Source organism: Melanerpes formicivorus, unplaced genomic scaffold, assembly GCF_026170545.1.
Source record: "Melanerpes formicivorus ecotype bairdi unplaced genomic scaffold, bMelFor1.0.p_v2 SCAF_61, whole genome shotgun sequence".
NCBI lineage: Eukaryota > Metazoa > Chordata > Aves > Piciformes > Picidae > Melanerpes > Melanerpes formicivorus.
In genome coordinates this window covers 4,097,377-4,208,964 of record NW_027142413.1, presented here as the reverse complement: position 1 = coordinate 4,208,964, position 111,588 = coordinate 4,097,377, and the positions used below count along the sequence as shown (strand labels likewise).

General features: G+C 57.2%; 1 protein-coding gene and 9 long non-coding RNA genes across 10 annotated transcripts; all 10 read right to left on the bottom strand.

Annotated features, from left to right (window-relative positions):
• Nucleotides 1-3,872: 3,872 nt before the first annotated feature.
• On the bottom strand, nt 3,873-7,330 carry LOC137453101 (uncharacterized). Its single transcript, XR_010990258.1, has 4 exons — nt 7,072-7,330; nt 6,354-6,527; nt 5,950-6,109; nt 3,873-4,489 (listed from the first exon to the last, which is right to left on the bottom strand). It is a non-coding gene; the product is annotated as an uncharacterized lncRNA (long non-coding RNA).
• A 7,730-nt stretch (nt 7,331-15,060) lies between these two features.
• Nucleotides 15,061-20,041, bottom strand: LOC137453100 (uncharacterized). The gene is made up of 6 exons (XR_010990257.1): nt 19,929-20,041; nt 19,757-19,835; nt 18,247-18,751; nt 17,529-17,702; nt 17,125-17,284; nt 15,061-15,664 (listed from the first exon to the last, which is right to left on the bottom strand). It is a non-coding gene; the product is annotated as an uncharacterized lncRNA (long non-coding RNA).
• A 7,867-nt stretch (nt 20,042-27,908) lies between these two features.
• LOC137453099 (uncharacterized) lies at nt 27,909-32,889 on the bottom strand. Its single transcript, XR_010990256.1, has 6 exons — nt 32,777-32,889; nt 32,605-32,683; nt 31,095-31,599; nt 30,377-30,550; nt 29,973-30,132; nt 27,909-28,512 (listed from the first exon to the last, which is right to left on the bottom strand). It is a non-coding gene; the product is annotated as an uncharacterized lncRNA (long non-coding RNA).
• Nucleotides 32,890-40,651: 7,762 nt separating this feature from the next.
• On the bottom strand, nt 40,652-44,056 carry LOC137453097 (uncharacterized). Its single transcript, XR_010990254.1, has 4 exons — nt 43,851-44,056; nt 43,133-43,306; nt 42,729-42,888; nt 40,652-41,268 (listed from the first exon to the last, which is right to left on the bottom strand). It is a non-coding gene; the product is annotated as an uncharacterized lncRNA (long non-coding RNA).
• An 84-nt stretch (nt 44,057-44,140) lies between these two features.
• LOC137453098 (uncharacterized) lies at nt 44,141-45,660 on the bottom strand. The gene is made up of 3 exons (XR_010990255.1): nt 45,533-45,660; nt 45,361-45,439; nt 44,141-44,355 (listed from the first exon to the last, which is right to left on the bottom strand). It is a non-coding gene; the product is annotated as an uncharacterized lncRNA (long non-coding RNA).
• A 7,673-nt stretch (nt 45,661-53,333) lies between these two features.
• On the bottom strand, nt 53,334-55,972 carry LOC137453095 (uncharacterized). Its single transcript, XR_010990252.1, has 3 exons — nt 55,802-55,972; nt 55,398-55,557; nt 53,334-53,937 (listed from the first exon to the last, which is right to left on the bottom strand). It is a non-coding gene; the product is annotated as an uncharacterized lncRNA (long non-coding RNA).
• An 837-nt stretch (nt 55,973-56,809) lies between these two features.
• LOC137453096 (uncharacterized) lies at nt 56,810-58,356 on the bottom strand. Its single transcript, XR_010990253.1, has 3 exons — nt 58,202-58,356; nt 58,030-58,108; nt 56,810-57,024 (listed from the first exon to the last, which is right to left on the bottom strand). It is a non-coding gene; the product is annotated as an uncharacterized lncRNA (long non-coding RNA).
• Nucleotides 58,357-67,515: 9,159 nt separating this feature from the next.
• On the bottom strand, nt 67,516-68,973 carry LOC137453094 (uncharacterized). Its single transcript, XR_010990251.1, has 3 exons — nt 68,530-68,973; nt 67,796-67,884; nt 67,516-67,706 (listed from the first exon to the last, which is right to left on the bottom strand). It is a non-coding gene; the product is annotated as an uncharacterized lncRNA (long non-coding RNA).
• Nucleotides 68,974-89,687: 20,714 nt separating this feature from the next.
• On the bottom strand, nt 89,688-91,912 carry LOC137453087 (uncharacterized). Its single transcript, XR_010990249.1, has 3 exons — nt 91,517-91,912; nt 90,396-90,504; nt 89,688-89,766 (listed from the first exon to the last, which is right to left on the bottom strand). It is a non-coding gene; the product is annotated as an uncharacterized lncRNA (long non-coding RNA).
• A 6,408-nt stretch (nt 91,913-98,320) lies between these two features.
• LOC137453085 (protein phosphatase 1 regulatory subunit 7) lies at nt 98,321-109,794 on the bottom strand. The gene is made up of 7 exons (XM_068162039.1): nt 109,662-109,794; nt 109,275-109,387; nt 108,320-108,482; nt 103,039-103,155; nt 102,476-102,580; nt 100,020-100,106; nt 98,321-98,695 (listed from the first exon to the last, which is right to left on the bottom strand). Exons 2-7 carry the CDS (start codon nt 109,286-109,288, stop codon nt 98,519-98,521), a joined length of 663 nt encoding a protein of 220 aa, XP_068018140.1. The 5' UTR covers nt 109,289-109,387; nt 109,662-109,794; the 3' UTR covers nt 98,321-98,518.
• Nucleotides 109,795-111,588: the final 1,794 nt, after the last annotated feature.

Below are 111,588 nucleotides of genomic sequence, written 5' to 3'. Positions count from 1 at the left end.
GGGCGGTGCCATGCTGGGGGGGGGCGGTGCCACGCTGGGGGGCGGTGCCACGCTGGGGGGGGCGGTGCCACGCTGGGGGGGGCGGTGCCACGCTGGGGGGGCGGTGCCACGCTGGGGGGGGCGGTGCCACGCTGGGGGGGCGGTGCCACGCTGGGGGGGCGGTGCCACGCTGGGGGGGCGGTGCCACGCTGGGGGGGCGGTGCCACGCTGGGGGGGGCGGTGCCACGCTGGGGGGGGCGGTGCCACGCTGGGGGGGGCGGTGCCACGCTGGGGGGGCGGTGCCACGCTGGGGGGGGGGGGCGGTGCCACGCTGGGGGGGGGGGGCGGTGCCACGCTGGGGGGGGGGGGCGGTGCCACGCTGGGGGGGGGGGGCGGTGCCACGCTGGGGGGGGGGGGGCGGTGCCACGCTGGGGGGGGGGGCGGTGCCACGCTGGGGGGGGCGGTGCCACGCTGGGGGGGCGGTGCCACGCTGGGGGGGGGCGGTGCCACGCTGGGGGGGGCGGTGCCACGCTGGGGGGGGCGGTGCCACGCTGGGGGGGGCGGTGCCACGCTGGGGGGGGGCGGTGCCACGCTGGGGGGGGGCGGTGCCACGCTGGGGGGGGGGCGGTGCCACGCTGGGGGGGGGGCGGTGCCACGCTGGGGGGGGCGGTGCCACGCTGGGGGGGGGCGGTGCCACGCTGGGGGGGGCGGTGCCACGCTGGGGGGGGCGGTGCCACGCTGGGGGGGCGGTGCCACGCTGGGGGGGCGGTGCCACGCTGGAGGGGGGCGGTGCCACGCTGGGGGGGGGCGGTGCCTGCGTTGTGACCTCACGCTCAGCGTTCCATGGGTTTTATTCCCCTCCAAGACAACACGTTGAGTTCTGAGCAGCTGAGGAGCCCTGGGGAACACCTGTACAGAAACGTTCCTCCAAGAGCTGTCAGAAAAACGTTCGTTCCGCCAGCACTGCCGGCCGTTACACACCGGATGGCAACATTGAGCTCCCCCGGGGCGGCACACGCCGCGGCACGGCTGCACTGCCGGCCGTTACACACCGGGTGGCAGCACTGAGCACCTCCCTGGGCGTGGGCAGCAGCCGGGCCCCCACCTGGCTTTTATTTTCCAACGCTAAAAGCCTTTTAGAAGCAGAGAGGGCAGACAGGGGTCGTTTCCAAAGCTTTCTTACGCACCAGTCACTCCAAGCCCTCCCTCTCCAGCTGCAAACCAGAGGTTTGCCTCCGCCTCGCCTCACCCCAGTACTTACACTTTTAAAGATAGTGTGGTCCCCTCGGAGAATTTTCAGCACTTTAGGGGGGGGCCCCCAGCCCTCGCTCACCTGCTCCTCTGCTGCAGCAGCCCCCTGCCCCACGTGGCAGAACCAGCCCACCCACAATCCCCCCACTCCCTTTGAGTCGCCCCCAAAAAGGCACAAAATAAAGCAAACTGCCCAGCCAGCACCTCCTGCCTTTCACAGCAAGGACTGAACATTGCAGCTTTGGCCAAGACCATCAGCCCAAAGGAAGGCCTGGGCCCTGAGGAACTAAATGCAAGTGAACTATCTGACACCACCACAGTCCTGTGAATGTTGCAAAGCAGTAGTGCATGCGGTATAATAATTCGAAAGTTAAGGGCTGCTCAAGCTTTACACAAAGTATCCTATTCAGTTTTGGGTTCCACTTAACACAAAGTAAAAGTAAAAAAGGTCAGAGGGAAAGCCAACTCTACCTCTGAACTACAGCAAGAAATACTGGAATCAAGGGGCCCTTTCTTCTGCTATTAATAGATGAAGAGAACATGAAAACTGATGGGCTAAACCAACAGGGCAAGATTAGAATAACTAGTAGAGAGAACGGAAGATACAAAGCTTCAACTGCATCTGTTTAGCAACGACTCCTACCAGATAACTTCCATGCCATAACTTTGCTGATTTCAAACAAGCCAGCTGGTGAAGCGTCTCGCTCACAGGCGGCCGACGAGGAGACGTGCAGAAGGCAGAGGCGAGGGAACAAGTCCTGAGCTTTGCTGCAGGCTGTCCTGCGGCTTCCCCTACCGACTCTTTCCCGTACACCACCGCAGAAGGAGTTGGGTGAATTTTGTCTCAAACCGGCTCCTAAGACAACCTCCGCTTTTTCCCTGGGTGCCTACGTGGGTGTTGCTTCATCTTTCCCTCACGCTCGGTACGGCATTCGGGTGCAGAGCAAGGCTCTGGACAGCCAAACCGAACTCCTGTGCTGAAGAAAAGGAAGCGGAAGCACAGGCTGAGCCCCTGAGCTCTAAACATTCACTGAGCCCCAGGAAATGCCTGCATGTGCTGGCTGCTGCCACCTCCTCGTTGCCCCGGGCCTGCTCATTGGAGGCTGCCTGGCAAAAGCACCTGCCCCCACTTTCCTCGGCGTTCTTTGAATACCCAGGTTGGAAACCTAAGAGGTAGCGTACTAATTGGAAAGCATGTTCCAGCGGGCGTGGCTGGAGGCTGGGCGCCGCCGCCGCTTTCTCTGCTCCCCGCCCCTCCTTTGCGCGGCCCCTAATCACGTGACGATCGCTGGGCGAGTCTGGGTGCTGCTGGGTTCGCCCTGGGATCGCTGGGCGAGTCTGGGTGCTGCCGGGTTCACCCTGGGATCGCTGGGCGAGTCTGAGGGCATTGGGGTCAGCCTGCAAGAGCTGGGAGAGACAGGAGAACAGCTCGTGAACTGGGAGTAGACTGCTCCCGACCGCGGCAAATCGACACCCACCCCCCCCCCCCCGCCGCTGGTGTTTCTCGGCCCCCCCCTCGCTGCCGCCCACCCTCAAACCCATAGCAGAGTCCTGCAGCAGGCACAGAGCAACTCCAGAGAGCAGCAGAGTCCACACCGAGCTGATGCGGAGCGGAGAAAGCAGAGGGGACGAGGATTACGCTGGCTAGGTCGGAGCCGACGGGGCGAGGGCGGCGCCATCTTGGGAAGGGCAGGCGCTGTCACGGGGAGGGCGACGCCATCTTGGAAAGGGCAGGCGCTGTCACGGGGAGATCGACGCCATCTTGGAAAGGGCAGGCGCTGTCACGGGGAGATCGACGCCATCTTGGGAAGGGCAGGCGCTGTCACGGGGAGGACGGTGCCGTCTTGGTGCCCTCACTTCCGTCTACATGCCCCCAGCCCTCCTTTCTCACCCTCTAAGGCCCTTGAGGTGCTCGCAGCTCGCCTTGAGATGCCGGGGGAGATGTGGCTGGGGGACCCTGGGACTGCAGGACACCCAATACCGGGGTGAGACCACCCCAATCCTGCGGGACCCCAAACCCTGGAACCCCCCCGAGACCTCTAACACAACACCACCACTCCCCGCCCCCTCAGCTGCTTCAGGACCCTCCAGAGACCCCCCCGGAGACCCTCCAGAGGCCGCCAGACACCTCTCGATGCCCACAAAGCCCCTCTAGACGCCCCAGAATACCTCTCTGCGCCTCCCTGCAGAGGCCACTCACACCCTTGGCAGCAGGCGACAGCAAGCAGTACCTGGCCGTGCCCACAAGGTGGGAGCAGTGAGCAGAAGAGCCAGGGGCGCTAGGGACACCGAGACTCCAGCAGTGCCACACAGCAACCCACACGCTGTGGGGACCTGACACAGAGACCCCGAAACCACACTGAGGCACAGACCCCCCCACTCCTCCGTGACCCTCCAGACATGACCCAGGAGCCCCTCCAGAGGTCCCCAGACATCTCTAGATGCTCCCAGAACCCTTCACATGCCCCCAAATTCCCCTTTCATACCCCCAAGCCCACTTCAGATGACAGCAGACCCTCCTTAACAGGCCCCCAGCGCTCAGCAGGTCCGGTGCTGCTGTGCCTCGGGAGCAGATCAGCTGGTCTCCCTGCAGAGCTTTTTCCAGTCAATGAAAAAACAGCACACCACACACACACACGAAAGACAATCCACTGTTTTAATTGAGAGACAGTTGCTATTTCTGCTTCAAACCACACCCCACACCCCCCCGTGGCTCTGCTCAGGATGTGCTTTTCTCCTCTAGAAGCCTTTCTACAGAACAGAGGGGGGTCACGTCAAGGCCTTTCTGCACACAAATCACTGCCCTTCTGCAATCTCTCAATAAGCAGCACCGCTGTTCCTCTGCTGGAACACCTCACACTCACTCTTACACTTTCCCAGGGCTTTCCCTCCCCTCCAAGAACGTCCTGGCATTTCAAACATTTGGCATTTCAGGTCTGCAAGCAGCCTTTGTGGGAGGCTGCCCTCACCCCTCCCTCACTGCTCCTCTGCTGTATCCTCGCCCACCCCGCTGTGGCATCACAGAAGGAAAGACAGCCGAGCGGCTACGCTCCTGTTCTTTTTATCACCCCGAGCCGGGGACAGCCTTCTGGGCAAGGTTTGCAGCTTCAGCACACAGCTGAGCTTTGCTCTCACCCATTAAACCCTTTGGTGGTTTCAGCTTCCCGAGGATGTGTCGGCACAAGTCCTTGTCGGGGCACCGCAAACAGGGAGAGACAAAGCTCCGAGATCCAGGAAGAGGACGGCTGAGCAGACACCCCTAAAGAGAGAAACTTCATCAGCTGAACCTCACACTTCTCCCAGCTTTGCAACAGCAAAGAACTTTGTGAACAACACAGTGCTGCTCCTAAGGAGGTCACCAGCTTGCAAGTTACAGGAGAAATAAAAACCTTTTTATTACAGAAGCACTGGCAAAAATTTACGGACAGGAACAGCAGACGAGCAAATTCTGCGATTGAGCTAACGACAGACATCAGGCCTAGGATCTGGCTACCCTGACAAAGGATGCCAACAGGACAGAGTGAGGCCTCAGCAGCACTCCCAAAAAGCCCCACAGAGAGCCACAGGCTCTGGCCCGTGCCCCACCTATGGGCCGGCCCTCCTGGCAGCAGCGCAACACCACCTCTTCAGGAGCCCAGGGACTGACCTCAGCCCCCTAAGGGCCAGGCAAGGTTGGTTCCTGTTAGCTGCCTAAAGCAGCCTCCCCAGCCCTGCTTACAGGGACCTTGGGCTGCTGCTGGGGACAGAAGGGGGATGGAGGGCTCCACAACTCGTCACACAGACCCCGAGCACAGGGCTGTTAAGCTGACAGGGTGCCAAGGGAACAGGCTGCCATGAAGGCACAGACCCAGGCCCTGAACTACAGGGTGGGTCACCTTGCCGCAGCAACACGACCCAGCGGCTTCGCTGCGTCCGACGAATAAAAGGAGGAAGTTCCACAGGAACAGAAGGGAAAACCTTTTCACTGTGTGTGCCAGAGCCCTGGAGCAGGCTGCCCAGAGAGTTAGTGGAGTCTCTGGAGACATTCAAAACCCGCCCCAGGTGATCCTGCACTGGCACAGGGGTTGGACCGGATGCTATTTTGGGGTCCCTTCCAACCCCTAACACTCAGTGATTCTGTGATTAGCTATGCTGGTGACAGAGTCTCACTGAGTGCTCTTTAAAATGTTTTTCTTTTCTTTCAGCCTAGGAGTTTCATATTTAAATAGACCTTCTGCTCTGTCTTCCCCCTTCCTTCTTCCATCTTGCGTCTAAACACTAGGAGAGCTTGATGAGCTGTATCCTGGGCGTCCCAACGTAACACATCTCAACTGCATACATGGATTTTGTAATCTTTTGCCCCATTGCTCGCACAGGGTGGATTAAGTTCATTACTTAGAGCTTGTCAGGACAGCTGTTGAAGTGTCCTGTGCAATGCAGGAGGAGTTGAATCCCATAGGAAACCACATTACTGTGCTTTGTCAGCCTGGTTATGGTCAGAAACCTCCTTCATTTTTTTTTCTCTTGAACAGATATATCACATGAGTCCCCAGAATTAATTTGCCTCTTCTCATAATTATTTCTTTAAAACTGTCTTAGAAGTGTCTCTGTCCTTCCCTCTCTCTAGATACTGGCCTCCTGAGCCCACGGCAGACTTGCACAGAGCTACTGCGAGCACCACTCTGCACGGCCTCTGGGGGGCTTTCAAGCACAGGCACCCCAGGAGAATCCAAACCTAACCTTGCAGCTGGCCTTAGAGCTCCTCTTTGGAAAACTGTCGCTGCCAGGGCCCACAAACCAACGTCCTCTGTCGGCAAACCGGATGTAAGGGCTGAAAAGTGTCAACGGAAACCATAATCGGATGGCCCAGGAAGATCCTGCCGGTCTGAACACACCAGACCTGGAATGCACAAAGAAACTCTGTTAACAACTGCCTGTGTGTCTGCTCATAGCTTGAGGAGTAACAGAGCAGAACCAATTCCCAAAAGGTTTTCACTGCGTTCCCAGGGCAAGTAGAGGCTTGCTCTGGCTGTAGTTAATACCTAGAAATTCCTATCAAAATCTTTGCAGCACAACAAGAAAAAAACCAAACCAACCAAACCACAAACTGCTTTATATTATTAAGTAGGAACTCGAAAGCTTACAGGAACTGTGGGGATTTGTTTATGACAAATTATTCCTTTTCTTTTTTTCAGTGAGCAATTGGGTTTCCAACAGCTCCACATTCTGACACCAAAGCACCCCGCTCCGTGTCAGGGCTTGTGGCTGAGGCCGAATACAAATCTGCAACTGGTCCTCAGGCAAAGCAGTTAAGCTCCCTGAAAAAAAAGGAAAGAAAGCAAGAGTGAGTCAACCATAAAAACAAGACCTAACCAAACCCCCAAAGCCATTTTGTCAGGAAGTCGCCTCCACTATCACCCGCCACATGCTGAAATTCCCTTCCCCTGGGGCTCCTGCTTGGCCCACAGCTGGGGAACATAAAGCAAGGCACAGCCCTGTGGGTACCTGCTGCCCTGGAGCCACCAAAACCGGAGCACCCAGTCACTACCAATCCCACAGCAGACCCAAGATACAACAGGGACTCCATAGAGACTCCAAAACCTCACTGAGAACCCCCCAACTCCTTCAGGACCCCCACAGATTCTCCAACTTAGATGCCCACAAAACCCCTTTGGTTGCACCCAAACCCCCCATCTGAAACACCCAGCTCCACTTTAGGTACCCCCAGATGCTTCCAATGTCCCCAGACCCGCTGGTGGACCAGCCCAGAACCCCCTGACACTATCCCAGACCCTTTCAGGGGGCTCCACACCCCTTCTAGATGCCCACAAAACCCCTTCACACGCCAAAAGAAACCTTTACCTGCCTCCAAACCCCACGTGGGGGCCACTTAGCAGCGGGTGGCAGCAACCAAGTCTGTTGCTCTCACCAATTAAACCCTTTGGTGCTCTCAGCTCTCTGACCCTGTGTCAGTGCAAGTCCTTGTCGGCCGGCACCTTCGTCCTGATCCAGGCGGAGAGAGAACTGCCAGGAACACAGCTTCGCCGCTCCGCTTGCGGCACGCCTGCTGCCGAGGGCAGCCTCGTCCGCAGCCTGCCCGAGAGGAACACGGCCCCCGGGGCCGGGGGACACACAAAAGCCTTCCACAAAGGAAACAAGGGAAGTCTCTTGGCCACTCTTCACGTGCCGAGTGCGATTGTCATGCGGAACACACCGCGGCATCTGGAACGAGTTTAAGTCCAGGTCTGTGGCAGCACAGAGGTTCCTGGAATATCCCGGTACATCGATCCACAGGAGGTTGTCTTTCAAAGGGACTGCTGGACAGCAGAACAGGATGGATGGCTGGGCCCCAAGAGCGGTGGGGAACAGAGTTAAACCCAGCCGGTGGCCGGCCGGGCACAAGTGGTGTTCCCCAGGACACCCCTTGTGAGAGAGTGAGTCCAGAGAAGGGCCACAAAGCTGGTGAGGGGTCTGGATAACAAGCCTTAGGAGGAGTGGCTGAAGGAACTGGGACTGTTTAATCTGCAGAAGAGGAAGCTGAGGGAATTAAGGTATGGTCTGGCTTCAGCTCTCAACTACTTCCACGTTGAGCAAGGACAGCTTGTACTCACAGAAGGCACTGGCTGCTTGGGTTCAAGGTTCCTGCAGAGCTCAGGCTATCTCTCTTCATTAGTGAGGTCGTCCTGTCACCTAGGCAGAGAGAAGAAAATGCAGCTATGAAATGAGACCACTGGAATCGTGAGACTCGTTCTGTGTGCGACTCCAGGAGAATCCAAACCTAACCTTGGAGCTGCCCTGAAGAGCTCCTCTTTGGAAAAGTCTCGCTGCCGGGCCCCACAAACCCCACACCCTCTGTCAGCAAACCGGATGTACGAGCTGAAGAGTGTCGACAGAAACTGTACGTGGACAGCTCAGGAAGATCCTGCCAGTCCCAGCACACCAGACCTGGAATGATCAAAGAAAGTCCGTTAACAACTGTCTGTGTGTCTGCTCATAGCTTGAGGAGAACCCCCCAACTCCTTCAGGACCCCCCCAGACTCCCCAACTTAGATGCCCACAAAACCCTTTTGGATGCACCCAAACCCCCCATCTGATACGCCCAGCTCCGTTTTAGGTACCCCCAGACGCTTCTAATGTCCCCAGACCCGCTGGTAGACCAGCCCAGAACCCCCTGACACTATCCCAGACCCTTTCAGGGAGCTCCACACCCCTTCTAGATGCCCACAAAACCCCTTCACATGCCAAAAGAAACCTTTACCTGCCTCCAAACCCCATTTGGGGGCCACTCAGACCCCTTAGCAGCGGGTGGCAGCAACCAAGTCTGTTGCTCTCACCAATTAAACCTGGATGTTAGGAAGAAGGTCTTCATAGAATAGAATAGAGCAGGTTGAAAGAGAGATTGGCCTTTGGAATGTGCTGCCCAGGGAGGTGGTGGAGTCACCATCACTGGAAGTGTTTAGAAAGAGACTGGATGAGGCACTCAGTGCCATGGTTTAGTTGATTAGATGGTGATGGAATGGAATGGACCGGACCAGGTTGGAAGAGACCTTCAAGATCATCGTGTCCAACCTATCATCCAACACCACCTAATCAACTAAACCATGCAACCAAGCACCCTATCCAGTCTCCTCATGAACACCTCCAAAGATGGTGACTCCACCACCTCCCTGGGCAGCCCATTCCAATGGGCAATCACTCTCTCTGTGCAGAACCTCTTCCTAACCTCTAGCCTAAACCTCCCCTGCCACAGCTTGAGACTGTGTCCTCTTGTTCTGGTGCTGCTTGCCTGGGAGAAGAGACCAACCCCCACCTGGCTACAACCAGAACTGAGGGGACTGCAATCCTTGCAGCTTCAACTTTCCTTCTCTGCTACTTCTTTTTTCAGGTGGATTGTTTTTCAAAGGGACTGCTGGACAGCAGAACAGGATGGATGGCTGGGCCCCAAGAGCGGTGGGGAACAGAGTTAAACCCAGCCGGTGGCCGGGCGGGCACAAGTGGTGTTCCCCAGGACACCCCTTGTGAGAGAGTGAGTCCAGAGAAGGGCCACAAAGCTGGTGAGGGGTCTGGATAACAAGCCTTAGGAGGAGTGGCTGAAGGAACTGGGACTGTTTAATCTGCAGAAGAGGAAGCTGAGGGAATTATGGCGTGGTCTGGCTTCAGCTCTCAACTAGTTCCACGTTGAGCAAGGACAGCTTGTACTCACAGAAGGCACTGGCTGCTTGGGTTCAAGGTTCCTGCAGAGCTCAGGCTATCTCTCTTCATTAGTGAGGTCGTCCTGTCACCTAGGCAGAGAAAAGAAAATGCAGCTATGAAATTAGACCACTGGAATCGTGAGACTCGTTCTGTGTGCGACTCCAGGAGAATCCAAACCTAACCTTGGAGCTGCCCTGAAGAGCTCCTCATAGCTTGAGGAGTACCAGAGCAGGAACAATTCCCAAAAGGTTTTCACTGCATTCCTAGGGCACTTGAAGGATTGCCCTGGCTGTAGTTAATACCTAGAAATTCCTATCAAAATCTTTGCAGCACAGCAAGGAAATTGAGGGATGGGAAGGCAATATGTACTTACACGTTAGGCAAGAATTGGCTTTGCAAACTAATCTCTCTAACTGTTGGATATGCACTGAACTTCCTCGAGGCCAAATGAGGACCCCTTTATTTGGGGAAGCCTCAATGAATTGGACTTGGGGGGCATCAGACTGGGTGACTACATCTGAGAGTACCTTCCACAAGTGTCAGCATGGGAAAGATAGCTCAGAAAGCCTGGGTCCAAAGTTTGCCTTAAGAAAATATAGTATAGGAATATACTGTTGGCTGTGAGAAAGGGGGGAACTGATGAACAGAAAAGTCTCATTAACAGAACCACAGAGTTGATAAGAATTTTCCGCTTGTTAGCTGAAATGCTGGGACGCAGGGAGGGGGAGAGGGGCTGGCAGACAGCCTTTGGATAGAGAAGGAATAACAGGATTTGTCAGTGATTCACTTCTGTTAGTCTTGGACAAGATGCTCTTTTGGATAAGACAAAGGACACCTGCATGATATGTGTACTTCTGCTCTTTTAGAGAGATAAGCTTTGTATAGATAGGCAGCATCTGGACCTCTGTCATTATAGACAGATAACTTTTTGTATAAAAGTTTGCCCAAACCTCTCTGAAGACACACAGCTCTTTTGAAATGATCCTACCTGTGTCAGGCGCCAGAACAGAAGCACGATACAAGAGACTTACTGAGTCTCTTGTGTGTCTTTCTCTAAGTCATTATCAACGCTGTTTGCAGCACAAACCCAAACCCACCCCGAGACACCCCCAGCTCCCACGGGAGCCTGCAGAGACCTCCCAAAGGGTCCGTCGGAGGTGCCCAGCTGCCTCCCCACGACCCTTGATCCTTTCCGATGGCCCCACGAGAACTTTACGTATCCCCAGACCCTTTTAGGTGTCCCCAAGACCTCCTCCGTCACCCCCAAAAGCCCTGCCGATGGCCCCAGACCACCTTCAGACGCCGGAAGGAACACACCTGGGAGTCCCGGGCCGGCAGCGACACCGGGACCGGACCCGCTGCGGCGCAGGCGCCGTATCCATAGCGACCACCGGGACGCTGCCCCCCTGGCGCGAGCAGAGCCGGGCTAGGGCGCAGGCGCCGGATCCATAGCGACGCTCGAGTCAAGCTCTCCGCTCTTCCCCTAAGAATTTTCGAGCATTCAGCGCAGTTAGGCTGCAGAAATTAGCTCACCCAGGGCGGCACACGCCGCGGCACGGCTGCACTGCCGGCCATTACACACAGGGTTGAGCACTGACCTCCCACGGGGCGGTATACGCCGCGGCACGGCTGCACTGCCGGCCATTACACACAGGGTTGAGCACTGACCTCCCACGGGGCGGTATACGCCGCGGCACGGCTGCACTGCCGGCCATTACACACCGGGTGGCAGCATTGAGCTCCCCCGGGGCGGCACACGCCGCGGCACGGCTGCACTGCCGGCCATTACACACAGGGTGGCAGCATTGAGCTCCCACGGGGCCTCTGGGTACGGTTGAGGCAGCAGCCGCCACCCCCGCAGAGCCCCGCCGGCCAAGCCCGGACACGCCCCCCTCCCCCCCCCAAAAGCCCCGCGCTGCCCCGCCGGTGGCCACCCCCCCAAGCCCCGCGCAGCTCCAGCGGCTGCTATAGAGAAACCCCCCAAAGCAGCAGAGACTGGCACTGACCTGGGACACAGCAGAAGAGCTCCAACCTCTACCAGCCATAACCCTGCACTGAGCCACTTTAAAGCATCTGGCGCCATGCTGGGGGGGGCGGTGCCACGCTGGGGGGGGGGCGGTGCCACGCTGGGGGGGGCGGTGCCACGCTGGGGGGGCGGCTCCCCGCTGGGGGGGCGGTGCCACGCCGGGGGGGGCGGTGCCACGCCGGGGGGGGCGGTGCCACGCTGGGGGGGGCGGTGCCACGCTGGGGGGGGCGGTGCCACGCTGGGGGGGGCGGTGCCACGCTGGGGGGGGCGGTGCCACGCTGGGGGGGGCGGTGCCACGCTGGGGGGGGGCGGTGCCACGCTGGGGGGGGGCGGTGCCACGCTGGGGGGGGGCGGTGCCACGCTGGGGGGGCGGTGCCACGCTGGGGGGGGCGGTGCCACGCTGGGGGGGGCGGTGCCACGCTGGGGGGGGCGGTGCCACGCTGGGGGGGGCGGTGCCTGCGTTGTGACCTCACGCTCAGCGTTCCATGGGTTTTATTCCCCTCCAAGACAACACGTTGAGTTCTGAGCAGCTGAGGAGCCCTGGGGAACACCTGTACAGAAACGTTCCTCCAAGAGCTGTCAGAAAAACGTTCGTTCCGCCAGCACTGCCGGCCGTTACACACCGGATGGCAACATTGAGCTCCCCCGGGGCGGCACACGCCGCGGCACGGCTGCACTGCCGGCCGTTACACACAGGGTGGCAGCATTGAGCTCCCACGGGGCGGCACACGCCGCGGCACGGCTGCACTGCCGGCCATTACACACAGGGTGGCAGCACTGAGCACCTCCCTGGGCGTGGGCAGCAGCCGGGCCCCCACCTGGCTTTTATTTTCCAACGCTAAAAGCCTTTTAGAAGCAGAGAGGGCAGACAGGGGTCGTTTCCAAAGCTTTCTTACGCACCAGTCACTCCAAGCCCTCCCTCTCCAGCTGCAAACCAGAGGTTTGCCTCCGCCTCGCCTCACCCCAGTACTTACACTTTTAAAGATAGTGTGGTCCCCTCGGAGAATTTTCAGCACTTTAGGGGGGGGCCCCCAGCCCTCGCTCACCTGCTCCTCTGCTGCAGCAGCCCCCTGCCCCACGTGGCAGAACCAGCCCACCCACAATCCCCCCACTCCCTTTGAGTCGCCCCCAAAAAGGCACAAAATAAAGCAAACTGCCCAGCCAGCACCTCCTGCCTTTCACAGCAAGGACTGAACATTGCAGCTTTGGCCAAGACCATCAGCCCAAAGGAAGGCCTGGGCCCTGAGGAACTAAATGCAAGTGAACTATCTGACACCACCACAGTCCTGTGAATGTTGCAAAGCAGTAGTGCATGCGGTATAATAATTCGAAAGTTAAGGGCTGCTCAAGCTTTACACAAAGTATCCTATTCAGTTTTGGGTTCCACTTAAACTTGGGTTCCACACAAAGTAAAAGTATAAAAGGTCAGAGGGAAAGCCAACTCTACCTCTGAACTACAGCAAGAAATACTGGAATCAAGGGGCCCTTTCTTCTGCTATTAATAGATGAAGAGAACATGAAAACTGATGGGCTAAACCAACAGGGCAAGATTAGAATAACTCGTAGAGAGAACGGAAGATACAAAGCTTCAACTGCATCTGTTTAGCAACGACTCCTACCAGATAACTTCCATGCCATAACTTTGCTGATTTCAAACAAGCCAGCTGGTGAAGCGTCTCGCTCACAGGCGGCCGACGAGGAGACGTGCAGAAGGCAGAGGCGAGGGAACAAGTCCTGAGCTTTGCTGCAGGCTGTCCTGCGGCTTCCCCTACCGACTCTTTCCCGTACACCACCGCAGAAGGAGTTGGGTGAATTTTGTCTCAAACCGGCTCCTAAGACAACCTCCGCTTTTTCCCTGGGTGCCTACGTGGGTGTTGCTTCATCTTTCCCTCACGCTCGGTACGGCATTCGGGTGCAGAGCAAGGCTCTGGACAGCCAAACCGAACTCCTGTGCTGAAGAAAAGGAAGCGGAAGCACAGGCTGAGCCCCTGAGCTCTAAACATTCACTGAGCCCCAGGAAATGCCTGCATGTGCTGGCTGCTGCCACCTCCTCGTTGCCCCGGGCCTGCTCATTGGAGGCTGCCTGGCAAAAGCACCTGCCCCCACTTTCCTCGGCGTTCTTTGAATACCCAGGTTGGAAACCTAAGAGGTAGCGTACTAATTGGAAAGCATGTTCCAGCGGGCGTGGCTGGAGGCTGGGCGCCGCCGCCGCTTTCTCTGCTCCCCGCCCCTCCTTTGCGCGGCCCCTAATCACGTGACGATCGCTGGGCGAGTCTGGGTGCTGCTGGGTTCGCCCTGGGATCGCTGGGCGAGTCTGGGTGCTGCCGGGTTCACCCTGGGATCGCTGGGCGAGTCTGAGGGCATTGGGGTCAGCCTGCAAGAGCTGGGAGAGACAGGAGAACAGCTCGTGAACTGGGAGTAGACTGCTCCCGACCGCGGCAAATCGACACCCACCCCCCCCCCCCCGCCGCTGGTGTTTCTCGGCCCCCCCCCTCGCTGCCGCCCACCCTCAAACCCATAGCAGAGTCCTGCAGCAGGCACAGAGCAACTCCAGAGAGCAGCAGAGTCCACACCGAGCTGATGCGGAGCGGAGAAAGCAGAGGGGACGAGGATTACGCTGGCTAGGTCGGAGCCGACGGGGCGAGGGCGGCGCCATCTTGGGAAGGGCAGGCGCTGTCACGGGGAGGGCGACGCCATCTTGGAAAGGGCAGGCGCTGTCACGGGGAGATCGACGCCATCTTGGGAAGGGCAGGCGCTGTCACGGGTAGGGCGGCGCCATCTTGGGAAGGGCAGGCGCTGTCACGGGGAGGACGGTGCCGTCTTGGTGCCCTCACTTCCGTCTACATGCCCCCAGCCCTCCTTTCTCACCCTCTAAGGCCCTTGAGGTGCTCGCAGCTCGCCTTGAGATGCCGGGGGAGATGTGGCTGGGGGACCCTGGGACTGCAGGACACCCAATACCGGGGTGAGACCACCCCAATCCTGCAGGACCCCAAACCCTGGAACCCCCCCGAGACCTCTAACACAACACCACCACTCCCCGCCCCCTCAGCTGCTTCAGGACCCTCCAGAGACCCCCCCGGAGACCCTCCAGAGGCCGCCAGACACCTCTCGATGCCCACAAAGCCCCTCTAGACGCCCCAGAATACCTCTCTGCGCCTCCCTGCAGAGGCCACTCACACCCTTGGCAGCAGGCGACAGCAAGCAGTACCTGGCCGTGCCCACAAGGTGGGAGCAGTGAGCAGAAGAGCCAGGGGCGCTAGGGACACCGAGACTCCAGCAGTGCCACACAGCAACCCACACGCTGTGGGGACCTGACACAGAGACCCCGAAACCACACTGAGGCACAGACCCCCCCACTCCTCCGTGACCCTCCAGACATGACCCAGGAGCCCCTCCAGAGGTCCCCAGACACCTCTAGATGCTCCCAGAACCCTTCACATGCCCCCAAATTCCCCTTTCATACCCCCAAGCCCACTTCAGATGACAGCAGACCCTCCTTAACAGGCCCCCAGCGCTCAGCAGGTCCGGTGCTGCTGTGCCTCGGGAGCAGATCAGCTGGTCTCCCTGCAGAGCTTTTTCCAGTCAATGAAAAAACAGCACACCACACACACACACGAAAGACAATCCACTGTTTTAATTGAGAGACAGTTGCTATTTCTGCTTCAAACCACACCCCACACCCCCCCGTGGCTCTGCTCAGGATGTGCTTTTCTCCTCTAGAAGCCTTTCTACAGAACAGAGGGGGGTCACGTCAAGGCCTTTCTGCACACAAATCACTGCCCTTCTGCAATCTCTCAATAAGCAGCACCGCTGTTCCTCTGCTGGAACACCTCACACTCACTCTTACACTTGCCCGGGGCTTTCCCTCCCCTCCAAGAACGTCCTGGCATTTCAAACATTTGGCATTTCAGGTCTGCAAGCAGCCTTTGTGGGAGGCTGCCCTCACCCCTCCCTCACTGCTCCTCTGCTGTATCCTCGCCCACCCCGCTGTGGCATCACAGAAGGAAAGACAGCCGAGCGGCTACGCTCCTGTTCTTTTTATCACCCCGAGCCGGGGACAGCCTTCTGGGCAAGGTTTGCAGCTTCAGCACACAGCTGAGCTTTGCTCTCACCCATTAAACCCTTTGGTGGTTTCAGCTTCCCGAGGATGTGTCGGCACAAGTCCTTGTCGGGGCACCGCAAACAGGGAGAGACAAAGCTCCGAGATCCAGGAAGAGGACGGCTGAGCAGACACCCCTAAAGAGAGAAACTTCATCAGCTGAACCTCACACTTCTCCCAGCTTTGCAACAGCAAAGAACTTTGTGAACAACACAGTGCTGCTCCTAAGGAGGTCACCAGCTTGCAAGTTACAGGAGAAATAAAAACCTTTTTATTACAGAAGCACTGGCAAAAATTTACGGACAGGAACAGCAGACGAGCAAATTCTGCGATTGAGCTAACGACAGACATCAGGCCTAGGATCTGGCTACCCTGACAAAGGATGCCAACAGGACAGAGTGAGGCCTCAGCAGCACTCCCAAAAAGCCCCACAGAGAGCCACAGGCTCTGGCCCGTGCCCCACCTACGGGCCGGCCCTCCTGGCAGCAGCGCAACACCACCTCTTCAGGAGCCCAGGGACTGACCTCAGCCCCCTAAGGGCCAGGCAAGGTTGGTTCCTGTTAGCTGCCTAAAGCAGCCTCCCCAGCCCTGCTTACAGGGACCTTGGGCTGCTGCTGGGGACAGAAGGGGGATGGAGGGCTCCACAACTCGTCACACAGACCCCGAGCACAGGGCTGTTAAGCTGACAGGGTGCCAAGGGAACAGGCTGCCATGAAGGCACAGACCCAGGCCCTGAACTACAGGGTGGGTCACCTTGCCGCAGCAACACGACCCAGCGGCTTCGCTGCGTCCGACGAATAAAAGGAGGAAGTTCCACAGGAACAGAAGGGAAAACCTTTTCACTGTGTGTGCCAGAGCCCTGGAGCAGGCTGCCCAGAGAGTCAGTGGAGTCTCTGGAGACATTCAAAACCCGCCCCAGGTGATCCTGCACTGGCACAGGGGTTGGACCGGATGCTATTTTGGGGTCCCTTCCAACCCCTAACACTCAGTGATTCTGTGATTAGCTATGCTGGTGACAGAGTCTCACTGAGTGCTCTTTAAAATGTTTTTCTTTTCTTTCAGCCTAGGAGTTTCATATTTAAATAGACCTTCTGCTCTGTCTTCCCCCTTCCTTCTTCCATCTTGCGTCTAAACACTAGGAGAGCTTGATGAGGTGTATCCTGGCCGTCCCAACGTAACACATCTCAACTGCATACATGGATTTTGTAATCTTTTGCCCCATTGCTCGCACAGGGTGGATTAAGTTCATTACTTAGAGCTTGTCAGGACAGCTGTTGAAGTGTCCTGTGCAATGCAGGAGGAGTTGAATCCCATAGGAAACCACATTACTGTGCTTTGTCAGCCTGGTTATGGTCAGAAACCTCCTTCATTTTTTTTTCTCTTGAACAGATCTATCACATGAGTCCCCAGAATTAATTTGCCTCTTCTCATAATTATTTCTTTAAAACTGTCTTAGAAGTGTCTCTGTCCTTCCCTCTCTCTAGATACTGGCCTCCTGAGCCCACGGCAGACTTGCACAGAGCTACTGCGAGCACCACTCTGCACGGCCTCTGGGGGGCTTTCAAGCACAGGCACCCCAGGAGAATCCAAACCTAACCTTGCAGCTGGCCTTAGAGCTCCTCTTTGGAAAACTGTCGCTGCCAGGGCCCACAAACCAACGTCCTCTGTCGGCAAACCGGATGTAAGGGCTGAAAAGTGTCAACGGAAACCGTAATCGGATGGCCCAGGAAGATCCTGCCGGTCTGAACACACCAGACCTGGAATGCACAAAGAAACTCTGTTAACAACTGCCTGTGTGTCTGCTCATAGCTTGAGGAGTAACAGAGCAGAACCAATTCCCAAAAGGTTTTCACTGCGTTCCCAGGGCAAGTAGAGGCTTGCTCTGGCTGTAGTTAATACCTAGAAATTCCTATCAAAATCTTTGCAGCACAACAAGAAAAAAACCAAACCAACCAAACCACAAACTGCTTTATATTATTAAGTAGGAACTCGAAAGCTTACAGGAACTGTGGGGATTTGTTTATGACAAATTATTCCTTTTCTTTTTTTCAGTGAGCAATTGGGTTTCCAACAGCTCCACATTCTGACACCAAAGCACCCCGCTCCGTGTCAGGGCTTGTGGCTGAGGCCGAATACAAATCTGCAACTGGTCCTCAGGCAAAGCAGTTAAGCTCCCTGAAAAAAAAGGAAAGAAAGCAAGAGTGAGTCAACCATAAAAACAAGACCTAACCAAACCCCCAAAGCCATTTTGTCAGGAAGTCGCCTCCACTATCACCCGCCACATGCTGAAATTCCCTTCCCCTGGGGCTCCTGCTTGGCCCACAGCTGGGGAACATAAAGCAAGGCACAGCCCTGTGGGTACCTGCTGCCCTGGAGCCACCAAAACCGGAGCACCCAGTCACTACCAATCCCACAGCAGACCCAAGATACAACAGGGACTCCATAGAGACTCCAAAACCTCACTGAGAACCCCCCAACTCCTTCAGGACCCCCACAGATTCTCCAACTTAGATGCCCACAAAACCCCTTTGGTTGCACCCAAACCCCCCATCTGAAACACCCAGCTCCACTTTAGGTACCCCCAGATGCTTCCAATGTCCCCAGACCCGCTGGTGGACCAGCCCAGAACCCCCTGACACTATCCCAGACCCTTTCAGGGGGCTCCACACCCCTTCTAGATGCCCACAAAACCCCTTCACACGCCAAAAGAAACCTTTACCTGCCTCCAAACCCCATGTGGGGGCCACTTAGCAGCGGGTGGCAGCAACCAAGTCTGTTGCTCTCACCAATTAAACCCTTTGGTGCTCTCAGCTCTCTGACCCTGTGTCAGTGCAAGTCCTTGTCGGCCGGCACCTTCGTCCTGATCCAGGCGGAGAGAGAACTGCCAGGAACACAGCTTCGCCGCTCCGCTTGCGGCACGCCTGCTGCCGAGGGCAGCCTCGTCCGCAGCCTGCCCGAGAGGAACACGGCCCCCGGGGCCGGGGGACACACAAAAGCCTTCCACAAAGGAAACAAGGGAAGTCTCTTGGCCACTCTTCACGTGCCGAGTGCGATTGTCATGCGGAACACACCGCGGCATCTGGAACGAGTTTAAGTCCAGGTCTGTGGCAGCACAGAGGTTCCTGGAATATCCCGGTACATCGATCCACAGGAGGTTGTCTTTCGGTCCCCAGTCTGATGCTTGGCAGCACAGCCATCACACCATTTCTCTCGAGTGCTTTGAACTGACAATTCATGCAGGAGAATAAAACCAAACAGGAGTAAGCAGCTTGGAAAAGAACTTTGATCATCACCAGGCCCAGCAAGAGGACACAGTCTCAGGCTGCACCAGGGGAGGTTTAGGCTAGAGGTTAGGAAGAGGTTCTGCACGGAGAGAGTGATGGCCCATTGGAATGGGCTGCCCAGGGTGGTGGTGGAGTCACCATCTTTGGAGGTGTTCAGGAGGAGACTGGATAGGGTGCCTGGTTGCTTGGTTTAGTTGATTAGGTGGTGTTGGATGATAGGTTGGACACGATGATCTTGAAGGTCTCTTCCAACCCAGTCTAGTCTATTCTATTCTATTCCGTTCCATTCCATTCCAACACCATCTAATCAACTAAACCACGGCACTGAGTGCCTCATCCAGTCTCTTTCTAAACACTTCCAGTGATGGTGACTCCCTGGGCACCACCTCCCTGAGCAGCACATTCCAAAGGCCAATCTCTCTTTCAACCTGCTCTATTCTATTCTATGAAGACCTTCTTCCTAACATCCAGCCTAAACCTCCCCTGGCACAGCTTGAGACTGTGTCCTCTTGTTCTGGTGCTGCTTGCCTGGGAGAAGAGACCAACCCCCACCTGGCTACAACCAGAACTGAGGGGACTGCAATCCTTGCAGCTTCAGCTTTCCTTCTCTGCTACTTCTTTTTTCAGATGGATTGTTTTTCAAAGGGACTGCTGGACAGCAGAACAGGATGGATGGCTGGGCCCCAAGAGCGGTGGGGAACAGAGTTAAACCCAGCCGGTGGCCGGCCGGGCACAAGTGGTGTTCCCCAGGACACCCCTTGTGAGAGAGTGAGTCCAGAGAAGGGCCACAAAGCTGGTGAGGGGTCTGGATAACAAGCCTTAGGAGGAGTGGCTGAAGGAACTGGGACTGTTTAATCTGCAGAAGAGGAAGCTGAGGGAATTATGGCGTGGTCTGGCTTCAGCTCTCAACTAGTTCCACGTTGAGCAAGGACAGCTTGTACTCACAGAAGGCACTGGCTGCTTGGGTTCAAGGTTCCTGCAGAGCTCAGGCTATCTCTCTTCATTAGTGAGGTCGTCCTGTCACCTAGGCAGAGAGAAGAAAATGCAGCTATGAAATGAGACCACTGGAATCGTGAGACTCGTTCTGTGTGCGACTCCAGGAGAATCCAAACCTAACCTTGGAGCTGCCCTGAAGAGCTCCTCTTTGGAAAAGTCTCGCTGCCGGGCCCCACAAACCCCACACCCTCTGTCAGCAAACCGGATGTACGAGCTGAAGAGTGTCGACAGAAACTGTACGTGGACAGCTCAGGAAGGTCCTGCCAGTCCCAGCACACCAGACCTGGAATGATCAAAGAAAGTCCGTTAACAACTGTCTGTGTGTCTGCTCATAGCTTGAGGAGAACCCCCCAACTCCTTCAGGACCCCCCCAGACTCCCCAACTTAGATGCCCACAAAACCCCTTTGGATGCACCCAAACCCCCCATCTGATACGCCCAGATCTGTTTTAGGTACCCCCAGACGCTTCTAATGTCCCCAGACCCGCTGGTAGACCAGCCCAGAACCCCCTGACACTATCCCAGACCCTTTCAGGGGGCTCCACACCCCTTCTAGATGCCCACAAAACCCCTTCACATGCCAAAAGAAACCTTTACCTGCCTCCAAACCCCATTTGGGGGCCACTCAGACCCCTTAGCAGCGGGTGGCAGCAACCAAGTCTGTTGCTCTCACCAATTAAACCTGGATGTTAGGAAGAAGGTCTTCATAGAATAGAATAGAGCAGGTTGAAAGAGAGATTGGCCTTTGGAATGTGCTGCCCAGGGAGGTGGTGGAGTCACCATCACTGGAAGTGTTTAGAAAGAGACTGGATGAGGCACTCAGTGCCATGGTTTAGTTGATTAGATGGTGTTGGAATGGAATGGACCGGACCAGGTTGGAAGAGACCTTCAAGATCATCGTGTCCAACCTATCATCCAACACCACCTAATCAACTAAACCATGCAACCAAGCACCCTATCCAGTCTCCTCCTGAACACCTCCAAAGATGGTGACTCCACCACCTCCCTGGGCAGCCCATTCCAATGGGCAATCACTCTCTCTGTGCAGAACCTCTTCCTAACCTCTAGCCTAAACCTCCCCTGCCACAGCTTGAGACTGTGTCCTCTTGTTCTGGTGCTGCTTGCCTGGAAGAAGAGACCAACCCCCACCTGGCTACAACCTCCCTTCAGGGAGTTGCAGAGAGCAAGAAGGTCTCCCCTGAGCCTCCTCTTCTCCAGGCTAAGCAACCCCAGCTCCCTCAGCCTCTCCTCACAGGCCTGTGCTCCAAACCCCTCCCCAGCTTTGTTGCCCTTCTCCGGACTCCTTCCAGCAACTCAACGTCTTGCTTAAACGGAGGGGCCCAGAACTGGACACGGGACTCAAGGTGTGCCCTAACCAGTGCCAAGTGCAGGGGCAGAATGACCTCCCTGCTCCTGCTGGCCACACTGTTCCTGATATTGGCCAGGTTGCCAGTGGCCTTCTTGGCCACCCGTGCACGCTGCTGGTCATGACCAGAAGACAGGGATCAGAAGAGTCTTCGGCCAAGCTGTAAACCTCTTCCTAACATTCAGCCTAAACCTCCCCTGGCACAGCTTGAGACTGTGACCTCTTGTTCTGGTGCTGCTTGCCTGGGAGAAGAGACCAACCCCCACCTGGCTACAACCAGAACTGAGGGGACTGCAATCCTTGCAGCTTCAACTTTCCTTCTCTGCTACTTCTTTTTTCAGATGGATTGTTTTTCAAAGGGACTGCTGGACAGCAGAACAGGATGGATGGCTGGGCCCCAAGAGCGGTGGGGAACAGAGTTAAACCCAGCCGGTGGCCGGCCGGGCACAAGTGGTGTTCCCCAGGACACCCCTTGTGAGAGAGTGAGTCCAGAGAAGGGCCACAAAGCTGGTGAGGGGTCTGGATAACAAGCCTTAGGAGGAGTGGCTGAAGGAACTGGGACTGTTTAATCTGCAGAAGAGGAAGCTGAGGGAATTATGGCGTGGTCTGGCTTCAGCTCTCAACTAGTTCCACGTTGAGCAAGGACAGCTTGTACTCACAGAAGGCACTGGCTGCTTGGGTTCAAGGTTCCTGCAGAGCTCAGGCTATCTCTCTTCATTAGTGAGGTCGTCCTGTCACCTAGGCAGAGAGAAGAAAATGCAGCTATGAAATTAGACCACTGGAATCGTGAGACTCGTTCTGTGTGAGACTCCAGGAGAATCCAAACCTAACCTTGGAGCTGCCCTGAAGAGCTCCTCATAGCTTGAGGAGTACCAGAGCAGGAACAATTCCCAAAAGGTTTTCACTGCATTCCTAGGGCACTTGAAGGATTGCCCTGGCTGTAGTTAATACCTAGAAATTCCTATCAAAATCTTTGCAGCACAGCAAGGAAATTGAGGGATGGGAAGGCAATATGTACTTACACGTTAGGCAAGAATTGGCTTTGCAAACTAATCTCTCTAACTGTTGGATATGCACTGAACTTCCTCGAGGCCAAATGAGGACCCCTTTATTTGGGGAAGCCTCAATGAATTGGACTTGGGGGGCATCAGACTGGGTGACTACATCTGAGAGTAACTTCCACAAGTGTCAGCATGGGAAAGATAGCTCAGAAAGCCTGGGTCCAAAGTTTGCCTTAAGAAAATATAGTATAGGAATATACTGTTGGCTGTGAGAAAGGGGGGAACTGATGAACAGAAAAGTCTCATTAACAGAACCACAGAGTTGATAAGAATTTTCCGCTTGTTAGCTGAAATGCTGGGACGCAGGGAGGGGGAGAGGGGTTGGCAGACAGCCTTTGGATAGAGAAGGAATAACAGGATTTGTCAGTGATTCACTTCTGTTAGTCTTGGACAAGATGCTCTTTTGGATAAGACAAAGGACACCTGCATGATATGTGTACTTCTGCTCTTTTAGAGAGATAAGCTTTGTATAGATAGGCAGCATCTGGACCTCTGTCATTATAGACAGATAACTTTTTGTATAAAAGTTTGCCCAAACCTCTCTGAAGACACACAGCTCTTTTGAAATGATCCTACCTGTGTCAGGCGCCAGAATAGAAGCACGATACAAGAGACTTACTGAGTCTCTTGTGTGTCTTTCTCTAAGTCATTATCAACGCTGTTTGCAGCACAAACCCAAACCCAAACCCACCCCGAGACACCCCCAGCTCCCACGGGAGCCTGCAGAGACCTCCCAAAGGGTCCGTCGGAGGTGCCCAGCTGCCTCCCCACGACCCTTGACCCTTTCCGATGGCCCCACGAGAACTTTACGTATCCCCAGACCCTTTTAGGTGTCCCCAAGACCTCCTCCGTCACCCCCAAAAGCCCTGCCGATGGCCCCAGACCACCTTCAGACGCCGGAAGGAACACACCTGGGAGTCCCGGGCCGGCAGCGACACCGGGACCGGACCCGCTGCGGCGCAGGCGCCGTATCCATAGCGACCACCGGGACGCTGCCCCCCTGGCGCGAGCAGAGCCGGGCTGGGGCGCAGGCGCCGGATCCATAGCGACGCTCGAGTCAAGCTCTCCGCTCTCCGCTCTTCCCCTAAGAATTTTAGAGCATTCAGCGCAGTTAGGCTGCAGAAATTAGCTCACCCAGGGCGGCACACGCCGCGGCACGGCTGCACTGCCGGCCATTACACACCGGGTTGAGCACTGACCTCCCACGGGGCGGTATACGCCGCGGCACGGCTGCACTGCCGGCCATTACACACCGGGTTGAGCACTGAGCTCCCCCGGGGCGGTATACGCCGCGGCACGGCTGCACTGCCGGCCATTACACACCGGGTGGCAGCATTGAGCTCCCCCGGGGCGGCACACGCCGCGGCACGGCTGCACTGCCGGCCATTACACACAGGGTGGCAGCATTGAGCTCCCACGGGGCCTCTGGGTACGGTTGAGGCAGCAGCCGCCACCCCCGCAGAGCCCCGCCGGCCAAGCCCGGACACGCCCCCCTCCCCCCCCCAAAAGCCCCGCGCTGCCCCGCCGGTGGCCACCCCCCCAAGCCCCGCGCAGCTCCAGCGGCTGCTATAGAGAAACCCCCCAAAGCAGCAGAGACTGGCACTGACCTGGGACACAGCAGAAGAGCTGCAACCTCTACCAGCCACAACCCTGCACTGAGCCACTTTAAAGCATCTGGCGCCATGTTGTTGAGGGCGGTGCCACGCTGCGGGGGGCGGTGCCACGCTGCGGGGGGCGGTGCCACGCTGGGGGGGGCGGTGCCACGCTGCGGGGGGCGGTGCCACGCTGCGGGGGGCGGTGCCACGCTGCGGGGGGCGGTGCCACGCTGCGGGGGGCGGTGCCACGCTGCGGGGGGCGGTGCCACGCTGCGGGGGGCGGTGCCACGCTGCGGGGGGCGGTGCCACGCTGCGGGGGGCGGTGCCACGCTGCGGGGGGCGGTGCCACGCTGCGGGGGGCGGTGCCACGCTGCGGGGGGCGGTGCCACGCTGCGGGGGGCGGTGCCACGCTGCGGGGGGCGGTGCCACGCTGCGGGGGGCGGTGCCACGCTGCGGGGGGCGGTGCCACGCTGCGGGGGGCGGTGCCACGCTGCGGGGGGGCGGTGCCACGCTGCGGGGGGCGGTGCCACGCTGCGGGGGGCGGTGCCACGCTGCGGGGGGCGGTGCCACGCTGCGGGGGGCGGTGCCACGCTGGGGGGGGCGGTGCCACGCTGCGGGGGGCGGTGCCACGCTGGGGGGGCGGTGCCACGCTGGGGGGGCGGTGCCACGCTGGGGGGGCGGTGCCACGCTGGGGGGGCGGTGCCACGCTGGGGGGGCGGTGCCACGCTGGGGGGGCGGTGCCACGCTGGGGGGGCGGTGCCACGCTGGGGGGGCGGTGCCACGCTGGGGGGGCGGTGCCACGCTGGGGGGGCGGTGCCACGCTGGGGGGGCGGTGCCACGCTGGGGGGGCGGTGCCACGCTGGGGGGGGCGGTGCCTGCGTTGTGACCTCACGCTCAGCGTTCCATGGGTTTTATTCCCCTCCAAGACAACACGTTGAGTTCTGAGCAGCTGAGGAGCCCTGGGGAACACCTGTACAGAAACGTTCCTCCAAGAGCTGTCAGAAAAACGTTCGTTCCGCCAGCACTGCCGGCCGTTACACACCGGATGGCAACATTGAGCTCCCCCGGGGCGGCACACGCCGCGGCACGGCTGCACTGCCGGCCGTTACACACAGGGTGGCAGCATTGAGCTCCCACGGGGCGGCACACGCCGCGGCACGGCTGCACTGCCGGCCGTTACACACCGGGTGGCAGCACTGAGCACCTCCCTGGGCGTGGGCAGCAGCCGGGCCCCCACCTGGCTTTTATTTTCCAACGCTAAAAGCCTTTTAGAAGCAGAGAGGGCAGACAGGGGTCGTTTCCAAAGCTTTCTTACGCACCAGTCACTCCAAGCCCTCCCTCTCCAGCTGCAAACCAGAGGTTTGCCTCCGCCTCGCCTCACCCCAGTACTTACACTTTTAAAGATAGTGTGGTCCCCTCGGAGAATTTTCAGCACTTTAGGGGGGGGGCCCCCAGCCCTCGCTCACCTGCTCCTCTGCTGCAGCAGCCCCCTGCCCCACGTGGCAGAACCAGCCCACCCACAATCCCCCCACTCCCTTTGAGTCGCCCCCAAAAAGGCACAAAATAAAGCAAACTGCCCAGCCAGCACCTCCTGCCTTTCACAGCAAGGACTGAACATTGCAGCTTTGGCCAAGACCATCAGCCCAAAGGAAGGCCTGGGCCCTGAGGAACTAAATGCAAGTGAACTATCTGACACCACCACAGTCCTGTGAATGTTGCAAAGCAGTAGTGCATGCGGTATAATAATTCGAAAGTTAAGGGCTGCTCAAGCTTTACACAAAGTATCCTATTCAGTTTTGGGTTCCACTTAACACAAAGTAAAAGTAAAAAAGGTCAGAGGGAAAGCCAACTCTACCTCTGAACTACAGCAAGAAATACTGGAATCAAGGGGCCCTTTCTTCTGCTATTAATAGATGAAGAGAACATGAAAACTGATGGGCTAAACCAACAGGGCAAGATTAGAATAACTAGTAGAGAGAACGGAAGATACAAAGCTTCAACTGCATCTGTTTAGCAACGACTCCTACCAGATAACTTCCATGCCATAACTTTGCTGATTTCAAACAAGCCAGCTGGTGAAGCGTCTCGCTCACAGGCGGCCGACGAGGAGACGTGCAGAAGGCAGAGGCGAGGGAACAAGTCCTGAGCTTTGCTGCAGGCTGTCCTGCGGCTTCCCCTACCGACTCTTTCCCGTACACCACCGCAGAAGGAGTTGGGTGAATTTTGTCTCAAACCGGCTCCTAAGACAACCTCCGCTTTTTCCCTGGGTGCCTACGTGGGTGTTGCTTCATCTTTCCCTCACGCTCGGTACGGCATTCGGGTGCAGAGCAAGGCTCTGGACAGCCAAACCGAACTCCTGTGCTGAAGAAAAGGAAGCGGAAGCACAGGCTGAGCCCCTGAGCTCTAAACATTCACTGAGCCCCAGGAAATGCCTGCATGTGCTGGCTGCTGCCACCTCCTCGTTGCCCCGGGCCTGCTCATTGGAGGCTGCCTGGCAAAAGCACCTGCCCCCACTTTCCTCGGCGTTCTTTGAATACCCAGGTTGGAAACCTAAGAGGTAGCGTACTAATTGGAAAGCATGTTCCAGCGGGCGTGGCTGGAGGCTGGGCGCCGCCGCCGCTTTCTCTGCTCCCCGCCCCTCCTTTGCGCGGCCCCTAATCACGTGACGATCGCTGGGCGAGTCTGGGTGCTGCTGGGTTCGCCCTGGGATCGCCGGGCGAGTCTGGGTGCTGCCGGGTTCACCCTGGGATCGCTGGGCGAGTCTGAGGGCATTGGGGTCAGCCTGCAAGAGCTGGGAGAGACAGGAGAACAGCTCGTGAACTGGGAGTAGACTGCTCCCGACCGCGGCAAATCGACACCCACCCCCCCCCCCCCGCCGCTGGTGTTTCTCGGCCCCCCCCTCGCTGCCGCCCACCCTCAAACCCATAGCAGAGTCCTGCAGCAGGCACAGAGCAACTCCAGAGAGCAGCAGAGTCCACACCGAGCTGATGCGGAGCGGAGAAAGCAGAGGGGACGAGGATTACGCTGGCTAGGTCGGAGCCGACGGGGCGAGGGCGGCGCCATCTTGGGAAGGGCAGGCGCTGTCACGGGGAGGGCGACGCCATCTTGGAAACGGCAGGCGCTGTCACGGGGAGATCGACGCCATCTTGGAAAGGGCAGGCGCTGTCACGGGGAGATCGACGCCATCTTGGGAAGGGCAGGCGCTGTCACGGGTAGGGCGGCGCCATCTTGGGAAGGGCAGGCGCTGTCACGGGGAGGACGGTGCCGTCTTGGTGCCCTCACTTCCGTCTACATGCCCCCAGCCCTCCTTTCTCACCCTCTAAGGCCCTTGAGGTGCTCGCAGCTCGCCTTGAGATGCCGGGGGAGATGTGGCTGGGGGACCCTGGGACTGCAGGACACCCAATACCGGGGTGAGACCACCCCAATCCTGCAGGACCCCAAACCCTGGAACCCCCCCGAGACCTCTAACACAACACCACCACTCCCCGCCCCCTCAGCTGCTTCAGGACCCTCCAGAGACCCCCCCGGAGACCCTCCAGAGGCCGCCAGACACCTCTCGATGCCCACAAAGCCCCTCTAGACGCCCCAGAATACCTCTCTGCGCCTCCCTGCAGAGGCCACTCACACCCTTGGCAGCAGGCGACAGCAAGCAGTACCTGGCCGTGCCCACAAGGTGGGAGCAGTGAGCAGAAGAGCCAGGGGCGCTAGGGACACCGAGACTCCAGCAGTGCCACACAGCAACCCACACGCTGTGGGGACCTGACACAGAGACCCCGAAACCACACTGAGGCACAGACCCCCCCACTCCTCCGTGACCCTCCAGACATGACCCAGGAGCCCCTCCAGAGGTCCCCAGACACCTCTAGATGCTCCCAGAACCCTTCACATGCCCCCAAATTCCCCTTTCATACCCCCAAGCCCACTTCAGATGACAGCAGACCCTCCTTAACAGGCCCCCAGCGCTCAGCAGGTCCGGTGCTGCTGTGCCTCGGGAGCAGATCAGCTGGTCTCCCTGCAGAGCTTTTTCCAGTCAATGAAAAAACAGCACACCACACACACACACGAAAGACAATCCACTGTTTTAATTGAGAGACAGTTGCTATTTCTGCTTCAAACCACACCCCACACCCCCCCGTGGCTCTGCTCAGGATGTGCTTTTCTCCTCTAGAAGCCTTTCTACAGAACAGAGGGGGGTCACGTCAAGGCCTTTCTGCACACAAATCACTGCCCTTCTGCAATCTCTCAATAAGCAGCACCGCTGTTCCTCTGCTGGAACACCTCACACTCACTCTTACACTTGCCCGGGGCTTTCCCTCCCCTCCAAGAACGTCCTGGCATTTCAAACATTTGGCATTTCAGGTCTGCAAGCAGCCTTTGTGGGAGGCTGCCCTCACCCCTCCCTCACTGCTCCTCTGCTGTATCCTCGCCCACCCCGCTGTGGCATCACAGAAGGAAAGACAGCCGAGCGGCTACGCTCCTGTTCTTTTTATCACCCCGAGCCGGGGACAGCCTTCTGGGCAAGGTTTGCAGCTTCAGCACACAGCTGAGCTTTGCTCTCACCCATTAAACCCTTTGGTGGTTTCAGCTTCCCGAGGATGTGTCGGCACAAGTCCTTGTCGGGGCACCGCAAACAGGGAGAGACAAAGCTCCGAGATCCAGGAAGAGGACGGCTGAGCAGACACCCCTAAAGAGAGAAACTTCATCAGCTGAACCTCACACTTCTCCCAGCTTTGCAACAGCAAAGAACTTTGTGAACAACACAGTGCTGCTCCTAAGGAGGTCACCAGCTTGCAAGTTACAGGAGAAATAAAAACCTTTTTATTACAGAAGCACTGGCAAAAATTTACGGACAGGAACAGCAGACGAGCAAATTCTGCGATTGAGCTAACGACAGACATCAGGCCTAGGATCTGGCTACCCTGACAAAGGATGCCAACAGGACAGAGTGAGGCCTCAGCAGCACTCCCAAAAAGCCCCACAGAGAGCCACAGGCTCTGGCCCGTGCCCCACCTACGGGCCGGCCCTCCTGGCAGCAGCGCAACACCACCTCTTCAGGAGCCCAGGGACTGACCTCAGCCCCCTAAGGGCCAGGCAAGGTTGGTTCCTGTTAGCTGCCTAAAGCAGCCTCCCCAGCCCTGCTTACAGGGACCTTGGGCTGCTGCTGGGGACAGAAGGGGGATGGAGGGCTCCACAACTCGTCACACAGACCCCGAGCACAGGGCTGTTAAGCTGACAGGGTGCCAAGGGAACAGGCTGCCATGAAGGCACAGACCCAGGCCCTGAACTACAGGGTGGGTCACCTTGCCGCAGCAACACGACCCAGCGGCTTCGCTGCGTCCGACGAATAAAAGGAGGAAGTTCCACAGGAACAGAAGGGAAAACCTTTTCACTGTGTGTGCCAGAGCCCTGGAGCAGGCTGCCCAGAGAGTCAGTGGAGTCTCTGGAGACATTCAAAACCCGCCCCAGGTGATCCTGCACTGGCACAGGGGTTGGACCGGATGCTATTTTGGGGTCCCTTCCAACCCCTAACACTCAGTGATTCTGTGATTAGCTATGCTGGTGACAGAGTCTCACTGAGTGCTCTTTAAAATGTTTTTCTTTTCTTTCAGCCTAGGAGTTTCATATTTAAATAGACCTTCTGCTCTGTCTTCCCCCTTCCTTCTTCCATCTTGCGTCTAAACACTAGGAGAGCTTGATGAGGTGTATCCTGGCCGTCCCAACGTAACACATCTCAACTGCATACATGGATTTTGTAATCTTTTGCCCCATTGCTCGCACAGGGTGGATTAAGTTCATTACTTAGAGCTTGTCAGGACAGCTGTTGAAGTGTCCTGTGCAATGCAGGAGGAGTTGAATCCCATAGGAAACCACATTACTGTGCTTTGTCAGCCTGGTTATGGTCAGAAACCTCCTTCATTTTTTTTTCTCTTGAACAGATCTATCACATGAGTCCCCAGAATTAATTTGCCTCTTCTCATAATTATTTCTTTAAAACTGTCTTAGAAGTGTCTCTGTCCTTCCCTCTCTCTAGATACTGGCCTCCTGAGCCCACGGCAGACTTGCACAGAGCTACTGCGAGCACCACTCTGCACGGCCTCTGGGGGGCTTTCAAGCACAGGCACCCCAGGAGAATCCAAACCTAACCTTGCAGCTGGCCTTAGAGCTCCTCTTTGGAAAACTGTCGCTGCCAGGGCCCACAAACCAACGTCCTCTGTCGGCAAACCGGATGTAAGGGCTGAAAAGTGTCAACGGAAACCGTAATCGGATGGCCCAGGAAGATCCTGCCGGTCTGAACACACCAGACCTGGAATGCACAAAGAAACTCTGTTAACAACTGCCTGTGTGTCTGCTCATAGCTTGAGGAGTAACAGAGCAGAACCAATTCCCAAAAGGTTTTCACTGCGTTCCCAGGGCAAGTAGAGGCTTGCTCTGGCTGTAGTTAATACCTAGAAATTCCTATCAAAATCTTTGCAGCACAACAAGAAAAAAACCAAACCAACCAAACCACAAACTGCTTTATATTATTAAGTAGGAACTCGAAAGCTTACAGGAACTGTGGGGATTTGTTTATGACAAATTATTCCTTTTCTTTTTTTCAGTGAGCAATTGGGTTTCCAACAGCTCCACATTCTGACACCAAAGCACCCCGCTCCGTGTCAGGGCTTGTGGCTGAGGCCGAATACAAATCTGCAACTGGTCCTCAGGCAAAGCAGTTAAGCTCCCTGAAAAAAAAGGAAAGAAAGCAAGAGTGAGTCAACCATAAAAACAAGACCTAACCAAACCCCCAAAGCCATTTTGTCAGGAAGTCGCCTCCACTATCACCCGCCACATGCTGAAATTCCCTTCCCCTGGGGCTCCTGCTTGGCCCACAGCTGGGGAACATAAAGCAAGGCACAGCCCTGTGGGTACCTGCTGCCCTGGAGCCACCAAAACCGGAGCACCCAGTCACTACCAATCCCACAGCAGACCCAAGATACAACAGGGACTCCATAGAGACTCCAAAACCTCACTGAGAACCCCCCAACTCCTTCAGGACCCCCACAGATTCTCCAACTTAGATGCCCACAAAACCCCTTTGGTTGCACCCAAACCCCCCATCTGAAACACCCAGCTCCACTTTAGGTACCCCCAGATGCTTCCAATGTCCCCAGACCCGCTGGTGGACCAGCCCAGAACCCCCTGACACTATCCCAGACCCTTTCAGGGGGCTCCACACCCCTTCTAGATGCCCACAAAACCCCTTCACACGCCAAAAGAAACCTTTACCTGCCTCCAAACCCCATGTGGGGGCCACTTAGCAGCGGGTGGCAGCAACCAAGTCTGTTGCTCTCACCAATTAAACCCTTTGGTGCTCTCAGCTCTCTGACCCTGTGTCAGTGCAAGTCCTTGTCGGCCGGCACCTTCGTCCTGATCCAGGCGGAGAGAGAACTGCCAGGAACACAGCTTCGCCGCTCCGCTTGCGGCACGCCTGCTGCCGAGGGCAGCCTCGTCCGCAGCCTGCCCGAGAGGAACACGGCCCCCGGGGCCGGGGGACACACAAAAGCCTTCCACAAAGGAAACAAGGGAAGTCTCTTGGCCACTCTTCACGTGCCGAGTGCGATTGTCATGCGGAACACACCGCGGCATCTGGAACGAGTTTAAGTCCAGGTCTGTGGCAGCACAGAGGTTCCTGGAATATCCCGGTACATCGATCCACAGGAGGTTGTCTTTCGGTCCCCAGTCTGATGCTTGGCAGCACAGCCATCACACCATTTCTCTCGAGTGCTTTGAACTGACAATTCATGCAGGAGAATAAAACCAAACAGGAGTAAGCAGCTTGGAAAAGAACTTTGATCATCACCAGGCCCAGCAAGAGGACACAGTCTCAGGCTGCACCAGGGGAGGTTTAGGCTAGAGGTTAGGAAGAGGTTCTGCACGGAGAGAGTGATGGCCCATTGGAATGGGCTGCCCAGGGTGGTGGTGGAGTCACCATCTTTGGAGGTGTTCAGGAGGAGACTGGATAGGGTGCCTGGTTGCTTGGTTTAGTTGATTAGGTGGTGTTGGATGATAGGTTGGACACGATGATCTTGAAGGTCTCTTCCAACCCAGTCTAGTCTATTCTATTCTATTCCGTTCCATTCCATTCCAACACCATCTAATCAACTAAACCACGGCACTGAGTGCCTCATCCAGTCTCTTTCTAAACACTTCCAGTGATGGTGACTCCCTGGGCACCACCTCCCTGAGCAGCACATTCCAAAGGCCAATCTCTCTTTCAACCTGCTCTATTCTATTCTATGAAGACCTTCTTCCTAACATCCAGCCTAAACCTCCCCTGGCACAGCTTGAGACTGTGTCCTCTTGTTCTGGTGCTGCTTGCCTGGGAGAAGAGACCAACCCCCACCTGGCTACAACCAGAACTGAGGGGACTGCAATCCTTGCAGCTTCAGCTTTCCTTCTCTGCTACTTCTTTTTTCAGATGGATTGTTTTTCAAAGGGACTGCTGGACAGCAGAACAGGATGGATGGCTGGGCCCCAAGAGCGGTGGGGAACAGAGTTAAACCCAGCCGGTGGCCGGCCGGGCACAAGTGGTGTTCCCCAGGACACCCCTTGTGAGAGAGTGAGTCCAGAGAAGGGCCACAAAGCTGGTGAGGGGTCTGGATAACAAGCCTTAGGAGGAGTGGCTGAAGGAACTGGGACTGTTTAATCTGCAGAAGAGGAAGCTGAGGGAATTATGGCGTGGTCTGGCTTCAGCTCTCAACTAGTTCCACGTTGAGCAAGGACAGCTTGTACTCACAGAAGGCACTGGCTGCTTGGGTTCAAGGTTCCTGCAGAGCTCAGGCTATCTCTCTTCATTAGTGAGGTCGTCCTGTCACCTAGGCAGAGAGAAGAAAATGCAGCTATGAAATGAGACCACTGGAATCGTGAGACTCGTTCTGTGTGCGACTCCAGGAGAATCCAAACCTAACCTTGGAGCTGCCCTGAAGAGCTCCTCTTTGGAAAAGTCTCGCTGCCGGGCCCCACAAACCCCACACCCTCTGTCAGCAAACCGGATGTACGAGCTGAAGAGTGTCGACAGAAACTGTACGTGGACAGCTCAGGAAGGTCCTGCCAGTCCCAGCACACCAGACCTGGAATGATCAAAGAAAGTCCGTTAACAACTGTCTGTGTGTCTGCTCATAGCTTGAGGAGAACCCCCCAACTCCTTCAGGACCCCCCCAGACTCCCCAACTTAGATGCCCACAAAACCCCTTTGGATGCACCCAAACCCCCCATCTGATACGCCCAGATCTGTTTTAGGTACCCCCAGACGCTTCTAATGTCCCCAGACCCGCTGGTAGACCAGCCCAGAACCCCCTGACACTATCCCAGACCCTTTCAGGGGGCTCCACACCCCTTCTAGATGCCCACAAAACCCCTTCACATGCCAAAAGAAACCTTTACCTGCCTCCAAACCCCATTTGGGGGCCACTCAGACCCCTTAGCAGCGGGTGGCAGCAACCAAGTCTGTTGCTCTCACCAATTAAACCTGGATGTTAGGAAGAAGGTCTTCATAGAATAGAATAGAGCAGGTTGAAAGAGAGATTGGCCTTTGGAATGTGCTGCCCAGGGAGGTGGTGGAGTCACCATCACTGGAAGTGTTTAGAAAGAGACTGGATGAGGCACTCAGTGCCATGGTTTAGTTGATTAGATGGTGTTGGAATGGAATGGACCGGACCAGGTTGGAAGAGACCTTCAAGATCATCGTGTCCAACCTATCATCCAACACCACCTAATCAACTAAACCATGCAACCAAGCACCCTATCCAGTCTCCTCCTGAACACCTCCAAAGATGGTGACTCCACCACCTCCCTGGGCAGCCCACTCCAATGGGCAATCACTCTCTCTGTGCAGAACCTCTTCCTAACCTCTAGCCTAAACCTCCCCTGCCACAGCTTGAGACTGTGTCCTCTTGTTCTGGTGCTGCTTGCCTGGAAGAAGAGACCAACCCCCACCTGGCTACAACCTCCCTTCAGGGAGTTGCAGAGAGCAAGAAGGTCTCCCCTGAGCCTCCTTTCTCCAGGCTAAGCAACCCCAGCTCCCTCAGCCTCTCCTCACAGGCCTGTGCTCCAAACCCCTCCCCAGCTTTGTTGCCCTTCTCCGGACTCCTTCCAGCAACTCAACGTCTTGCTTAAACGGAGGGGCCCAGAACTGGACACGGGACTCAAGGTGTGCCCTAACCAGTGCCAAGTGCAGGGGCAGAATGACCTCCCTGCTCCTGCTGGCCACACTGTTCCTGATATTGGCCAGGTTGCCAGTGGCCTTCTTGGCCACCCGTGCACGCTGCTGGTCATGACCAGAAGACAGGGATCAGAAGAGTCTTCGGCCAAGCTGTAAACCTCTTCCTAACATTCAGCCTAAACCTCCCCTGGCACAGCTTGAGACTGTGACCTCTTGTTCTGGTGCTGCTTGCCTGGGAGAAGAGACCAACCCCCACCTGGCTACAACCAGAACTGAGGGGACTGCAATCCTTGCAGCTTCAACTTTCCTTCTCTGCTACTTCTTTTTTCAGATGGATTGTTTTTCAAAGGGACTGCTGGACAGCAGAACAGGATGGATGGCTGGGCCCCAAGAGCGGTGGGGAACAGAGTTAAACCCAGCCGGTGGCCGGCCGGGCACAAGTGGTGTTCCCCAGGACACCCCTTGTGAGAGAGTGAGTCCAGAGAAGGGCCACAAAGCTGGTGAGGGGTCTGGATAACAAGCCTTAGGAGGAGTGGCTGAAGGAACTGGGACTGTTTAATCTGCAGAAGAGGAAGCTGAGGGAATTATGGCGTGGTCTGGCTTCAGCTCTCAACTAGTTCCACGTTGAGCAAGGACAGCTTGTACTCACAGAAGGCACTGGCTGCTTGGGTTCAAGGTTCCTGCAGAGCTCAGGCTATCTCTCTTCATTAGTGAGGTCGTCCTGTCACCTAGGCAGAGAGAAGAAAATGCAGCTATGAAATTAGACCACTGGAATCGTGAGACTCGTTCTGTGTGAGACTCCAGGAGAATCCAAACCTAACCTTGGAGCTGCCCTGAAGAGCTCCTCATAGCTTGAGGAGTACCAGAGCAGGAACAATTCCCAAAAGGTTTTCACTGCATTCCTAGGGCACTTGAAGGATTGCCCTGGCTGTAGTTAATACCTAGAAATTCCTATCAAAATCTTTGCAGCACAGCAAGGAAATTGAGGGATGGGAAGGCAATATGTACTTACACGTTAGGCAAGAATTGGCTTTGCAAACTAATCTCTCTAACTGTTGGATATGCACTGAACTTCCTCGAGGCCAAATGAGGACCCCTTTATTTGGGGAAGCCTCAATGAATTGGACTTGGGGGGCATCAGACTGGGTGACTACATCTGAGAGTAACTTCCACAAGTGTCAGCATGGGAAAGATAGCTCAGAAAGCCTGGGTCCAAAGTTTGCCTTAAGAAAATATAGTATAGGAATATACTGTTGGCTGTGAGAAAGGGGGGAATTGACGAACAGAAAAGTCTCATTAACAGAACCACAGAGTTGATAAGAATTTTCCGCTTGTTAGCTGAAATGCTGGGACGCAGGGAGGGGGAGAGGGGTTGGCAGACAGCCTTTGGATAGAGAAGGAATAACAGGATTTGTCAGTGATTCACTTCTGTTAGTCTTGGACAAGATGCTCTTTTGGATAAGACAAAGGACACCTGCATGATATGTGTACTTCTGCTCTTTTAGAGAGATAAGCTTTGTATAGATAGGCAGCATCTGGACCTCTGTCATTATAGACAGATAACTTTTTGTATAAAAGTTTGCCCAAACCTCTCTGAAGACACACAGCTCTTTTGAAATGATCCTACCTGTGTCAGGCGCCAGAATAGAAGCACGATACAAGAGACTTACTGAGTCTCTTGTGTGTCTTTCTCTAAGTCATTATCAACGCTGTTTGCAGCACAAACCCAAACCCAAACCCACCCCGAGACACCCCCAGCTCCCACGGGAGCCTGCAGAGACCTCCCAAAGGGTCCGTCGGAGGTGCCCAGCTGCCTCCCCACGACCCTTGACCCTTTCCGATGGCCCCACGAGAACTTTACGTATCCCCAGACCCTTTTAGGTGTCCCCAAGACCTCCTCCGTCACCCCCAAAAGCCCTGCCGATGGCCCCAGACCACCTTCAGACGCCGGAAGGAACACACCTGGGAGTCCCGGGCCGGCAGCGACACCGGGACCGGACCCGCTGCGGCGCAGGCGCCGTATCCATAGCGACCACCGGGACGCTGCCCCCCTGGCGCGAGCAGAGCCGGGCTGGGGCGCAGGCGCCGGATCCATAGCGACGCTCGAGTCAAGCTCTCCGCTCTCCGCTCTTCCCCTAAGAATTTTAGAGCATTCAGCGCAGTTAGGCTGCAGAAATTAGCTCACCCAGGGCGGCACACGCCGCGGCACGGCTGCACTGCCGGCCATTACACACCGGGTTGAGCACTGACCTCCCACGGGGCGGTATACGCCGCGGCACGGCTGCACTGCCGGCCATTACACACCGGGTGGCAGCATTGAGCTCCCCCGGGGCGGCACACGCCGCGGCACGGCTGCACTGCCGGCCATTACACACAGGGTGGCAGCATTGAGCTCCCACGGGGCCTCTGGGTACGGTTGAGGCAGCAGCCGCCACCCCCGCAGAGCCCCGCCGGCCAAGCCCGGACACGCCCCCCTCCCCCCCCCCAAAAGCCCCGCGCTGCCCCGCCGGTGGCCACCCCCCCAAGCCCCGCGCAGCTCCAGCGGCTGCTATAGAGAAACCCCCCAAAGCAGCAGAGACTGGCACTGACCTGGGACACAGCAGAAGAGCTGCAACCTCTACCAGCCACAACCCTGCACTGAGCCACTTTAAAGCATCTGGCGCCATGTTGTTGAGGGCGGTGCCACGCTGCGGGGGGCGGTGCCACGCTGCGGGGGGCGGTGCCACGCTGCGGGGGGCGGTGCCACGCTGCGGGGGGCGGTGCCACGCTGCGGGGGGCGGTGCCACGCTGCGGGGGGCGGTGCCACGCTGCGGGGGGCGGTGCCACGCTGCGGGGGGCGGTGCCACGCTGCGGGGGGCGGTGCCACGCTGCGGGGGGCGGTGCCACGCTGCGGGGGGCGGTGCCACGCTGCGGGGGGCGGTGCCACGCTGCGGGGGGCGGTGCCACGCTGCGGGGGGCGGTGCCACGCTGCGGGGGGCGGTGCCACGCTGCGGGGGGCGGTGCCACGCTGCGGGGGGCGGTGCCACGCTGCGGGGGGCGGTGCCACGCTGCGGGGGGCGGTGCCACGCTGCGGGGGGCGGTGCCACGCTGCGGGGGGCGGTGCCACGCTGCGGGGGGCGGTGCCACGCTGCGGGGGGCGGTGCCACGCTGGGGGGGGCGGTGCCACGCTGCGGGGGGCGGTGCCACGCTGGGGGGGCGGTGCCACGCTGGGGGGGCGGTGCCACGCTGGGGGGGCGGTGCCACGCTGGGGGGGCGGTGCCACGCTGGGGGGGCGGTGCCACGCTGGGGGGGCGGTGCCACGCTGGGGGGGCGGTGCCACGCTGGGGGGGCGGTGCCACGCTGGGGGGGCGGTGCCACGCTGGGGGGGCGGTGCCACGCTGGGGGGGCGGTGCCACGCTGGGGGGGCGGTGCCACGCTGGGGGGGGCGGTGCCTGCGTTGTGACCTCACGCTCAGCGTTCCATGGGTTTTATTCCCCTCCAAGACAACACGTTGAGTTCTGAGCAGCTGAGGAGCCCTGGGGAACACCTGTACAGAAACGTTCCTCCAAGAGCTGTCAGAAAAACGTTCGTTCCGCCAGCACTGCCGGCCGTTACACACCGGATGGCAACATTGAGCTCCCCCGGGGCGGCACACGCCGCGGCACGGCTGCACTGCCGGCCGTTACACACAGGGTGGCAGCATTGAGCTCCCACGGGGCGGCACACGCCGCGGCACGGCTGCACTGCCGGCCGTTACACACCGGGTGGCAGCACTGAGCACCTCCCTGGGCGTGGGCAGCAGCCGGGCCCCCACCTGGCTTTTATTTTCCAACGCTAAAAGCCTTTTAGAAGCAGAGAGGGCAGACAGGGGTCGTTTCCAAAGCTTTCTTACGCACCAGTCACTCCAAGCCCTCCCTCTCCAGCTGCAAACCAGAGGTTTGCCTCCGCCTCGCCTCACCCCAGTACTTACACTTTTAAAGATAGTGTGGTCCCCTCGGAGAATTTTCAGCACTTTAGGGGGGGGCCCCCAGCCCTCGCTCACCTGCTCCTCTGCTGCAGCAGCCCCCTGCCCCACGTGGCAGAACCAGCCCACCCACAATCCCCCCACTCCCTTTGAGTCGCCCCCAAAAAGGCACAAAATAAAGCAAACTGCCCAGCCAGCACCTCCTGCCTTTCACAGCAAGGACTGAACATTGCAGCTTTGGCCAAGACCATCAGCCCAAAGGAAGGCCTGGGCCCTGAGGAACTAAATGCAAGTGAACTATCTGACACCACCACAGTCCTGTGAATGTTGCAAAGCAGTAGTGCATGCGGTATAATAATTCGAAAGTTAAGGGCTGCTCAAGCTTTACACAAAGTATCCTATTCAGTTTTGGGTTCCACTTAACACAAAGTAAAAGTAAAAAAGGTCAGAGGGAAAGCCAACTCTACCTCTGAACTACAGCAAGAAATACTGGAATCAAGGGGCCCTTTCTTCTGCTATTAATAGATGAAGAGAACATGAAAACTGATGGGCTAAACCAACAGGGCAAGATTAGAATAACTAGTAGAGAGAACGGAAGATACAAAGCTTCAACTGCATCTGTTTAGCAACGACTCCTACCAGATAACTTCCATGCCATAACTTTGCTGATTTCAAACAAGCCAGCTGGTGAAGCGTCTCGCTCACAGGCGGCCGACGAGGAGACGTGCAGAAGGCAGAGGCGAGGGAACAAGTCCTGAGCTTTGCTGCAGGCTGTCCTGCGGCTTCCCCTACCGACTCTTTCCCGTACACCACCGCAGAAGGAGTTGGGTGAATTTTGTCTCAAACCGGCTCCTAAGACAACCTCCGCTTTTTCCCTGGGTGCCTACGTGGGTGTTGCTTCATCTTTCCCTCACGCTCGGTACGGCATTCGGGTGCAGAGCAAGGCTCTGGACAGCCAAACCGAACTCCTGTGCTGAAGAAAAGGAAGCGGAAGCACAGGCTGAGCCCCTGAGCTCTAAACATTCACTGAGCCCCAGGAAATGCCTGCATGTGCTGGCTGCTGCCACCTCCTCGTTGCCCCGGGCCTGCTCATTGGAGGCTGCCTGGCAAAAGCACCTGCCCCCACTTTCCTCGGCGTTCTTTGAATACCCAGGTTGGAAACCTAAGAGGTAGCGTACTAATTGGAAAGCATGTTCCAGCGGGCGTGGCTGGAGGCTGGGCGCCGCCGCCGCTTTCTCTGCTCCCCGCCCCTCCTTTGCGCGGCCCCTAATCACGTGACGATCGCTGGGCGAGTCTGGGTGCTGCTGGGTTCGCCCTGGGATCGCCGGGCGAGTCTGGGTGCTGCCGGGTTCACCCTGGGATCGCTGGGCGAGTCTGAGGGCATTGGGGTCAGCCTGCAAGAGCTGGGAGAGACAGGAGAACAGCTCGTGAACTGGGAGTAGACTGCTCCCGACCGCGGCAAATCGACACCCACCCCCCCCCCCCCGCCGCTGGTGTTTCTCGGCCCCCCCCTCGCTGCCGCCCACCCTCAAACCCATAGCAGAGTCCTGCAGCAGGCACAGAGCAACTCCAGAGAGCAGCAGAGTCCACACCGAGCTGATGCGGAGCGGAGAAAGCAGAGGGGACGAGGATTACGCTGGCTAGGTCGGAGCCGACGGGGCGAGGGCGGCGCCATCTTGGGAAGGGCAGGCGCTGTCACGGGGAGGGCGACGCCATCTTGGAAACGGCAGGCGCTGTCACGGGGAGATCGACGCCATCTTGGAAAGGGCAGGCGCTGTCACGGGGAGATCGACGCCATCTTGGGAAGGGCAGGCGCTGTCACGGGTAGGGCGGCGCCATCTTGGGAAGGGCAGGCGCTGTCACGGGGAGGACGGTGCCGTCTTGGTGCCCTCACTTCCGTCTACATGCCCCCAGCCCTCCTTTCTCACCCTCTAAGGCCCTTGAGGTGCTCGCAGCTCGCCTTGAGATGCCGGGGGAGATGTGGCTGGGGGACCCTGGGACTGCAGGACACCCAATACCGGGGTGAGACCACCCCAATCCTGCGGGACCCCAAACCCTGGAACCCCCCCGAGACCTCTAACACAACACCACCACTCCCCGCCCCCTCAGCTGCTTCAGGACCCTCCAGAGACCCCCCCGGAGACCCTCCAGAGGCCGCCAGACACCTCTCGATGCCCACAAAGCCCCTCTAGACGCCCCAGAATACCTCTCTGCGCCTCCCTGCAGAGGCCACTCACACCCTTGGCAGCAGGCGACAGCAAGCAGTACCTGGCCGTGCCCACAAGGTGGGAGCAGTGAGCAGAAGAGCCAGGGGCGCTAGGGACACCGAGACTCCAGCAGTGCCACACAGCAACCCACACGCTGTGGGGACCTGACACAGAGACCCCGAAACCACACTGAGGCACAGACCCCCCCACTCCTCCGTGACCCTCCAGACATGACCCAGGAGCCCCTCCAGAGGTCCCCAGACACCTCTAGATGCTCCCAGAACCCTTCACATGCCCCCAAATTCCCCTTTCATACCCCCAAGCCCACTTCAGATGACAGCAGACCCTCCTTAACAGGCCCCCAGCGCTCAGCAGGTCCGGTGCTGCTGTGCCTCGGGAGCAGATCAGCTGGTCTCCCTGCAGAGCTTTTTCCAGTCAATGAAAAAACAGCACACCACACACACACACGAAAGACAATCCACTGTTTTAATTGAGAGACAGTTGCTATTTCTGCTTCAAACCACACCCCACACCCCCCCGTGGCTCTGCTCAGGATGTGCTTTTCTCCTCTAGAAGCCTTTCTACAGAACAGAGGGGGGTCACGTCAAGGCCTTTCTGCACACAAATCACTGCCCTTCTGCAATCTCTCAATAAGCAGCACCGCTGTTCCTCTGCTGGAACACCTCACACTCACTCTTACACTTTCCCAGGGCTTTCCCTCCCCTCCAAGAACGTCCTGGCATTTCAAACATTTGGCATTTCAGGTCTGCAAGCAGCCTTTGTGGGAGGCTGCCCTCACCCCTCCCTCACTGCTCCTCTGCTGTATCCTCGCCCACCCCGCTGTGGCATCACAGAAGGAAAGACAGCCGAGCGGCTACGCTCCTGTTCTTTTTATCACCCCGAGCCGGGGACAGCCTTCTGGGCAAGGTTTGCAGCTTCAGCACACAGCTGAGCTTTGCTCTCACCCATTAAACCCTTTGGTGGTTTCAGCTTCCCGAGGATGTGTCGGCACAAGTCCTTGTCGGGGCACCGCAAACAGGGAGAGACAAAGCTCCGAGATCCAGGAAGAGGACGGCTGAGCAGACACCCCTAAAGAGAGAAACTTCATCAGCTGAACCTCACACTTCTCCCAGCTTTGCAACAGCAAAGAACTTTGTGAACAACACAGTGCTGCTCCTAAGGAGGTCACCAGCTTGCAAGTTACAGGAGAAATAAAAACCTTTTTATTACAGAAGCACTGGCAAAAATTTACGGACAGGAACAGCAGACGAGCAAATTCTGCGATTGAGCTAACGACAGACATCAGGCCTAGGATCTGGCTACCCTGACAAAGGATGCCAACAGGACAGAGTGAGGCCTCAGCAGCACTCCCAAAAAGCCCCACAGAGAGCCACAGGCTCTGGCCCGTGCCCCACCTATGGGCCGGCCCTCCTGGCAGCAGCGCAACACCACCTCTTCAGGAGCCCAGGGACTGACCTCAGCCCCCTAAGGGCCAGGCAAGGTTGGTTCCTGTTAGCTGCCTAAAGCAGCCTCCCCAGCCCTGCTTACAGGGACCTTGGGCTGCTGCTGGGGACAGAAGGGGGATGGAGGGCTCCACAACTCGTCACACAGACCCCGAGCACAGGGCTGTTAAGCTGACAGGGTGCCAAGGGAACAGGCTGCCATGAAGGCACAGACCCAGGCCCTGAACTACAGGGTGGGTCACCTTGCCGCAGCAACACGACCCAGCGGCTTCGCTGCGTCCGACGAATAAAAGGAGGAAGTTCCACAGGAACAGAAGGGAAAACCTTTTCACTGTGTGTGCCAGAGCCCTGGAGCAGGCTGCCCAGAGAGTTAGTGGAGTCTCTGGAGACATTCAAAACCCGCCCCAGGTGATCCTGCACTGGCACAGGGGTTGGACCGGATGCTATTTTGGGGTCCCTTCCAACCCCTAACACTCAGTGATTCTGTGATTAGCTATGCTGGTGACAGAGTCTCACTGAGTGCTCTTTAAAATGTTTTTCTTTTCTTTCAGCCTAGGAGTTTCATATTTAAATAGACCTTCTGCTCTGTCTTCCCCCTTCCTTCTTCCATCTTGCGTCTAAACACTAGGAGAGCTTGATGAGCTGTATCCTGGGCGTCCCAACGTAACACATCTCAACTGCATACATGGATTTTGTAATCTTTTGCCCCATTGCTCGCACAGGGTGGATTAAGTTCATTACTTAGAGCTTGTCAGGACAGCTGTTGAAGTGTCCTGTGCAATGCAGGAGGAGTTGAATCCCATAGGAAACCACATTACTGTGCTTTGTCAGCCTGGTTATGGTCAGAAACCTCCTTCATTTTTTTTTCTCTTGAACAGATCTATCACATGAGTCCCCAGAATTAATTTGCCTCTTCTCATAATTATTTCTTTAAAACTGTCTTAGAAGTGTCTCTGTCCTTCCCTCTCTCTAGATACTGGCCTCCTGAGCCCACGGCAGACTTGCACAGAGCTACTGCGAGCACCACTCTGCACGGCCTCTGGGGGGCTTTCAAGCACAGGCACCCCAGGAGAATCCAAACCTAACCTTGCAGCTGGCCTTAGAGCTCCTCTTTGGAAAACTGTCGCTGCCAGGGCCCACAAACCAACGTCCTCTGTCGGCAAACCGGATGTAAGGGCTGAAAAGTGTCAACGGAAACCGTAATCGGATGGCCCAGGAAGATCCTGCCGGTCTGAACACACCAGACCTGGAATGCACAAAGAAACTCTGTTAACAACTGCCTGTGTGTCTGCTCATAGCTTGAGGAGTAACAGAGCAGAACCAATTCCCAAAAGGTTTTCACTGCGTTCCCAGGGCAAGTAGAGGCTTGCTCTGGCTGTAGTTAATACCTAGAAATTCCTATCAAAATCTTTGCAGCACAACAAGAAAAAAACCAAACCAACCAAACCACAAACTGCTTTATATTATTAAGTAGGAACTCGAAAGCTTACAGGAACTGTGGGGATTTGTTTATGACAAATTATTCCTTTTCTTTTTTTCAGTGAGCAATTGGGTTTCCAACAGCTCCACATTCTGACACCAAAGCACCCCGCTCCGTGTCAGGGCTTGTGGCTGAGGCCGAATACAAATCTGCAACTGGTCCTCAGGCAAAGCAGTTAAGCTCCCTGAAAAAAAAGGAAAGAAAGCAAGAGTGAGTCAACCATAAAAACAAGACCTAACCAAACCCCCAAAGCCATTTTGTCAGGAAGTCGCCTCCACTATCACCCGCCACATGCTGAAATTCCCTTCCCCTGGGGCTCCTGCTTGGCCCACAGCTGGGGAACATAAAGCAAGGCACAGCCCTGTGGGTACCTGCTGCCCTGGAGCCACCAAAACCGGAGCACCCAGTCACTACCAATCCCACAGCAGACCCAAGATACAACAGGGACTCCATAGAGACTCCAAAACCTCACTGAGAACCCCCCAACTCCTTCAGGACCCCCACAGATTCTCCAACTTAGATGCCCACAAAACCCCTTTGGTTGCACCCAAACCCCCCATCTGAAACACCCAGCTCCACTTTAGGTACCCCCAGATGCTTCCAATGTCCCCAGACCCGCTGGTGGACCAGCCCAGAACCCCCTGACACTATCCCAGACCCTTTCAGGGGGCTCCACACCCCTTCTAGATGCCCACAAAACCCCTTCACACGCCAAAAGAAACCTTTACCTGCCTCCAAACCCCATGTGGGGGCCACTTAGCAGCGGGTGGCAGCAACCAAGTCTGTTGCTCTCACCAATTAAACCCTTTGGTGCTCTCAGCTCTCTGACCCTGTGTCAGTGCAAGTCCTTGTCGGCCGGCACCTTCGTCCTGATCCAGGCGGAGAGAGAACTGCCAGGAACACAGCTTCGCCGCTCCGCTTGCGGCACGCCTGCTGCCGAGGGCAGCCTCGTCCTCAGCCTGCCCGAGAGGAACACGGCCCCCGGGGCCGGGGGACACACAAAAGCCTTCCACAAAGGAAACAAGGGAAGTCTCTTGGCCACTCTTCACGTGCCGAGTGCGATTGTCATGCGGAACACACCGCGGCATCTGGAACGAGTTTAAGTCCAGGTCTGTGGCAGCACAGAGGTTCCTGGAATATCCCGGTACATCGATCCACAGGAGGTTGTCTTTCGGTCCCCAGTCTGATGCTTGGCAGCACAGCCATCACACCATTTCTCTCGAGTGCTTTGAACTGACAATTCATGCAGGAGAATAAAACCAAACAGGAGTAAGCAGCTTGGAAAAGAACTTTGATCATCACCGGGCCCAGCAAGAGGACACAGTCTCAGGCTGCACCAGGGGAGGTTTTGGCTAGAGGTTAGGAAGAGGTTCTGCACGGAGAGAGTGATGGCCCATTGGAATGGGCTGCCCAGGGTGGTGGTGGAGTCACCATCTTTGGAGGTGTTCAGGAGGAGACTGGATAGGGTGCCTGGTTGCTTGGTTTAGTTGATTAGGTGGTGTTGGATGATAGGTTGGACACGATGATCTTGAAGGTCTCTTCCAACTCGGTCTGGTCTATTCTATTCTATTCCGTTCCATTCCATTCCAACACCATCTAATCAACTAAACCACGGCACTGAGTGCCTCATCCAGTCTCTTTCTAAACACTTCCAGTGATGGTGACTCCCTGGGCACCACCTCCCTGAGCAGCACATTCCAAAGGCCAATCTCTCTTTCAACCTGCTCTATTCTATTCTATGAAGACCTTCTTCCTAACATCCAGCCTAAACCTCCCCTGGCACAGCTTGAGACTGTGTCCTCTTGTTCTGGTGCTGCTTGCCTGGGAGAAGAGACCAACCCCCACCTGGCTACAACCAGAACCGAGGGGACTGCAATCCTTGCAGCTTCAGCTTTCCTTCTCTGCTACTTCTTTTTTCAGATGGATTGTTTTTCAAAGGGACTGCTGGACAGCAGAACAGGATGGATGGCTGGGCCCCAAGAGCGGTGGGGAACAGAGTTAAACCCAGCCGGTGGCCGGCCGGGCACAAGTGGTGTTCCCCAGGACACCCCTTGTGAGAGAGTGAGTCCAGAGAAGGGCCACAAAGCTGGTGAGGGGTCTGGATAACAAGCCTTAGGAGGAGTGGCTGAAGGAACTGGGACTGTTTAATCTGCAGAAGAGGAAGCTGAGGGAATTAAGGTATGGTCTGGCTTCAGCTCTCAACTACTTCCACGTTGAGCAAGGACAGCTTGTACTCACAGAAGGCACTGGCTGCTTGGGTTCAAGGTTCCTGCAGAGCTCAGGCTATCTCTCTTCATTAGTGAGGTCGTCCTGTCACCTAGGCAGAGAGAAGAAAATGCAGCTATGAAATGAGACCACTGGAATCGTGAGACTCGTTCTGTGTGAGACTCCAGGAGAATCCAAACCTAACCTTGGAGCTGCCCTGAAGAGCTCCTCTTTGGAAAAGTCTCGCTGCCGGGCCCCACAAACCCCACACCCTCTGTCAGCAAACCGGATGTACGAGCTGAAGAGTGTCGACAGAAACTGTACGTGGACAGCTCAGGAAGATCCTGCCAGTCCCAGCACACCAGTCCTGGAATGATCAAAGAAAGTCCGTTAACAACTGTCTGTGTGTCTGCTCATAGCTTGAGGAGAACCCCCCAACTCCTTCAGGACCCCCCCAGACTCCCCAACTTAGATGCCCACAAAACCCCTTTGGATGCACCCAAACCCCCCATCTGATACGCCCAGATCTGTTTTAGGTACCCCCAGACGCTTCTAATGTCCCCAGACCCGCTGGTAGACCAGCCCAGAACCCCCTGACACTATCCCAGACCCTTTCAGGGGGCTCCACACCCCTTCTAGATGCCCACAAAACCCCTTCACATGCCAAAAGAAACCTTTACCTGCCTCCAAACCCCATTTGGGGGCCACTCAGACCCCTTAGCAGCGGGTGGCAGCAACCAAGTCTGTTGCTCTCACCAATTAAACCTGGATGTTAGGAAGAAGGTCTTCACAGAATAGAATAGAGCAGGTTGAAAGAGAGATTGGCCTTTGGAATGTGCTGCCCAGGGAGGTGGTGGAGTCACCATCACTGGAAGTGTTTAGAAAGAGACTGGATGAGGCACTCAGTGCCATGGTTTAGTTGATTAGATGGTGATGGAATGGAATGGACCGGACCAGGTTGGAAGAGACCTTCAAGATCATCGTGTCCAACCTATCATCCAACACCACCTAATCAACTAAACCATGCAACCAAGCACCCTATCCAGTCTCCTCCTGAACACCTCCAAAGATGGTGACTCCACCACCTCCCTGGGCAGCCCATTCCAATGGGCAATCACTCTCTCTGTGCAGAACCTCTTCCTAACCTCTAGCCTAAACCTCCCCTGCCACAGCTTGAGACTGTGTCCTCTTGTTCTGGTGCTGCTTGCCTGGGAGAAGAGACCAACCCCCACCTGGCTACAACCTCCCTTCAGGGAGTTGCAGAGAGCAAGAAGGTCTCCCCTGAGCCTCCTCTTCTCCAGGCTAAGCAACCCCAGCTCCCTCAGCCTCTCCTCACAGGCCTGTGCTCCAAACCCCTCCCCAGCTTTGTTGCCCTTCTCCGGACTCCTTCCAGCAACTCAACGTCTTGCTTAAACGGAGGGGCCCAGAACTGGACACGGGACTCAAGGTGTGCCCTAACCAGTGCCAAGTGCAGGGGCAGAATGACCTCCCTGCTCCTGCTGGCCACACTGTTCCTGATATTGGCCAGGTTGCCAGTGGCCTTCTTGGCCACCCGTGCACGCTGCTGGTCACGACCAGAAGACAGGGATCAGAAGAGTCTTTGGCCAAGCTGTAAACCACTTCCTAACATTCAGCCTAAACCTCCCCTGGCACAGCTTGAGACTGTGTCCTCTTGTTCTGGCGCTGCTTGCCTGGGAGAAGAGACCAACCCCCACCTGGCTACAACCAGAACTGAGGGGACTGCAATCCTTGCAGCTTCAACTTTCCTTCTCTGCTACTTCTTTTTTCAGATGGATTGTTTTTCAAAGGGACTGCTGGACAGCAGAACAGGATGGATGGCTGGGCCCCAAGAGCGGTGGGGAACAGAGTTAAACCCAGCCGGTGGCCGGCCGGGCACAAGTGGTGTTCCCCAGGACACCCCTTGTGAGAGAGTGAGTCCAGAGAAGGGCCACAAAGCTGGTGAGGGGTCTGGATAACAAGCCTTAGGAGGAGTGGCTGAAGGAACTGGGACTGTTTAATCTGCAGAAGAGGAAGCTGAGGGAATTATGGCGTGGTCTGGCTTCAGCTCTCAACTAGTTCCACGTTGAGCAAGGACAGCTTGTACTCACAGAAGGCACTGGCTGCTTGGGTTCAAGGTTCCTGCAGAGCTCAGGCTATCTCTCTTGATTAGTGAGGTCGTCCTGTCACCTAGGCAGAGAGAAGAAAATGCAGCTATGAAATGAGACCACTGGAATCGTGAGACTCGTTCTGTGTGCGACTCCAGGAGAATCCAAACCTAACCTTGGAGCTGCCCTGAAGAGCTCCTCATAGCTTGAGGAGTACCAGAGCAGGAACAATTCCCAAAAGGTTTTCACTGCATTCCTAGGGCACTTGAAGGATTGCCCTGGCTGTAGTTAATACCTAGAAATTCCTCTCAAAATCTTTGCAGCACAGCAAGGAAATTGAGGGATGGGAAGGCAATATGTACTTACACGTTAGGCAAGAATTGGCTTTGCAAACTAATCTCTCTAACTGTTGGATATGCACTGAACTTCCTCGAGGCCAAATGAGGACCCCTTTATTTGGGGAAGCCTCAATGAATTGGACTTGGGGGGCATCAGACTGGGTGACTACATCTGAGAGTACCTTCCACAAGTGTCAGCATGGGAAAGATAGCTCAGAAAGCCTGGGTCCAAAGTTTGCCTTAAGAAAATATAGTATAGGAATATACTGTTGGCTGTGAGAAAGGGGGGAACTGATGAACAGAAAAGTCTCATTAACAGAACCACAGAGTTGATAAGAATTTTCCGCTTGTTAGCTGAAATGCTGGGACGCAGGGAGGGGGAGAGGGGCTGGCAGACAGCCTTTGGATAGAGAAGGAATAACAGGATTTGTCAGTGATTCACTTCTGTTAGTCTTGGACAAGATGCTCTTTTGGATAAGACAAAGGACACCTGCATGATAACTTTTTGTATAAAAGTTTGCCCAAACCTCTCTGAAGACACACAGCTCTTTTGAAATGATCCTACCTGTGTCAGGCGCCAGAATAGAAGCACGATACAAGAGACTTACTGAGTCTCTTGTGTGTCTTTCTCTAAGTCATTATCAACGCTGTTTGCAGCACAAACCCAAACCCAAACCCACCCCGAGACACCCCCAGCTCCCACGGGAGCCTGCAGAGACCTCCCAAAGGGTCCGTCGGAGGTGCCCAGCTGCCTCCCCACGACCCTTGACCCTTTCCGATGGCCCCACGAGAACTTTACGTATCCCCAGACCCTTTTAGGTGTCCCCAAGACCTCCTCCGTCACCCCCAAAAGCCCTGCCGATGGCCCCAGACCACCTTCAGACGCCGGAAGGAACACACCTGGGAGTCCCGGGCCGGCAGCGACACCGGGACCGGACCCGCTGCGGCGCAGGCGCCGTATCCATAGCGACCACCGGGACGCTGCCCCCCTGGCGCGAGCAGAGCCGGGCTAGGGCGCAGGCGCCGGATCCATAGCGACGCTCGAGTCAAGCTCTCCGCTCTTCCCCTAAGAATTTTCGAGCATTCAGCGCAGTTAGGCTGCAGAAATTAGCTCACCCAGGGCGGCACACGCCGCGGCACGGCTGCACTGCCGGCCATTACACACCGGGTTGAGCACTGACCTCCCACGGGGCGGTATACGCCGCGGCACGGCTGCACTGCCGGCCATTACACACCGGGTTGAGCACTGACCTCCCACGGGGCGGTATACGCCGCGGCACGGCTGCACTGCCGGCCATTACACACCGGGTGGCAGCATTGAGCTCCCCCGGGGCGGCACACGCCGCGGCACGGCTGCACTGCCGGCCATTACACACAGGGTGGCAGCATTGAGCTCCCACGGGGCCTCTGGGTACGGTTGAGGCAGCAGCCGCCACCCCCGCAGAGCCCCACCGGCCAAGCCCGGACACGCCCCCCTCCCCCCCCCAAAAGCCCCGCGCTGCCCCGCGGGTGGCCACGCCCCCAAGCCCCGCGCAGCTCCAGCGGCTGCTATAGAGAAACCCCCAAAGCAGCAGAGACTGGCACTGACCTGGGACACAGCAGAAAAGCTCCAACCTCTACCAGCCACAACCCTGCACTGAGCCACTTTAAAGCATCTGGCGCCATGTTGTTGAGGGCGGTGCCACGCTGGGGGGGGCGGTGCCACGCTGCGGGGGGCGGTGCCACGCTGGGGGGCGGTGCCACGCTGCGGGGGGCGGTGCCACGCTGGGGGGGCGGTGCCACGCTGGGGGGGCGGTGCCACGCTGGGGGGGCGGTGCCACGCTGGGGGGGCGGTGCCACGCTGGGGGGGCGGTGCCACGCTGGGGGGGCGGTGCCACGCTGGGGGGGCGGTGCCACGCTGCGGGGGGCGGTGCCACGCTGCGGGGGGCGGTGCCACGCTGCGGGGGGCGGTGCCACGCTGCGGGGGGCGGTGCCACGCTGCGGGGGGCGGTGCCACGCTGCGGGGGGCGGTGCCACGCTGCGGGGGGCGGTGCCACGCTGCGGGGGGCGGTGCCACGCTGCGGGGGGCGGTGCCACGCTGCGGGGGGCGGTGCCACGCTGCGGGGGGCGGTGCCACGCTGCGGGGGGCGGTGCCACGCTGCGGGGGGCGGTGCCACGCTGCGGGGGGCGGTGCCACGCTGCGGGGGGCGGTGCCACGCTGCGGGGGGCGGTGCCACGCTGCGGGGGGCGGTGCCACGCTGCGGGGGGCGGTGCCACGCTGCGGGGGGCGGTGCCACGCTGCGGGGGGCGGTGCCACGCTGCGGGGGGCGGTGCCACGCTGCGGGGGGCGGTGCCACGCTGGGGGGGCGGTGCCACGCTGCGGGGGGCGGTGCCACGCTGCGGGGGGCGGTGCCACGCTGGGGGGGCGGTGCCACGCTGCGGGGGGCGGTGCCACGCTGCGGGGGGCGGTGCCACGCTGGGGGGGGCGGTGCCTGCGTTGTGACCTCACGCTCAGCGTTCCATGGGTTTTATTCCCCTCCAAGACAACACGTTGAGTTCTGAGCAGCTGAGGAGCCCTGGGGAACACCTGTACAGAAACGTTCCTCCAAGAGCTGTCAGAAAAACGTTCGTTCCGCCAGCACTGCCGGCCGTTACACACCGGATGGCAACATTGAGCTCCCCCGGGGCGGCACACGCCGCGGCACGGCTGCACTGCCGGCCGTTACACACAGGGTGGCAGCACTGAGCACCTCCCTGGGCGTGGGCAGCAGCCGGGCCCCCACCTGGCTTTTATTTTCCAATGCTAAAAGCCTTTTAGAAGCAGAGAGGGCAGACAGGGGTCGTTTCCAAAGCTTTCTTACGCACCAGTCACTCCAAGCCCTCCCTCTCCAGCTGCAAACCAGAGGTTTGCCTCCGCCTCGCCTCACCCCAGTACTTACACTTTTAAAGATAGTGTGGTCCCCTCGGAGAATTTTCAGCACTTTAGGGGGGGGCCCCCAGCCCTCGCTCACCTGCTCCTCTGCTGCAGCAGCCCCCTGCCCCACGTGGCAGAACCAGCCCACCCACAATCCCCCCACTCCCTTTGAGTCGCCCCCAAAAAGGCACAAAATAAAGCAAACTGCCCAGCCAGCACCTCCTGCCTTTCACAGCAAGGACTGAACATTGCAGCTTTGGCCAAGACCATCAGCCCAAAGGAAGGCCTGGCCCCTGAGGAGCTAAATGCAAGTGAACTATCTGACACCACCACAGTCCTGTGAATGTTGCAAAGCAGTAGTGCATGCGGTATAATAATTGGAAAGTTAAGGGCTGCTCAAGCTTTACACAAAGTATCCTATTCAGTTTTGGGTTCCACTTAACACAAAGTAAAAGTATAAAAGGTCAGAGGGAAAGCCAACTCTACCTCTGAACTACAGCAAGAAATACTGGAATCAAGGGGCCCTTTCTTCTGCTATTAATAGATGAAGAGAACATGAAAACTGATGGGCTAAACCAACAGGGCAAGATTAGAATAACTAGTAGAGAGAACGGAAGATACAAAGCTTCAACTGCATCTGTTTAGCAACGACTCCTACCAGGTAACTTCCATGCCATAACTTTGCTGATTTCAAACAAGCCAGCTGGTGAAGCGTCTCGCTCACAGGCGGCCGACGAGGAGACGTGCAGAAGGCAGAGGCGAGGGAACAAGTCCTGAGCTTTGCTGCAGGCTGTCCTGCGGCTTCCCCTACCGACTCTTTCCCGTACACCACCGCAGAAGGAGTTGGGTGAATTTTGTCTCAAACCGGCTCCTAAGACAACCTCCGCTTTTTCCCTGGGTGCCTATGTGGGTGTTGCTTCATCTTTCCCTCACGCTCGGTACGGCATTCGGGTGCAGAGCAAGGCTCTGGACAGCCAAACCGAACTCCTGTGCTGAAGAAAAGGAAGCGGAAGCACAGGCTGAGCCCCTGAGCTCTAAACATTCCCTGAGCCCCAGGAAATGCCTGCATGTGCTGGCTGCTGCCACCTCCTCGTTGCCCCGGGCCTGCTCATTGGAGGCTGCCTGGCAAAAGCACCTGCCCCCACTTTCCTCGGCGTTCTTTGAATACCCAGGTTGGAAACCTAAGAGGTAGCGTACTAATTGGAAAGCATGTTCCAGCGGGCGTGGCTGGAGGCTGGGCGCCGCCGCCGCTTTCTCTGCTCCCCGCCCCTCCTTTGCGCGGCCCCTAATCACGTGACGATCGCTGGGCGAGTCTGGGTGCTGCTGGGTTCGCCCTGGGATCGCTGGGCGAGTCTGGGTGCTGCCGGGTTCACCCTGGGATCGCTGGGCGAGTCTGAGGGCATTGGGGTCAGCCTGCAAGAGCTGGGAGAGACAGGAGAACAGCTCGTGAACTGGGAGTAGACTGCTCCCGACCGCGGCAAATCGACACCCACCCCCCCCCCCCCGCCGCTGGTGTTTCTCGGCCCCCCCTTCGCTGCCGCCCACCCTCAAACCCATAGCAGAGTCCTGCAGCAGGCACAGAGCAACTCCAGAGAGCAGCAGAGTCCACACTGAGCTGATGCGGAGCGGAGAAAGCAGAGGGGACGAGGATTACGCTGGCTAGGTCGGAGCCGACGGGGCGAGGGCGGCGCCATCTTGGGAAGGGCAGGCGCTGTCACGGGGAGGGCGACGCCATCTTGGAAAGGGCAGGCGCTGTCACGGGGAGATCGACGCCATCTTGGGAAGGGCAGGCGCTGTCACGGGTAGGGCGGCGCCATCTTGGGAAGGGCAGGCGCTGTCACGGGGAGGACGGTGCCGTCTTGGTGCCCTCACTTCCGTCTACATGCCCCCAGCCCTCCTTTCTCACCCTCTAAGGCCCTTGAGGTGCTCGCAGCTCGCCTTGAGATGCCGGGGGAGATGTGGCTGGGGGACCCTGGGACTGCAGGACACCCAATACCGGGGTGAGACCACCCCAATCCTGCGGGACCCCAAACCCTGGAACCCCCCCGAGACCTCTAACACAACACCACCACTCCCCGCCCCCTCAGCTGCTTCAGGACCCTCCAGAGACCCCCCCGGAGACCCTCCAGAGGCCGCCAGACACCTCTCGATGCCCACAAAGCCCCTCTAGACGCCCCAGAATACCTCTCTGCGCCTCCCTGCAGAGGCCACTCACACCCTTGGCAGCAGGCGACAGCAAGCAGTACCTGGCCGTGCCCACAAGGTGGGAGCAGTGAGCAGAAGAGTCAGCGGCGCTAGGGACACCGAGACTCCAGCAGTGCCACACAGCAACCCACACGCTGTGGGGACCTGACACAGAGACCCCGAAACCACACTGAGGCACAGACCCCCCCACTCCTCCCTGACCCTCCAGACATGACCCAGGAGCCCCTCCAGAGGTCCCCAGACACCTCTAGATGCTCCCAGAACCCTTCACATGCCCCCAAATTCCCCTTTCATACCCCCAAGCCCACTTCAGATGACAGCAGACCCTCCTTAACAGGCCCCCAGCGCTCAGCAGGTCCGGTGCTGCTGTGCCTCGGGAGCAGATCAGCTGGTCTCCCTGCAGAGCTTTTTCCAGTCAATGAAAAAACAGCACACCACACACACACACGAAAGACAATCCACTGTTTTAATTGAGAGACAGTTGCTATTTCTGCTTCAAACCACACCCCACACCCCCCCGTGGCTCTGCTCAGGATGTGCTTTTCTCCTCTAGAAGCCTTTCTACAGAACAGAGGGGGGTCACGTCAAGGCCTTTCTGCACACAAATCACTGCCCTTCTGCAATCTCTCAATAAGCAGCACTGCTGTTCCTCTGCTGGAACACCTCACACTCACTCTTACACTTGCCCGGGGCTTTCCCTCCCCTCCAAGAACGTCCTGGCATTTCAAACATTTGGCATTTCAGGTCTGCAAGCAGCCTTTGTGGGAGGCTGCCCTCACCCCTCCCTCACTGCTCCTCTGCTGTATCCTCGCCCACCCCGCTGTGGCATCACAGAAGGAAAGACAGCCGAGCGGCTACGCTCCTGTTCTTTTTATCACCCCGAGCCGGGGACAGCCTTCTGGGCAAGGTTTGCAGCTTCAGCACACAGCTGAGCTTTGCTCTCACCCATTAAACCCTTTGGTGGTTTCAGCTTCCCGAGGATGTGTCGGCACAAGTCCTTGTCGGGGCACCGCAAACAGGGAGAGACAAAGCTCCGAGATCCAGGAAGAGGACGGCTGAGCAGACACCCCTAAAGAGAGAAACTTCATCAGCTGAACCTCACACTTCTCCCAGCTTTGCAACAGCAAAGAACTTTGTGAACAACACAGTGCTGCTCCTAAGGAGGTCACCAGCTTGCAAGTTACAGGAGAAATAAAAACCTTTTTATTACAGAAGCACTGGCAAAAATTTACGGACAGGAACAGCAGACGAGCAAATTCTGCGATTGAGCTAACGATAGACATCAGGCCTAGGATCTGGCTACCCTGACAAAGGATGCCAACAGGACAGAGTGAGGCCTCAGCAGCACTCCCAAAAAGCCCCACAGAGAGCCACAGGCTCTGGCCCGTGCCCCACCTACGGGCCGGCCCTCCTGGCAGCAGCGCAACACCACCTCTTCAGGAGCCCAGGGACTGACCTCAGCCCCCTAAGGGCCAGGCAAGGTTGGTTCCTGTTAGCTGCCTAAAGCAGCCTCCCCAGCCCTGCTTACAGGGACCTTGGGCTGCTGCTGGGGACAGAAGGGGGATGGAGGGCTCCACAACTCGTCACACAGACCCCGAGTACAGGGCTGTTAAGCTGACAGGGTGCCAAGGGAACAGGCTGCCATGAAGGCACAGACCCAGGCCCTGAACTACAGGGTGGGTCACCTTGCCGCAGCAACACGACCCAGCGGCTTCGCTGCGTCCGACGAATAAAAGGAGGAAGTTCCACAGGAACAGAAGGGAAAACCTTTTCACTGTGTGTGCCAGAGCCCTGGAGCAGGCTGCCCAGAGAGTTAGTGGAGTCTCTGGAGACATTCAAAACCCGCCCCAGGTGATCCTGCACTGGCACAGGGGTTGGACCGGATGCTATTTTGGGGTCCCTTCCAACCCCTAACACTCAGTGATTCTGTGATTAGCTATGCTGGTGACAGAGTCTCACTGAGTGCTCTTTAAAATGTTTTTCTTTTCTTTCAGCCTAGGAGTTTCATATTTAAATAGACCTTCTGCTCTGTCTTCCCCCTTCCTTCTTCCATCTTGCGTCTAAACACTAGGAGAGCTTGATGAGCTGTATCCTGGGCGTCCCAACGTAACACATCTCAACTGCATACATGGATTTTGTAATCTTTTGCCCCATTGCTCGCACAGGGTGGATTAAGTTCATTACTTAGAGCTTGTCAGGACAGCTGTTGAAGTGTCCTGTGCAATGCAGGAGGAGTTGAATCCCATAGGAAACCACATTACTGTGCTTTGTCAGCCTGGTTATGGTCAGAAACCTCCTTCATTTTTTTTTCTCTTGAACAGATCTATCACATGAGTCCCCAGAATTAATTTGCCTCTTCTCATAATTATTTCTTTAAAACTGTCTTAGAAGTGTCTCTGTCCTTCCCTCTCTCTAGATACTGGCCTCCTGAGCCCACGGCAGACTTGCACAGAGCTACTGCGAGCACCACTCTGCACGGCCTCTGGGGGGCTTTCAAGCACAGGCACCCCAGGAGAATCCAAACCTAACCTTGCAGCTGGCCTTAGAGCTCCTCTTTGGAAAACTGTCGCTGCCAGGGCCCACAAACCAACGTCCTCTGTCGGCAAACCGGATGTAAGGGCTGAAAAGTGTCAACGGAAACCGTAATCGGATGGCCCAGGAAGATCCTGCCAGTCTGAACACACCGGACCTGGAATGCACAAAGAAACTCTGTTAACAACTGCCTGTGTGTCTGCTCATAGCTTGAGGAGTAACAGAGCAGAACCAATTCCCAAAAGGTTTTCACTGCGTTCCCAGGGCAAGTAGAGGCTTGCTCTGGCTGTAGTTAATACCTAGAAATTCCTATCAAAATCTTTGCAGCACAACAAGAAAAAAACCAAACCAACCAAACCACAAACTGCTTTATATTATTAAGTAGGAACTCGAAAGCTTACAGGAACTGTGGGGATTTTTTTATGACAAATTATTCCTTTTCTTTTTTTCAGTGAGCAATTGGGTTTCCAACAGCTCCACATTCTGACACCAAAGCACCCCGCTCCGTGTCAGGGCTTGTGGCTGAGGCCGAATACAAATCTGCAACTGGTCATCAGGCAAAGCAGTTAAGCTCCCTGAAAAAAAAGGAAAGAAAGCAAGAGTGAGTCAACCATAAAAACAAGACCTAACCAAACCCCCAAAGCCATTTTGTCAGGAAGTCGCCTCCACTATCACCCGCCACATGCTGAAATTCCCTTCCCCTGGGGCTCCTGCTTGGCCCACAGCTGGGGAACATAAAGCAAGGCACAGCCCTGTGGGTACCTGCTGCCCTGGAGCCACCAAAACCGGAGCACCCAGTCACTACCAATCCCACAGCAGACCCAAGATACAACAGGGACTCCATAGAGACTCCAAAACCTCACTGAGAACCCCCCAACTCCTTCAGGACCCCCACAGATTCTCCAACTTAGATGCCCACAAAACCCCTTTGGTTGCACCCAAACCCCCCATCTGAAACACCCAGCTCCACTTTAGGTACCCCCAGATGCTTCCAATGTCCCCAGACCCGCTGGTGGACCAGCCCAGAACCCCCTGACACTATCCCAGACCCTTTCAGGGGGCTCCACACCCCTTCTAGATGCCCACAAAACCCCTTCACACGCCAAAAGAAACCTTTACCTGCCTCCAAACCCCATGTGGGGGCCACTTAGCAGCGGGTGGCAGCAACCAAGTCTGTTGCTCTCACCAATTAAACCCTTTGGTGCTCTCAGCTCTCTGACCCTGTGTCAGTGCAAGTCCTTGTCGGCCGGCACCTTCGTCCTGATCCAGGCGGAGAGAGAACTGCCAGGAACACAGCTTCGCCGCTCCGCTTGCGGCACGCCTGCTGCCGAGGGCAGCCTCGTCCGCAGCCTGCCCGAGAGGAACACGGCCCCCGGGGCCGGGGGACACACAAAAGCCTTCCACAAAGGAAACAAGGGAAGTCTCTTGGCCACTCTTCACGTGCCGAGTGCGATTGTCATGCGGAACACACCGCGGCATCTGGAACGAGTTTAAGTCCAGGTCTGTGGCAGCACAGAGGTTCCTGGAATATCCCGGTACATCGATCCACAGGAGGTTGTCTTTCGGTCCCCAGTCTGATGCTTGGCAGCACAGCCATCACACCATTTCTCTCGAGTGCTTTGAACTGACAATTCATGCAGGAGAATAAAACCAAACAGGAGTAAGCAGCTTGGAAAAGAACTTTGATCATCACCAGGCCCAGCAAGAGGACACAGTCTCAGGCTGCACCAGGGGAGGTTTAGGCTAGAGGTTAGGAAGAGGTTCTGCACGGAGAGAGTGATGGCCCATTGGAATGGGCTGCCCAGGGTGGTGGTGGAGTCACCATCTTTGGAGGTGTTCAGGAGGAGACTGGATAGGGTGCCTGGTTGCTTGGTTTAGTTGATTAGGTGGTGTTGGATGATAGGTTGGACACGATGATCTTGAAGGTCTCTTCCAACTCGGTCTGGTCTATTCTATTCTATTCCGGTCCATTCCATTCCAACACCATCTAATCAACTAAACCACGGCACTGAGTGCCTCATCCAGTCTCTTTCTAAACACTTCCAGTGATGGTGACTCCCTGGGCACCACCTCCCTGAGCAGCACATTCCAAAGGCCAATCTCTCTTTCAACCTGCTCTATTCTATTCTATGAAGACCTTCTTCCTAACATCCAGCCTAAACCTCCCCTGGCACAGCTTGAGACTGTGTCCTCTTGTTCTGGTGCTGCTTGCCTGGGAGAAGAGACCAACCCCCACCTGGCTACAACCAGAACTGAGGGGACTGCAATCCTTGCAGCTTCAACTTTCCTTCTCTGCTACTTCTTTTTTCAGATGGATTGTTTTTCAAAGGGACTGCTGGACAGCAGAACAGGATGGATGGCTGGGCCCCAAGAGCGGTGGGGAACAGAGTTAAACCCAGCCGGTGGCCGGCCAGGCACAAGTGGTGTTCCCCAGGACACCCCTTGTGAGAGAGTGAGTCCAGAGAAGGGCCACAAAGCTGGTGAGGGGTCTGGATAACAAGCCTTATGAGGAGTGGCTGAAGGAACTGGGACTGTTTAATCTGCAGAAGAGGAAGCTGAGGGAATTAAGGCATGGTCTGGCTTCAGCTCTCAACTAGTTCCACGTTGAGCAAGGACAGCTTGTACTCACAGAAGGCACTGGCTGCTTGGGTTCAAGGTTCCTGCAGAGCTCAGGCTATCTCTCTTCATTAGTGAGGTCGTCCTGTCACCTAGGCAGAGAGAAGAAAATGCAGCTATGAAATGAGACCACTGGAATCGTGAGACTCGTTCTGTGTGCGACTCCAGGAGAATCCAAACCTAACCTTGGAGCTGCCCTGAAGAGCTCCTCTTTGGAAAAGTCTCGCTGCCGGGCCCCACAAACCCCACACCCTCTGTCAGCAAACCGGATGTACGAGCTGAAGAGTGTCGACAGAAACTGTACGTGGACAGCTCAGGAAGATCCTGCCAGTCCCAGCACACCAGTCCTGGAATGATCAAAGAAAGTCCGTTAACAACTGTCTGTGTGTCTGCTCATAGCTTGAGGAGAACCCCCCAACTCCTTCAGGACCCCCCCAGACTCCCCAACTTAGATGCCCACAAAACCCCTTTGGAGGCACCCAAACCCCCCATCTGATACGCCCAGATCTGTTTTAGGTACCCCCAGACGCTTCTAATGTCCCCAGACCCGCTGGTAGACCAGCCCAGAACCCCCTGACACTATCCCAGACCCTTTCAGGGGGCTCCACACCCCTTCTAGATGCCCACAAAACCCCTTCACACGCCAAAAGAAACCTTTACCTGCCTCCAAGCCCCATTTGGGGGCCACTCAGACCCCTTAGCAGCGGGTGGCAGCAACCAAGTCTGTTGCTCTCACCAATTAAACCTGGATGTTAGGAAGAAGATCTTCATACACTAGAATAGAGCAGGATGAAAGAGAGATTGGCCTTTGGAATGTGCTGCCCAGGGAGGTGGTGGAGTCACCATCACTGGAAGTGTTTAGAAAGAGACTGGATGAGGCACTCAGTGCCGTGGTTTAGTTGATTAGATGGTGATGGAATGGAATGGACCGGACCAGGTTGGAAGAGACCTTCAAGATCATCGTGTCCAACCTATCATCCAACACCACCTAATCAACTAAACCATGCAACCAAGCACCCTATCCAGTCTCCTCCTGAACACCTCCAAAGATGGTGACTCCACCACCTCCCTGGGCAGCCCACTCCAATGGGCAATCACTCTCTCTGTGCAGAACCTCTTCCTAACCTCTAGCCTAAACCTCCCCTGCCACAGCTTGAGACTGTGTCCTCTTGTTCTGGTGCTGCTTGCCTGGAAGAAGAGACCAACCCCCACCTGGCTACAACCTCCCTTCAGGGAGTCGTAGAAAGCAAGAAGGTCTCCCCTGAGCCTCCTCTTCTCCAGGCTAAGCAACCCCAGCTCCCTCAGCCTCTCCTCACAGGCCTGTGCTCCAAACCCCTCCCCAGCTTTGTTGCCCTTCTCCGGACACCTTCCAGCAACTCAACGTCTTGCTTAAACGGAGGGGCCCAGAACTGGACACGGGACTCAAGGTGTGCCCTAACCAGTGCCAAGTGCAGGGGCAGAATGACCTCCCTGCTCCTGCTGGCCACTCTGATCCTGATATTGGCCAGGTTGCCAGTGGCCTTCTTGGCCACCCGTGCACGCTGCTGGTCACGACCAGAAGACAGGGATCAGAAGAGTCTTTGGCCAAGCTGTAAACCACTTCCTAACATTCAGCCTAAACCTCCCCTGGCACAGCTTGAGACTGTGTCCTCTTGCTCTGGTGCTGCTTGCCTGGGAGAAGAGACCAACCCCCACCTGGCTACAAGCAGTTGAATTTAACATCCTCAGGGCAGTCAGGAGGAAGTATTCCAAGTTCACGACCCTGGACTTTAGGCGTGCAGATTTTGATGGCTTCAGGGATCTGCTAGCCAAAGTGTCGTGGGACAAAGCCCTGGAGGGAAGAGGGACCCAGGACAGCTGGGCAGTATTCAAGGACCACCTCCTCTGTGTCCAGGAGCTCTGTGTACCAACAAAGAGAAAAGCAGGTAAGAACGCTAGGAGGCCTGCCTGGATGGGCAAGGAGCTACTGGACACACTATTACTTAAAAGGAAACTCTACAGGAAGTGGAGGGAAGGACAGGTAGAACAGGGGGAATATAAGGAAGCTGCCCGAGCAGCAAGAGTCCTGGTTAGGAAAGCCAAAGCAGAGTTTGAGTTGAATCTAGCCAGGGAGATTAAAGGGAATACTAAGAACTTTTACAGGTATATGAATGGGAAGAAGAAGACTAGGGAAGGTGTGGGCCCCCTCAGAAAGGAAAATGGTGACATGGTCACATGTGATGAGGAAAAGGCTGAGGTACTTAATAACTTCTTTACCTCAGTCTTCACTGCAAGGGCCTCTAGCCACACTCCTGATGTTATGGAAGTCAAAGCCAGGGACAGGGAGGAAGAACTGCCCATTGTAAGTGCAGATCAGGTTCGTGATCATCTGAAGAACCTGAAAGTGTTCAAGTCCATGGGACCCGACGGGATACACCCACAGGTACCGAGAGAACTGGCAGAGGAGGTTGCTAAACCCCTCTCTATTATATTTCAAAAGTCATGGCAAGCTGGGGCAGTCCCCACAGACTGGAAAAGGGGAAACATTGCCCCCCTCTTCAAAAAGGGCAAGAAGGAGGAACCAGGGAACTCCAGGCCAGTCAGTCTCACCTCTGTGCCTGGAAAGATCATGGAGCAGATCCTCCTGGAGTCACTACTCGCTCAAAAGAATAGTGAAGAGGTGATTGGGAACAGTCAGCATGGCTTTGCCAAGGGCAAATCCTGCCTGACCAACCTGGTGGCCTTCTATGAGCAGGTGACAAAATTAATAGCTGAGGGGCGAGCAACTGATGTCGTTTACCTGGAGCTGAGCAAAGCCTTCGACACTGTCCCGCACCACATCCTGGTCTCCAGGCTGGTGACACATGGGTGTGAGGGGTGACCACTAGATGGATAAGGAACTGGCTTGATGGCCGCACCCAAAGAGTGGCTGTCAATGGTTCCATGTCCCAGGGGAGGCCAGGGACAAGCGGAGTCCCTCAGGGATCAGTCCTGGGACCTGTCTTGTTCAACATCTTTGTGGGTGACATGGACAGTGGCATTGAGTGCACCCTCAGCAAGTTTGCTGATGACACCAAGCTGTGTGGTGCAGCTGACACGCTGGAGGGAAGGGAGGCCATCCAGAGGGACCTTGACAGGCTGGAGAGGTGGGCACAGGCCAACCTCATGAAGTTCAATAAGAGCAAGTGCAGGGTCCTGCATCTGGGTCGAGGCAATCCCAGGCACAAATCCAGGCTGGGCAGTGACTGGCTGGAGGGTAGCCCTGAGGAGAGAGACTTGGGGGTGCTGGTGGACAAAAAGCTCAACATGAGCTCTCAGTGTGCACTTGCAGCCCGCAAGGCCAATCAGATCCTGGGCTGCATCAGGAGAAGTGTGGCTAGCAGGTCGAGGGAGGTGATCCTCCCCCACTACTCAGCCCTGGTGAGACCCCACCTGGAGTACTGTGTCCAGTTCTGGAGCCCCTATGACAAGAGGGATGTGGAGGTGCTGGAACGTGTCCAGAGAAGGGCCACGAGGATGATCAGAGGGCTGGAGCACCTCTCCTATGAGGACAGACTGAAGGAGTTGGGGCTGTTCAGTCTGCAGAAGAGAAGGCTCCGAGGTGACCTAATTGTGGCCTTCCAGTATCTGAAAGGGGCCTACAGGAAGGCTGGGGAAGGACATCTCAGGATATCAGGTAGTGATAGGACTAGGGGGAATGGAATGAAGCTGGAGGTGGGGAGATTCAGGCTAGATGTGAGGAGGAGGTTCTTCACCATGAGAGTGGTGAAACCCTGGAATGTGTTGTCCAGGGAGGTGGTCGAGGCCCCGTCCCTGGGGGTGTTTAAGAGCAGGCTGGATGAGGCTCTGTCCAGCCTGATCTAGTTTGGGGTGTCCCTGCCCATGGCAGGGGGGTTGGAACTAGATGATCCTTGTGGTCCCTTCCAATCCTGAATGAAACTATGAAACTATGAAACCAGAACTGAGGGGACTGCAATCTTTGCAGCTTCAGCTTTCCTTCTCTGCTACTTCTTTTTTCAGATGGATTGTTTTTCAAAGGGACTGCTGGACAGCAGAACAGGATGGATGGCTGGGCCCCAAGAGCGGTGGGGAACAGAGTTAAACCCAGCCGGTGGCCGGCCGGGCACGAGTGGTGTTCCCCAGGACACCCCTTGTGAGAGAGTGAGTCCAGAGAAGGGCCACAAAGCTGGTGAGGGGTCTGGATAACAAGCCTTAGGAGGAGTGGCTGAAGGAACTGGGACTGTTTAATCTGCAGAAGAGGAAGCTGAGGGAATTATGGCGTGGTCTGGCTTCAGCTCTCAACTACTTCCACGTTGAGCAAGGACAGCTTGTACTCACAGAAGGCACTGGCTGCTTGGGTTCAAGGTTCCTGCAGAGCTCAGGCTATCTCTCTTCATTAGTGAGGTCGTCCTGTCACCTAGGCAGAGAGAAGAAATGCAGCTATGAAATGAGACCACTGGAATCGTGAGACTCGTTCTGTGTGAGACTCCAGGAGAATCCAAACCTAACCTTGGAGCTGCCCTGAAGAGCTCCTCTTTGGAAAAGTCTCGCTGCCGGGCCCCACAAACCCCACACCCTCTGTCAGCAAACCGGATGTACGAGCTGAAGAGTGTCGACAGAAACTGTACGTGGACAGCTCAGGAAGATCCTGCCAGTCCCAGCACACCAGTCCTGGAATGATCAAAGAAAGTCCGTTAACAACTGTCTGTGTGTCTGCTCATAGCTTGAGGAGAACCCCCCAACTCCTACAGGGCCCCCACAGATTCCCCAACTTAGATGCCCACAAAACCCCTTTGGAGGCACCCAAACCCCCCATCTGATACGCCCAGCTCCGTTTTAGGTACCCCCAGACGCTTCTAATGTCCCCAGACCCGCTGGTGGACCAGCCCAGAACCCCCTGACACTATCCCAGACCCTTTCAGGGGGCTCCACACCCCTTCTAGATGCCCACAAAACCCCTTCACATGCCAAAAGAAACCTTTACCTGCCTCCAAACCCCATTAGGGGGCCACTCAGACCCCTTAGCAGCGGGTGGCAGCAACCAAGTCTGTTGCTCTCACCAATTAAACCTGGATGTTAGGAAGAAGGTCTTCATAGAATAGAATAGAGCAGGTTGAAAGAGAGATTGGCCTTTGGAATGTGCTGCCCAGGGCGGTGGTGGAGTCACCATCACTGGAAGTGTTTAGAAAGAGACTGGATGAGGCACTCAGTGCCGTGGTTTAGTTGATTAGATGGTGTTGGAATGGAATGGACCGGACCAGGTTGGAAGAGACCTTCAAGATCATCGTGTCCAACCTATCATCCAACACCACCTAATCAACTAAACCATGCAACCAAGCACCCTATCCAGTCTCCTCCTGAACACCTCCAAAGATGGTGACTCCACCACCTCCCTGGGCAGCCCACTCCAATGGGCAATCACTCTCTCTGTGCAGAACCTCTTCCTAACCTCTAGCCTAAACCTCCCCTGCCACAGCTTGAGACTGTGTCCTCTTGTTCTGGTGCTGCTTGCCTGGAAGAAGAGACCAATCCCCACCTGGCTACAACCTCCCTTCAGGGAGTTGCAGAGAGCAAGAAGGTCTCCCCTGAGCCTCCTCTTCTCCAGGCTAAGCAACCCCAGCTCCCTCAGCCTCTCCTCACAGGCCTGTGCTCCAAACCCCTCCCCAGCTTTGTTGCCCTTCTCCGGACTCCTTCCAGCAACTCAACGTCTTGCTTAAACGGAGGGGCCCAGAACTGGACACGGGACTCAAGGTGTGCCCTAACCAGTGCCAAGTGCAGGGGCAGAATGACCTCCCTGCTCCTGCTGGCCACACTGTTCCTGATATTGGCCAGGTTGCCAGTGGCCTTCTTGGCCACCCGTGCACGCTGCTGGTCACGACCAGAAGACAGGGATCAGAAGAGTCTTTGGCCAAGCTGTAAACCACTTCCTAACATCCAGCCTAAACCTCCCCTGGCACAGCTTGAGACTGTGTCCTCTTGTTCTGGTGCTGCTTGCCTGGGAGAAGAGACCAACCCCCACCTGGCTACAACCAGAACTGAGGGGACTGCAATCTTTGCAGCTTCAGCTTTCCTTCTCTGCTACTTCTTTTTTCAGATGGATTGTTTTTCAAAGGGACTGCTGGACAGCAGAACAGGATGGATGGCTGGGCCCCAAGAGCGGTGGGGAACAGAGTTAAACCCAGCCGGTGGCCGGCCGGGCACGAGTGGTGTTCCCCAGGACACCCCTTGTGAGAGAGTGAGTCCAGAGAAGGGCCACAAAGCTGGTGAGGGGTCTGGATAACAAGCCTTAGGAGGAGTGGCTGAAGGAACTGGGACTGTTTAATCTGCAGAAGAGAAAGCTGAGGGAATTAAGGTACGGTCTGGCTTCAGCTCTCAACTAGTTCCACGTTGAGCAAGGACAGCTTGTACTCACAGAAGGCACTGGCTGCTTGGGTTCAAGGTTCCTGCAGAGCTCAGGCTATCTCTCTTGATTAGTGAGGTCATCCTGTCACCTAGGCAGAGAGAAGAAAATGCAGCTATGAAATTAGACCACTGGAATCGTGAGACTCGTTCTGTGTGCGACTCCAGGAGAATCCAAACCTAACCTTGGAGCTGCCCTGAAGAGCTCCTCATAGCTTGAGGAGTACCAGAGCAGGAACAATTCCCAAAAGGTTTTCACTGCATTCCTAGGGCACTTGAAGGATTGCCCTGGCTGTAGTTAATACCTAGAAATTCCTCTCAGAATCTTTGCAGCACAGCAAGGAAATTGAGGGATGGGAAGGCAATATGTACTTACACGTTAGGCAAGAATTGGCTTTGCAAACTAATCTCTCTAACTGTTGGATATGCACTGAACTTCCTCGAGGCCAAATGAGGACCCCTTTATTTGGGGAAGCCTCAATGAATTGGACTTGGGGGGCATCAGACTGGGTGACTACATCTGAGAGTACCTTCCACAAGTGTCAGCATGGGAAAGATGGCTCAGAAAGCCTGGGTCCAAAGTTTGCCTTAAGAAAATATAGTATAGGAATATACTGTTGGCTGTGAGAAAGGGGGGAATTGACGAACAGAAAAGTCTCATTAACAGAACCACAGAGTTGATAAGAATTTTCCGCTTGTTAGCTGAAATGCTGGGACGCAGGGAGGGGGAGAGGGGTTGGCAGACAGCCTTTGGATAGAGAAGGAATAACAGGAATTGTCAGTGATTCACTTCTGTTAGTCCTGGACAAGATGCTCTTTTGTATACGATAAAGGACACCTGCATGATATGTGTACTTCTGCTCTTTTAGAGAGATAAGCTTTGTATAGATAGGCAGCATCTGGACCTCTGTCATTATAGACAGATAACTTTTTGTATAAAAGTTTGCCCAAACCTCTCTGAAGACACACAGCTCTTTTGAAATGATCCTACCTGTGTCAGGCGCCAGAATAGAAGCACGATACAAGAGACTTACTGAGTCTCTTGTGTGTCTTTCTCTAAGTCATTATCAACGCTGTTTGCAGCACAAACCCAAACCCAAACCCACCCCGAGACACCCCCAGCTCCCACGGCAGCCTGCAGAGACCTCCCAAAGGGTCCGTCGGAGGTGCCCAGCTGCCTCTCCACGACCCTTGACCCTTTCAGATGGCCCCACCAGAACTTTACGTATCCCCAGACCCTTTGAGGTGTCCGCAGACCTCCTCCGTCACCCCCAAAAGCCCTGCCGATGGCCCCAGACCACCTTCAGACGCCGGAAGGAACACACCTGGGAGTCCCGGGCCGGCAGCGACACCGGAAACCGCACTGCGAGCTCCCCGAATGCGCCAGCACCCCTTGCCACGCCAAAGGACGGCGGTTCGCAGGCACCCTGGGGCACAGAACGGCGTCAGGCACCGAATCAGGGCTCTCCGCGACCGCCCCGGCTCCAAAGCTGCTCACCGCGGCGCCCGCCCCCCCGGCCAGAAAAGCGGGGCGCAGCCCGCGAGGAGGGCGCGTGCGCGGGACCGGACCCGCTGCGGCGCAGGCGCCGTATCCATAGCGACGACCAGGACGCTGCCCCCCTGGCGCGAGCAGAGCCGGGCTAGAGCGCAGGCGCCGTATCCATAGCGACCACCGGGACGCTGCCCCTCTAGCGCGAGCAGAGCCGGGCTAGGGCGCAGGCGCCGTATCCATAGCGACCACCGGGACGCTGCCCCCCCTGGCGCGGGCAGAGCCGGGCTAGGGCGCAGGCGCTGTACCCATTGCAGCAGTGTCATTACACAGGCGGGGCGGGACTGAGCACTTCCCTGGGCGTGGGCAGCAGCTCGGCTCGGCCCTGCTCAGAATCTTTTCTATTTACATTACAAACCACAACGCGCACACCCCACTGTTTTGAATTTGCATGACACAGGCTCTGCTTATAGCTCAAGCCCCTCTGTGGCTTCTGTTTTTCAATTCTCTAAGCCTTTAAAAAGGGCAGACAGGGGTCGTTTCCAAAGCCTTCTTACGCACCATCACTCCAACCCCTGCCTCTCCAGCTGCAAACCAGAGGTTTGGCTCTGCCTCGCCTCACCCCCGTGCTTACAGTTTTGAAGATTTCGTGGTCCCCTCGGAGAATTTTCAGCACTTTAGGGGGGTGCCCCCAGCCCTCGCTCACCTGCTCCTCTGCTGCAGCAGCCTCCTCCCCCACGTGGCAAAACCAGCCCACCCACAATCCCCCCACTCCCTTTGATTCACCCCCAAAAATGTCAGAAAATAAAGCAAACTGCCCAGCCAGCACCTTGGTGAGGTCAGAACCGCCTTGGTACCCCCAGTCCCGTTCACATGTCCCCAGACCCCTTTTGTCACAATCTGAAGCCCTGGAGGTGCACCTAGCTTACCTTTAGATGCAGGGGGAGCCGAAGCTGGGGCCTCCCAGGGCTGCAGGTACACTAAAACCCAGAGTGAGACCTCCCCAGCTCCTGCAAGACCCCAAAACCTGGAACCCCACAGAGATGCCTGACCCTAAACCCCACCACCTCCCCCCAGTCTCCATCAGGACCCTGCAGAGGCCCTCAGAACCATTCAGATACCCCCAAATTCCCTTTTCATACCCCCCAGGCCCACTTTAGATAACAGCAGACCCCTGTAACAGACTCCCAACACAGCAGGTCTGGGGAGGTCCTCCACCTCTGCCTGGGGAGCAGCTTTGCTGAGCTCCCTTCCAGGCTTTTCCCATTCCAAGAAAAAACAACACACCACAAGCACACACAAAGTTTTAATTGAGAGAGACACAGTTGATATTTCTATTTCCAGTTCAAACCCTCTGTGGCCTGCTCAGGCTGTGCTTTTCTATTCTGGAAGCATTTCAAGGTAACAGAGATCCAGGGGGAGTCAGGTCAAAGCCTTGCTGCATACAAATCACTGTCCTGCAAACAGCACCGCTTTTCCTCTGCTGGAACACCTCACACTCACACTTTCCCAGGGCTTTCCCTCCCCTCCAAGAACGTTCTGGCATTTCAAACATTCAGGTCTGCAAGCAGCCTTTGTGGGAGACTGCCCCCACCCCTCCCTCACTGCTCCTCTGCTGCACCCTTACCACCCCCAAGTGGCATCACAGAAGGAAAGACAGCTGAGCGGCTACGCTCCTCTTCTTTTTATCACCCCGAGCTGGGGACAGCCTTCTGGGTAAGGTTTCCACCTTCAGCAACTGGCTGAGCTTTGCTCTCATCCACTAAACCCTTCGGTGGTTTCAGCTTTCTGAGCCTGTGTTGGCACAAGTCCTCATCAGGGCACTGCAAACAGAGAGAGACAAACCTTTCTCCTGTCCAAGAGATCCAGGAAGAGGATGGCTGAGCAGACACTTCTAAAGAAAGTAACTCACCTAAATCTCACATTTGTCCCAAGTTTGCAACAAAAAAACACTCTGTGAACAACAGAGCGGTGCTCCCACGGTGGTCACCAGCTTGCAAGCTACAGCAGAAATAAAAACCTTTTTATTACAGAAGAACTGGCAAAATTTTACAGACAAATAAGTGCTGTGATTGAGCTAAACTGTTCCCTGAAGAATCCCCCCGGTGTTTAGGAGGGTTAAAAAGTGCAAAGAACGTCCACAACAGATGCTTAAGCCTAGAAACAAGCCAGGATGCCTGCAAGGGAAGGAGCAGTTGCTCCATGTGAAGACATGATGAGAAGCTTTGGAGAGTTTGATTTGAGTCTGCCCTCTCACCTGATTGCCTGGCACGTGGACTAACTGAAAACTGGTCCTTAGTGTCCCTGCTGAATACTGCTTCCATACCACTTAAAATTTCCTTCCAACTCATTAAAAGCACGGAGGCATCACATAAGAGCAACAGAACAAAAATTATTCTCTCCCAAAGAAGAGGATCACTGGGAACACAAATTCACCCTTACACCTGTGGCATGTTCACCCTGAGCACAGAAAAGCTGTCCAGAATCGAAGCAAAATGGACTTCAAACGGACACAGTAAGAGCTGCGTGGTACCTCAACCATTTTGCACTAGTGCAAGTGACAATCCACATGGAAGAAGGATGGGATTCTTCCACAACAGGACTGCAGCTCATTATGCCAGGAGACATAAACAGGCAAAAAATCACCTGAGGCAGGCCTTTGATACAGCTTGTGGCAGCTGAAGGCTAGTCTGAGTGTGCTTTCCACATGAAGAATATCTGAAGGAGCAGGACAAGAAGTGATGATACACAGCAGTGCTACGTTCTGTCTGCCTTGACAAAGATTGCCAAAAGGACAAAAGAAGGCCTCGGTAGTGCCAATTCCTCCCTGCCCGAGGGAAAGAGGGATGCCCCCAGCCGGCCCTCCTGGCTGCAGCACAACACCACCTCTTCAGGAGCCCAGGGACTGACCTCAACCCTCTAAAGGTTTGTTCCTGTTAGCTGCCAAAAGCAGCCTCCCCAGCCCTGCTTACAGGGACCTGGGGCTGCTGCTGGGGACAGAAGGGGACAGAACGGCACAGAAGGCTCCATAACTCGTCACACAGGCCCCGAGTGCGGGGCTGTTAAGCTGACAGGGTGCCAAGGGAACAGGCTGCCATGAAGGCAGAGACCCAGGCCCTGAACTACAGGGGGGTCACCTTGCTGCAAGACGACTTAAGCGGCTTCGCTGTGTCCATCCAATCAAAGGAGGGGCAAGCCGAGCTCCCACCCCACTCGAGGCCAAGGAGACTGCCGTGGAACCGCCCAGAGCCCCTCTTTCCCTCCTGGGAAGCCTAAGCTAAGCTACAGCCTTTTCTAAGGGACCTAAAGGACAAGCAGACTCAGGCACACAGAGGCAAGAGGGGCCACACACACAGCCCTTCCCAAGAGAGGGAGCAAGCTCTGGGCAGCCACTGGTGGGGCAGGCATCCTTAACCCCGAGCAGGAGAGCAGAGGGTCAGACCTGGCCCCCCCGGGGATGCATGCAGGTAGAGGGGCCTCAGGATGCCAATCGTTGTGACATGCCCCAAGTACAGGGCGTCACGCTGGCCAGGCCGCCAGCAGCCGAGAAACTGTTTAAAGGGCCCTCCCCTGCTTACAGGGGGGGCTGGGGTCCAGGCAGCTACACTTCCCCCCATACGGGCCGAGACGCCGGCTCGGACCCTCCTTACAGGGTTGCCAGTCTCCGTGCAGCCAAGGAGCTAGGTGGCAAAACGCCTACAACAGCAAAAGCAAAGACCGAGCCCTGCTTACAGGGAGGTCGCCCAGCACAAAGCCAACCAGGGCACCCTAACGGTGCTGGCAAAGATCTTGTGTTACCACAGCCAAATTGAGAGGGAGGTCTCATTGCCCAGGGCGCCTTTCTCCTGTCCTGCTCTTCAGCCGGACGCCGCTCCTCTTGCCTCGCCGCCTCTTGCCTCCGCCGTATGTTGCCTCGCCGCCTCTTGCCTCCGCCGTATGTTGCCTCGCCGCTCCGCAGCGGGCCTCTTCTTCCTTCTGTGCCAGCCACTGCCAAGGAAGGAGGACAGAGTTAGGCCTCAGTAGTGCCAGCTGCTCCCCGCCCGAGGGAAAGAGGGAAGCCTCCAGCCCCGCAGGCAGCTCCCCATGGGCACCCCCCGGCCAGCTACCCGCCCGCAGACACCCCCAGCTCTGCAAAGTCTTCCCGCTTTCGCTCGACTCACCCAAGCGGCACACGGCACACTTCCGGTCGGGACCGCAGACGGGCGCCGCAGCAGACGCCCTGGGCAATGGAGCTGGGCGTGCAACGCAGCGGCCAGAGCGGCTGCACGACCCTGCTTACAGGGGGCTGGAGCCGCCGCTGGCATTTCAAAGCGCCCGGGATGCCAGGGCACTGACCGGGCCCTGACTTACAGGGCGGCCCTGGTCCCAAAAGGCCCACGGAGGCTCCTTCTCTCCGCTTCAGGGGCATCTTGACCCACACCCCGCTAGCCGGGGGAGGTGCCCCACACAGGCTGCCAGCTGAGCGCAAAGGCACTCGGACCCCAACCCCTCTTACGGGCGGGTCGAAACCCAGGGAGCTGAGAGCTTGGCCTGGCCCCGCAGCTACAGGAAGACAGCAGCCAGGCAGTGGGGCATCACGGCCAAAGGCCGGGGGGCTGTGGCCCCAGCCCCGAAGACGGGGTGGGGCGGGGGGGAACAACACGCTAAGATAAGCCCCACACACTCCCTGGCCCCATGCCTCTGAAAGGCCGGGACCAGATCTACCCGCCCTGATTACAGGGGGGGTCCCTCCTTGAACCTCCCGCCGGACACCGGCAACACACTTCCCTGCCTACAGGGCGGTCGCTCTCGGCCCGGCACTCCCAAAAAGCCCCACGGAGAGCCACGGGCTCTGGCCTGCGCCCACTTACGGGCCGGCCCTCCTGGCTGCAGCACAACACCACCTCTTCAGGAGCCCAGGGACTGACCTCAACCCTCTAAGGGTTTGTTCCTGTTAGCTGCCAAAAGCAGCCTCCCCAGCCCTGCTTACAGGGACCTGGGGCTGCTGCTGGGGACAGAAGGGGACAGAACGGCACAGAAGGCTCCATAACTCGTCACACAGGCCCCGAGTGCGGGGCTGTTAAGCTGACAGGGTGCCAAGGGAACAGGCTGCCATGAAGGCAGAGACCCAGGCCCTGAACTACAGGGGGGTCACCTTGCTGCAAGACGACTTAAGCGGCTTCGCTGTGTCCATCCAATCAAAGGAGGGGCAAGCCGAGCTCCCACCCCACTCGAGGCCTCCAAGGAGACTGCCGTGGAACCGCCCAGAGCCCCTCTTTCCCTCCTGGGAAGCCTAAGCTAAGCTACAGCCTTTTCTAAGGGACCTAAAGGACAAGCAGACTCAGGCACACAGAGGCAAGAGGGGCCACACACACAGCCCTTCCCAAGAGAGGGAGCAAGCTCTGGGCAGCCACTGGTGGGGCAGGCATCCTTAACCCCGAGCAGGAGAGCAGAGGGTCAGACCTGGCCCCCCCGGGGATGCATGCAGGTAGAGGGGCCTCAGGATGCCAATCGTTGTGACATGCCCCAAGTACAGGGCGTCACGCTGGCCAGGCCGCCAGCAGCCGAGAAACTGTTTAAAGGGCCCTCCCCTGCTTACAGGGGGGGCTGGGGTCCAGGCAGCTACACTTCCCCCCATACGGGCCGAGACGCCGGCTCGGACCCTCCTTACAGGGTTGCCAGTCTCCGTGCAGCCAAGGAGCTAGGTGGCAAAACGCCTACAACAGCAAAAGCAAAGACCGAGCCCTGCTTACAGGGAGGTCGCCCAGCACAAAGCCAACCAGGGCACCCTAACGGTGCTGGCAAAGATCTTGTGTTACCACAGCCAAATTGAGAGGGAGGTCTCATTGCCCAGGGCGCCTTTCTCCTGTCCTGCTCTTCAGCCGGACGCCGCTCCTCTTGCCTCGCCGCCTCTTGCCTCCGCCGTATGTTGCCTCGCCGCCCCTTGCCTCCGCCGTATGTTGCCTCGCCGCTCCGCAGCGGGCCTCTTCTTCCTTCTGTGCCAGCCACTGCCAAGGAAGGAGGACAGAGTTAGGCCTCAGTAGTGCCAGCTGCTCCCCGCCCGAGGGAAAGAGGGAAGCCTCCAGCCCCGCAGGCAGCTCCCCATGGGCACCCCCCGGCCAGCTACCCGCCCGCAGACACCCCCAGCTCTGCAAAGTCTTCCCGCTTTCGCTCGACTCACCCAAGCGGCACACGGCACACTTCCGGTCGGGACCGCAGACGGGCGCCGCAGCAGACGCCCTGGGCAATGGAGCTGGGCGTGCAACGCAGCGGCCAGAGCGGCTGCACGACCCTGCTTACAGGGGGCTGGAGCCGCCGCTGGCATTTCAAAGCGCCCGGGATGCCAGGGCACTGACCGGGCCCTGACTTACAGGGCGGCCCTGGTCCCAAAAGGCCCACGGAGGCTCCTTCTCTCCGCTTCAGGGGCATCTTGACCCACACCCCGCTAGCCGGGGGAGGTGCCCCACACAGGCTGCCAGCTGAGCGCAAAGGCACTCGGACCCCGACCCCTCTTACGGGCGGGTCGAAACCCAGGGAGCTGAGAGCTTGGCCTGGCCCCGCAGCTACAGGAAGACAGCAGCCAGGCAGTGGGGCATCACGGCCAAAGGCCGGGGGGCTGTGGCCCCAGCCCCGAAGACGGGGTGGGGCGGGGGGGAACAACACGCTAAGATAAGCCCCACACACTCCCTGGCCCCATGCCTCTGAAAGGCCGGGACCAGATCTACCCGCCCTGATTACAGGGGGGGTCCCTCCTTGAACCTCCCGCCGGACACCGGCAACACACTTCCCTGCCTACAGGGCGGTCGCTCTCGGCCCGGCACTCCCAAAAAGCCCCACGGAGAGCCACGGGCTCTGGCCTGCGCCCACTTACGGGCCGGCCCTCCTGGCTGCAGCACAACACCACCTCTTCAGGAGCCCAGGGACTGACCTCAACCCTCTAAGGGTTTGTTCCTGTTAGCTGCCAAAAGCAGCCTCCCCAGCCCTGCTTACAGGGACCTGGGGCTGCTGCTGGGGACAGAAGGGGACAGAACGGCACAGAAGGCTCCATAACTCGTCACACAGGCCCCGAGTGCGGGGCTGTTAAGCTGACAGGGTGCCATGGGAACAGGCTGCCATGAAGGCAGAGACCCAGGCCCTGAACTACACGGGGGTCACCTTGCCACAAGACGACTTAAGCGGCTTTGCTGCGTCCATCCAATCAAAGGAGGGGCAAGCCGAGCTCCCACCCCACTCGAGGCCTCCAAGGAGACTGCCGTGGAACCGCCCAGAGCCCCTCTTTCCCTCCTGGGAAGCCTAAGCTAAGCTACAGCCTTTTCTAAGGGACCTAAAGGACAAGCAGACTCAGGCACACAGAGGCAAGAGGGGCCACACACACAGCCCTTCCCAAGAGAGGGAGCAAGCTCTGGGCAGCCACTGGTGGGGCAGGCATCCTTAACCCCGAGCAGGAGAGCAGAGGGTCAGACCTGGCCCCCCCGGGGATGCATGCAGGTAGAGGGGCCTCAGGATGCCAATCGTTGTGACATGCCCCAAGTACAGGGCGTCACGCTGGCCAGGCCGCCAGCAGCCGAGAAACTGTTTAAAGGGCCCTCCCCTGCTTACAGGGGGGGCTGGGGTCCAGGCAGCTACACTTCCCCCCATACGGGCCGAGACGCCGGCTCGGACCCTCCTTACAGGGTTGCCAGTCTCCGTGCAGCCAAGGAGCTAGGTGGCAAAACGCCTACAACAGCAAAAGCAAAGACCGAGCCCTGCTTACAGGGAGGTCGCCCAGCACAAAGCCAACCAGGGCACCCTAACGGTGCTGGCAAAGATCTTGTGTTACCACAGCCAAATTGAGAGGGAGGTCTCATTGCCCAGGGCGCCTTTCTCCTGTCCTGCTCTTCAGCCGGACGCCGCTCCTCTTGCCTCGCCGCCTCTTGCCTCCGCCGTATGTTGCCTCGCCGCCTCTTGCCTCCGCCGTATGTTGCCTCGCCGCCTCTTGCCTCCGCCGTATGTTGCCTCGCCGCTCCGCAGCGGGCCTCTTCTTCCTTCTGTGCCAGCCACTGCCAAGGAAGGAGGACAGAGTTAGGCCTCAGAAGTGCCAGTTGCTCCCCGCCCGAGGGAAAGAGGGAAGCCTCCAGCCCCGCAGGCAGCTCCCCATGGGCACCCCCCGGCCAGCTACCCGCCCGCAGACAACCCCAGCTCTGCAAAGTCTTCCCGCTTTTGCTCGACTCACCCAAGCGGCGCATGGCACACTTCCGGTCGGGACCGCAGACGGGCGCCGCAGCAGACGCCCTGGGCAATGGAGCTGGGCATGCAACGCAGCGGCCAGAGCGGCTGCACGACCCTGCTTACAGGGGGCTGGAGCCGCCGCTGGCATTTCAAAGCGCCCGGGATGCCAGGGCACTGACCGGGCCCTGACTTACAGGGCGGCCCTGGTCCCAAAAGGCCCACGGAGGCTCCTTCTCTCCGCTTCAGGGGCATCTTGACCCACACCCCGCTAGCCGGGGGGGGTGCCCCACACAGGCTGCCAGCTGAGCGCAAAGGCACTCGGACCCCGACCCCTCTTACGGGCGGGTCGAAACCCAGGGAGCTGAGAGCTTGGCCTGGCCCCGCAGCTACAGGAAGACAGCAGCCAGGCAGTGGGGCATCACGGCCAAAGGCCGGGGGGCTGTGGCCCCAGCCCCGAAGACGGGGTGGGGCGGGGGGGAACAACACGCTAAGATAAGCCCCACACACTCCCTGGCCCCATGCCTCTGAAAGGCCGGGACCAGATCTACCCGCCCTGATTACAGGGGGGGTCCCTCCTTGAACCTCCCGCCGGACACCGGCAACACACTTCCCTGCCTACAGGGCGGTCGCTCTCGGCCCGGCACTCCCAAAAAGCCCCACGGAGAGCCACGGGCTCTGGCCTGCGCCCACTTACGGGCCGGCCCTCCTGGCTGCAGCACAACACCACCTCTTCAGGAGCCCAGGGACTGACCTCAACCCTCTAAGGGTTTGTTCCTGTTAGCTGCCAAAAGCAGCCTCCCCAGCCCTGCTTACAGGGACCTTGGGCTGCTGCTGGGGACAGAAGGGGACAGAACGGCACAGAAGGCTCCATAACTCGTCACACAGGCCCCGAGTGCGGGGCTGTTAAGCTGACAGGGTGCCAAGGGAACAGGCTGCCATGAAGGCAGAGACCCAGGCCCTGAACTACAGGGGGGTCACCTTGCCGCAAGACGACTTAAGCGGCTTCGCTGTGTCCATCCAATCAAAGGAGGGGCAAGCCGAGCTCCCACCCCACTCGAGGCCTCCAAGGAGACTGCCGTGGAACCGCCCAGAGCCCCTCTTTCCCTCCTGGGAAGCCTAAGCTAAGCTACAGCCTTTTCTAAGGGACCTAAAGGACAAGCAGACTCAGGCACACAGAGGCAAGAGGGGCCACACACACAGCCCTTCCCAAGAGAGGGAGCAAGCTCTGGGCAGCCACTGGTGGGGCAGGCATCCTTAACCCTGAGCAGGAGAGCAGAGGGTCAGACCTGGCCCCCCCGGGGATGCATGCAGGTAGAGGGGCCTCAGGATGCCAATCGTTGTGACATGCCCCAAGTACAGGGCGTCACGCTGGCCAGGCCGCCAGCAGCCGAGAAACTGTTTAAAGGGCCCTCCCCTGCTTACAGGGGGGGCTGGGGTCCAGGCAGCTACACTTCCCCCCATACGGGCCGAGACGCCGGCTCGGACCCTCCTTACAGGGTTGCCAGTCTCCGTGCAGCCAAGGAGCTAGGTGGCAAAACGCCTACAACAGCAAAAGCAAAGACCGAGCCCTGCTTACAGGGAGGTCGCCCAGCACAAAGCCAACCAGGGCACCCTAACGGTGCTGGCAAAGATCTTGTGTTACCACAGCCAAATTGAGAGGGAGGTCTCATTGCCCAGGGCGCCTTTCTCCTGTCCTGCTCTTCAGCCGGACGCCGCTCCTCTTGCCTCGCCGCCTCTTGCCTCCGCCGTATGTTGCCTCGCCGCTCCGCAGCGGGCCTCTTCTTCCTTCTGTGCCAGCCACTGCCAAGGAAGGAGGACAGAGTTAGGCCTCAGTAGTGCCAGTTGCTCCCCGCCCGAGGGAAAGAGGGAAGCCTCCAGCCCCGCAGGCAGCTCCCCATGGGCACCCCCCGGCCAGCTACCCGCCCGCAGACACCCCCAGCTCTGCAAAGTCTTCCCGCTTTCGCTCGACTCACCCAAGCGGCGCACGGCACACTTCCGGTCGGGACCTCAGACGGGCGCCGCAGCAGACGCCCTGGGCAATGGAGCTGGGCATGCAACGCAGCGGCCAGAGCGGCTGCACGACCCTGCTTACAGGGGGCTGGAGCCGCCGCTGGCATTTCAAAGCGCCCGGGATGCCAGGGCACTGACCGGGCCCTGACTTACAGGGCGGCCCTGGTCCCAAAAGGCCCACGGAGGCTCCTTCTCTCCGCTTCAGGGGCATCTTGACCCACACCCCGCTAGCCGGGGGAGGTGCCCCACACAGGCTGCCAGCTGAGCGCAAAGGCACTCGGACCCCGACCCCTCTTACGGGCGGGTCGAAACCCAGGGAGCTGAGAGCTTGGCCTGGCCCCACAGCTACAGGAAGACAGCAGCCAGGCAGTGGGGCATCACGGCCAAAGGCCGGGGGGCTGTGGCCCCAGCCCCGAAGACGGGGTGGGGCGGGGGGGAACAACACGCTAAGATAAGCCCCACACACTCCCTGGCCCCATGCCTCTGAAAGGCCGGGACCAGATCTACCCGCCCTGATTACAGGGGGGGTCCCTCCTTGAACCTCCCGCCGGACACCGGCAACACACTTCCCTGCCTACAGGGCGGTCGCTCTCGGCCCGGCACTCCCAAAAAGCCCCACGGAGAGCCACGGGCTCTGGCCTGCGCCCACTTACGGGCCGGCCCTCCTGGCTGCAGCACAACACCACCTCTTCAGGAGCCCAGGGACTGACCTCAACCCTCTAAGGGTTTGTTCCTGTTAGCTGCCAAAAGCAGCCTCCCCAGCCCTGCTTACAGGGACCTGGGGCTGCTGCTGGGGACAGAAGGGGACAGAACGGCACAGAAGGCTCCATAACTCGTCACACAGGCCCCGAGTGCGGGGCTGTTAAGCTGACAGGGTGCCATGGGAACAGGCTGCCATGAAGGCAGAGACCCAGGCCCTGAACTACACGGGGGTCACCTTGCCACAAGACGACTTAAGCGGCTTTGCTGCGTCCATCCAATCAAAGGAGGGGCAAGCCGAGCTCCCACCCCACTCGAGGCCTCCAAGGAGACTGCCGTGGAACCGCCCAGAGCCCCTCTTTCCCTCCTGGGAAGCCTAAGCTAAGCTACAGCCTTTTCTAAGGGACCTAAAGGACAAGCAGACTCAGGCACACAGAGGCAAGAGGGGCCACACACACAGCCCTTCCCAAGAGAGGGAGCAAGCTCTGGGCAGCCACTGGTGGGGCAGGCATCCTTAACCCCGAGCAGGAGAGCAGAGGGTCAGACCTGGCCCCCCCGGGGATGCATGCAGGTAGAGGGGCCTCAGGATGCCAATCGTTGTGACATGCCCCAAGTACAGGGCGTCACGCTGGCCAGGCCGCCAGCAGCCGAGAAACTGTTTAAAGGGCCCTCCCCTGCTTACAGGGGGGGCTGGGGTCCAGGCAGCTACACTTCCCCCCATACGGGCCGAGACGCCGGCTCGGACCCTCCTTACAGGGTTGCCAGTCTCCGTGCAGCCAAGGAGCTAGGTGGCAAAACGCCTACAACAGCAAAAGCAAAGACCGAGCCCTGCTTACAGGGAGGTCGCCCAGCACAAAGCCAACCAGGGCACCCTAACGGTGCTGGCAAAGATCTTGTGTTACCACAGCCAAATTGAGAGGGAGGTCTCATTGCCCAGGGCGCCTTTCTCCTGTCCTGCTCTTCAGCCGGACGCCGCTCCTCTTGCCTCGCCGCCTCTTGCCTCCGCCGTATGTTGCCTCGCCGCCTCTTGCCTCCGCCGTATGTTGCCTCGCCGCCTCTTGCCTCCGCCGTATGTTGCCTCGCCGCTCCGCAGCGGGCCTCTTCTTCCTTCTGTGCCAGCCACTGCCAAGGAAGGAGGACAGAGTTAGGCCTCAGAAGTGCCAGTTGCTCCCCGCCCGAGGGAAAGAGGGAAGCCTCCAGCCCCGCAGGCAGCTCCCCATGGGCACCCCCCGGCCAGCTACCCGCCCGCAGACAACCCCAGCTCTGCAAAGTCTTCCCGCTTTTGCTCGACTCACCCAAGCGGCACATGGCACACTTCCGGTCGGGACCGCAGACGGGCGCCGCAGCAGACGCCCTGGGCAATGGAGCTGGGCATGCAACGCAGCGGCCAGAGCGGCTGCACGACCCTGCTTACAGGGGGCTGGAGCCGCCGCTGGCATTTCAAAGCGCCCGGGATGCCAGGGCACTGACCGGGCCCTGACTTACAGGGCGGCCCTGGTCCCAAAAGGCCCACGGAGGCTCCTTCTCTCCGCTTCAGGGGCATCTTGACCCACACCCCGCTAGCCGGGGGGGGTGCCCCACACAGGCTGCCAGCTGAGCGCAAAGGCACTCGGACCCCGACCCCTCTTACGGGCGGGTCGAAACCCAGGGAGCTGAGAGCTTGGCCTGGCCCCGCAGCTACAGGAAGACAGCAGCCAGGCAGTGGGGCATCACGGCCAAAGGCCGGGGGGCTGTGGCCCCAGCCCCGAAGACGGGGTGGGGCGGGGGGGAACAACACGCTAAGATAAGCCCCACACACTCCCTGGCCCCATGCCTCTGAAAGGCCGGGACCAGATCTACCCGCCCTGATTACAGGGGGGGTCCCTCCTTGAACCTCCCGCCGGACACCGGCAACACACTTCCCTGCCTACAGGGCGGTCGCTCTCGGCCCGGCACTCCCAAAAAGCCCCACGGAGAGCCACGGGCTCTGGCCTGCGCCCACTTACGGGCCGGCCCTCCTGGCTGCAGCACAACACCACCTCTTCAGGAGCCCAGGGACTGACCTCAACCCTCTAAGGGTTTGTTCCTGTTAGCTGCCAAAAGCAGCCTCCCCAGCCCTGCTTACAGGGACCTTGGGCTGCTGCTGGGGACAGAAGGGGACAGAACGGCACAGAAGGCTCCATAACTCGTCACACAGGCCCCGAGTGCGGGGCTGTTAAGCTGACAGGGTGCCAAGGGAACAGGCTGCCATGAAGGCAGAGACCCAGGCCCTGAACTACAGGGGGGTCACCTTGCCGCAAGACGACTTAAGCGGCTTCGCTGTGTCCATCCAATCAAAGGAGGGGCAAGCCGAGCTCCCACCCCACTCGAGGCCTCCAAGGAGACTGCCGTGGAACCGCCCAGAGCCCCTCTTTCCCTCCTGGGAAGCCTAAGCTAAGCTACAGCCTTTTCTAAGGGACCTAAAGGACAAGCAGACTCAGGCACACAGAGGCAAGAGGGGCCACACACACAGCCCTTCCCAAGAGAGGGAGCAAGCTCTGGGCAGCCACTGGTGGGGCAGCCATCCTTAACCCTGAGCAGGAGAGCAGAGGGTCAGACCTGGCCCCCCCGGGGATGCATGCAGGTAGAGGGGCCTCAGGATGCCAATCGTTGTGACATGCCCCAAGTACAGGGCGTCACGCTGGCCAGGCCGCCAGCAGCCGAGAAACTGTTTAAAGGGCCCTCCCCTGCTTACAGGGGGGGCTGGGGTCCAGGCAGCTACACTTCCCCCCATACGGGCCGAGACGCCGGCTCGGACCCTCCTTACAGGGTTGCCAGTCTCCGTGCAGCCAAGGAGCTAGGTGGCAAAACGCCTACAACAGCAAAAGCAAAGACCGAGCCCTGCTTACAGGGAGGTCGCCCAGCACAAAGCCAACCAGGGCACCCTAACGGTGCTGGCAAAGATCTTGTGTTACCACAGCCAAATTGAGAGGGAGGTCTCATTGCCCAGGGCGCCTTTCTCCTGTCCTGCTCTTCAGCCGGACGCCGCTCCTCTTGCCTCGCCGCCTCTTGCCTCCGCCGTATGTTGCCTCGCCGCTCCGCAGCGGGCCTCTTCTTCCTTCTGTGCCAGCCACTGCCAAGGAAGGAGGACAGAGTTAGGCCTCAGTAGTGCCAGTTGCTCCCCGCCCGAGGGAAAGAGGGAAGCCTCCAGCCCCGCAGGCAGCTCCCCATGGGCACCCCCCGGCCAGCTACCCGCCCGCAGACACCCCCAGCTCTGCAAAGTCTTCCCGCTTTCGCTCGACTCACCCAAGCGGCGCACGGCACACTTCCGGTCGGGACCGCAGACGGGCGCCGCAGCAGACGCCCTGGGCAATGGAGCTGGGCATGCAACGCAGCGGCCAGAGCGGCTGCACGACCCTGCTTACAGGGGGCTGGAGCCGCCGCTGGCATTTCAAAGCGCCCGGGATGCCAGGGCACTGACCGGGCCCTGACTTACAGGGCGGCCCTGGTCCCAAAAGGCCCACGGAGGCTCCTTCTCTCCGCTTCAGGGGCATCTTGACCCACACCCCGCTAGCCGGGGGAGGTGCCCCACACAGGCTGCCAGCTGAGCGCAAAGGCACTCGGACCCCGACCCCTCTTACGGGCGGGTCGAAACCCAGGGAGCTGAGAGCTTGGCCTGGCCCCGCAGCTACAGGAAGACAGCAGCCAGGCAGTGGGGCATCACGGCCAAAGGCCGGGGGGCTGTGGCCCCAGCCCCGAAGACGGGGTGGGGCGGGGGGGAACAACACGCTAAGATAAGCCCCACACACTCCCTGGCCCCATGCCTCTGAAAGGCCGGGACCAGATCTACCCGCCCTGATTACAGGGGGGGTCCCTCCTTGAACCTCCCGCCGGACACCGGCAACACACTTCCCTGCCTACAGGGCGGTCGCTCTCGGCCCGGCACTCCCAAAAAGCCCCACGGAGAGCCACGGGCTCTGGCCTGTGCCCACTTACGGGCCGGCCCTCCTGGCTGCAGCACAACACCACCTCTTCAGGAGCCCAGGGACTGACCTCAACCCTCTAAGGGTTTGTTCCTGTAAGCTGCCAAAAGCAGCCTCCCCAGCCCTGCTTACAGGGACCTTGGGCTGCTGCTGGGGACAGAAGGGGACAGAACGGCACAGAAGGCTCCATAACTCGTCACACAGGCCCCGAGTGCGGGGCTGTTAAGCTGACAGGGTGCCAAGGGAACAGGCTGCCATGAAGGCAGAGACCCAGGCCCTGAACTACAGGGGGGTCACCTTGCCGCAAGACGACTTAAGCGGCTTCGCTGTGTCCATCCAATCAAAGGAGGGGCAAGCCGAGCTCCCACCCCACTCGAGGCCTCCAAGGAGACTGCCGTGGAACCGCCCAGAGCCCCTCTTTCCCTCCTGGGAAGCCTAAGCTAAGCTACAGCCTTTTCTAAGGGACCTAAAGGACAAGCAGACTCAGGCACACAGAGGCAAGAGGGGCCACACACACAGCCCTTCCCAAGAGAGGGAGCAAGCTCTGGGCAGCCACTGGTGGGGCAGGCATCCTTAACCCCGAGCAGGAGAGCAGAGGGTCAGACCTGGCCCCCCCGGGGATGCATGCAGGTAGAGGGGCCTCAGGATGCCAATCGTTGTGACATGCCCCAAGTACAGGGCGTCACGCTGGCCAGGCCGCCAGCAGCCGAGAAACTGTTTAAAGGGCCCTCCCCTGCTTACAGGGGGGGCTGGGGTCCAGGCAGCTACACTTCCCCCCATACGGGCCGAGACGCCGGCTCGGACCCTCCTTACAGGGTTGCCAGTCTCCGTGCAGCCAAGGAGCTAGGTGGCAAAACGCCTACAACAGCAAAAGCAAAGACCGAGCCCTGCTTACAGGGAGGTCGCCCAGCACAAAGCCAACCAGGGCACCCTAACGGTGCTGGCAAAGATCTTGTGTTACCACAGCCAAATTGAGAGGGAGGTCTCATTGCCCAGGGCGCCTTTCTCCTGTCCTGCTCTTCAGCCGGACGCCGCTCCTCTTGCCTCGCCGCCTCTTGCCTCCGCCGTATGTTGCCTCGCCGCCTCTTGCCTCCGCCGTATGTTGCCTCGCCGCTCCGCAGGGGGCCTCTTCTTCCTTCTGTGCCAGCCACTGCCAAGGGAGGAGGACAGAGTTAGGCCTCAGTAATGCCAGTTGCTCCCCGCCCGAGGGAAAGAGGGAAGCCTCCAGCCCCGCAGGCAGCTCCCCATGGGCACCCCCCGGCCAGCTACCCGCCCGCAGACACCCCCAGCTCTGCAAAGTCTTCCCGCTTTCGCTCGACTCACCCAAGCGGCGCACGGCACACTTCCGGTCGGGACCGCAGACGGGCGCCGCAGCAGACGCCCTGGGCAATGGAGCTGGGCATGCAACGCAGCGGCCAGAGCGGCTGCACGATCCTGCTTACAGGGGGCTGGAGCCGCCGCTGGCATTTCAAAGCGCCCGGGATGCCAGGGCACTGACCGGGCCCTGACTTACAGGGCGGCCCTGGTCCCAAAAGGCCCACGGAGGCTCCTTCTCTCCGCTTCAGGGGCATCTTGACCCACACCCCGCTAGCCGGGGGGGGTGCCCCACACAGGCTGCCAGCTGAGCGCAAAGGCACTCGGACCCCGACCCCTCTTACGGGCGGGTCGAAACCCAGGGAGCTGAGAGCTTGGCCTGGCCCCGCAGCTACAGGAAGACAGCAGCCAGGCAGTGGGGCATCACGGCCAAAGGCCGGGGGGCTGTGGCCCCAGCCCCGAAGACGGGGTGGGGCGGGGGGGAACAACACGCTAAGATAAGCCCCACACACTCCCTGGCCCCATGCCTCTGAAAGGCCGGGACCAGATCTACCCGCCCTGATTACAGGGGGGGTCCCTCCTTGAACCTCCCGCCGGACACCGGCAACACACTTCCCTGCCTACAGGGCGGTCGCTCTCGGCCCGGCACTCCCAAAAAGCCCCACGGAGAGCCACGGGCTCTGGCCTGCGCCCACTTACGGGCCGGCCCTCCTGGCTGCAGCACAACACCACCTCTTCAGGAGCCCAGGGACTGACCTCAACCCTCTAAGGGTTTGTTCCTGTTAGCTGCCAAAAGCAGCCTCCCCAGCCCTGCTTACAGGGACCTTGGGCTGCTGCTGGGGACAGAAGGGGACAGAACGGCACAGAAGGCTCCATAACTCGTCACTCAGGCCCCGAGTGCGGGGCTGTTAAGCTGACAGGGTGCCAAGGGAACAGGCTGCCATGAAGGCAGAGACCCAGGCCCTGAACTACAGGGGGGTCACCTTGCCGCAAGACGACTTAAGCGGCTTCGCTGTGTCCATCCAATCAAAGGAGGGGCAAGCCGAGCTCCCACCCCACTCGAGGCCTCCAAGGAGACTGCCGTGGAACCGCCCAGAGCCCCTCTTTCCCTCCTGGGAAGCCTAAGCTAAGCTACAGCCTTTTCTAAGGGACCTAAAGGACAAGCAGACTCAGGCACACAGAGGCAAGAGGGGCCACACACACAGCCCTTCCCAAGAGAGGGAGCAAGCTCTGGGCAGCCACTGGTGGGGCAGGCATCCTTAACCCTGAGCAGGAGAGCAGAGGGTCAGACCTGGCCCCCCCGGGGATGCATGCAGGTAGAGGGGCCTCAGGATGCCAATCCTTGTGACATGCCCCAAGTACAGGGCGTCACGCTGGCCAGGCCGCCAGCAGCCGAGAAACTGTTTAAAGGGCCCTCCCCTGCTTACAGGGGGGGCTGGGGTCCAGGCAGCTACACTTCCCCCCATACGGGCCGAGACGCCGGCTCGGACCCTCCTTACAGGGTTGCCAGTCTCCGTGCAGCCAAGGAGCTAGGTGGCAAAACGCCTACAACAGCAAAAGCAAAGACCGAGCCCTGCTTACAGGGAGGTCGCCCAGCACAAAGCCAACCAGGGCACCCTAACGGTGCTGGCAAAGATCTTGTGTTACCACAGCCAAATTGAGAGGGAGGTCTCATTGCCCAGGGCGCCTTTCTCCTGTCCTGCTCTTCAGCCGGACGCCGCTCCTCTTGCCTCGCCGCCTCTTGCCTCCGCCGTATGTTGCCTCGCCGCTCCGCAGCGGGCCTCTTCTTCCTTCTGTGCCAGCCACTGCCAAGGAAGGAGGACAGAGTTAGGCCTCAGTAGTGCCAGTTGCTCCCCGCCCGAGGGAAAGAGGGAAGCCTCCAGCCCCGCAGGCAGCTCCCCATGGGCACCCCCCGGCCAGCTACCCGCCCGCAGACACCCCCAGCTCTGCAAAGTCTTCCCGCTTTCGCTCGACTCACCCAAGCGGCGCACGGCACACTTCCGGTCGGGACCGCAGACGGGCGCCGCAGCAGACGCCCTGGGCAATGGAGCTGGGCATGCAACGCAGCGGCCAGAGCGGCTGCACGACCCTGCTTACAGGGGGCTGGAGCCGCCGCTGGCATTTCAAAGCGCCCGGGATGCCAGGGCACTGACCGGGCCCTGACTTACAGGGCGGCCCTGGTCCCAAAAGGCCCACGGAGGCTCCTTCTCTCCGCTTCAGGGGCATCTTGACCCACACCCCGCTAGCCGGGGGAGGTGCCCCACACAGGCTGCCAGCTGAGCGCAAAGGCACTCGGACCCCGACCCCTCTTACGGGCGGGTCGAAACCCAGGGAGCTGAGAGCTTGGCCTGGCCCCGCAGCTACAGGAAGACAGCAGCCAGGCAGTGGGGCATCACGGCCAAAGGCCGGGGGGCTGTGGCCCCAGCCCCGAAGACGGGGTGGGGCGGGGGGGAACAACACGCTAAGATAAGCCCCACACACTCCCTGGCCCCATGCCTCTGAAAGGCCGGGACCAGATCTACCCGCCCTGATTACAGGGGGGGTCCCTCCTTGAACCTCCCGCCGGACACCGGCAACACACTTCCCTGCCTACAGGGCGGTCGCTCTCGGCCCGGCACTCCCAAAAAGCCCCACGGAGAGCCACGGGCTCTGGCCTGTGCCCACTTACGGGCCGGCCCTCCTGGCTGCAGCACAACACCACCTCTTCAGGAGCCCAGGGACTGACCTCAACCCTCTAAGGGTTTGTTCCTGTAAGCTGCCAAAAGCAGCCTCCCCAGCCCTGCTTACAGGGACCTTGGGCTGCTGCTGGGGACAGAAGGGGACAGAACGGCACAGAAGGCTCCATAACTCGTCACACAGGCCCCGAGTGCGGGGCTGTTAAGCTGACAGGGTGCCAAGGGAACAGGCTGCCATGAAGGCAGAGACCCAGGCCCTGAACTACAGGGGGGTCACCTTGCCGCAAGACGACTTAAGCGGCTTCGCTGTGTCCATCCAATCAAAGGAGGGGCAAGCCGAGCTCCCACCCCACTCGAGGCCTCCAAGGAGACTGCCGTGGAACCGCCCAGAGCCCCTCTTTCCCTCCTGGGAAGCCTAAGCTAAGCTACAGCCTTTTCTAAGGGACCTAAAGGACAAGCAGACTCAGGCACACAGAGGCAAGAGGGGCCACACACACAGCCCTTCCCAAGAGAGGGAGCAAGCTCTGGGCAGCCACTGGTGGGGCAGGCATCCTTAACCCCGAGCAGGAGAGCAGAGGGTCAGACCTGGCCCCCCCGGGGATGCATGCAGGTAGAGGGGCCTCAGGATGCCAATCCTTGTGACATGCCCCAAGTACAGGGCGTCACGCTGGCCAGGCCGCCAGCAGCCGAGAAACTGTTTAAAGGGCCCTCCCCTGCTTACAGGGGGGGCTGGGGTCCAGGCAGCTACACTTCCCCCCATACGGGCCGAGACGCCGGCTCGGACCCTCCTTACAGGGTTGCCAGTCTCCGTGCAGCCAAGGAGCTAGGTGGCAAAACGCCTACAACAGCAAAAGCAAAGACCGAGCCCTGCTTACAGGGAGGTCGCCCAGCACAAAGCCAACCAGGGCACCCTAACGGTGCTGGCAAAGATCTTGTGTTACCACAGCCAAATTGAGAGGGAGGTCTCATTGCCCAGGGCGCCTTTCTCCTGTCCTGCTCTTCAGCCGGACGCCGCTCCTCTTGCCTCGCCGCCTCTTGCCTCCGCCGTATGTTGCCTCGCCGCCTCTTGCCTCCGCCGTATGTTGCCTCGCCGCTCCGCAGGGGGCCTCTTCTTCCTTCTGTGCCAGCCACTGCCAAGGGAGGAGGACAGAGTTAGGCCTCAGTAATGCCAGTTGCTCCCCGCCCGAGGGAAAGAGGGAAGCCTCCAGCCCCGCAGGCAGCTCCCCATGGGCACCCCCCGGCCAGCTACCCGCCCGCAGACACCCCCAGCTCTGCAAAGTCTTCCCGCTTTCGCTCGACTCACCCAAGCGGCGCACGGCACACTTCCGGTCGGGACCGCAGACGGGCGCCGCAGCAGACGCCCTGGGCAATGGAGCTGGGCATGCAACGCAGCGGCCAGAGCGGCTGCACGATCCTGCTTACAGGGGGCTGGAGCCGCCGCTGGCATTTCAAAGCGCCCGGGATGCCAGGGCACTGACCGGGCCCTGACTTACAGGGCGGCCCTGGTCCCAAAAGGCCCACGGAGGCTCCTTCTCTCCGCTTCAGGGGCATCTTGACCCACACCCCGCTAGCCGGGGGGGGTGCCCCACACAGGCTGCCAGCTGAGCGCAAAGGCACTCGGACCCCGACCCCTCTTACGGGCGGGTCGAAACCCAGGGAGCTGAGAGCTTGGCCTGGCCCCGCAGCTACAGGAAGACAGCAGCCAGGCAGTGGGGCATCACGGCCAAAGGCCGGGGGGCTGTGGCCCCAGCCCCGAAGACGGGGTGGGGCGGGGGGGAACAACACGCTAAGATAAGCCCCACACACTCCCTGGCCCCATGCCTCTGAAAGGCCGGGACCAGATCTACCCGCCCTGATTACAGGGGGGGTCCCTCCTTGAACCTCCCGCCGGACACCGGCAACACACTTCCCTGCCTACAGGGCGGTCGCTCTCGGCCCGGCACTCCCAAAAAGCCCCACGGAGAGCCACGGGCTCTGGCCTGCGCCCACTTACGGGCCGGCCCTCCTGGCTGCAGCACAACACCACCTCTTCAGGAGCCCAGGGACTGACCTCAACCCTCTAAGGGTTTGTTCCTGTTAGCTGCCAAAAGCAGCCTCCCCAGCCCTGCTTACAGGGACCTTGGGCTGCTGCTGGGGACAGAAGGGGACAGAACGGCACAGAAGGCTCCATAACTCGTCACTCAGGCCCCGAGTGCGGGGCTGTTAAGCTGACAGGGTGCCAAGGGAACAGGCTGCCATGAAGGCAGAGACCCAGGCCCTGAACTACAGGGGGGTCACCTTGCCGCAAGACGACTTAAGCGGCTTCGCTGTGTCCATCCAATCAAAGGAGGGGCAAGCCGAGCTCCCACCCCACTCGAGGCCTCCAAGGAGACTGCCGTGGAACCGCCCAGAGCCCCTCTTTCCCTCCTGGGAAGCCTAAGCTAAGCTACAGCCTTTTCTAAGGGACCTAAAGGACAAGCAGACTCAGGCACACAGAGGCAAGAGGGGCCACACACACAGCCCTTCCCAAGAGAGGGAGCAAGCTCTGGGCAGCCACTGGTGGGGCAGGCATCCTTAACCCTGAGCAGGAGAGCAGAGGGTCAGACCTGGCCCCCCCGGGGATGCATGCAGGTAGAGGGGCCTCAGGATGCCAATCCTTGTGACATGCCCCAAGTACAGGGCGTCACGCTGGCCAGGCCGCCAGCAGCCGAGAAACTGTTTAAAGGGCCCTCCCCTGCTTACAGGGGGGGCTGGGGTCCAGGCAGCTACACTTCCCCCCATACGGGCCGAGACGCCGGCTCGGACCCTCCTTACAGGGTTGCCAGTCTCCGTGCAGCCAAGGAGCTAGGTGGCAAAACGCCTACAACAGCAAAAGCAAAGACCGAGCCCTGCTTACAGGGAGGTCGCCCAGCACAAAGCCAACCAGGGCACCCTAACGGTGCTGGCAAAGATCTTGTGTTACCACAGCCAAATTGAGAGGGAGGTCTCATTGCCCAGGGCGCCTTTCTCCTGTCCTGCTCTTCAGCCGGACGCCGCTCCTCTTGCCTCGCCGCCTCTTGCCTCCGCCGTATGTTGCCTCGCCGCTCCGCAGCGGGCCTCTTCTTCCTTCTGTGCCAGCCACTGCCAAGGAAGGAGGACAGAGTTAGGCCTCAGTAGTGCCAGTTGCTCCCCGCCCGAGGGAAAGAGGGAAGCCTCCAGCCCCGCAGGCAGCTCCCCATGGGCACCCCCCGGCCAGCTACCCGCCCGCAGACACCCCCAGCTCTGCAAAGTCTTCCCGCTTTCGCTCGACTCACCCAAGCGGCGCACGGCACACTTCCGGTCGGGACCGCAGACGGGCGCCGCAGCAGACGCCCTGGGCAATGGAGCTGGGCATGCAACGCAGCGGCCAGAGCGGCTGCACGACCCTGCTTACAGGGGGCTGGAGCCGCCGCTGGCATTTCAAAGCGCCCGGGATGCCAGGGCACTGACCGGGCCCTGACTTACAGGGCGGCCCTGGTCCCAAAAGGCCCACGGAGGCTCCTTCTCTCCGCTTCAGGGGCATCTTGACCCACACCCCGCTAGCCGGGGGGGTGCCCCACACAGGCTGCCAGCTGAGCGCAAAGGCACTCGGACCCCGACCCCTCTTACGGGCGGGTCGAAACCCAGGGAGCTGAGAGCTTGGCCTGGCCCCGCAGCTACAGGAAGACAGCAGCCAGGCAGTGGGGCATCACGGCCAAAGGCCGGGGGGCTGTGGCCCCAGCCCCGAAGACGGGGTGGGGCGGGGGGGAACAACACGCTAAGATAAGCCCCACACACTCCCTGGCCCCATGCCTCTGAAAGGCCGGGACCAGATCTACCCGCCCTGATTACAGGGGGGGTCCCTCCTTGAACCTCCCGCCGGACACCGGCAACACACTTCCCTGCCTACAGGGCGGTCGCTCTCGGCCCGGCACTCCCAAAAAGCCCCACGGAGAGCCACGGGCTCTGGCCTGCGCCCACTTACGGGCCGGCCCTCCTGGCTGCAGCACAACACCACCTCTTCAGGAGCCCAGGGACTGACCTCAACCCTCTAAGGGTTTGTTCCTGTTAGCTGCCAAAAGCAGCCTCCCCAGCCCTGCTTACAGGGACCTGGGGCTGCTGCTGGGGACAGAAGGGGACAGAACGGCACAGAAGGCTCCATAACTCGTCACACAGGCCCCGAGTGCGGGGCTGTTAAGCTGACAGGGTGCCAAGGGAACAGGCTGCCATGAAGGCAGAGACCCAGGCCCTGAACTACAGGGGGGTCACCTTGCCGCAAGACGACTTAAGCGGCTTCGCTGCGTCCATCCAATCAAAGGAGGGGCAAGCCGAGCTCCCACCCCACTCGAGGCCTCCAAGGAGACTGCCGTGGAACCGCCCAGAGCCCCTCTTTCCCTCCTGGGAAGCCTAAGCTAAGCTACAGCCTTTTCTAAGGGACCTAAAGGACAAGCAGACTCAGGCACACAGAGGCAAGAGGGGCCACACACACAGCCCTTCCCAAGAGAGGGAGCAAGCTCTGGGCAGCCACTGGTGGGGCAGGCATCCTTAACCCTGAGCAGGAGAGCAGAGGGTCAGACCTGGCCCCCCCGGGGATGCATGCAGGTAGAGGGGCCTCAGGATGCCAATCCTTGTGACATGCCCCAAGTACAGGGCGTCACGCTGGCCAGGCCGCCAGCAGCCGAGAAACTGTTTAAAGGGCCCTCCCCTGCTTACAGGGGGGGCTGGGGTCCAGGCAGCTACACTTCCCCCCATACGGGCCGAGACGCCGGCTCGGACCCTCCTTACAGGGTTGCCAGTCTCCGTGCAGCCCAGGAGCTAGGTGGCAAAACGCCTACAACAGCAAAAGCAAAGACCGAGCCCTGCTTACAGGGAGGTCGCCCAGCACAAAGCCAACCAGGGCACCCTAACGGTGCTGGCAAAGATCTTGTGTTACCACAGCCAAATTGAGAGGGAGGTCTCATTGCCCAGGGCGCCTTGCCCATGTCCAGCTGTGCAGCCCGGTGCTCCTCCTCTTCTCAGCTCCTTTCGCCCCCCCACACCTTGCCTCGCCGCTGCATAGTGGGGCTCTGTGCCAGCTGCCTCTGAGGAAGGAGGACAGAGTTAGGCCTCAGCAGTGCCAATTCCTCCCCGCCCAAGGGGAAAAGGTATCACTGCTCCTCAATCACTACAGGGTTTTTCTGTTTAAAATGTCCTTTCTCTCCTTGCATTATCATAGCTTCTATTTTCAACATTTTCATTCTCTGCCCTACAGATTTCCTTCTCAATTCCAGGCATAATTTCCCTTCCTCCCGTCCAAAATGGCCTCTGTTTCCCTCCCAAACATCCCCTTTCCTCCTTCCACCTTTCCTCAGCTCTTCCCTCCCATGCCTTTCCTCCCCCTCACTCTCCCTCCTAAATAAGCTGTGATTTTCCCTCTCAAATCCTCGTTTTTGTCTCCCATAGGTTAACTTTCCTGTTCATTTCTGTATCTTGTCTCACAGATATTTGCCTTAAGTCTTCCCTCCAAGCTGCTTCCTATGTCCCCTCTTCTTTGCTCAGGTTTTCTCAGGACAATTTTCACCTTCTCCCTGTGGGTTGCCTCAGGTTCCCTCCATGCCCGCTCTGCCCCCAGCACATTGCCTCAGCTTTTCCCTCCGAAAGCTTTGGCTTTTATCCTGTATAAACTGCCTCCATGTTTTCCCTCCAGGATGTCACCTCTGCTCTTGCTTACCTCAGGGCTTTCTCTCTTTGCATTTTCTGCCCCACAGATCCTCTCAGTCTCTTTGCCCAAACGTCACTTCTCTGTCCCCGAGTCTGCTCCCTGCAGAGCTTCGTTCTGCCTGAAGGAGCAAACAGCAGAGGCACACTCAGGAGGTGCTGAGCTACAGAGGGAAGTGCCTCAGGTTTTAACGAAACAGAAATTGTCCCCGAGCTGATTCCCCTGCCCCCGGCCGGTCTCACCCTGCGCCCTCACGAACCTGCCCAAGCCCCTGCGCTGCCTGCCCTGCCCTCCGGCATCCGCAGCTCTGCCCCAGGAGCGGATCCTCCCAGACCCCAAACACAGCGCAGCTGCGGGCTGCGGCCCGGCCCGGCCCTGCCCCGGGCCGCTTCCCGTTCCCGCCCCGGCAGCTCCTGAGGCGCGCGGCGCGCGCCGGCCCCTCTGGCGGGAAGGGCGCACAGGTGAGGCCGGGACCCTCCGGGCGCTCACAGTCCCCACAGCCAGGCGCCTCCCCTTGCCTCAGGCGGCGGCCGCGCGGGAACAGCGCGCGCTGGTGCCTGTGGCGCGGGCAGGGCGGGAAAGCCGCCGCGCGGGAACCCTCAGGGCGCTCACAGCCCCCAACACCCCACAGCCCCCCCCCGCCGCGGCGCCTTCTGTGGCGCTCACAGACACAGCCCCCCCCAGCCCGGCCACCCTTAATGTCCTTTTATTAAAGCCAATACAAACACGTGTATGTTCCGGGCTGGAGATGACAGCACCTCAGACACTGCCTACACAAACTCCTCCCTTCAGCTGCTGCAGCTCTGCCCCAGCCCAGCCCCGTTCCCTCTCACGCACCTCAGCGCTGCCTTCAGCGCTCCGCCACCCCCCGCGCTGCCCCAGCGCTGCCCCTGCGCTTCGGGAGCCGTCCTCGCACCCAGCCCGTCTACCGGCGCCTCGGCTCAGCCTTCCCCGCAGAGCCGGAACTCCCCCAGCCGCTGGAATGCCCTCCGGGCCGCCCTGGCAGCCCCCCCTCGTGTTCATTGCACTGAGGACATCTGCACCGACGGGCGGTTGAAGCTGCACGGCGAGCGCCTCAGGCTCTAAGCTCCCGCAGGTCTCCCCGGGCCAGCCCTCCCTGTCCCCGCTCGCACCTGGGCTCCTGTCCCTCGCGGATCCGCCAGAGCCCCCCTGAGGCGCCTGCCAGGTCTCCATCCGCCGGAGCGCTGCCACAGCTGCCCTCTGAGCGCAACTCCCAAGTCCAGCGGCGCCTCTGGCCGGGGCCGGTCCCGCCCGGGCCGGGCGCCTCTGGCCGCTCGAATTCTCGCGCTGAAGCCCTGGGAGGAGCCCAGGCCCCGCCCCCGGCCCCGCCCCGCGCCCCAGGGCGCTCAGTCTCCTCCGCCGGCGCTGGCGCGCCCCCCAGAGAGCCTTCGGGCACCCCTGCTGCTCCCTCTATGAACTGTATCTCCATCTGTAGTGTTCTGAGCGGCCCAGGAGAGACCTCACAGTTACAGAAGGGAATTTAAAACGTCCCTCTCGGCCGCCCCAGGCCCCCCCTGCTCGAGCCCCCCCCGCTCCCTCTCCCGCACCTGCCCGGGCCCTGCCTCAGGGCGCTCCGCGGTGCTTGCCAGAGCTCAGCGCCGGAGCTCTGCCCCAGCGCCGCCTCCGCACTCCGCGGCCGCAGGCCGGGGTTGAGCTCTGGCGGCAGAGCCGAGCGCCTCTGCCCCTTGCAGGTCTCGCACCGAGCCCGGGCCGGAGGGGCAGCGGCCGGCGCCGAGCGCTGCGGTGCGGCAGAGCGCTGGGGCGGGGAGCCCCGGGGCGCACAGACCCCGGCCCCGGCCCCGCCGCGGTGCTCACAGCGGCCCCGGCTCCGAGCCGCCCCCCCAGCGCTCTTCCCCGTCCCTCAGAGCTCTCGCAGCCGCTCGGCACACCGCAGGGCCGCCCCTGCCTCCCCCGCCCGGCTGTGCCCCCGGCCCCCTGCCGCGCCTGGGGCTGTCCTGCCTTGGAGCTGTCCTGTCCCAGCAGCACCCTGGCCCCCTGCGGCCAAAGGAGGAGGCGGGGAGGCAATAACAATATTAATGATGTATTGATCCAAACGCCGCCGCGCAGGAGACACAGAGCTCCGCATCGCCGAGCAGGGCTCCCAGGGCTGACAGCCCCGAGACCACTTTGCAGTCAGCGCATTTAGCACTGGCAATCACCCATCTCTTCTGTCTGTTGCTCTCCTCACTTAAACCCTTTGATGGTCCCCCCTTCATCTGGTGTCTTCAGTGGAATTGCAGGATCTTAGATTTTGGGGTCTCCCAGCATCGGGGGGGCTCACTCTGGTGTTCATTGTTCCCCCCCCCCCATGTGAGGAAATGGCCTCAAGTTGTATCAGAGGATGTTTAGGTTGCCTGTTAAAGAAGCTTCTTCACTGAAAGCTTCTCAAAAGACTGGAATAGTTTCCCCAGGGAAGTGGTTGAATCCCCATCCCTACAGATGCTTAAGAGACAAAGAGATTGGGATGAGACTTGGCAGTTTGTGAGCTGTTGGGACTGCGGAATCTGAAAGGCCTTTTCCAACCCAAACGATTCTATTATTCTATAAAACACTCACCTGCAGACAAGCTGATGAGCAACTTCCCTCTGATGGAAAGCTTCTGGAGACCGTGAGAAACGAACTCACTGCTGAAAACTTATAACCAGTTTATTATAAAATAAAGGCAACACAGCACTGGGCGCAGAGCGAGCTTGCTAGAGCCGCACCCCCACAACACGAGGTGAGCTGATAGAGACGGCAAACAGACATATTCATATATTAAAGCGTACATATTCATATATTCCCCAGCACGCTCCCACCCCTCTCCATCAGGACAGACCAAACCTGCACTTTTGACCTGGCCAGTCTTTAGACCTGTTGGCACCTCCCCTTTCCCTCCCAATACCCCACACAATACAGACCATCAGCCCAACGATCCAGCCCCACGCTCCCCAGTAATCCCCCTTGCGAAAGCCAAATATTATAACCAGTTTCTCACAATCCCTCCCCTTCTTTCTACTACATTTGGCTTGAGCCATAATAACCTAACTTGGCAACAATTCTACAACAAGCAAAAGGATTCCCAATTTCAACTTCCTGGTAAAGGGAATGGGATAACAACTGATGTTCCTTGCCTGAAAGTATTTCCTCTTTTACTTTAATAGGTGCCATACACAGTGAGTGGCTATGCTATATATACCAATACCTGGGTGACACCTTTCTCCCTCCGAGTGGTTAATCCTGGGAATTAGGAGTCCGGTTTGACTTGCAACTCCACTCACGTGGCCTATGGGGTTGCTGCCCACAGCCATGGTTCTAGATCTTCTTTGTGGCAATTACAGAGGTCTACCCGGCCTTGCCTCCTTCAATCCCACCAATGCTCTGCTCGGACCGTGTCTCCTTCCCTTGTCCAGGGAGGTTGTACCAATTTCGAACCCCGACCTGTTTCTAGTTTGTGATATTTTCAGGCAAGGACCATTACCGCTCCTATTCTGATACTGGAACTCATCTTTATGTCCTCCATTTGGGGTACCTCAGTCCATTCAGTGGATGGATCCAGCAGTCCTTTCTGTATTGCAGTCCCTGTGGTCCCACTAGCCGAACACAGTTTTTGGTACTTTAACACAAAGAAGACAGATGAATCCTCTGTCCTAATCACTTCAAATTAGAACTACAACAGCATACATTTATAACCACACACACTCTCAGCACATCATTGTAGTGCAGCAGAAAAATTTACCATCACTTTTCTAAATAGCCAGTTTACCATTACACTTTACCCATCCCCAATGACATCAAGTCCCAGGATCTTTTATACACCGAATGAAATCCTTGGTATTTTCTTGCAATGCAGATTCGATGTCACACAATGTCAGATGTTTCAAAAGGTGGGTTTGTCTCGCTAGTTCCAGAGCCTTCAGACCAGAGGTGTTACAGGTGCAAGTCAGCCAGGTTCAGAGGCACATTCCTGAAGTGCTCCTTTTACTCAGGAAGCACGTGTCCACCCTTGTTCTGCAGTACGGACAGCTGGATCTGTTGTTAACAAAACCAAGAAAAGATCCTTCCCAGGGGGAAATTAGTGACTCTCCTTTCCAAGTTGTTATTAACACTTTACCCCCAGCTTCAGTCCCATATACATCAGGAATCCCAAAGGTGGGATCTGAGACCAGAACAAAACAAAAAGCCGCTTTCTGGGCCTCCTCTACTAGTAAAGGTCACTGATAAGCAAATTGGCCCTCACCTACTTACAGAATCTAATAACTTGGAACAATGCCCTACAGGATTTTTAATTCCAGTCCAGTCCTGGGTCAACACCCCATATAGATGTACAAAAAGATCAAATTATTTGTCCATGTCAGGCAAATTTAAAACAGAGCATCAATCAACATTCTTTTATTTATCCAATCACTCATCGTCTTCTGGACTCCATTAATATTACTATTGAGGGCTAATTTATCATATAAGACTTCTACCTTTTTTTCCCTCTCTATCCATAATCACCAGTACCCTTACAGCAGTTACCAACATTCTAGCTTTTGCCTTCTGTTTCTCTACATCCCTCCTTACAAACACCTTCCGAGCTTCACGTAGTAATTCCTCTAAACCTCTGTAGTGCCAATCCTCAATCTTTTCCAATTTCTAATATCTGCCCATGGTTTTGCCACAAACTGCATCCTGAGAAGTATCACCCCAGCTGCAGAACTGGGATCTATTCCAGAATAGAGCTGCAAACTTCTCTTTAATCCTAGCATCCACCCCATAGGAGGCTTCCTCTGATGCTCACTATAGGCTTTATCAAAATTTCTGGGCACAGCTTCAATTCCTTGTCCCATGTTCTGTCTCCCCTGAAGCTGTTGATGGTCCCACTGAGGATCTTGATTAGGCCACTTCTGATTTCTTGGTGGCCCCCCCGCTCTGATTTTACCTCTCCCATATTCTCACGCCAGCCTGTCTGCCTTTTCCTTGTCTTTGTCCTGAAATATGGGAACAGGGGTAGGGCGTGAAGCCCTGATCCAAACAGCAGCATATGCAGCTTAAACCGTTTTTTTCTTTGATTTTCCTTCTCTCAACTCATCATCCCAATACTATAATATGATCCCCAAGGCGCTCTCTGAGATGGGGATGGGAGGCAGTTCTGATGACTTGCTTTTGTCCCGTTCTCCCGATCACTAATCACTGCCCGGGGGTCAAAACCGAGCGGCGGCAGTTGAAGCGCCGGCTCCGAGCCGCTAGCCGGCTCCCTGCGAACGACCGACCCCCCTCGCTGTGCCGACCCGAAGCAGGGCCCTCAAACCGAGGTCCCCCCCTAGAAACCGGGACGTCAGACCCGCGAGCGTGACCGCGCCACGGGCCCCCACGGCCCCGGCCCCTCCAGAAACCGGACCGCAGGATACCAAACCCCCGAGACCGGGCCCCTCACCGCCGGGACACCGGGACGCAGCGCCGGTCGCCCAATCCCTGCCCCACGTGGCAGAACCAGCCCACCCACAATCCCCCCACTCCCTTTGAGTCACCCCCAAAAAGGCACAAAATAAAGCAAACTGCCCAGCCAGCACCTCCTGCCTTTCACAGCAAGGACTGAACATTGCAGCTTTGGCCAAGACTATCAGCCCAAAGGAAGGTCTGGCGCCTGAGGAGCTAAATGCAAGTGAACCGTCTGACACCACCACAGTCCTGTGAATGTTGCAAAGCAGTAGTGCATGCAGTATAATAATTCGAAAGTTAAGGGCTGCTCAAGCTTTACACAAAAGTATAAAAGTTCAGAGGGAAAGCCAACTCTTGCATGAGAATAAAAGTAAAAAAAAGAATAGGTTGGAAAAGACCTTTGAGATCAGCAAGTCCAATCTATCACCCAACACCATCTAATCAACTAAACCTGCTGCTGCATATTTTAACAGCAATGAAATTCAGTTACTTGTCATTTAAGAGCCTTTACCTTTTTTGCTACCCACTTAATGACAACTGCTACCCACAATATTTTCCCTGCAGTAAAAAATTCCACCATGGAGATCTTAGCTGAAGCAACACTGCTGATTAGTCTCACTAGGCCAGAGGCTACTCCCCATCTCTGCAAACTTCGTGTAAGAGACTGGTTGCTTGTTTTGGTTCAGTGTTGCTAGAACACAAAGCCAACAACTGACATCACTGCCACAGCCATGCAGCATCAATTGGACCGCAGGACTAGACAGAGGTTTCCTGCTTTCTTCCACACCTGAGTGTGGAGCTGATTCCAATAAATTTGGCCTAACCTCTGCACGTGTGCTCAAACCCATGGCCTGGGAGACAGAACAGTTCAGACAGCCCGAAGACCACCAGAACCCTTCCAGTGACAGTACTGGGCATGCACACCACTGCTGGGTGGAAGCTGTGGGTAAGCAAAACTAATCACAGAACATGCTAAGTGATTCTCAGAAGAGAAATGAATATATAATGTGACCAAATGCAAGAGGAAAGACTGCCAACGTTGGACCCACTGAGGTGGAAGATGAGTTGGCCTTCAGGACGCTGCAGGTCTGTGGTGGTGGCAGCTATCTCAACTGACCCTTTCTTCTTTCTTTCCTTTCTTTTTCTCTCTCCCCCCTTTGCATTTGCAAATTTGCTGTCAGGCAAATAAAAGTTACTTGGTGCTTGACTCCATCTTGAGTCTTAATTCTGTTCTCTGGTCTCTGACTGTGCAGAGAGAGACAGTGTGACATGAAAAGCAGGGGGAGAGGGACTGGAAAAGGAGGGATGCAGGGTGGTGAGAAAGACTCAGCACAGGGGGATGGGGAAAGGAGGAACAGAAGGGGACCTAAAAAGGAGGGGGGAAAAGGGGGCTACAAAAGGTGTGACACAAGGGGAGAGTGGGACAGGAAAAGGTAGGACACAGGAGCAAACCGTGCAGTTTTGAACCAGAGCGCTTACTCATCTGAATAGCACACAAAGCAAAACACTCCAGGTTATAAGATGAAGAGCCTAGCCCAAATTTCCTTTGTTTTGTGAGGGACTTGCAGAGAGTCGTTGAGGGGGCAGTAGGTATCCCCCTACACCCTGGAGGGTGCCTGCTACAAGAATTTTGGGGTGCCATGTAAGTGTAAAGCACCATGCTTACCTCATACCTGCAGAAGCTTCTGCTGTTTTTTGCAGCCTTGTTTGAAGTCCAGCTCCACCTCCAAGGTGCTGCCCACCAATGGGCAGGCCACCAGGCAGCAGGCCAGAGGACAACATGGGGGTGTGCAGCAGGGATGGCCACTGGAGCAGCCAAGAAGCTGCTACTCTTATAGACCCCAAGGAGTGATCTTGACGCTATGAGGGGGCTCCAAGACCTCCAAAACCACGTACCTGCAGCAGGCTGAGGTGAATCAATCACCCCAGTTCAGGAGCACGGTGGGGTGCAGCTCCCACCATGAAGCCCAGTGTCACCTGACCACCTCCAGCAACTTCTGTGGTATCTTAATTCACAGCGGAGCTGGGCTGGGCATGTAAAAGGAAAACAGCCCACAAATGGAACCTGCAAAATTTTCCACAGGGTCACATTGTCCTGTTTAATGCTACTGATCTCCTGCTGAAGGCAAAGGGATTCATTCCAGGCTTCCTAAGATTCAAATCCACCACAGATCAGAATGAATCAAAGCACCACCAATCAATCACCCTTCCCATTTATTTCTTCTTGTAGTTTTCTATCGTTTGACAGAGCAGAAGGAGCGGATGCAGCTCTGAGGGTGACTTGGATGGGTGTCTCTCTCTGACTCTGCCCCACATGAACGGTGTTCCCCATCTTTTCATCCTTTGACAGACCACCACTGTGACTGGATCTGGCAGTGATGTTTGCAAGGATGTCACTAACCCAAAGCTGTGTCACAGAGCCAAGAGAAGTCAGCAAGTGGCTCCAGGTGACTTCAGTCTGCGGCAATGATGCTGGCCAAACCTCCCCCACCAGCAAGAGGCAGAAACGGAGAGAAGTCTCCATATTAAGATTTAATAATAATAACAACAACATCTCAAAAACAATGAGTGCATCGTACACAGGATCTGGTACTCAGTGCTTTTTCTTGACCATCTGCTCTGTGACAGTGTACTGAAGACTTGGGCTGTGTGGTTAAGTGGATAAAAAACCCAGCTGGGACATTTCTCCAAGGAGGGCAGCAGGAGGAGGTTTAGAATCGAACAAAGGTGGCGTCAATCTGCCGGACAGCGGGGAGGGCCAGCATGATTTTGCGCCGGTACTGGGGGTCCTTCTGCAAGGGATTTCGCTCCAGGTAGACGGTTTCCAAGTTTTTGGCTCCTTTCAGTTCATCCAGGTCACTCCAGCTCTCCACCAGGTTGTCATTCATCTGCACGGCACATACAGGGGAGGCTCACACCAACAGATACTTGCAAGCTAAGCCTGGTTAGCAGCAGCCTCGCCACAGAGCCACCGCACAGGAGGATTTCTACAAGCCCAAGGCAGTGGCACTGTACAGTCTTCATGCACATGTGAGATGGCCCTGGCTATGTGACCCTTTTCCCCCTGGAGCCTCCCAGCTGTGCTTTCCTGTCAGACATTCCAGGCAGGCCCTGGCTAACCATCCCTACACTGTCCTGGGGTAGTGATCAAAGGCTCCACCCCTCTGAGAGCATATCCAGGCCTCGAGTAACTTGGTCTAGTGGGAGGTGTCCCTGCCCAAGGCAGAGGCCTGGAACTGGATGATCTTTAAGGTCCCTTCCAACCCAACCATTCTGTGATCTATGAATTAGGATAAAACACCCTGCAAGACATTGAGACAGTCTCTTTACAACAGTGTCCCAGTTGATCCACTGCACATTTAAGGGCTAGAAATGTTTACTGCCAAGATCTTCTTACACTGAAATCTTTACTTCCATGATTTCCCAGGAAACATTAAAATTGGTCCCAAACTGATGTGAAAAGTGGCATTTTCCTCCCCCCTCTACATCACTTTCCCACCAAAACTGTTCCTCCACTCCAGAAAGTGCCAAGCTCCCTGATCCAGGGATCAAGCCTAGGAGGTGCCTCATTGCTGGCACTGCAGAGGAATTACAAGGGGATGATGCTCCAACTGCCGGCAACCTGGAGACTTCAGCCATCCTTTGCTTTTGGATGCAGAAGCAGTGACTAAAGCAGTATCACCTTTAAACACTAACAGCAATAACAAAAAATAATCATTAAAAAACCCCAGCAATGGATCAGCTGTGCCCCCATTCAAGAACAACTTCCTCACCTCGGCCAGCCACAGTGAAGTGGAAACTTTGTGCACTGTTTGCTGCCTGGCAGATAATCATAGAGTGGGTTGGTAGGGACCTTAAAGACCATCCAGCTCCAAACGCTGCCTTGGGCAGGGACACCTCCCACCAGCCCAGGCTGCTCAAGGCCTCATCCAGCCTGGCCTTGAACACCTCCATCGAGGGGGCATCCCCAGAGACATTCAAGATCAAATTCCTTTTGGGCCTGGGCAGCCTGATCTAGTTGAAGGTGTCCCTGCTGAGTGCAAGGGGGTTGAACAAGATGACCTTTGAGGGTCCCTCCCAACCCATTGCAATCTGTGAATCTGAGCTTACTCAGAGATATAGATGTACACCACCCTCCCATTGCTCCTCACCAGAAGGTTTTTGTTCATTTGCTGTAGGGACATTCCAGGGACAGTTCCATCCTATGCTTACCCAGAACTCCTGCAGCTCTGTTAAGTGACTGATGTTCTCAGTCCTCTTGATTCTGTTGGATGCTATGTCCAGCATTGTGAGTTTGTTCTAGACAAGCAAACACAAAAACATTAGACCAAAATTTCTTCCCATCTTCTCTCTCCCACTTTTTCAAGCCCAGAGCTGGAAACTGTGGGAAGCAAAGAAAAACTATTGCCAGCTGTTTACATGCAGCACAAGAACTCTCCCTGCTTATGTATGTAGCAAGGACAATTACTTTTAATGAAGCTGGGTTACTGACAGCCCAGAAGCCTTATGACAAAAATTAAAGCAATCACTAGTCTGACAGCAATTCACAGCCAAGGGCTCCTAAAGAGTGAGCCTTTCCTCAGAACACATGAAGCAGAGTGCTCCATTAAAAATCAGATCACAAATGCCCTCTTCAGCAGCAGACCTGAACAAACTTGTTGCAGCAGGGAATTCAAGAGCTCCAGAAAAAGGATTTTTTCTGCCTTACAGAGTCAGCTAAGTTCCAGATTGTCTCTGCTCTCTGACAATATCATCTACTGTTGGGTGAGAATGAAAATGCTACAGGCTTCTTCAAATGGATACTAACACAAAGGAAAGCCACATGCCACAGTTCGTTCCCTCCTACTTCCAGCTCCAGTTGATGTCCTATCAAAAGGAACCGAGAGTTACCTACAAACTGCTGTGTAAAAGGCTGCAGCAGCATTTCCATGGCTGAAGATCACAGAATCATGGAATGGTTTGGGATGGAAGGGACCTTAAATATCATCCAGTTCCAACCCCCGTCAACACCTTCCACCAGCCCAGGTTGCTCAAGGTCTCATCCAACCTGACTATGAACACCGCCAGGGAAGGGGCATCCACAGCCTCCCTGGGCAGCTTGTACCAGTGCCTCCCCACCCACACTGGAAAGAATTTCTTCCTAATCTCCAATCTAAATCTCCCTTCCTCCAGCTCACAGCCATTCCACTTCCTTTTGTCCCTACGAGCCCTTGCCAAAAGTCCCTCACCCCAGAAACCCCCAGGGGAGCAGGAAACCAGGCAGGGGGGCACAGAGGGACTGAGCTGGGGGGGTCTCAGGTGGGCAACCCACATCCTGCTACTTGTTCTTCCCCCATACCAGCCACGGGCTAGGGGTTTCCTATGGCCGGTGCCAAGATCCTTTGTTCAAGCAAACCCCTTAGGTGTTTATTAGCCTTCGTTACAGGGTGCTAGAAGGATTATTAGGGTTACGCTGTTCCTGGAGGAGGGGGCGAGATCAGCAGCAGCTGAATATCCAGGGCAGGCATCACTTAGCCTGCTTTCCTTCTTTCTTTTTCCCCCCCTCTATCTCTTCTCTAAGCAAATTGGGAATGTCATTATCTCCTCTGCAAACTGCTCAGTGCAAGACCTTGTGCGTGGGGGAAAGCAGGCTTGGGGTGCTCGGCTCCTCTGCAGGCAGTGGTTAGGGCATAGGGACACACAGAATCCTAGAGTGGCTCAGGTTGGAAGGGACCTCAGACATGATCTACTCCAACCTCCCTGCCATGCCCAGGGACACCTTTCAATTAGACTTGGCTGCTCAAGGCCTCATCCAATTTGGCCTTGAACTCCCCCAGGCAGGAGGCATCCACAGTCTCCTGGGCAGCCTGTGCCAGAGTCTCACCACCCTCATACCGAAGAACTTCTTCCTCAGCTCCACTGTAACCCTGCTCTGCCTCAGCTTCAAACCATTCCCCCATAGCCTGTCTCAGACACCCTCAGCAAAAGTCTCTCTGCAGCCTTCCTGCAGGATCCCTTCAGGTCCTGGCAGGCAGCTCTTTATTAGAATAAACTTTTATTAGAATAAACCAAACCAGGTTGGAAGAGACCTTCAAGATCATCGTGTCCAACCCATCAACCAATCCAACCCACCCAAACAGCTAACCCATGGCACCAAGCACCCCATCAAGTCTCCTTCTGAACACCTTCAATGACGGCGACTCCACCACCTCCCCGGGCAGCCCATTCCATAGCGCAATCACTCTTTCTGTATAGAACTTCTTCCTAACATCCAACCTGAACCTCCCCTGAGGCTCTAAGGCCCCCCTGGAGCCTTCTCCAGGCTGCTCAGCCCCAGCTCCCTCAGCCTGTGCTCACAGCAGACCTGCTCCAGCCCTTGGATCACCCTTGTAGCCCTCCTCCAGACTTGCCCAAACACCTCTGTGTCCTGGCATGAGCCAGGCTCCTGCATTAATTGCATCTTGTGCTTCACCTCGCCACAAAACCCATTTACAACACAAGGAGGAGCTCCACTTACACAAGGTACTTTAACACAACAAATACTTGGATCTTTGAGGTCTTTCCAAGGGACTCAGAACCCTACATGTAAGTGGAGAAAGCTGAGGAACAAAACCTTCCTGAAAAGCACAGCTACTGATAAGAGCAGCTCAGGGCAAGAGGTCAGGCACAGCTAGCAAGAGCCTGCTCACATTGTTCTCCAGCCCCTCGATGACTTCGATGCCGTTGTGGCTGAGGTACAGCTCACGCAGGTTCACCAGGCTCTGCAGCCCCTCGATCTTGGTCAGGCGGTTATTCTGAAAGGGAAGCAGTGCTGTAAGGGCATCCAAACAAACCAAACCCCAAGAGACTCCCTGAAGAAAAGGCTTTTCTCTGAAGTATGGCTGGGAAGGGGAAAGGGTCTGCTCGGGTGCACACTGATCTCATGAGCTCAGTTCCTTTGAGCTTTGTACCACCGATGCGCAACGGAAGGTCCAGGGGTCTAGGGGCTCTAAGTGTGCAAGAATCAGATTCTGACCCTCCCATCGAAAGCTGTAGCCTGAAAGTTGTCTTCTTGGGGTCCTTACAAACAACAGGCTTACATGTTACTATAACTCATTTCATAGATTCATAGAGTGGTTTGGGTTGGAAGGGACCTTGAAGATCATCCAGGTCCAGCCCCAACTTTCCACCGGAGCAGGTTGCTGAAGGCCTGGAACACCTCCAGGGAGGGGGTGAGGAAGGCTGCTGCAAACAGGACAAAGCAGAGCCCTACCTGCACGCTGAGCACAGTCAGGTTTGTCAGTGCATCCAGGTTCTGCAGTTTGGTGATTTTGTTCTTCCCAAGGAACAGGCTGTCAAGAGTGGCCAAGGTGTCGATGTTCTCAATTGCCTGCAACGTGACAACAGGAGACATTCACTGCTGTGATATACAACTCCAGCTTCTCCCTCTGCCTGGCATTTTGTAGCCTTGGCCCCTGGAGCTGCACTCCTGAGAAACAAGCCTGGGAATCCAACACAAGGTGTGCACGAGGCAGGGCCCCCACCATGACCCAAGAGCGGAGTTAAGTGCAGTGACAGCAAACCTCACCCGTGTGACAGGTGGCTGGTGGCACTTTTTACTGGTGGGTTTAGTGAGGGCGGTATTGCTTTGTCCCAGCTGCTGCCTTCACTGGCCAGGTAGCAAGAGCTGAGAATGAGCAGGCTCAGAGAACAGTGACAGTGACATTCCCTGAGCCATGAGGTGTATCCAGAGCAGCAATTACCAACTTGGCAAGCATGAATCTGTCACTGCTCAGCAGTGATGGCATAGCACAGGCAGAGACAAACTGTTCAGCTTCTCTGCACAACGCTTCTGCATATCCAGTTCTGGTGCCCCCGGCAAAAGAAGGGCACGAGGCTGCAAAGGAGGGTCCAGGAGGGCACCAAGATAATCACAGAGGGCAGGAGAACCTCCCCTGTGGGACCAGGCTGGGAGAGTTGAGGCTGTTCAGCCTGCAGAAGAGAAGGCTCCAGGGAGACTTCAAAGCAGCTTTCCTAGCACATGAGAACAGCCTATCCCACAGAGGGAAAAGGGTTCTAAGAAGGGAGTTGGCAGGTCTCATTGGCAGGGCTCTAAACTAGATTTGAAGGGGGAAGGGGCTGAAATCAGTGCATGTACACTAATGCACACAGCACGGGTAACAAGAGGAGCTGGAAGCCTTTTTCCAGCAGGAAAGTTATGATGTAGCTGCCATCACAGAAATGTGGTGGGATGGCTCACATGACTGGAGTACTGTAATTGATGGCCACAGGCTCTTCAGGAGAGACAGGCCGGGGTGAAAAGGTAGAGGGGTGGCCCTGTACATCAGGAGGGCTCTAGATGCCATGGATGATCAGGTTGAGTGCCTGTGGGTGAGAATTAGAGGGAAGGCCAACAAGGCTGACATCCTGGTTGAAGTCTGTTACAGACCACCCAACCAGGATGGAGAGGTTGATGAGTGACTCTATGGGCAGCTAGAGGGAGACAGTCTAAGAGGTTCTTAGAGTGCATGGAGGACAGCTTCTTATCCCAGGTGCTGTGAGAGCCTACCAGGGGTAAGGCCTTGCTTGACCTTCCTTTTACAAGCAGAGAAGGGCTGGTGGGAGATGTGGTTGGAGGCTGTCTGGGGTCCAGTGACCAGGAGATAATTGAGTGTTCAATATCCAGTCAAGCTAAGAGGGGCAGCAACAAAACCTCCACTCTGGACTGCCGGAGGGCAGACTTCAGATTACTTAAGGAACTAACTCAGAAGGTTCCTTGAGAAACAGCCCTTAAAAATAAAGGGGTCCAGGAGAGCAGGACCTGCTTCAAGACAGAACCCTTGAAGGCTCAGACCAGGCTGCGCCAATGTGCTGGAGATGAGCCCCAGAAGAGACAGCCTGGATGGGCAATGAGCTTCTGAGTGAATTATGGGAAAAACATCTGGGGAAGGAAGGAGAGTTGACCCATGGAATGTTTAAGGATGTTGCTAGGTCATGTAGGAAAAAAATTAAGAGGCACAAAAGCCCATTTAGATCTTAGCCTCTGCTGTGAAGGACAACAAAAAAGGCAAAGGTACTTAACACCTTCATTGACTCAAATTTTAGTAACAGGACAGAATGTCTTCCTGACAAGTGGCCTCCTGAGCTGGCAGATGGAGACAGGGAGGAGTTCCCCTGTGATCCAGGAGGAGGTAGTTAAAGACCGCCTTAGCTGCTTGGATCCCCACAAGCTCATGGGACCAGATGGGATCCATCCTAGGGCGCTGAGAGCTGGCAGATATGCTACCAAGCCACTCTCCATCATTTATCACCAGTCCTGGCTCACTGGAGAGGTCCCAGAGGTCTGGAAGCTGCCAGTGTGGTGCCCATCCACAAGCAGGGCCGGTTGGATGAGCCAGGGAATTCCAGGCCTGTCAGCCTGACCTCAGTGCCAGGCAAGGTGACAGAACAGTCATCCTGAGTGCAATCACACAGCACCTACAGGATGGCCAAGGGATCAGGCCCAGCCAGCATGGATTCAGGAAGGGCAGGTCCTGCCTGACCAACCTGACCTCCTTCCATGCCCAGGTGACTGCCTGGTGGGTGTGGGGCAGGCTGTGGATGTGGTCTACCTGGGCTTCATCAAGGCCTTCGACACCATCCCCCACAGCAAACTCCTGGCCAAGCTGTCAGCCCCTGGCTGGGACAGCAGCACTCTGAGCTGGGTTAGGAACTGGCTGGAGTCTGAGCCCAGAGAGTGGTGGTGAATGGTGCCACATCCAGCTGGCAGCCAGGCACTAGTGGTGTCCCCCAGGGATCAGTGCTGGGCTCCATCCTCTTTAATATCTTCACTGATGATCTGGAGGAGGGGATTGAGTCCATAATCAGTAAAGGTGCAGGTGACACCAAGCTGGGGGTAGAAGTTGATCTGCTGGAGGGTAGGAGAGCTCTGCAGAGGGACCTTGCCAGGCTGCACAGATGGGCAGAGGCCCAGGGCAGGAGATTGAACACATCCAAGTGCCAAGTTCTGCACTTTGGCCACAGCAACCCCAGGCAGAGCTACAGGCTGGGGTCAGAGTGGCTGAGAGCAGCCAGGCAGAGAGGGACCTGGGGGTAGTAGTCGATGGTAGGCTGAACATGAGCCTGCAGTGTGCCCAGGCAGCCAAGAGGGCCAATGGCATCCTGGCCTGCATCAGGAACAGTGTGGCCAGCAGGAGCAGGGAGGTCATTCTGCCCCTGTACACTGCACTGGTTAGGCCACACCTTGAGTCCTGTGTCCAGTTCTGGGCCCCTCAGTTTAGGAAGGAGGTTGACTTGCTGGAACGAGTCCAGAAGAGCAACAAAGTTGGTGAGGGGTTTGGAACACAGCCCTGTGAGGAGAGGCTGAGGGGGCTGGGGTTGCTCAGCCTGGAGAAGAGGAGACTCAGGGGTGACCTTATCACTCTCTACAACTCCCTGAAGGGAGGTTGTAGCCAGGAGGGCGTTGGTCTCTTCTCCCAGGCAGCCAGCACCAGAACAAGAGGACACAGTCTCAGGCTGCACCAGGGGAGGTTCAGGTTGGATATTAGGAAGAAGTTCTACACAGAGAGAGTGATTGCCCATTGGAATGGGCTGCCCGGGGAGGTGGTGGAGTCGCCGTCACTGGAGGTGTTCAGGAGGAGACTTGCTGGGGTGCTTGGTGCCATGGGTTAGCTGTTTGGGTGGGTTGGATTGGTTGATGGGTTGGACGTGATGATCTTGAAGGTCTCTTCCAAGCTGGTTTGGTTTATTCTAAATAAAAACAAAGCTGGGGAGGGGTCTGGAACACAGCCCTGTGAGGAGAGGCTGAGGGAGCTGGGGTTGCTCAGCCTGGAGAAGAGGAGGCTCAGCGGAGACCTCATTGCTCTCTACAACTACCTGAAGGGAGGTTGTAGCCAGGTGGGGGTTGGTCTCTTCTCCCAGGCAAGCAGCACCAGAACAAGAGGACACAGTCTCAAGCTGTACCAGGGGAGGTTTAGGCTGGAGGTTAGGAAGTTCTTCCCAGACAGAGAGATTGGCCATTGGCATGTGCTGCCCAGGGAGGTGGTGGAGTCACCATCACTGGTGGTATAGAATTTAATAGAATAAACCAGGTTGGAAGAGACCTTCAGGATCATCACGTCCAACCCATCAACCAATGCAACCCACCTAAACAACTAACCCATGGCACCAAGCACCGCATCAAGTCTCCTGAACGCCTCCAGGGATGGTGACTCCACCACCTCCCTGGGCAGCACATTCCAATGGCCAATCACTCTCTCTATGTAGAACTTCTTCCTAACATCCAGTCTAAACTTCCCCTGGTACAGCTTGAGACTGTGTCCTCTTGTTCTGGTGCTGCTTGCCTGGGAGAACAGACCAACCCCCTCCTGGCTACAACCTCCCTTCAGGGAGTTGTAGAGAGCAATGAGGTCTCCCCTGAGCCTCCTCCTCTCCAGGCTAAGCAACCCCAGCTCCCTCAGCCTCTCCTCACAGGGCTGTGTTCCAAGCCCCTCACCAGCTTTGTTGCCCTTCTCTGGACTCGTTCCAGCAAGTCAACCTCCTTCCTAAACTGAGGAGCCCAGAACTGGACACAGGACTCGAGGTGCGGCCTAACCAGTGCAGTGTACAGGGGGAGAATGACCTCCCTGCTCCTGCACCTGCTCCTGGTGTTTAGGAAGAGCCTGGATGAGGCACTCGGTGCCATGGTTTAGTTGATTAGATGGTGTTAGATAAGAGGTTGGACTTGATGATCTCAAAGGTCTTTTCCAACCTGGTTAATCCTATTCTATCTTGAATGTCTCCATGGACAAGGCCTCAACCACATCCTGTGCAGCCTGTTCCAGTGTCTCCCCACCCTCACTGTGCAGAACTTTTTCCTGATGCCCAACCTAAGCCTCCCCTGTTCCTGTTCCAAACCACTGCCCCTCATCCTATCCCAACAAGCCCTTTTAAATAACCCACACTGCCCAGAAAGGCTGTAGCTGCCCCCTCCCTGGAGATGTTCAAGGCCAGGTTGGATGAGGCCCTCAGCAACCTGATCTAGAGGGAAGTATCCCTGCCCTCAGCATGGGGACTGGAACTGGATGATTTTTAAAGTCCCTTCCAACCCAAACTATTCAGTGATTCTGTGAAGAGCAGTCAGCATGGTACAGTGGAGTCCAGAGCAAAGCCTCAAGTAAATCCTGTTCTAAGAGAGACTGATGCAGCAGTTATCAATTACAGGATTAAGTTTGCATTCACTAATTTGATGGACACAGTGCCTGACTCCAGGAAGGGAAAACAGCAATTGCTACTTTGGATAGGTTTGGCTGTCTGTCAGATGGAAACCACACTCTGCAAAGGGAAACACACAAGGGATGCAGGAGAGAATTCATCAGCAGTGATCTAGCAGCCAAGTACTACGTGCATACTTAATTCAAAGACCCAGGATGTGCAGCAATAAGCACTTACCCATTAAATGATTAGAAGAAGAGAGAACACAACCACCAGCAAAGGGCACTGCACTTTCAGAAGAGGCTAACCCCGGGCCACAGAGCGCAAAATTCTTCAGCTATCATCATGCAGAGCAAGCCTACCCGAACTCGGTTGGATCCCAACTCTAACATCTGTAGCATCTGCAAGTTGCTCAGATTCTCTATTTTGCTGATTTTCTTGTTGACAAGGAAGAGTTTTTTCAGCTGAGTGAGCCGATCTAGTCCCTCAATGTGCCGCAGAATGTTAAAGGAGATGTCCAGGATCCTGGAGGAAAACAAACCAAAGGATTCCTCAGTCCACCACGCACCGACGATTCTGGAAGTGCCACTGCTGAACTGGTGGGGAACCTCACTATCTGCAGAGATCAAGCACATTGCTAGGCCTTGAGGCTAAAGGTCCTAAGTGTCATTTCTTTTGATCAGAAATGACAACTAAAATGGCTTTCAAAATACTTGGGGGTGGGGGGGAGTGATCTGTTATGCATGCAGATGACAGACATTCTTTTGTCCAGCAGTGGAGCTGCCAATGTGGGAGGAAGCTAATTCATATTCCTTGGGAAAGATCTCTGCCTACAAGATCTGCCTATGACAGGACAACACCAAGGCCTCCTGCAAGCATGAGAAGTAGGTCAGGTCTCCGAGTGAGCAAACAATTGCCAGAGACTGGGGAAAAAAAAACCTGCCAGAAACTCCTTCCCTGACACCCTTCCAAAACAGTCCTCATGTCTCCTGAAATCTCCTGCCATTTTGTGCAGGAATAGAAAGCTGTCATACAGAGCTCTGGCTACCAAGAGCAAGGGGGTCCTGAGGGCTCCCACACCTGCACAGGAATTGCACCCACCTACCACACTTGCTGCTTTACACAGCACGTTTCCTTTACGGCTGACTGCTTACTGCACAGGTTTAGTATCAGTGGAGAACAGATTCTCCTGCTCAGAGCACCCAAATGAATCACAGGGAAGGCCTGGATGGTAAGCACTGGAACAAGCACAGCGAGAGTAACTTGGTGAGTGGCAAACCACCCTCAATCTCCTTTTAGTAATTCCCCCAGACTCACTCAAGTTCCACCATAGACTCCAAGTTCTCAATCTTCCGAATCTGATTGTCATAAAGATCCAGCTCCCGCAGGGTCTGCAGCTGCTCCAGGTTTTCAATGCGCTTAATCAGATTCTGGCGGAGACAGGTCAGAGGGAAAGCCAACTCTACCTCTGAACTACAGCAAGAAATACTGGAATCAAGGGGCCCTTTCTTCTGCTATTAATAGATGAAGAGAACATGAAAACTGATGGGCTAAACCAACAGGGCAAGATTAGAATAACTAGTAGAGAGAACGGAAGATACAAAGCTTCAACTGCATCTGTTTAGCAACGACTCCTACCAGATAACTTCCATGCCATAACTTTGCTGATTTCAAACAAGCCAGCTGGTGAAGCGTCTCGCTCACAGGCGGCCGACGAGGAGACGTGCAGAAGGCAGAGGCGAGGGAACAAGTCCTGAGCTTTGCTGCAGGCTGTCCTGCGGCTTCCCCTACCGACTCTTTCCCGTACACCACCGCAGAAGGAGTTGGGTGAATTTTGTCTCAAACCGGCTCCTAAGACAACCTCCGCTTTTTCCCTGGGTGCCTACGTGGGTGTTGCTTCATCTTTCCCTCACGCTCGGTACGGCATTCGGGTGCAGAGCAAGGCTCTGGACAGCCAAACCGAACTCCTGTGCTGAAGAAAAGGAAGCGGAAGCACAGGCTGAGCCCCTGAGCTCTAAACATTCCCTGAGCCCCAGGAAATGCCTGCATGTGCTGGCTGCTGCCACCTCCTCGTTGCCCCGGGCCTGCTCATTGGAGGCTGCCTGGCAAAAGCACCTGCCCCCACTTTCCTCGGCGTTCTTTGAATACCCAGGTTGGAAACCTAAGAGGTAGCGTACTAATTGGAAAGCATGTTCCAGCGGGCGTGGCTGGAGGCTGGGCGCTGATGTCTTCCTGCCCTGCCAACTTAGCATGGTGAACCAAAGCTCTTCAGCTTTTTCTAGGGGTGGAAACACAACAGGACAAACTCTGTTTCTCAGGTAACAAGGCACAAAACTCATTAAGGGGTTTCTAGGCCAGAATCAACACCTACCCCTAACCTGAAACCCTTCTGGTTGCTTCTGCCTGTCAGCACAGCAGCTCTGCGTCTCTCTGGGAGAGATTCCAATGGCTCAGGAGCAGATGATGTTTCCCACTGGAACGATCCCACTCTTAGTCACGCAGCAAAGATCCCCTCTATGCTGGAAATACATATTCTAATAGGGTAACCTATGGTGAAGAGGAAACACTGCCATTTGGCAAAGAACCCAAAGCACTTTTAGACCTGTTGCAAGAATATCTGTAAAGACTGGATTCAAGTTGTGGTAGCAAATCCTACGATGGACTCGCATGGACTCAGTCTGGGAAAGGTGAGGAGTCTGAAGTGAACTTCTGAGCCTATGCCCTGTAGTGAATTCAATTCATTAACATATTTACAGCTCCATTTTAGGTACCCCCAGACGCTTCTAATGTCCCCAGACCCGCTGGTGGACCAGCCCAGAACCCCCTGACACTATCCCAGACCCTTTCAGGGGGCTCCACACCCCTTCTAGATGCCCACAAAACCCCTTCACATGCCAAAAGAAACCTTTACCTGCCTCCAAACCCCATTAGGGGGCCACTTAGCAGCGGGTGGCAGCAACCAAGTCTGTTGCTCTCACCAATTAAACCCTTTGGTGCTCTCAGCTCTCTGACCCTGTGTCAGTGCAAGTCCTTGTCGGCCGGCACCTTCGTCCTGATCCAGGCGGAGAGAGAACTGCCAGGAACACAGCTTCGCCGCTCCGCTTGCGGCACGCCTGCTGCCGAGGGCAGCCTCGTCCGCAGCCTGCCCGAGAGGAACACGGCCCCCGGGGCCGGGGGACACACAAAAGCCTTCCACAAAGGAAACAAGGGAAGTCTCTTGGCCACTCTTCACGTGCCGAGTGCGATTGTCATGTGGAACACACCGCGGCATCTGGAACGAGTTTAAGTCCAGGTCTGTGGCAGCACAGAGGTTCCTGGAATATCCCGGTACATCGATCCACAGGAGGTTGTCTTTCGGTCCCCAGTCTGATGCTTTGCAGCACAGCCACCACACCATTTCTCTCGAGTGCTTTGAACTGACAATTCATGCAGGAGAATAAAACCAAACAGGAGTGAGCAGCTTGGAAAAGAACTTTGATCATCACCGGGCCCAGCAAGAGGACACAGTCTCAGGCTGCACCAGGGGAGGTTTAGGCTAGAGGTTAGGAAGAGGTTCTGCACAGAGAGAGTGATTGCTTTGTATAGATAGGCAGCATCTGGACCTCTGTCATTATAGACAGATAACTTTTTG

Coding starts and splice junctions, on each gene's coding strand:
- LOC137453085 (XM_068162039.1), bottom strand. Junction 100,107..102,475: donor TCGAGGGGCTGGAGAACAAT/GTGAGCAGGCTC, acceptor TTGCTTGTCTAG/AACAAACTCACAATGCTGGA. Junction 98,696..100,019: donor CAGAGCTGCAGGAGTTCTGG/GTAAGCATAGGA, acceptor TGTGCCGTGCAG/ATGAATGACAACCTGGTGGA.